The sequence below is a fragment of the Pituophis catenifer genome, unplaced genomic scaffold, assembly GCF_029215685.1.
Source record: "Pituophis catenifer annectens isolate HBS135680 unplaced genomic scaffold, rPitCat1.0.hap2 SCAF_1, whole genome shotgun sequence".
Lineage (NCBI taxonomy): Eukaryota > Metazoa > Chordata > Lepidosauria > Squamata > Colubridae > Pituophis > Pituophis catenifer.
This window is the reverse complement of record NW_027256881.1, coordinates 355093772-355215910: the sequence shown is the minus strand read 5'-3', so window position 1 is coordinate 355215910 and position 122139 is coordinate 355093772. Positions and strand designations below refer to the sequence as shown.

At 55.9% G+C, this 122139-nt stretch overlaps 7 protein-coding genes across 8 annotated transcripts; 4 read left to right on the top strand and 3 right to left on the bottom strand.

Annotated features, from left to right (window-relative positions):
- Positions 1–4392: 4392 nt before the first annotated feature.
- On the bottom strand, positions 4393–13494 carry THOP1 (thimet oligopeptidase 1). The gene is made up of 13 exons (XM_070944854.1): positions 13223–13494; positions 12896–13093; positions 12405–12553; positions 11782–11889; positions 11483–11585; positions 10380–10540; positions 10152–10287; positions 9416–9782; positions 6489–6690; positions 6227–6413; positions 5512–5640; positions 4795–4931; positions 4393–4702 (listed from the first exon to the last, which is right to left on the bottom strand). The coding sequence occupies exons 1-13, from the start codon at positions 13236–13238 to the stop codon at positions 4544–4546; spliced, it is 2052 nt and encodes a 683-aa protein (XP_070800955.1). The 5' UTR covers positions 13239–13494; the 3' UTR covers positions 4393–4543.
- Positions 13495–13683: 189 nt separating this feature from the next.
- On the top strand, positions 13684–25629 carry SGTA (small glutamine rich tetratricopeptide repeat co-chaperone alpha). Of its 2 annotated transcripts, none has more exons than XM_070944839.1 (11): positions 13684–13954; positions 14044–14147; positions 15592–15676; positions 16462–16561; positions 16752–16856; positions 17261–17399; positions 17531–17593; positions 18516–18553; positions 19310–19399; positions 20686–20811; positions 24179–25629. In XM_070944839.1, exons 1-10 carry the CDS (start codon positions 13855–13857, stop codon positions 20798–20800), a joined length of 939 nt encoding a protein of 312 aa, XP_070800940.1. In that variant the 5' UTR covers positions 13684–13854; the 3' UTR covers positions 20801–20811; positions 24179–25629. The 2 variants fall into 2 exon arrangements, with proteins under 2 accessions (XP_070800940.1, XP_070800932.1); XM_070944831.1 differs by having other exon boundaries at positions 20686–20816.
- Positions 25630–26161: 532 nt separating this feature from the next.
- Positions 26162–29631, top strand: SLC39A3 (solute carrier family 39 member 3). Its single transcript, XM_070944828.1, has 2 exons — positions 26162–26423; positions 27654–29631. Exons 1-2 carry the CDS (start codon positions 26217–26219, stop codon positions 28386–28388), a joined length of 942 nt encoding a protein of 313 aa, XP_070800929.1. The 5' UTR covers positions 26162–26216; the 3' UTR covers positions 28389–29631.
- A 6764-nt stretch (positions 29632–36395) lies between these two features.
- DIRAS1 (DIRAS family GTPase 1) lies at positions 36396–49442 on the top strand. Its single transcript, XM_070944824.1, has 2 exons — positions 36396–36420; positions 46782–49442. Exon 2 carries the CDS (start codon positions 46824–46826, stop codon positions 47418–47420), a length of 597 nt encoding a protein of 198 aa, XP_070800925.1. The 5' UTR covers positions 36396–36420; positions 46782–46823; the 3' UTR covers positions 47421–49442.
- A 4103-nt stretch (positions 49443–53545) lies between these two features.
- GNG7 (G protein subunit gamma 7) lies at positions 53546–91874 on the top strand. Its single transcript, XM_070944818.1, has 4 exons — positions 53546–53609; positions 58985–59037; positions 88897–89012; positions 89850–91874. Exons 3-4 carry the CDS (start codon positions 88932–88934, stop codon positions 89973–89975), a joined length of 207 nt encoding a protein of 68 aa, XP_070800919.1. The 5' UTR covers positions 53546–53609; positions 58985–59037; positions 88897–88931; the 3' UTR covers positions 89976–91874.
- Positions 85671–87784, bottom strand: LOC139317740 (histone H1-like). The gene is made up of 4 exons (XM_070944812.1): positions 87410–87784; positions 86748–86874; positions 86467–86522; positions 85671–86122 (listed from the first exon to the last, which is right to left on the bottom strand). The coding sequence occupies exons 1-4, from the start codon at positions 87782–87784 to the stop codon at positions 85751–85753; spliced, it is 930 nt and encodes a 309-aa protein (XP_070800913.1). The 3' UTR covers positions 85671–85750.
- A 22986-nt stretch (positions 91875–114860) lies between the features above and the next one.
- GADD45B (growth arrest and DNA damage inducible beta) lies at positions 114861–116491 on the bottom strand. Its single transcript, XM_070931957.1, has 4 exons — positions 116351–116491; positions 116158–116259; positions 115787–116009; positions 114861–115672 (listed from the first exon to the last, which is right to left on the bottom strand). Exons 1-4 carry the CDS (start codon positions 116392–116394, stop codon positions 115559–115561), a joined length of 483 nt encoding a protein of 160 aa, XP_070788058.1. The 5' UTR covers positions 116395–116491; the 3' UTR covers positions 114861–115558.
- Positions 116492–122139: the final 5648 nt, after the last annotated feature.

Sequence of the window (122139 nt, the reverse complement as noted above, 5' to 3'; positions counted from 1 at the left end):
GCCCCCATTTTAGTCCTCTACTAAATAAGGGGCCCAGTTTGCCCTTTGGTGGGAAAGACAAGGACAGCTTTGTTTAGAAACCCATCATATATTTTCCTAGCCTTTCACCCGTTTCCTTGGGGGAAGCGTAACTGTCCACAGACGGAGCAACCAAAGGCCTGGCTCGGCGCCTGTGGCCTCCCGCGGCTTCTCCCAGATGACAGCGAAGTCGATACCCCTCCCCCGTCCGCTGCCCCACAGACCCTGCAGAGCCACTGCTTCAGGAAAGGCGGCCCCAGCGGGAGGAGGCCGAGCTGCCCTAGACCCTCCTGAGCTCATGAAGGGCTGCCCAGCGCCCCAGCCTTTGCGGGAAGGGCACCCTAGCCAGCTGCCTTCGGGCTCCCCCGGCAGCACCCGTCGTCTGCGAGGGGCTACGTGTCCCGCGAGCAAAGCAGCTGCCGCCACCTGCTGTCCCCAGGGCCGGGGGGGGGAGGGAAGGGGCAGCAGGTGGCCGAGCCCCAGCAGCGCACACGGCTAATTTGGACGCTGCTATTTAAATCGCAGGCAGGCTGAAGAGGAACGGGCGGTGGGCTCGCAGTCGGCTAGAGCAGCCCCCTCCCCGCGCTCTCCCAGACCGGGCGAGGAACGCCGGAGTTCCCGCTAGCTCGCCCAGCCGTCTGCCCCAGCAGTCCATATCCTGGCTGGCATGCAGATGGGAGCTGTAATCTTGCTCCAGCAGGTCAGGACCCATCCTCCCCCGCCACCAGAACTATGCAGCGCACGCTCGCAACACGCGGAGGAAAGGCCGGGCCGGGAACAGCCCCGAAGTGGCAGGAGCGGGGCTGTGGATCGCAGCTGCCTGCCTGCCATCGCCGGACCCCCGCAGGACGGGAAGGCGCTGGGCTGGTCCCAGCCCGGACGCCTCGCTACCTGAAGGGGCGGCTCAGGCCTTCGGCTACAGAGATTCAGAGGGTGGGCGGACGGACGGACGGCCCTGCTTTGGGAAACGGCGCCGGGCCCGCGCCAAGTTGCCGCTCAAGCGCCGTCGCCATGGAGCCGCTGCAGAGGCTGCGAGCTCCTTCCGGCCCCGAAGACCAGACGGGCGTTGCAGAACTTAAGCTGCCTGGATGCACGCCCAAAATAAACGGCCCGGAATTAGCCCAGGCTAAAATTAGCCCGGCCTCTCGCCCTTCAACGGCGGCTCCCTGGAGCGGCCGGTGTGGGGAGAAGCAGCCGGTTCCCGTGGCGGCCCGGAGACCTCCTCCGCCCCACGAAGCAAGCCTTGCATAAAAGGTGTCGGACCCTGGAAATCAAGCGGGAATCTTCCCGATCCCGTGGAGATATAGGATCGTATCCAAAGTACGCCCAGGGAACTGCCTCATAAAGCCCCCAAAACTGACCGTTGTTGCATGTAAACTATTACAGCGGAGTTGGAAGGGACCTCGGAGGTCTTCTATCTAGCCCCCTGCCCAAGCAGAAAACCCTCTGTCCTAAAAACTTCCAGCGATGGAGCTCCGCAACTCCTGGAGGGAAGCTGTTTCCATGATTAATAGTTCTCACTGTCAGGAAAAGTCTACGGAGGTTCTCCGCTCCCTCATCCAGGTCGTGGTTGTCCCAAAGGGGCTTTTTCGGGAGGCAACTGCACTTCCTTGTTTTTTGTTTGAAGACGTTTTGCTTCTCACCGCAACAAGAAAACAACAAAGTCCAGTTGCCTCCTGAAAAAGCACCTTTGGGACAACCACGACCTGGATGAGGGAGAATCTCCGTAGAGTTTTAGCTATGCACTTTGGTATGGACATCCTTCGAATGGTGAGGGAGTATGAACTGATTCCCAGGAAAAAAAATTGTAGACTACAGGAACTGCATCTCTGTAGTTTGAGATGCGGACAAGACAGACTCCGCCCAACACCCGACACCTGCCTCCAACAGGGAAGGGACACGGGGCAGAAAACATCCTGCAGCCAAGAAGGCGCCGCACCATTGGCACTGCCCAGGGGACCCTGAGGACACAGATAATCCTTCAAGCGGCCTCAATGACTCTCATAAGAATGCAGACGGCCAGCTGTCCGCAAGGAGTAATAAATCCTCCCATTCCCCACCATCCAGCCAGAGACCAAGAAGCTTCTCAGACGAGAAGTGAAACGTCTTCAAAGAAAAAACAAGGAAGTCGAGTTGCCTCCTGAAAAAGCACCTGGGGGGGGGTCACTGGCAGGAAGTTTCTCCTTTATTTCCAGGTTGCTTCTCTCCTCGATTAGTTTCCACCCATTGCTTCTTGTCCTGCCCTCAGGTGCCCTGGAGAACAGAACCACCCTTCCTCCCTGACCCCACAGGAACTGGGTGTGTGCGTGTGTGTATCACCTCCTAGATTTCCCATGAGTTCAGGGCTGGGCTCCACCAAGTCGAGTTCCTTGGGATTAATATGGGAACAATACACGACTGCTTGTACTCCCCAGAGAAGTAAGCCTGGCTTTTCTCAAAAGAACCATGTTGCCATTTAGGACATCTGGAACCAGCAGGACAAAACACTTTCCAGTGTTGAAAAGGTGGAGTTGGAAACCGACACTTTGAAGGCACATAATTTGGCTGGTCTACAATCCCACTGGCTGTACATGGCTGGGGAAGGGGAGGAAGGGGCTAAAGCTCCCCATGCCAAATCTTTTGGTTTTGCACATTAGCAGACATGCACTCCGGGGGGGGGGGGGGTCACCTGCTGGGATCCTTCTCTGCAGCCCCTTCGGAGTGCAAGCAAAATTAATCAGAAACCCCAACCCCCTGCACCTCAACTGCCAGGGAGGCGGGGGAGCTCTGCAAAACCTTAAAGACCTGGTGGCTCCTGTGGGGGTGGGGGCTGGGGGGTGTTGAATGGACTTGATCTGTCCACCCTTGGGGGCATTTTATGTACGTTCTCCTCTGGGATTGGAGTAATACTTTCATTGTGATAGCCACTCAGAACTATGTTTGCAAGAGGGCTAGCCCACTGATCCCTTGCCAGATGTTAACACACACCCCACCCCGAGAAAGAGGCCATCTAGGGCAAGATGTAGCTCAGACAAGATCCTCTGTCCATATTGGAGTCCAATGGCTGATCTATGTTAGGTTACCATCATGTACCGGACACAGGAAGTGGCGGTTGGGACCCACTGGGTCTTGTGGGAAATCCATTCATGATGGCGGCTTGGAAGCTGATGTGCGATTGTGGGGGATGGCTGAATCCAAATCCCTCGCATGACCCGAGGAAGGCCCAGGGGGACGGCAGGCACAGACAGGTTTGACCATTTCCCTGGCTGTCCAGGCTGGCAGCCACTCTTGGTTCTGCAGGATCCAATCTGGGCCGGTCACCGGGATCACTTTGGCTTTCCATTCTTTCCTGCCTCCCCCCAAAACAGCCGTTTGAAAAGAGGAGTCGCGGTTGGTGTCAGGAACCGTTTTTTTCTCCTACTTCTGGGAATGTGATCAATTTTGGGACGAAGAGGGAGGAGCAGATGAGACGAGGCGTCCCCCCCTGGGCCCCAGCACCCCTCTCCTCACCCTTCCGGCAACTGAGCTATTCCCAGACAAGGCAGATCTCTTGGGAGGCCTGTGTTGCCACAGCAGCCAGCACAGGCCCCCTGCCCCAAGCCCCAAAGGACAGCAGCAGAGCCCAGAGGCCAGCCAAGCTTTGGAGCTGAACTACTGTAGGCCGTTTGCAACAGGAAGAGGCCGAGTCTGCCCTGGGCAACAGAGGCCCAGGATGGAGGCAAAGGCAGGCAGGCAGGCAGGCAGGCAGGCAGGCCAGGGGACCCTGGAGCCTCTCATGGGCCTCCAGCCTGACCAGAGAGGCCTCTCTGCTCTCCCCCCTCCAGGATTGCACACGGGCCGCCTGGAGTTGAGATCCCCACCGGCCCAATGTGGACCCCCTTCCTCCGAGTCTGGCTTCACATGGCCCCCAGCAGGAGAAAACCCTCACGCCGGGCACCCTGGCCAGCATCTGCCCTGCAGCCATTGGACAGATGGAACTGCTGGACTCAGCCAGAAACCAGGCCTGTCCGGAGAAAGTCTGGGCAGAAAGAAAATGCCAGCCCTTGCAGACTGCCCCTCGCTCCCACTGTCCATGTTGGCCCTTCCCAGGCCAGCATCACAGGCCTTGGGCTGCCTCCTGTTCCTGGAGGGCTCCGTGCCCCTCAGGAGAGGCGCCCTCCAACCTAGGAACCCACAGAGCCCCCTGGGAAGCCGAGTCGAAGCTGGCCTGGTGTGGGGGCGGATCCCTGGCTCAGAGGAGCACAATCCCAGGGCACCCCAAATGCTGCCCTTCCCTTCACCCTTGGAAAGAGCAGAAACTCTCCCCAGAAGGTGCTTGTCTGAAGTGAGGCTCGTTCCATCCACACCTCGCATGCTGATGACCCCGAGCGCCCTTTCTAGCACGTCACCACAGGATGCAGGTGAGAAAGCAGTTTAATAATGCTGCCCCCCCCCGTGACAAGAGCGGGGGGGGCAGCCTCAATCCAAGCACACCACTAAATCTACCACAGCAGCACCCTGGAAGAGGGCCATGTGCAGGACTGTCCCACGGAGGAGCAGCAGCCGTTCAGCATGCCGAGGGCAGGGAGCCGGGGGCCACAGCCAGCCCCTTGCTTTCCAGAAAGGCGTCCTGGGTGGGGGACCTTCCAAGGAACTGGAGCAGCATCTCTGCAGCGTCCACTGACCCACCTGGCCGAAGGATGCAGTTCCGGTAGTCCAGCCCCACCTGCAAAGAGCAAGACTGGTTCTGTCTGGGGGTCATCCCCTGGGCAGGCAGGAGGGAGTCTTTCCCAGCTTTGTGGGAGGGGGTTTCTGTACCTTGGAGTTCATGACTCCCTCCTGTTTGAAGCGGGTGTAGAACATGTCCATGGAATAGACCTCGCTCCACAGGTAGCCATAGTACTGGGCGTCGTAGCCTCCTGCCAAGTGGCCGAACGTGGCCGGCATGTTGGTACCTGAGGGCAAGGAAGGAGAGGGCGGCGTCTGGCCTGGCTGCGGCTTGTGGGGGGCAGGGGGGAAGGCAGCAACCCCTCCACCTGGGACTGCGCACTCCCAAGGCCGCTTCTGAGCAACTTCCTGCTCCCGGCTCTCCCCCAGGGAACCCAAGAGGCTGGCTTTGCTTTAGGCCACCCAGTGGAGTCCCTCACAAACCAGATCCACTGGCAGAAAACTCCTCCGACACCCACCCACCCCCATTGATTAGCCTACTGTGCCTCTGTGAGGAGAGAGTGCGGCTGCTCCCTGCATGGACTTTGGGGTCACAACCTGACAAGCACCCAGTCTTTCCTCTCCAGTCCTTAGAGGCCAGAAGGGGCCTTGGGTGGCAGAGCTGCCGAACGTGGCCAGGCCTCAAGCAGGGGCTTTGCTCACCAAGGCCGAATTCTTCACTGGAACGGATGGCCTTGTGCTTCATGCTGGCCAGCTGCCCTCCTGCTTCCCAACCCCTCCCTAACCGGGGGGGGGGGGGAACAAGGGGGGAGGGGAAGCGCACTGAGCATGCCAGGCTGCCTGCAGGCTCTTCTTCCTGCCTCTCACCAGGGGTGGCTGGGACCCCCAGGATCTCCTCGCAGAGCCGGGCGTATTCCTCAGCGGGATCCGCTTTTGGTTGCCTGTGAAGCGCCTGGTCGACCTTGGCCAACACAATCTGCCGCAGGTTGAAGAGCCCTGAGAAGCCAGGGGGGAAAAGAGGCGTGGGTGAACCCTAACCCTAACCCTAACCCTAACCCTAACCCTACCTCTGGGCCAGCAGGGGCCAAAGCCCTCCCTGCTGAGGAGGCTGTGCCCCATAGGGCAGGGAGACCCCCACAGGACACCCGGCACTTCACCCGGTACTGTCAGTTGTGCTGCAGTGCAACTGGGGAGGAGGGGTCTTCGCAAACACACACACACACACACACACACACACACACACACACACGCAGGATATTAGTTGAGTGTGACACCCAGCTCAAGTCGGGCAACTTCTGCCCATTGGGATCCTTCGGCCCGCCCCATGTCCTCTCCCTGGCTCTGCAGGACAGCCGGGGCACAGCCCAAGTAGGGGCCAGCCTAGAGAGAGGGCACAGCCACCACAACAGATTGCAAACACACGAGTGGCGAGGCGCAATTCTGGCCCCCTGCTGCTATCTCTCCCTCCCACGGCCCGGAGCCAAGGTAGAGAGCTGCCCAAGCGGAGAGCAGGCTCCCCCATGGGAGAGGGCTCCTTCCCCATGAAGACCGCCCCCACTCCACAGGCCCAGCAGCCACTCACCTGTGTTGGCCTGGCGGGAGCGGATGAGCTTCTCCAGCAGCTCGGAGGGGATGCGCTCGGCCGTCTTATAGTGCCTGGCCATGCGCTGCAGGGGCACCTTCTCCCACACCCAGTTCTCCAGCATCTGAGACGGGGCCTCCACGAAGTCTCGCTCCACGTGGGTCCCGCTGAACATGGCAAAGTCGGCCTGTGGGGGAAGGGTGTCAGGAGGCTCGCCTCAGGGGCAGGATGGGAGCCCCCTTCCCTGGGGCCTGCGCCTAACCTGGGAGCACAGCTGGTGCATGACGTGGCCAAACTCGTGGAAGTAGGTCTCCACCTCGTCGTGCTGCAGCAGGGAAGGCACCTCCTGCGTTGGCTTGGTGAAGTTGGCCACCATGGCAGCCACGGCGGTCTGGCGGCTGCCGTCCGGCAACAGGCAGCCGGGCTGCAGCCCGAAGCAGGCCGCATGCCCGTATTTTCCCTCCCTGGTGCAGACAGGAGCCAAAAGAGGAGGTCAGAGCAGCCCCAAAGCAGATGATGGTTTCCAAAGACTCACAGCGGCCCATTTCACCCCCAAATGCTCCTACGTACGGGCATAAATGAAGACCAGATCCTTACTCTGTTGTAAATGAGCCGGAGGGAAGAAACCTCCCTGGAGGTTTTTTAAGGCGAGACTGAACAGCCGCTTGTCTGGAATGGCATAGGGTCTCCTGCCTATTTTTATTTATTTATTTATTTTATTTTATTTCTATATCGCCCTTCTCCCGAAGGACTCAGAGGCTGGACTAGAAGACCTCAAAAGGTCCCTTCCAACTCTGTTAGTCGGTTATTCTGTTGAATAACCAACTAACAGGAAGGGACCAGAGTTGGAAACACTGGAATGGTATGCTGATCCCCCAAAAAGCAGGTGATGGGTTGCTACCCATACACAGCCTTTGAAAAAGTTATTTCTGAAAATAAACAGAGGCCTTGAATAATAAATATTGTTTTGCTTTGTTATAAACTTCCTGGAAACATTTTTTCCTAGGGCGCTATAAAAAAAAGTCTGGACATAAATATAGTATCTGCATATTTTGCTCGCACCATTTTCATGTTTGCATCACTCCTGTTTTTCAGTAAGAACAGTTGAGGCTTACAGGTGAGGTAGGAAGCGATTCTGCCCAGGACTCTTTCCTCCCTGGGGGCCTGATCCTTTGTGCAAGTGGAAGACAAAGCCAGAACTTCAACAAAGTTCTTGCCTGCATGCCAGAAGGTAGACAGCTAGCCCTCCGAGTCCATACCAAGTCACTAGGCCACAGGAAGTGATGGAGACTCAAGCAACAGAAGAAGAGCCAGCCAAGTCCCTAGGCCAGCAAATCTGGAGAACACCACAGTGGCCAACCTATTGCGAGAGGTCAATCTACACTCCAACACACACACACACACACACACACACACACACACAGAAAGAAATTTCATAGAATGTACAAACTATCATACAATGTCCTTACTTTCCCACACAGCCCAGATCAGAGCCTGACATGGAAGAAAAGATGCCAAGCGCTCAAGCCAGCTTTAGGAAAGGCCGAGGGACGGGGGGCATTGCTGCTGCTGCTGCTGCTGCTGCCTGCTGGGTATCTGAAAAGGCCAGGGAACACCAGAAAGAAATCCCCACCAGCTTCAAGGAGGATAGGAAGGCCTTTGTGTTGATCACATGAAGCGGTGGAATGGCCTTAAGGAAATGGGAATCCCAGGAGGTCTCCTTGTCCTGGTAAGACACTGAAGGGCAGGCCAGGAAGCCTCAGGATGGGCAGAACGTGGAGAACCTCCAGGCGGGTGGGGGGTGGGGGGTGGGAGAGGACAAGGTGACATTCCCTTGCTTTATTTATTCAGCCTCCACGTGGAATAGCTGTCAAGGAAGCTGGACTGGGAGAAGACGAGCAGGGCTTGGGAACTGGAGGAAGGGACACCTGCAACCTGCGCTGGGCTCTCCTGACTCTAATGGCCGAAGATGCACCGGATATGCAAGAAGGGAAGTCCAAGAGCAGAGAGGGAAGAGAAAGGGCCAAAGAAGGACCGAGAAGGCCCCCCGAAGGTCCACAGGCAGAGCAAGCAGCCTCAGGAGCCTCCGCGAAGTTACCCAAGGGGCACAGAGTTTCTGCCTCTTGGGGTCAACCACGGACAGTGGAGGCATCGGCCATCAAGAGGCCCACCACAGACAGCAGATAAAACAGCCGCCGAGGCCTCGGAAAGAGGCTCAGATGCCTCCCTCCCTACAAAGACCCGAATTGGGGAAGTTCCCCCCGGCCCTCCCTAGAGAGGAAGGCTGGGCTTTGGAGGAGAGGAAGAGGATGGAGGCCTCTGGACACTGGGGGTGGACAGCAGCCCCAGAATCCCAGGGACGGCCAAGCAGACCAAAGGGCCCTTGAACGAGCAACCCTTGGAGGCCCCCATGACCCGTCCTCCTCCTTCGGACGCCTCAGGCGAAGGAGGCCCGGCTTTGCTGGGAAAGGGGGATAGAGAGAGAAGAAGATGATGACCAGCACCACGGGGAAGGACTCAGCCACAGGGGCAACAGAGGCTCCTCTGGGAGGCCTGAAAAAAGAAGGTAGGGACTGACCATCCTGAAAAGAAATCAAAGCAGTAGTTGAGACTGTCGATTCTGTCAATTTCTCTTTCATTTTTCAAACCTTTCCATCCGAAGCCCTGATTCCCAGACTGTGTGCCCCGGGTACACTGAAGCAAACTGCAAGAGGGTGGCAGCCTTCCTGGGTGAGGCGTGGGGGAACGTGGCAAGGGCTGGAGGGCACCAGCGAGGAGCGGTCAGCAGAGATAGGGGGAGGCTCTTCAGCATATTTTAAACTCACAAGGAAAACAACGATATTCAGCGTCTGCCAGATTCCACGCAAACCACCAGCCTAGCACGACTGCTGAGATGTTGGGGGTGCCACAAATTGAGAAAGTCAGTAAGCCTCTGCCCTTTGTGGCCAAAATACTCCCCAACCCCTCAGTTTCAAGAAAAGTTCTCAAGGCACTGCCTATCTCTGCACACTTCCCAGATCAGGGCCCGAGGTGTGCTAATTTCCGATCGGAAAACAGCGCCCTGAATTTGGAAAGGGGCAGCCGGAGCTGTGCAGGGAACCCCAGCAGCCTCTGCATTGAAGGCAGCCCAGCAGCCGGGCCTTCCCAGAGAGGCCCACGTCCCACCGCCCGCCTGCTCCCCAGGCTCACCGCGGGTAAAGGTCCAGGTAGAACTGGCCGAGGGTCTCTCCGGAGGCCAGGTCCTGCACGGTGTAGAGCTGGACGTCCTCATGCCAGGCCTGGGCATCCTTCTCTCGGCGGAAAGTCAGCCCCAGCAGCTCCTGGTAGATGCCCAGCAGGCCTTCCGTCACCACTTGCATGGGGAAGAACTCCTTCAGCAGGTTCTGGTCCACGCTGTACTGGGTCTCTTCCACCTGGTTCATGTAGTAACGCATGTCCCAGGCGTTGATGCGCCCATCGAAGGGCAGCGCCCGTTGCTCGCACTCCCTCTGCTTCAGACCCAGGATCACCGCTCGCTCCTTCTCGCCCAGCGGCTTCAGCTTGGCCGCCAGCTCGTCTGCAGGGAGCCCAGGAGGTGAGCAGAGACCGACCGTCCACCAGTGCTGAGGCTTGGCCCCTCCAGCCTGGCATACGAGGGGAGCCTCTGCCAAAGTTTTCTATGGGGGGGGGCACTGCAGCTGAGTCCCACCCACAGACACACGGCCCCTTCCGAATTTCAATTTATAACCTGTTTCCCCTTTACACCCCCCAGGCCCCTGCCCAGCAGCCAGGACCTCCTGGGGTTGCTCTGAGGTGGGAGCCTAGGCATTCCTGGAGAACAGAGCCCTCGGTCCCTGAGCAGCCAAAAGATGCCAAGGCGGGCAAGGCTCCCATCTCTCTGCTGACCGCTCCTGGCTGGTGCCCTCCAGCCTCCCCCACGCCTCACCCAGAAAGGAGGCCACTGTCTTGCACTCCTTGGCCATGTTCATCTCCAGCACAAAGGCCGCGTGGGTATCGAACCCCAGGAGCACCGACTTCTGGGCCCGCAGCTCTACCAGTTGCTGGAGGATCCGGCAGTTCTCCTGTGCCGTTTGTGGGGGGAGCAAGTTTAGCCTCTGAGTGGACCCTCTGCCCCGCCAGCGCAGGTGCAGCGAAGGCCCTCCCTCCCCCATACCTCTTTGCACCGGGAGTTGAACCGTTCCTCCATCCGCTTCCGGGTCTCAGGCACATGGCACTTCTTCATCAGGGGAAAGTAATGGGGGTACTTGAGAGTGACCTTCAGCTTGCCATCCTCCGCCTTCTCCAGGGAGCTCAGGAAATCCTCGGGGAGTCCTCCTGAAGGGAAGGAGCCCTGTTAGGGGGGGCTGGGCCCCCTACAGCCAAGAGCGCCCACCCACTCGGAGAAACCTGAGACAGGCCCTGCCATGGCTCCGTGATTGATGGTGACGGCGAACTTTTTTCTCACCATGCACGCTGAATGGGTGCAGTTCCCCCCCGCCCATCCCCACTGTGTCACTTTGGGTCCTGACCTGTTACAGCTGGGTCAGGAGAAGCGAAGGGAAACGGGCTGCCAGCACTGCAGGGCATGGGTGGAGAAGGAGCGGAAAGAGGAGGGGGAGGAGGAAGAGGACTCGCAAAGGCAGCCCAGCTATATTGCTCTAAACATCTCAGGAGGGGCTGCCGGGCAGAGGGGATGAGAAGTGCCAAGTTGCCTCTGGCAACAGCAGAGATGCCAGGCAACCCCCCCTCCCCACCCATCCAACACTCTTTTTCAGGGCCAGCCTGGCATGGAGGCCACCCACCCTTGGCTCCTGGAGCTGGGAAAAGCCCTCCCTCCCACCCTCAGCAGCATTGGGGCACAGGAGGAAGAGATTCCAGGTCCAAGAAGCGGGTCCAACCTCCCAGAGAGAGAAGGAAGGAAAGAAGAGGAATGACAGAAATTTTGACAGAAGACAGTCTCTGTCGCTCAGAATTCAACCCAGGCGCCCATGATATTCTCCGAGCTTGGCTTTTTTTCCAGACATTTCATTACTGAACTAAATAAGATCATCAATGCTAGATGGTTGAAGTTTACAAGAGGTTCAATTCACACTGTTGGCTTTACCGATGTAGACGTGTTAAGCTGTGAGGAACCTTCCTTGGACTAATTATCCCTGACAAGGCCGCAACAGGGCTCCCAGCTCTCTCCGAGGGGAAAACATGGCACCCTGGAGGTCACAGCCGAGGGCCAGGCCCGTCCCCACGATGACCGCCAAGCCTCTCCCACCGCAGCCTCACCCAGCTCCTCCCTGGTAAAAGCCAGGAAAGTGGCGTCTTCGTTGAGGTTTTTGCTGAAGTCGATGCAGAGAACGCTCAGCTTCTTCTTAATCTCCTTGATTTTCTGAGAAAGAGAAGAAACGACGTGAGCAACCTCCCCCCAGCAGAGATCCCCCCCCACAAGGTTCCAAACCAGCTGCCCTTCCTTAAAAGCCGCCTGGGCAGCCTCCCTGCCAGGGATCAGAGGCACAGGCTGAGCCCACCAGGCCTCCTGTCCCTTGCTCTGGGGCAGCCGCTTGCAGAGAGGGCAGCCTCTTCACCTCCTGCACCTCCCCGGCCAGGTGGAGGCCGCTCCGTTGGCCCAGCTTGACCAGCCTCTCCAAGTAGCGCTTGGCTTCTGGCTTCAGGGACGCACCGTCCAGTTTCTCCTGGAGAAGGAAAGGCGTTTCTTTTTTTTTTCTTTTTTTAATTGAAAAGTTTTGTAGAAAATACAAGCATTTTCACTCCCCAACCTTCCCCCCTCCTCCTCCCCACTTTCTGACAGAGCAGCCAACCCCACCCGCCCAGGGCCGCCGGGGCTTCTTTGAGTGCTTGCCAATCTCTGGCCCCAAGGTGTCTGGGGTCATGATGGCTGCTGACGCGCTGGGCACGAGAAAGGCTGAGTAGGAAGCAGCTAAAAGAGCCACGAGGCCCAGACAATTGGGGGGGGGGAGCGCATGGGGTGGAGATCAGAGCAGGGGTGCCCTCTGAGGCTCCCGCAGAGGCGGCTGCCAGACAGGCTCCATCGCTACAGCCTACGCCTTCTCTGCTGGCTGAGGGCTCTTGTGGCCAGATAACCACCCTGTCCGGCTTTGGCAGGGCAAGTTGGGGCTCCTCCCTGATTCTGCCCGGGGCCAGGGGGGGGCCACATGAGGCCCAGGACCAGCAGAGTCGGGCAACTGACCTGCAGCCAGGTGATGCGCTGGTAGACGTCCTGCCGCATGCTGGTTTCCACGTCAAACTCCGAGAGTTGCTTGTCTGCCTCAGTGCTGGCCGTCCGGATCTCCCGGTTGGGGGACACGTGTTGCGGGAAATCCAGCATATTCCGCTGCACTGCAGGGTGGGGGCGCGCTCAGGCTAGGTCGGGGGATCCGCCGGCACCCCTGCCCGACTTACCTTTCTGTCCCCACTAGCGTTCCCTGCCCAGCTGTGTGACCTGCTCCCTAGCCCTCTCCCCCGGCTTCCCTGCCCACGTCCACTAGCGTCCCCTGCCCACCTGTGCTCCGCTCGCCCTCGTGCCTCCCGCCCGGCTTCCCTGTTCCTGCCCATTAGCGCCCGCTGCCCACCTGTATACCAGGCACGCTCCCTAGCGCCCCCCGCCCGGCTTCCCAGCCCACGCCCACTAGCACCCGCTGCCCACCTGTGTGCCGCGCCCCCTGGGCTCTCCCCCCTCACCTGTGTAGTCCAGCTCGGCGGCGGCCAGGGCGCGCAGCGTGTTCTGGTAGGAGACCTCCCGGCGCTCGAGGGCGCCCACGGCGTCGTACACCTGCCGGGTGCGGGTGATCAGCTGGGCGGCGGCGCTGCGGATCTGCTCGGCGCCCAGGTCCCATCGAAGGCGGCTGCCGCGGGGCGTCGGGCTCGCCGGGGCGCTTCCTGGCCGGGGGACAAAGCGGGCGCCGTCAGAGCCCCCCCCCCGGGCCAGCGCCGCCAGGGCGACCGAGAACGACCCCCGCCCCACGGAGAGGGAGGGAGGGAGGGAGGGAGACCCTGGCCCGCAGTTACCCGTCGGGGGAGCCATGCCGCGTGCTCGCTCTCGGTCGAGGGGAGCCGGACAGACCGGGACCGCCCCCCTGGAGGGCGGAGCTCTCTCCGCCCGCCCCGCCCCCCAGCCCAGCCCAGTGGCGGGATGTTCCGTGGGCCCGGCACTCGGAGGCGAGAGGCAGATGCTCTGCCGGGGGTCCCAGGCTCCACGCCCGCGGACCGAGAGCCCCAGTCCCTCCCCTCGTGCGTGCGTGCGTGCGTGCGTGGGGAAGGCGGGTCCCGCGTGTCCGGCGTCCACGAGCGAAGCGCTCCCTGAACGGGGACTCGGAAGCGAGCTCCGACAAGCAGCGGCGGCCCCTCTACCCTTTCCTAGCTCTGGCGAAGGGGGAAGGCGACCTGGAGGCCGGCGACTGGCGGAACTCCGCCCGGCGCGCAGGCGCGGCGCCCTGCCCCGCTCGCGCTTGCGCAGACGGCCGGAGGGCGGACAAGGGGCCGAGCACGCCCGCTGCCGCTGCGCTGGGGCGACCGCCGGGGTGAGAAGGGAGAAGGAGCCGGTGTGGGGCGGCCCCAGCAGGACCCTCCCGCGTCTCTCCCTCCCCCCGCAGGAAGGACCGCCGCCGCCGCCGCCGCCGCCGCCAGGGCCCCGGGCCAGCATGGCGGAGCAGAAGCGCCTGGCCTTCGCCATCATCGAGTTCCTGCAGGGGCAGCTGCAGCACGGCGGGCTCTCCCCGGACGCCCAGGAGAGCCTGGAAGGTGGGAGGGGGGCAGGGCTGCCGGGTCTCCCGAGGGGGCTTCCCGGGGAGCTGGCGGGCCTGACGGGCCTCTCTCTCCTCCGCCCGCAGTGGCCATCCAGTGCCTGGAGACGGCCTTCGGGGTGTCCGTGGACGACAGGGGCCTGGCCATCTCCCAGAAGCTCCCGGACATTTTTGAAGCCGCTGCGGCCAAAGTGAGCGCTCGGGGGGGGGGGGGAGCCTCTCCGGCCTCGGCTGAGCAGAGAGGGTGGGGGTGGGGGTGGGGGAGGGCCAAGTCCTTCCTGGTGGGTGGGTGGGTGGGGGGCTTCACGGGAAGGCATCGGGCGGGGCTGAAGCGGGTAAGTGGCCCCGGGGGTGCGGTGAGAGCACCCGGCTCTCTAGGAGGGTCGGGCTGCACAAATGCCCAGGCCCCGTTTGCTTTTTTTTAATTCAAGGGGAAAATTTTAAAAAAATATTAAAACAGCCACCAGCGATCACCACATCTTCATCCATCTTTGCTTGATGCTAATATGCCCTCAGCTGGAAGGTATAAACTAAGCAGCCTTTGTAGGGAAGGTCCGTGGGCAGGAAGGAAACGCACCCGGCTTTTACTTCCAAGTTTGGGGGGGGGGTTGTAGTTTTACCTCCCGGCACTAAGAAACCAGATACGTCCACCCCTGACATGGCCGGAGCCTCGGGTGTCGGCGCCCAACTTTTGACACTTGTGGCCTATGGAAGTTGACCTCCTGCCCTTTTGCAAGATCCACTGCAATCAACTGGGTCTGGGGCTGAACTGAATGCATTGTGAAAGAAGCATGTTTAGGATTCCTTAAAACTCCTAAAATGTTGATTGGTCAAAATAAGATACCTAGATTCCCCTCCCGGCTTGTAGGGATTAAATCCCCGCTTCCTTCTCTGTACAATCCATATCTTGTGGATCTTGGGGCCATAATGCAAGAAAAGCAGCTGCTTCTTGAGTAAAACTGGAACCAGACCCCTCCCTCCCACTGCGATCTTACGATAATTATACTAACTTTCAAGTTTCAATCCCTAAGGGATCTGGAAAATAAACGCCAGCAAAAGAAAAAGGTCAAAATTCAAGGCCTGGAAGATCACACGGACAGGCAGCCTTCACGATTAGAGAGCTGTAATTGCTGGGTGTATCTGCATTGCATAAGGACTCTCCTTATATCCGTCTTTTAAGACCTCTGACAGGGATTGACGGGTTGCTCTTTGGAATGCCTCCCAGGGCCTGACAGACTCTTCCTGTCTTGAAAGGCAGCCGAGACATGGGCTCTGGCTGAGGCACCGCTCCCACCATCTCAGGCAGGAAGAGAATAGGAAGAGGGCATGCAGGACTGGCACTTCTGGTGGGCTGGGCAGCCATCGGCTGCTTGGGGTAGGCCCACCCTTTCCTAACTTGGTGCCCTCCAGCGTGTTAGTAGCAGTTCCCATAACCTCCAGCCAGCATTGCCATTGAAGAAGACTGGTACAGACCTTTGGAGAGGAAGAAGCAGCGCGGCAGAGGTGACTACGAGGGAGGCCATTGCAGGCCCTTCTCTGTCCAGAGATTCTCTTGACAGCCACTCTGACCTTGTGCTTGCCAGAGTGTCCCTCACGCACGAAAACACCCACCCCCTGGTGCCTTCTCCCCAACAGGAGCCATTGCAGAGTTGCCCCGTTGCTGAGCCCACCACTCCCTCCGAAGAAGATGCGGCTGAAGCTGAAAGACTGAAAACTGAAGGTGAGCCTGTTGGGGATGGGCGGGTGGAGTTCCTGTTTGTCCTCGGCACCCACGGGAGGGTGGCATAGGCAGCAGGGCACTCCCCAGCACCTGGACAGGGAGCATCAGGAGGGGATTCTGAGAGGACGTCATATTCAAGCCCCAAAGAACAAGAAAGACAGGCTGAGCAGTTCCCTTTATTGCTCCTCGCCTAAAGGCGGAAACCTTGCAAAACTCCAGCGACTGTTTCAATCCTCAAAGGCTTGCTGGGGAGGGGCCTTCTTGGCTCCCTTCCCCCTGAGCAAACTGTCCAAGGTTCTTGCTGCTGCCTTGCCCTCTGGAGTGCAGCCCCCTCCCGGGAATGGAGACTGCATTCTGCCCCAGTCATGCTCCCATTAAAAACTTCATGGGAGTGGGGGTGGGGCAGAGGAGCCTCCGTGGACTGTAGCACAAGAGAATCGACAATCCTTGATGGAGGTTGGATTCCTTATTATAGTGCCCTATGCCTCCAGCAATGGGGAGGGGGGGCTTTCCTGCTGTGCCTCCCCCCCCCCCCCCCGGACTGCCCAGCCAGGGCAAGCAAGGTTGCAAATGGAAAACGGCCTTTGGAGGAAGAAAGCCGAATGGCTGGCAGCCCTGGCACCTTTGGGAGGTGAAGGGAGGAGCCCAGCGTTGCCAGCAGCGGCCCTCCAGGTGAGACCCGGGCGAGGACTCCCCAGAGCGGCTACCAGACAATGCTGAAAGGGGGGTAGCAGGATTGCTCTCTGGCCAAATAAGGCAGCTCATCCCTCGTTTCTTCCTTCTAGGAAATGAGCAGATGAAAGTGGAGAATTTTAAAAGTGCTGTCTCTTTCTACGGAAAAGCCATCGAACTCAACCCGTCCAACGCAGTGTATTACTGCAACCGGTGAGAGAGGGTCTCTGCCTCGGTTCTCCAGCTGTGCTTGCTCCAGCACCTCTGGGAACGGCTGCCTCAAATGGGAGTGGGTGGGTGCCAAGCCCACCCTTGCTTGTGGGTGCTGAAGCAGCAGAGGCCCCCAGGGCTGCCTCTGGTCCAGCTGGAGAGCCTCTCCCAAGGAGCTCCCTCTCCCTCTCAGGGCTGCTGCTTACAGCAAACTCGGAAACTACGCCGGGGCAGTGAGGGACTGTGAGAGAGCCATCGGCATCGACCCCAAATACAGCAAAGCCTATGGCAGGATGGGGTATGTGGGTCCCAGCACTGTCCTTGGGACTGGCAGGGGAGGGTCTGCCGACCTTGGGGGGAGACCCTGAGCTTGAGGAAGAAAGGGACCTGCCCCCCTGGGGGACCCTCCTCCATCAGAGGCTGTGGAGAGCCCCTCCCGCTCCTCTCCTGCAAAGAGTTTCTCTCTGGCTTCCAGGGAGGGGCGTCGTTGGGTCTTTCCATGGAGTGCCACAAGTTGAATCCTTGTGCAAAGGCGACAGTGTAAAATTTGGAAGTGCTCCACTCACCGAGCAAAGATGGCCTCAGTGGAGGGAGCAGAGCGCCCACTCCCCTGGGAGTTTGGTGGCCTCTCGCCTGCAGGAGAGCCCGGGGGGTGGGTGGGAAGGAGGCCGCCATTTTTGCCACCCACTGTTTCCTCTACAGGTTGGCCCTGTCCAGCCTCAACAAGCTCTCGGAGGCCATCTTCTACTACCAGAAGGCACTGGAGCTGGACCCAGAGAATGAAACCTATAAGTCCAACTTGAAAGTCACTGAGCAGAAGATGAAGGAGGCCCCGAGCCCGGTGAGCGGCTGGCTGGCTGGCTGGTGAAGACCACCCTGGGGGTGTTGTGAGGCCAGGGAACCCAGCCTCTTTGCCCTCGGTTGCCTGGCCCCTGGGCCGCTCTGATGTCCCCTTTCCCTGTTTCCCCACAGACGGGCAGCGCTGGAGGGTTTGACCTGGCTGGCTTGCTTAACAACCCCGGCTTCATGAGCATGGTGAGTGTGTGAGCCGGAGGGGCTCTGCTTTGCTGGGTGGGTGGGGTTGCTTATGGCATAGGACCCGGGTACCTTCGAGACCGACTTCTGCCACCAATAGCCTCCCACCGACCAGTCCGCTCCCACAGAGAGGGTCTCCTCAGGGTGCCATCGGCCAAGTTATGTCGGCTGGCGACGCCCAGGGGGAGGGCCTTCTCTGTGGGAGCCCCAGCCCTGTGGAATGAACTTCCCCCGGAAATACGTAAGATCTCCGACCTCCGGGTGTTTCGCTGCGCTCTGAAGACCCTGTTGTTCCGCCAGGCCGGGCTATTAACATAACGTTTTAAATTGGGGTATTTTAAATTTCTGGGATTTTAATTGGAGCCTAATTATTTAATGATTTTAAATTTTAATTGTTTTGTTTCTGTGTTTTTAAATTGGCTGTACACTGCCCTGAGTCCTTTGGGAGAAGGGCGGTATAGAAATAAAATTATTATTATTATTATTATTATTATTATTATTATTATTATTATTATTATTATTATTATTATTATGCCGGTTGGTCTCAGGATGGCCAGCTGGCTGAGGTGGGTTCCCGAAACGGAGGGCTCAGTTGAGGGCCAGTGAAGCTGCCCGTGTGCGCCCCAAAAGAAGGCAGTTCTCGGCATGGGGCACCGTTTGGGGGCTACGGGCATCAGTTGACCGGTCTCTCTGTGGCACTTTGGCACCTCAGCCGCCGGTTGCCTCAAAGAGCCGCTTCCTCCAGATAAAGTTTAAGGATTTTGCCTTGGCAGAGGATTGTGGGAAGTGTAGTCCCGTCATGTCAGGGGCAGTCCAAAAAGGCCAGTGAGGCCTCCGGGCTGCTCTCTGACCGGGTGCCTGAATGGTTCAGCTCTGCTGAGTCAGCCATCTCCCTCCCTCCCTCCCTTCTGTCCCTCCACAGGCCTCCAACCTGATGAACAACCCGCAGGTGCAGCAACTGTGAGTGCCGCAGGGCTTGTTGGCCTCCTGTCCTTCCGGAAGGATCCGCTCTGGGGGAGGGCCGGTTCAAGGGCTGCGGTTGAACCTTTGGTCCCAAAGGCTGGGAGCTGGGGGGAAAGGGTCCTGACTGAAATCCACCAGGACAGACACCTTTGAATTGAATGCTTTCTCTAAAGAAACGTTTCTTTAAAAAGACTTCCTTCCCCTCCTTGGAAGGCAGTTCAAAGCCAGGAATCTTGGTTAAGATGGGGCTTGATTTTGGTTTAGTGTGTCCTGCCGACCCCTTTGCTCTCTTCTGCCAACCCTGGTTTCCTGGCAGGCCAGCAGCCAAAATCGAGATATCATTAAGATGGCTGCTTATTCTGAAGAAGGGGCTCTGTGGGACCACCCCCAAAATGGAATGGCCAGGAGCCAGTCACTGCAGCCCAGGGAGGGAGGGAGGGAGGGAGGGGAGACTCTGCCCCCGCTATCCATGCGGTGGGAGAGGGAGCCTTTCCTGGGGGAGGTTTGACTTGAGCAATCCAAATCGGGTTGGGAGACGGGTGGATTTCTGGAAATCCTCTGACTCCCCCCCCCCCCCCCATAGCCTTTCCAGAGGCCTTGTGCCCAGTGAAAGGATTTCCTGCCCCTCAGTGGGATTGTTCGGGCCCTAGCGACCCCTTTCAGAACCATGGCTGGGGCCCTGCTGGAGAGCCTCTCCCTGGCCATGTGACTGACTTACGTGGAGGGTCATGGATCACCCCCTCCCTTTTGCAGCATGTCCGGGATGATTTCGAGCAGCCAGAACCCAATGGCCGCCCCGGGAGCCAGCACTGCCCCCCATGATCTCGCCAGTCTCATCCAAGCGTGAGTAAGGGGGCGCATCTTCCCCCCAACACCCCTATCCTTGTCTTCGGAGCCAGGAGAACAGCAGCCGGCTTCGCTCCCTTTGCTCCTCTTACGTCCTTCCCCTTGTGACCCCTCCCCTCCATGGGAGATTTCCCCACAAGCCACTCCTGCAACTGTGGGGGCGTGGAGGCAAAGAGCATACCCCTTCCCTGGGCTTGTGACACTCCAAACAGTTGCTTAAAAAGGCGCAGCCTGAAAACCACGTTGAGGGTACTGTCACAAGCTCTGCTGGTTGCCACAAACAGCATTGTGAGAGCGAAGATGCCGCCCCTTCCGGCACCTGTGGTAAAGTTCTGGGAAGCCACCCAGCTCTCTTGCCCTTTGGCTTCCGTCCGGATTCTTTATAGCTGCCCGAGGCCAGAAGCACCAGAGTCTTCGTTTGGTGGGAGGGGACAGGCAGGGGGAATGGCTGCTCCTTTGTGGCCTGCTGACGAGTATGGGTCAGCCTTTCCAAATGACCCCTCAGCCCATTCCTCTCCAAGCTGGTGCCCTAAAGAAGGGTGGCACAGCAGAGCCCTGCCTGCCCGCCCAGTTGGGAGGGTCCCTCCGTGTCCTCCAGGTTGGGAAACCGGAATCTCAGTAAGAGCCTCCCAGCCCTCCTGTGGGCCACAGGCTCCCCTGTCTTTCCGCCCAGACTCTCTTGGAGTCCTCTGCCTTCTTGTAATCGCAGTTCACGTCCAGCTTTCTGGTAGGGGTGGCTCTTCTGTCATGTGTGTTCCCCCCCCCCCCGGGGGTCTTCTGGTCTCAAGGCTGAACCTCCCAGCTCTTCCACTGCTCCTTGTAGGACTTGGTTTCCTGTCCCTTTGCTGACCCTGGCCCTGGTTTGTTTGAATCCCAAACATGACCCAATTCTTGACATGGGGTCTGAGCAAGGACCTCTACAGCAGAATGATGGCGGCCAGCTGGGCTCTGAAGAACTCTGCTGCCCTTGTCCCTGGTACAGTCCATCCTCTTCCTTTTGCCTGACTTGCCTTGCCCATCAAGGTAGCTTCGCATTTCATTCCTACCTTCTACAGCTGTCTGCCCATTTTTGTGTCATCAGCAGATCTATGAAGGACTGGACTTTGATACTCCTCCTGCCTCCCCACCCCCACCCCCAGCCTCTTCCCCAGCTTGAAGAAGAGCGATTGTAAAGTGCTTCCCGAGTAGCTCTTGAGCCGGCTCTGCCCGCCTGGCTACTGTGCTGTCCAATAGGAATCACAGTCCCTGGTTAACACAGCTGTTTTCTCTCCCGTGATGTCCAGAGGCCAACAGTTTGCTCAGCAGATGCAGCAGCAAAATCCGGAGCTCATAGAACAGCTGCGCAGCCAGATCCGGAGCCGGACCCCCAGCGCCAGCAACGAAGAGCAGCAGGAGTGAGGCAGCTGCCGGTGAGGTAAGGGAGGGGGCCATCTGTGTCTCTCTAAGGCAGTGGTTCTCAACCTTCCTAATGCCGCGACCCTTTAATACAGTTCCTCATGTTGTAGTGACCCCCAACCAGGGGTGGGTTCTAAATTTTTTTTACTACCGGTTCTGTGGGCGTGGCTTATTTTGTGGGCGTGGTTTGGAGGTCACGTGACTGGGTGGGCGTGGCTAGCTGGTCACGTGACCAGGTGGCCATGGCTATGTGTATAGGGACTACTCAGAGGGCTGAAAAAAGTCATTTCTGACAGGTCCTCGCACTTTGGACTGGTCCTCATACTTATGACCATCCTCACATTTATGCCCGTGCAGCATTCTTAACCATGTCACTCATTTCACAGCTGCTTCTTTTCACCATGGTGATAAGATAGGGCAAAACACGTAAAATGTGAGGATAGTCGTAAGTTCGAGGACTGGTCAGAAGTGCGAGGACCAGTCAAAAATAACTTTTTCAGCCCTCTGAGTAGTCCATGTGCACAAAAGGACTACCCAGAGGGCTGATAAAGTGATTTCTCACAGGTCCTCGCACTTTTGACCGGTCTTCGCACTTTTGACCGGTCTTCGCACTTATGACTGGTCATCATTTATGCCCATCGTAGCATTCTTAACAACTGTGTCACTCATTTCACAACTGCTTCTCTTCACCATGGTGACAAGATAGGGCAAAAACGTAAAATGTGAGGACAGTCGTAAGTTCGAGGACTGGTCAAAAGTGCGAGGACCAGTCAGAAATAACTTTTTCAGCCCTCTGAGTAGTCCATATGCATAAAAGGATACAGCAATAGAGAGGGATGAAGGAAGGGAAGGGAGGGAGGAAGAGAGGAGGAGAAGGAGAAAGGAAGAGGAAGTAGGGAGGAGAAGAAGAGGGGGAGGAAGAGAAAGTAAGAAGGAAAGAAAAGACAAAGGTGGTAGGTGTGAGGAGAAAGATTGCTCTACAGTAAAAAAGGTGAAAGGGAAGAAAGCGAACCCCAAACAAATATAAAGATATTAAGATAAAGAATGAATGATTAAACTTTAAAGAATAAAAGAGAACAAATATGAATAAATAACAATAATTAGAAACACACATACAAACATACAATGTATTTTCTTTGAAGAGAGTATTTGGCCGGTTCACAAATTTAAACTGTGTTTAGTCATTTCAATTAAATTTACAATTTCTATATTTCCTTTTTGCCATATTTATTCCTCATCTATTTTTTTAAAAAACCAATATTAACCTTCATCCTCATCTCTAATCTTAATCAAATTCAATTTTTCCCTTCTATTCTATATTATACCCCTTCCCATTGTCATCTATTTTTATATCCATCCTCACATTGGTTAATTATGTAATATTACAGTTGTTTAATATAAATTCAACATTTTAATATAAATCAATTAGTTATATAACTACCTTTTTTGTATATTAATCAATATGAACATGAATATTCCAATTATTTCCATGCAATCCAATTTCTTACAAATCAATTAATTATATTTACCAATAATAATAAACCAAATAATTTCCCCCCTATATTCCTCCAAACCACAACTTAACCATTTCTGCTTTCAACAAAATATACAATTAATAGTATCTCAATTATTACAATTCCCTAGTTAAATAGAGCTTTTTTTCTTTTGTGTTTTAAAATCTTGAACTCTCCTCTTTTTCCCTAAATTTTCCATTGTTTGCACCTACCTTTTTTGGTGAGGAAAAAGAAAAGAAATCTGCCTGCCTAATTTTCCAACGTTGCAGCAACAGCAAAGCCAACAGCCTGCTTTACTTTCAGTTTCCTTTTTCAGCATAGCTAGGGGGGGAAAAAATTGCTCCAGCACTCTTTGCAAACAAGCAGCAGAGCCCTGAGCAAAACAGCTGAGAGCAAATCAGCTGAGAGCAAATCAGCTGAGTCGGGAGCCGATCTAATCAAGGGCTAATTAGCCTATGCTGAAGCTCTGCAGGCCAATAAAATTACAAAAAAACACCAAACCATTTGTTAAATTGCTGGCTCGCCCGCCCCTCGCCCACTACTATTTATTGGCAATAAATAGTGGTGTGGAGGGGCGCAGCAGAATCCCACCACTGGCTATAGGGCGGCCCTTTGAAGCCCCGCGGCAAGAATTTAAACAGTTTTTTTTTTCCTCTAGCCATCAGCTGGGACTCAGGAGGCAGCAATAGATTGGGAGTGGGCGGGGTAAGCGAACGGGCCGGCGATTCAACAGAGCAGAGAGTGAGGGTGAGTGAAGGTGTGGGGGTGGGGCGAGAGAGGGCTTTGGCGACCCCTGTGAAATGGCCGTTCGACCCCCAAAGGGGTCGCGACCCCCAGGTTGAGAACCGCTGCCCTAAGGGAAGGTGCAAATCGCCTCAGGGAAAAGACTTAGCAGAGGAAGAAACTTAGGAAGGACTCAAGCGATTACAAGGCCCTTTGCAGTTGCTAGATTCAGCTCAGCTCTCCCTGGTAAATCAGATGGGAAATAATAATAATTACTACTACTATTACTACTATTACTATATTGTCATTGTATGGGTGTATACAGTATACCCATACAACGAAATAAAACCAGATGAGCTGAATCTGCTTGAATTGTGGGCTGCATTAACAAAATCCCGCATGTCTGAAGGCACTAATTTCCCCCTGATGCTTTTGATTGCTTGGCCCATTAGGACTGGTCTTTCCTTCGTTTCTTCTGACCATCGTCTGATTTTTTCCTAGGCAGCATCTCTTCCCCTCTTTCTCTAAGATCATTCACAAATTACTTTCTCTCTCTCTCTCTCTCTCTCTCTCTCCTCCTCCTCCCCACCCCCCATTTTGTGGGTGATTTACTTTTGCAGCAGGCCCAAAGGGCAGGAAGGCGCAGGGAGGGCCAGTGGCTGGAATGGGGCCACTTGCTGTGGGAGGGAAGCATCTTGAAGGGAAACCCATGGAAGGACTCTGAGGGGAGACTGCAGTCTGCCCCATGAAGTTGGAGACCATACCTCTGGATGAAAAGGACCAAGGAAAGAGGCCTGAGGCACGGAGTGGAGACACTGGCAGGGAGGGCAGCCACCTGGTGCCTTGATCAGATGCTCCATAGCTTCAATGGCCGGGGGTCTTCCTGGAACAGTTTGCATTGCATGTGACGGGCTGCCCAGTGAATGGATGCCAGGCGGGTGGACTTAGGTGGCAGCTGAAGGCCCTGATATCCAACCCCCATTCAGGGCAGGAATGCATAGGGAAGCCTCCTTGGTGAATGGCAGTCTATCGAGGCTGGGGGAGCAACCAGAGCTTGCCTGCCCTTGTCCTCTGTAGAAGCAGCAAGGCAGTGAAGCCATCCGCTCCTGGACAAGATCTGCTTATGTTTTTCTCCGTCTTTCAGGATGACTCTGCTCCTGGTCAGGAAGACCCCTTTTGCCCCAAGGGAAGGACCAGCTGAAGAGCCTTCGAGCTGCTGCTGCCACCAGCCCAGCCGTTCCTCCATTGGAAAAGCCCATGAGGGATTTGGGGGGGAAGGGGAACCAAGCCTGATCCGGCCTGCATGTTAGAGACTGTTTTGCGTAGCTTCCCCTCCCTGCTTCCTCCCCACCTTATTCCCTCATGGACTTTGCCAGGGGGAGGAGAGTTACTGACCACAAGTCAGCATCTACCCCCACCCCCACCCTCACCTTGGACCTCTAAGGCAAGCTGTGGGGCTGTCAACACCATGCCTTTCCTGTTGCTCAGAAGAACAAACCCACCTACCCCCGAGACCGCCATCCTCCAGCAGGGAGAGTCGCCTTTTCCAAGCCAGGATTTCCTCCTCCTCACCATTGCTGGATCCTGGCACACCAAGGCTTGATGGCCCCTCTATGGGAGAGGCCCAGTTGACTGGCTAGGACTGGCATCGGTGCCCGGGAAGGATGGGAAGGATCTCCTCTGCTTTTCAGTAGGACCTTTATTTTTAAGAAGGATCGTGGCTAGTCTGGTGTGACTTTTCTGTGAGTGGGTCAGGAGCTGCTTTTGAAAATTTCATTTCTTTGAGTCAGGGCCTGGGGAACTTGCCTGGCTGGACTGACTAACAGGGCATTACCTGCCCAGCATGAAGGGTGCCAAGAGGACGTGGCCACCTGACTGGGATTGGGCCAAGCACAGCAGCTCCTTCCTGAAGCGCGCTCCTTGTGTCCAGGACTCCCCTTAGCATTGGGTGTCTAGAGTGTAGCTCTCACCCGTGGTGGTGCCTCCCGGAGGGTGTTTGGCTGCTCTCATTTGAACCTCTTGAATCTCCCAGATTCCCACCAGCCAGCAGGATGGGTCAGATGGTAGCCCAAGGACCTTGGGGGGGGAGGGTCACTTGCCTTCAGTGCCATCTGTCAGAAGCCCCCTAGAGACTAGCCTGCCCTGCTTCACCCAGGTGCCCCTTTGCTGGCCAGCCAGGGGCTCTGGAAAGAAAAGCAATGGTCCCGGGAGCCTTCTGGTGCCCTCCTGGTCAGCCCAGATATGCAGCCCCACCGGCTGCCAGGGGCAGAGCCGTGTCAAGTGCCTCTGATTTCTCATCTGGCCATTGCCAGGGGCTGCAGAAACCATCTTGTGGAACGGTTGGGCACTGGGGCAGATGCAGATTTTAGGGCAACAAAGTAGGAAGAGGGATGGGGGGTTGAAGTCCTACCCATGGCCCCTCCCATGGGTGCCAGGAGGGGGAAGCTGCCAGGCTAGAAAGGTAAGTAATCCCAGGGGTGGGGTGGGGGAGGGAGCCCAGGGTGCTTCCAATAAGCAAGGAGGGGCTGAAGAATCAACGTCTGTCTCCAGCAATGGCTTTTCTTTGATGTAGGAAATAAACTACTTTGGACACTGTCGGCTGGTACCTTGGAGGTCAAGGGGGGAAGTGGGTACCTCCCCCAAAGCGGCTGCTGGAGGGAAGGTGGGGGGGCGGGGCCCCTCTGAGGGGGGTCTCCGCCTGGGAGCTACCAAAGGGTTTGTGGGGGGAGGCAGCCCACCCCCACCCCGCCCAAAGGGACTGAGCGCCGGGGGGGTGGGGTCGCTTTGTGGCACGTTTTTCGGCCTTGGCGAGGAGACGGGCGGGAGCCAGCCGAGGTTCTGGGCTGGAGGAGCGATTCCTGCGGGGAGCCTGGGCAGCCTCTTGTGCAGGTTCTCCATGACCCGCGGAAGTGACTGGTGACCGACCTTCGGGCATGACCCCCACCCCACCCCAGAGGTTCTGCCAGCAAGACGGCCCCTCGCCTGGGGGAGGGGGGACTTCCTGGCGCTCCGGAACCACCTCGCGGGAGGCGCGTTCCGCCCGGCCGCCTTTCCGGCGCGCACCGAGGGCGGCCCTTCCCTCCAATGAGCGTCGCCGTGACGTCATCCGCCGAAGCGGTGGGGAGTGCCCTGCCTGAGCGGGGCGTCCCGGGGCCCCTCGGCGGAGGCTCCTCGGGGCAGCCATGGAGGTGGTGGCGGCGAAGGTGCTGTGCCTGCTGGGCACGCTGGCGCTGATGCTGGCCGGCGCCCTGTTGCCGGTGAAGGTGCTGGAGGCGGACCCCGAGCGGGCTCAGCGCTCCCGGCGGGCCCTCGGCCTCTGCAACGCGCTGGGCGGCGGCGTCTTCCTGGCCACCTGCTTCAACGCGCTGCTCCCGGCCGTGCGCGAGAAGGTAGGGGGGGACCCGGGTCATCCAGTCCACCCCCCGCCCCGCGTGGCCCTAGGCAGCGAAGGGAGCTCGGGGCCTCCGCGCCCGCCCACCCCCAAACAAGGGCCTTTCTCGCCTCCTTCCTAAACTGGGTCCGGCTGCGGTGCGGCATCGGTGGGCGGGAGGAGGAGGAGGAGGAGCCGAGGCCTTCGGCCTGCCTGCCTGCCTGCCTGCCGGAGAGCTCGGCTTCTCAGCCGCTGACTTTGCTGGCCTCGGTCCGTTTGATCGGGATCGTCCTGGGCCTTTTCCTCCCCCCACCTCCCAGGGACGTTCTCTCCCTCCCCCCACCCCCCAACGAGCGTGGAGCTGCCCTGTAGGAACTTCCCCCAGGCATTAAATGATTGACAGGATCCCCCTTAATCTCCTCTTAACCAAAAAGCCCCCGGCCGCCCCTTTCCTAAACAGCGGTCCGTCCTCTGCTCTCTCCCTCTCTCCGCATGGCAACAATTGCACTTCCAAGCATCTATTTGGGAAACTTCCCTTTGAAGGATTTCTGGCTCCTGAATCAAGGAAGCCTTCTCTCCACCGGTTGACATGGGCCCTCCCGGGAGGGACCCAGTTTGCACGTCTAGCAATTTCTCTTCCTGCCTGGTCCTGATCCCCCCACTTCCCCGGCTCATCCCTCCTTGGCTTTATGATCAGAGTTAGGCGACCCCTAGCTCTGGCAACAGAGACGGTCACAGAGCCTGGGGCTGGGGGCTTGGAGGGCTGCTTCCCTCCTGCTGCCCTCCGCCCATCCATGCTCTGCTTCTCCTCTCCATTGCCCCTCTGTTTGGCTTGACGGCCTGCAGCCCAGTCTCCCCACCAGAGCTTCCCCATTCGGCCAGGACATCCCTGCAAGTTAAGATTAGTTCCAGGGAACAGATTCCTTCTTTGGCCTAATAGAAAATGAATCAAGGGTTCTGAGAAATTCAGTGAATGATTGCGCCCATCTTCTGCTTCCCATACCCATCTTTTTCAACTCTTTGTATTTAAACTCAACTGTTTCCCAAGCCGGCCGTTTTAGTGGAGTCTGAGAAGTCCTTGGCCTCCTGTGCTCTCCTCTTCCTGAAGATTTCTGCAGAGCCCAAAATGTGGAGAGGGAGGGGTCTGGAGCAGTTCTGAATGCAGGCCCCCTCCCCTCCCCCCTCATATGAGGGCTGTGGAGGTCTCAGCAGGTGAACAGAATTTGGATTATCGGCTTCTGTTTTACAGCTCCAGGAGGTTTTGAAACTTGGGAATGTGACCACGGATTACCCTCTGGCAGAGACCATCATGATGCTGGGCTTTTTCATGACTGTGTTTGTGGAGCAGCTGGTCTTGACCTTCCGGAAGGAGAAGCCGTCCTTCATTGACCTGGAGACCTTCAATGCCGGCTCAGATGTGGGCAGCGACTCCGAGTACGAGAGCCCCTTCATCGAGCCTTCCTGGGGGCACAGCCACCGGGCCGACCGTGGCCGCCACAGCCATGGGCTGGCCATCTACGAGCTCTCACGTTCCAGCCCCCTGCGGCTCTTCAGCCTGGTCTTTGCCTTGTCTGCCCACTCCATTTTTGAAGGCCTGGCCCTAGGCCTGCAGGAGGAGGGCGACAGAGTCATGAGCCTCTTCCTGGGGGTGGCTATCCACGAGACTCTCGTGGCTGTGGCCCTGGGGATCAACATGGCCAAAACCGGGCTGAAGATCAAGGAGGCGTCCAAGCTGGCTGCTGCTGTCAGCTTGATGATCCCCCTGGGCATTGGCATTGGCATGGGCATCGAGAGCGCCCAGAACGTGGCCAGCAGTGTAGCCTCAGTCATCCTGCAAGGAATCGCCGGGGGCACCTTCCTCTTCGTCACCTTCTTTGAGATCCTGGCCAAGGAGCTGGAGGACAAGAATGACCGGTTGCTCAAAGTCCTCTTCCTGCTTCTGGGTTATGCAGCCCTGGCTGGGCTTGTGTTCTTCAAGTGGTGAGGGGCCTCCATTTGTTGTCCCAGGGATAGGTCGGGACCCTCCTATGCATGGCCGGAGGAGAGCCAGGCAGCAGGGGACGGTGACAGTGACAGTGTGCCGGGCTTTTCCCCATATCCATGGGGGCAGGGGGTGGAAGACCTGGGAAGACGGTGTCCATTTCAGCTGGGGGTTTTGCCCAAGACATTGAAGACAACCTGGCACGGCACTTGAGGGATCCACTTTGCCCTCAGGCAGGCACAAGAGGTGAATTGGGGGGAGGCTCTGCCCTCTAACTGAAGGATAGGGCAGGTTTCCTAACACCTCCCTCTCCCCACTTCTCCCCCTCTTCTCTTGGGGAAATATTTGTCTTAGCCTGGCACTGCCAGTTCATTTCCTGAAAGTTGGTCTCCTCCCACCAGGAGATTATTTGACACCTGGTGTTGTCACGGCTTCAGCTACCTGCTGGGGATTTTCTTGTGTTTTTGGTTTGGACCAACCCTTGGAATTCGGAAATGGGCTGAGCGTCTGGCTGCCCACAAGGCCCAATGTCATCCCCAGCTTCCTCAGTTTCTCCAAGCAGAGGTCCTGCCCTTCAGAACCGCGAGGGTTTTCGCTCTTCCAGCGGGGGTGGGGCTTGCTCTGGGGTGGCCCAGGGGCCAATTGTCTACTTCAGGATACTTTTTTTTTATCCAACTTGAAGCTCCTTGTTTGATTCTGTGTATGAGTGTGAGAGAGGGCCAGATTTGAACAACGTCATTGAGGAACAAAGATTTCCAGGTGTATCTAGGCATTTTTGAGGTCCTCGGAATGTGGCAGGGCTGAAATACTTGCTGGCTCCCCATGTCCGTCTGCAGCAGAGGCCACAAGAACTGCCTGCCTGGATGGGTCCGTCTCCTTCGCAGGCAGACGGCAGAGACCAGGTGGCTCCCCTCTGGCAACCTCACGGTTGCAGCTTCTGCTGGCAGAGTGTTGGCCCTGTCGCTGGACTGTCTTGTTGGCTTCTTTGCCAAGCTGTCAGTCTAGGCCCTCCATCAGGGCAAGGCAAAGCTGGTGCCTGGCCTGCCTCTCCTGCTTCTGCAGCGAAGAGACTGCCGATGCCTGCTGGGGCTCTAGCTCAGGGACCACCCCAGCCATTGTCACTCCAAGGACAGGCCTTCCTCCCTTTGGGCTCCGGAGAACGGATCTCTCCTCCTCTAAGCCTCAGGCAAAGCAGAGCTGGACTTTCTGCCCCACTGGGGGGGCGGGTGGGGGGTGGCGCAGGCTGTTAGAACCAGGAAGCTGCATGGGGCGGAGGCGGCGACGGAGGGCCACACACCACACTCCTGCTGATCATTTGGCTGAGGGGATGTGGTTAGGGGAGAGGCGCCTCTTCTTTTCTCCCCCTTGGCTGCAGCTGGGACCCAAAATAGCACCCCTGGCTGGCTGGGTACAAGTGGGCATCTTCCTCCCCAATTGTGGCATCAGCCTGGATGCTGGCAAGGCTTCCTGAGGCCTCAAAGCTGGCGGGAAGAAGTGGTCTGCTTGTGGGCTTGTGTGTGCACGCGCATTATTTATTGCATTCTTGCTCTGGGATAGGATCACACCCATCTGGTTGGGTGGTTTTGTTACACTTACGTTAATCTCCATTGTGCTAAAATAGTCAGTCTTTGCAGGCTGAAATAAACCTCCTTTATCGTCCCTTTTGTGACTCTGTCTATTGTGGGCAAACCAAGCCACACTGGGGGAGCTGGTGCCCTCCTTTTTGTGGGCAAAATGCTGTCCAGAGTCTCAAAAGCTTCTTGTCTGGGCAGGAGGTGGCCATCAGCAGGGACGAGCAGAGAGAAGCTCAGCTTAGTTTTGGCTTCCTGACTCCTGGATGGCCTTTCCTCTCCCATCTCATGATGGAGATTCTGCTCCTCCCCACTTCCTAGAGGGAGCTGTGGGCCAGCCCTGCCCAGCTTTAGGGGCCTCGGCACCTGGCTTGGCCAGACTGAGTGCCCAGCATACCACCCGGCTGGTGTCCCTTTGCAGCTTTCTTCCCTCTGGGGAGCTGCTTCCTGTGCCCCTCTGCCTGCTGCTGGCCTTGTCCAATCATCGGGGCCTCTTCCAGTGTTGCACTGCACTGTGTGATGCATTGGGAGAGGATTCAGCCCATGGCACTTGGCACCTGGCAAGACATGGAGTTGAGAGGGGGGACATTTGCAGGTGAGGGCCTGGCTGACTTCTTGGCCCTGAGGAGTGGGGGAGGGGCACGGCTAAGTGTAGGGTGCTAGTGGAGTTTCCTTGCAGAGGTTCCTCATGCTCCTTCCCGTCCTCAGCCTTAGCTGGGCTGACCTGATCCAAGTCTCTTGCCTCATCTGAAGATCTCCCTGCCCTTGAACCTCATATGGGTCCAAGGGAGCCTCCCCAGAAGAATCCACAGGAAAAGGGGCTTTTGATAATCTGGGGGGAGAGACGTCCGACACTCGGTGCAAGTAGGGGGGCCCAGGAGAGTCCTGCAAGGGAGGAAGCCGAACGCGCTCTGGACCAGGCTTGCCCTGGAGTCCTGGCTGTGGCAGCACTTCCCCATTTGAGGCTGTGCTGTGATCTGGGGGTCACCGGTGGCAGCTGCGGCCAAGAAGGTCTTTGCACGGCTCCAACACACATACCAGTGGTGCCCCTTTCTGTGTCAGGAGGCCCTCCGCACAGTCGTACGATGGGCAACCCACAACTTGACTATTGTAGGGTGCTGTATTTGGGGCTGCCCTTGAAGACCACTTGGAATACCACTATAGCTCAGGGGTGTCAAACCGGATCGCATTGGAATGTTTTTTGCCCTCACAGAGCTGGGATGGGTGTGGCCTGCATGGCCTGTATTCAGCCAGCGGGCCGCCAGTTTTACGTGCCTGCTCTAGCTGGTCTAGAATACGGGGTGCAAGTGGAGATGGGACGTGCTGTGAGATGCGTCCAGAGCTGCATAGGTTGCCATTTGTCCTTGAAGCAGTTTAAGGGGCTGCAAAGAGTAAGGGGGGAGGGAGAGGAGGGAAGGGAAGGACATCTCAAATTCTTAGAGCTATTTTTTTTTAATTTGATTTATATGCCGCCCTTCTCCGGAGACTCAGGGCGGCTTACAATGCGTTAAGCAATAGCCTTCATACTTTTGTATATTTATACAAAGTCAGCTTATTGCCCCCACAAACTGGGTCCTCAATTTACCTACCTTAGAAAGGATGGAAGGCTGAGCCAACCTTGAGCCTGGTGAGATTTGAACTTACAGTAATTGCAAACAGCTGGTGTTATGCTATGGGCAGGCTTTTGCTCCACCAGGGACCCCTCCAGGCACACGGCTGTGAATCTCATCCACAAGTGGAGCTGTAAACAAGTCAGTGGGGAGGGGAGTTGTAAAGTGGGCAACAGAACGAAACCCTCTGCACTGAGACCGTGGGGGGATGGGAGGGCTCTGGCCGTCAGTTAAAGAGACCTGGGGTGGGGGCAGGGATGAGAAAGGAAGGAAGGGGGTCAACAGGGGAGATCTGAGCCCACCCAGTGAAGGAAGCAGGTCTCTGCTAATCGGGTTGGGGGTGAAACCAAACATGGGGAGATTGGCATCAAATCATCTTTCCAGCTCTCCTGGCATCCCTCTTGGTTTGTCTGTCCCAGAAGAAGCCTCGCACGACGAAAGAGCCTGCGGCAGGCAGACAGCTGCCCAGGCATCAGCCACTTCCAAGAGGGGAGTCTCAAGATATTTTGTGGTGACCAAAACTGGATGCAATAAGTATGGTCTTACCAAGATATTGTAAAGTGATACTGAAACTTCAGGTGATCTTGATTCTATTCCTCTATTAATGCAGCCTAGGATTGCATTGGCTTTTTTGGCGGCTGCTATACACAGCTGGCTCATATTTAACTAATTGTGCAGTAGGACTCCAGGACCCTTCCCACCATGACTACTATTGAGCTAGGTACCCACCTATTCTATATCCCAAAGTTGCTTTTTCAAAAGGCGACTGGACTTTCTGCTTTTCCTTTGAAGTAGTTTTGCTTGTCATCCAAGAAGCTTCTTCAGAGCTTTGGGACAACCATGACCTGGATGACAGAGAATCTCCATAGGCACCTCTTCTATACCTGTACATTTGGTTTTTCTTGCATATGTATTAAACCTTTATTGATTTTCATTTTACTAAATAAGTTCAAGTCTCTCAAGATCCTCTGGATCGTGAGCATAGCTTGGAGTCATCTGCAAATTTGATGAGTTACCCTTCTTTTCCTCTAAATCGCTTATGAAGATATTGAAGAGTCCTGGGCCTAAGATAGACGTTTGGGATCTGCCATTACATGCTTGCATGTAGATGTAGTTGCATTGAGGACTACTCATTGAATAAGGTTGGTCAGCCAGTCACAAATCCATCTGGTGGTGTTGTTGTCTAACCCACATTTTTCTAATTTACTAAGAAATACTGGTCTGGAAAAGAGCTGATGTGGTTCCCATCTTCAAAAAAGGGGGAAAAAAACAGATCCAGGAAACTACAGACCAATGAGTAACCATACTCAATGAGTAGTCCTTTATGGATCTAAATCTACATGGAGAGAAGTAAGCAGTGGGGTGCCACAAGGTTCCATCTTAGGCCCAGTACTCTTCAATATCTTCATAAACGACTTAGATGAGGGAATAGAAGGGGAACTTACCAAATTTGCAGATGATACTAAGCTGGCAGGAATAGCTGACACCCAAGAAGATAGACTTAAGATCCAGATGGATCTCGACAGACTTGAACACTGGGCCCTATTTAACAAACAGAAATTCAATGTAGAGAAAAGTAAAGTCTTGCCTACACTTAGGCAAGAAAAATCAAAAGCACACATAGACTGGGTGAAACCAGACTTAATAGCAGTGACTGTGAGAGGGATCTTGGAGTCTTAGAGGACAACCAGCTAAATATAAACTAACAGTGTTCAGTGGCAGCCAAAAAAGCCAATGCAATCCTAAATTGCATTAACAAAGGGATACAATCAAGATCAAGGGAGGTACTAATATCACTCTATAAAGCAGGGGTGAAATGCTCCTGGTTCGGATTGGATTGCCTGATCTGGTAGCGATGGTGGCAGGTGGTTCGGAGAACCGGTAGCAAAAATCCCTGCCTCCCCCCCATGTCCAGCTGAGCTGCACGATCATCAGAGGCTTTTGGTTTACTTTCTGAAGCATTTTTTCTACAACCTCTTCGGCTGAAAATTTTTTTAAAATAAAATAAAAAGCTTCTGATGATTGTGCAGTTCAGTTGGGATCATCAGAGGCTTTAAAAAAAATGCTTTTAAAAGCCTCTGACAATCCCAGCTGAGTTGCCTGATCATCAGAGGCTTTTAAAAGCATTTTTTTCTGCAACCTCTTAAGGTTGTAGAAAAAATGCTTTTAAGAGAAAAAAAAAGTTGGCCACGCCCACCCAGTCACATTACCACCACCACCACCCCAAGCCATGCTCACAGAACCGATAGTAATAAATTTTACATTTCACCACTGCTAGTAAGACCACACCTAGACTACTACATCCAGTTTTGGTCACCACATTATAAAAAAGAGGTTGAGATTCTAGAAAGAGTGCAGAGAAGAGCAACCAGGATGATGAGGGGACTGGAGACTAAAACATACGATGAACGGTTGCAGGAACTGGGCCTGGCTAGTCTAGTGAAGAGAAGGACCAGGGGAGACATGATAGCAGTCTTCCAATATTTGAGAGGCTGCCACAGAGAGGAGGGGGTCAAGCTATTTTCCAAAGCACTTGAAGGCCAGACAAGGAATAATGGATAGAAACTGATCAAGGAGAGATTCAATCTAGAAATGAGGAAGAACTTTCTGACAGAACAATCAGCTAATGGAACAGAAGTTGCCTTCGGAAGCTGTGGGAGCTTCATCACTAGAGACTTTCAAGAGAAGACTGGGCTGCCATTTGTCAGAAATGGTATAGGGTCTCCTGCTTGAGCGGTGGTGGTGGTGTTATAGATGATCTATAAGGTCTCTTTCAACTCTGTTAATCTGAATCTGAAAAAAAAGTAGGTTGTGGTCTATTTTGTCAAATGCCTTGTTGAAATCTAAGTATACTATATCCACAGCATTTTGCTGGTCCACTAATTTAGTCATTTTGTCATGAAATAAGATTGGTTTGGCATGATCTCCTTTTGACAAACCCATGTTGGCTTCTGGTTGAAACTTTGCTTGCTTCTAGGTGTTCGCAAATCTGTTGCCTGATTTCCAGGATCTTCCAGGGCATTGGACTGTAGTTTCCTGGATCCATTTTTTCTCCTTTTTTAAAGATGGGAAGCACATCAGCTCTTTTCCCGTCCCCAGGCTCCACATCTCTCAGTGACAGTCCCTTCAGACCTCTGGCATGTAATCCATCTGGTCCTGGTGATTTGAACTCGCCTAGGGAGAACAGGTGTTCTCTTACCATTTTCTAGCCTATTTTAATTTGCATCCCTATTCTGTCTTATGGTTTTGTTTTTGGTAGTTTGGAATGTTTTTATTCCTTTTGTGTGAAGACAGATGCAAAGAATGAATTAAGTAGCTCTGGTTTCTCCCTGCTGCTCATCACTTCCTTGCTATCTTCTCCCATTAGTGGACCAATTATTTCCTTGACTTTTTTCTTGTTACATGTTGAAACCTTATTATAATTTTTGACATTGGTGGCTAGTTCATTCTGAGCCTTACTTTTATAAATAAGGGGATCGCATGGACACACACACACACACCAATTTTCCAATTCCACACCATCCCATTGTGCAGAGTTCTGTCCTGGGTATCACTTCCTGGTTTCCTTACAGATTCTTCAACAAGCAGAATTGGTGGCCTGGCCGATTTTAAAGGTTGATCAGTACTTGTGGGTCAATAGTTCCCCCTTTCCATCAGATGCCAGCAGTAGGATCTCAGGTGGCCCTGCCTCTCTGGAATCCGGGTTTGGGGGCATCTAAGAGCCTTGGTGGACTAAGTGCTGTTATGTAGCACTTAGCTGCCAGCTGCCTGCAATTAGTGCGAGTTCAAATCTCACCAGGCTCAAGGTTGACTCAGCCTTCCATCCTTCCGAGGTAGGTAAAATGAGGACCTGGATTGTGGGGGCAATAAGCTGACTTTGTAGAAACATCGCATATGAGGGGGGGCAAAAGCCCTAATAAGTAGGTATATACAAAAAGAATGACAGCTATTGCTATAAGTGCATTGTAAGCCGCCCTGAGTCTTCGGAGGAGGGTGGCATATAAATTGAACTAATAAATAACTAATAAATCTTGCGGATTTGGGCCACAAGTCTTGGCATCTGGGGCAAAGGCAGGGCTTGCCAGTTTGGAGCTGATCTCTGCTGGGGAGAGACGAAAAAGGCAGGCAAAGCTTCTCCAGGCTTCGGCGGGGAGAGGTTGCTCCCTTCCGGCCCCCTTCTGCTCTCTGCGGGCATCCAGGGCGCCTGGTCGCTGTCCTCGGAAAGTCTCCTTTTTCTGCAAGGCAGGCGCTGCCTTTCTTAAGGGCTGAGGGCCCCACTCTGGCCAGGCTAAGGCGGAGGAGGCCGGCGAGGGGCGGGGTCTTCAATTGCTGGCTAAAACGGTCGGGCGGCTGGGGGTTCCAGCCAATTCTGCCCGGGCCGCTCTTCGCCGGGTCCGGAGGGGCTTTGGGCGAGGGAGGCGGGAGGCGCTTGTCCGCTCAACGGCCGCTGCTCCACATCTCGCCCAAGCCTGGCGAGGAGCCCCGGCCGCGCCTCGCTCTCAAGCGCGCCGCCGCAGCGTGGAGCCGCAAGAGCAGGCCGGGAAAGCCCCTCCGAGGAGCGGAGGCGGCGGGACCGCGGCGGACTCGCTAGCCGAGGGAGCGCTGCAGGAGCCGCGGCCACGCCAGCAAGCGCCTCCCCGTTCTGCCGTGTGGCAGCGACGTTCACACGTGACGCGCACCCCTCCTCTCCCCCCTCCCCGACGCAGCAGCAGCATCTCTGCTATCGCCGCCGCAGCAACAGCCGCCGCCGCGACCCTCCTCCCGCGCCCGCACGGAGCGCGGTCCCCGGATGGCTGCTTGTCGTCCCGGTCGACTCCGCGCTTCCAGGGCAGGCTGAGTCCCTTCCCGCGCCAGGTAAGACCCGGGAAGGCGCGGCGGGGAGAGGGCTGCGATGCGGTGAGGTTTTGTGTCGGGACCCCCCGAGGGACCGCAGATCCTCCGCTGCGACCGGGGGGGGGGGCGACAGCGCTCGGGACCTTCCAGGCCGGGAACTGCAGCGGCAGTGGCACTGCTGGACCCCCCGGGCGGGCCCACCGCTTTCTCCTCGGCTCCCCCCTCCCCTCCCCGCACCCAGCGCAGCGGCCGGCCTGACTTAGCGGAGCGCTGGGAAGGAAGAGCGGAGCAGGGGCGGACAGGGCTTTCTTGAGTCCCGGGAAAGCCGCCGCCTTCCCTGCCCCGCACTCCGTCCCCGAGTTCCCGGGGGAAGGTTGCAAGCGGGCGGAAAGGCGCGGGGCTCCTGGATGCTCCTGCCGCGGAGCCCCCGCCGCTCCTTGCGCGCTGCACTTTGCCGGCCGAGCCGCGACTCTCTGCTCCGCCAGCCGCCTGAGAAGTAGCGCCTCTCCGCCACCTTGTTGCTGCCGTCGCCGCCTCCTCACCGGCCACCAGGTAGGGCCCGGCCTGCGTCAGTGGCTCCGTGGTAGAGTCCCACCGGAGGGAGGCGGCGCGGCCCCTGGCGCGATCTTGCTGCCTTTCTGCCAGCTCGGAGTCCGGGATCTGCTGGGGGAGGGGGGGAACCAATTGAGTTCCACATTGCGGGACGTCGCCCTCTGTGACCCGCTGGGCGGCAGAGGAGGAGGAGGAGGCGTTTTGCCTACTCACTCCCACACCGTGTCCCCCACCCCCCACTCCGCTGGGCTGGGACTAGAACTGCCAGAATTCACTCCCAGCCTTGCCACTCAGGTCCCCACCCTGCCTGTTATGCCCATCCTCAGCCTACCTATCTATGCCTGCTTTTTCCCCAGTCTGCTCCCCTCGCCCTTGGTATCAAGAGAAGGTAAGGTGAGGTGGTCTCCCTCCCCCTTCTTCTCCTCCAAGAACTCTCTGAGCTGTGTCTGGGGAGCTCCTGGTGGTGGCCCATCCCCCACCCCCTGATGCTTGGAGACCATCTGCGGGGGGGGGGGGACATAGATGGAGTGCTTGGCATTGTGGGCTGGATCCCAAAGTTCTTCCTCAATTGTTTATTTGTCAATTTTATATCACCACCCCTCTCACATCAAGGGACTGTGTGGTGCTCAATAAACCTACTTTCAAAAAGAAAAGCAATTAAAACAATAAACATAAAATAAAAAACAAGACTGTGAAATCATCCACGTCTTCCTCCTGTCACCTCCCCCCCCCCACTTTATTTAATCTGTCAACCAGAGTTCTCCCCACTCGCCTTTTGAGAAAGCTGAGAGGGCCCCAGAGTTTGGAAACTGGAAGCCCCACAGAGAAAGGAGTTTGAGGGTGCATCTCCCCCCATTACCCCCAAACCCTCCCTTTGGCTCATTGCCCTCCTTCCTGAGTCCCAAGTGGTGATGATGGGGTGAAAACCTGACTGGCTCTAGAGAGTGACCGGAGGAAGCCAGTGCCAGGCCTGGTGGGCTCCAGGGCCTCCTTGCCAACAAAGGCTGCCAGGTGCCATTGCTTGGATATGGCTAGAGAAACCCTTTATCCCAGAGGCCACCTGGCTCTCTTCACACTCCTTCCATTTTGGCCTTCTGGGGTCCAGCTGCTTCTGTCTTGCTCCTGGAGTTTCAGGGTGCCCATAACACACACACACACACACACACACACACACACACACACACACACCGGTGCTTTTGGCTGGTGAGAGCAGATTCTTCTTTGGGTAGCAACAGCTGAATAGGAGATCAATCGGGGTCAGATGCTTGTGTGGGCTGCAGTGTGCTTCTGCCCCCACAGCACACTGCAGCCTCCAGAGGTTCTTCTCCCCACTTCCGGGCTCCCACTGCACCCCAGCCCTGCTCCCAAGGAGGCTGGGCCTTGCTGAGAAGAGGGAAATTCCTAAGGGAGCCCTTAGTTACACAACAGAACCTCTCTGGAAAATATCGGCTTCCACCCGGCAGGTGCCTCCTATCTACCTACGACTCCCCTGAATTAACAGGCAGCTGAAACCCTCGGCCAGCCAACCCATGACGGCTGAACGGGTCACGTGGCTTGAGTCCCATCCAAGGCTAAGACAGAAAGGAGGACTTTGTCGAGCTTGCAAGAAGTGAGGGCACTGTGGCCTAATGCCAGCCTAAAGCCTGAGGAGGTCTTGGAGGGGGGATGTCCGCTGGGGCATTTGCCAAGGAAGGAGCAACACCTCAACATCTCACAGCCATCTGGTTCCAACAAGGGACAATCGAGTTTCCCCCTAACTCCCCGAGGGACTCTGGAAGGAGACGGGTTCAAGCTGTGTTTGTGTGCATTTGTGTGTGTGTAGTGGGAGGGGGATTCTGTTTGGTTGCCATGGCTGAATCCCCATTTTCCACCGCTAGCGAGGAGACTTTGACGATACTGTGGAAATTCCTCCACTAACCATGGTCTGTGAACATTTGGCATTCTTCTGGGTTTCCCCACAACATCCTTGTTGAGCGGACCATCAGGTTGACATGGGCTTCCCTAGCACCCCTTAGAGCCCCTTTATGGGAAAGATAGGCGGTTAAGGAATTCAATGAATCAAACAAATAAATTAAATAAATAAATAAACCGATAAACAAACCAATAATTTTCCTGCCCATTTGTCCTGAAGAGGAAGGCCTCCCCTGAAGGACCAGGGGCTGGGGAAGCTCCTCTTAAGCCAGGATGTAGTAACTCCATCTGGGACCACTGCAAAATTAATCAGGGAGCAGTTCAGAGAGCACAAGTTGATTCGGTCTTGGATTCTTACACCAGGATCACTTGCCCACGGCAACATGGGTAGGCAGCAGCTCCTGTGCTCAGGGCCTGAGGCCAAAGGGACGCAAGAGGCTCTCAGACCAGAGAGGAAATACGACCAACTAAGTGAATGCTACTTTCTTGTAAAGCTGCATTAACTGTGTATATCTCCACCCCGCATCAGTTCAATGAAGCGGTAGATGTGATGTGCTGGTACCTGGAGGCTGTGAGGGTCTGGATGGGAGTCAACAGGTCTCCTCAGTCACTCATGCCCTTGTCACCTCACGGTTAGATTATTGCAACACGCTCTACATGGGGCTACCCCTGAAGAGTGTTCGGAGACTACAGTTGGTCCAGAATGCAGCTGTGCGAGCTGTCGTGGGTGCACCTAGATACACCCGCATTACACCAATTCTCCGTGAGCTGCACTGGCTCCCTATTGGTCTCCGGGCACAATTCAAGGTGTTGGTTATTACCTTTAAAGGCCTACATGGCTCAGGGCCAGGCTATCTTCAAAACCGCTCCCAGCGACCGGTAAGATCCCACAGAGTTGGTCTCCTCCGGGTCCCGTCAGCTAAACAATGCCGGCTGCCGGGCCTGCAGGGGAGGGCCTTCTCTGTGGCTGCCCCAGCTCTCTGGAACCAGTTACCTCCTGAGATCTGGACTACCCCCACCCTATTGGCCTTCCAGAAAGCGGTTAAGACCTGGCTTTTCCGGCAGGCTTGGGGCCGTTGATCTCGCTGTTGCAATCTTGCAAGATCCAGCCATGAATGATGTGCATGGGCTTTTAATGTTTTTATAATGTTTTTAATCATTTTTCTATGTTCATTGTTCACATTATTTTTGCTGTAAGACACCCAGAGTCCCTTGGGAGTTGGGTGGCATAGAAATGTGATAAATTAAATTAAATTAAACTGAATCCCACAAGTCCAAAAGTCCAGTTCCTCCACTCTACAGCTGGGGAGTTTGGGGTCTTTCCTCAGCCTCTTCCTCCTCCTTTCAGGGTGCAGCTAAAGCTTTGTTCTCTCTTAACCGTCCTTTCCCGTCTTTCCCTCCACAAGTTCTTTCTCACCATTTTTTAGGCCCAAACTTTGAGAAGGCCGTGGGACAGACTTGGCCAGACCAGTCCTGCCTATCAGGCCTCTTTTTCCTGACCAATCAGATAATCTGGGGGGCTTGAATGGCCCTCTCCCAATAGCAGCGGCTCCCTAGGGCTTCTGGGGGTTCAGGGGAGATCTGAGCTGCAGCTTTTGAAAGTCTCCAGGAAAATGGCATTATTCTGGCAATGTAAGAAAACTCTTAGGAGTCCCTGGGCCAGCTGGGTCTAGGTAATCTCCACGGCCTCAGGAGCCTCCCTTCAGCATTAGTTTCTGGATCAGTTTGGTGGATGCAATGAGTTACCCCAAAAGAGGCAACAGACTTTTTCTGGAGGGAAAGTACTTGGTCTCCCCTTGCTTGCTGAGGAGCTGGCAACTGGGTTCCAGTTGAGCAGGTGGGCAGGTAGGGGCAGTGCCAGTTGACCAAGCAAATGCTTGATCTTCCCCAGCTGGAGAGAAGGGTTTGTTGCCCATCCATTTTCTGACCTCCATCAGCAGCCCTGGACCAGCAAGCCAAGAACCCCCCCACCTCCGCCTGCTCTCCAGAAGGGCCCCTTCCTGGGGATGTGACAGGCCCTGCCAGGGCAGCCTGCCTCTTCCTCTCCTCACCATGCACTCTGGAGGTTGCTGCTATCATAGGCTTCCACTGGGGAGCCTTCGGCCACCAGAAAGGCAAAGGCCTCTGCCATCATCACTCCGGGCACTACTCCAGCAAGACTCTCCACACACACACCCCATGCCCTGGGGCTTGACAGGGCTCCTCAGATGGGCAAGCAGGGAGGGGCCTGCCCTGCTTCAGGATACCAAAGATTCCTGTGAGCTTCCCCTACAGAGACTCCCCTCCCCCTCCCCCAGGTTCTGTGGTGGGTCAGGCCAATGATCAGAGGCTGCAGGAGTGGGCCCAGGTGGGACTGCTTCTGAGACAGGGAGTTTTAATGGGGGGGGCAGGGATTTGAAGGGTCAAGGCAGGGGGTCTCGCAATCAAAGGTGGGGGGTATCTTCCAGTTCACTGTCGTGGACAAGAGCAGAGAGACAGTAGTTGAGCAGGGATGCGGTCAGTTTGACGGGCCAAATCCCTAGTGCGGTGCGGGACGCTCGGCAAGAAGGGAGGTGAGGGAAAAATCGTCTGGCGGCGGTTGGAGGCCGATGCCGTGCGGTCACGGTCAGGCCCTCTTTTCCCCGTTGCCGGGTGGGAGCCCGGCGCCACCTTTGTTCCAGACGCCGCTGCCTTCCCTGCTGCTGGCCACTTTCGAGCGGCAGGCGCGAACTTGGCGGTGGCCCGCTGGGGAGGCGGCGAGGGCAGGGGGCGCCCTCGCGGGGGAAAGACCCTGGACACGGCGAGGGCTGGAGGCGACGGGCGTGCGTCACTCTGGCCCGGGCAACAATGCTCGGCTTTGCCCCGGAGGGCAGGGGTCGTGGGGTTTGCCGCGGACATTTCTGGGCGGGGGGGATCGGTGCGTCGGCCACCATTGGCTGACGGTTTTGGGGACAGCCGGGCCTCGCCCAGCCGGGCCGGTTGCTCCCCCCCCCGTCTCATCTGGAGCCCCTGGTCTGCCTTGTTCTCGAGCAGGGCTCGCCAGGGTCTCCGGTGCTTCTTCGTCTTGCCTGTGGCGACCGTCGTCACAGCGCGATGACCCGCTCGGAAGGACGCCCTGTCACACGTCTCGGCCGCCGCAAAGACAGCTCTTTCTCCGAGGCTACTTCCCGCTGGGCTGCAAGGACCGCCGCGGGCAGGAGGGGGCGCTGGGACAAGGCCAGCGGGGAAGCGGCTTCGGAGAGAGGCCAGCGGGGAAGCGGCTTCGGAGAGAGGCCAGCTTCAAGCCTCCCTACTCTGCACCAGCTCCCCGGAGCAGCCTCGCTGGGGAGCCAACAGGCCACGGACCGCTTCAACTGGAGCTAGAAATAGAACCGCTGATCCACCCCCCCCCGCCCCGCCGCCGCAAAGCCAGCCTGCCTCCCGCTTATCCGTGGGCAGGCTGCTGGGGGCCGGCCCCGGGAGGGGGCTCGACTAGCCATGTGACCCTGACCTTTGTCCAGCTGTCCCACCAGACAGCTTTCTGAACCGGGGTGGAGGACAATCGGACACAAATGACGGCTGCCATTTAGGGGAGGAGGTGAAACCCTCCCAGGAGGAAATTCTTTTCCACACAATTTTGTCCCTCCCAGGCGAAAGTCAGACATCATTCCTGCAAATGTTCCTGAGACAGTCAGGTATTTAGCCTTGAATGGGAAAACTAAAGAGTTGGAAGGGCAGCTTGGGGACATCCAGATCAACCCTCTGCTCAGTGACAGAATTCAGATGAAAGCCACCTGGCGCATGTCTGGTCACTGGTTCCCCTGCCAAACAGCTGTTATGGCCGGCAACATTTTTCAGTCCTTCCCTCCAAGTCTCGGTGGTTTGGAGCCCAGATTCTCCCCTCCAGCCAGGGGGCTCTTGGCCTGGGCTGAGGGGTCTGAAATGAGCTGCTTTTCTCCAGCCCTGGGAAACCCTTGCAGCTCCGTGCTCTCTACTCCCAGAACGTGGCTTTTAGTCCAGGTTCATCTTTGGCACTTTTCTCTGGATCCTGCAAGACAATGACGGCTTGTTGTTTGGAAATTACTCTTTCATTGATGTAAGGTAAAATTGCCTGTGCGGTTTTTTGGCAGCCACATCACTGCCAGCTCCTTTTAGCTTGCAATCAGCTCCTATTCAGTGATCTCTTTGCCATTATTATTCCCAAATTAGGAATCCCATCCGGTATTCGGCTATCTGATTTCTCTGTCCACAATCAAAACTACTGCATTTGTCTGCTAAGTGTCATTATTTGTAAGCGGTTTCTAACTTGTCCAGATCTGTTTTGGTTGTTGACAGTCTTCCCCATATTGTGCTGCTTCAGGGTTGCTCCTGAACTGGCTGTGGCCAGTTTGGTGTGCCTTGACCCCGAGGCCTTTGTACCCAGGGAACAGCAGGAGAACAGGCAGCGATTGCTGGAGCTTCGCTGGGATTGCATTTGCCTGTGTTATGGGCCCATCTGGGGCTTAATAAATGATGGCCAACTTCAACTCCTTCCTCAGTACTTTTCCCTAAAGGAAAGTCAACGACCACATGGCTGGACTGCTCTGCAAGATTGCTGTAACCTCACTAATTCACCTGTAGCCCCCCACAAATGAGCATAACAGTACCAGGGTTCTCTCACGCTGGGATCAGCCTTCAGAGACGCTTCACCTGGGGAACCAGCAGATCTGACAGAAGGGAAGATGCGCTGCCATCAGAGGCCCAGAGAGCTCACACAAGACCTGGAGGATTTCCTGGCCACTCCCAGCTCACCAAGCCATCCCCAGCTCCCTCCGTGGCTTAAGTCTCCCACAGGCCACTTGGGTGGCTGTAATTTAGAAGCCACAGAAATGATTGCATCTCCCACGAAGCAGCAGCAGCTCCTACCCCTGAAGTTTAATTCTGCCTCTCCTTGTTTTTGTGGACTTTCCTCGCTCTTTTCAGCTGTGGAGCTGCACAATTAACATGGTCGGCCTCTCAGAAGCAACTCAGGGCAACACACAATGAAAACAACAAAACATTAAAAAAGGATCAGTCATAAACGGTAATAAAACACGAAACTATCCTGCTAAAGCAGTCCAATAGTCAGAACTATAATCCCGGCCTGCTTCAAAGTCCTCCTGCCCCAATGCCTGGGGAGGACCCAGGACTCTGCAGGCCTCTGAAAGGCAAAGGGGCTGGACCAGAGCCCATCTTCCGCCTCCCCTGAAATGGCAACAGGTGACAGGGACAGGAGAGGGGGGGGAGGGAAAAGCATTGTGGGACTTTATAATGGGTGGTTTAGAAGTCAAATGAAGCCGTAGAAGAACAAAGTACAAGATCTTGAGGTTGTCCACCCAAAAGTTCTTGAAGGAATCAAATGCCTGACTTTCCAGAAAAATACAGGAAAAAAGTGCCAGCAGGGTCGCTGGAGCTCCAGTTACTTCCAGGTGGCTCAACTGAACCTTCCTGCTGAGAAAGCTCCGAAAGAGAGTTGTTCCATCCACCTGAGGAGGATCAAGCCTCTGGGGGAACATCTGGATGGATCCCACCAAGGGGAATCCTGGGAGTCTCCCTGCAGGGCCGAGCATCCTTTCCACATTTCAAGCAACTGGATTTCTACAAGCCTTGGACAGAGACCCTTGGCAGTGGGGGAGGGGGAAGAAGCGTTTGCCATCACCAGGATCCTGGTGGGGCTCCTCCTTTAAGTGAGTAATTGATGCATGTTGGGAAAAAGCCCTCAGTGTTGCATCTGATAAGATGGGGTCTGAGCTGCCTGAAGCTCAAAGATCTCAGGTTGAAGGTGAGAGCCGTGAAAAGGGCCAAGGCCATACCAGGATCATTAGGAAGGCCTCAGGAATGTGGATGCCAGCACGGGATGATGTCCGTAGAGGAGTTGCCTCCATCTCCTCCAAAGGGCAGGGATCAGCAAACAGAGGCTGCAAAGTCCGATATTGATGGGAAAAAAACTGAGGCGCGAGTCCAGGAAGGGTGAACCATCCCAGTGGACAGCTGGTGGGTCACCAGCTAAATGTGAGCCAACAGCAGGGCTTGGCTACAGAAAAGGCAAGTGCCCATTTCCAGGCCTGGAGCCAAAATCTCCCTGGGAACGGCTGGAGGCACTTCGGAAGGCTGAGCCTGGAGAAGGGATACAATTGACTTGCTGTCTTCAAGAACCTGGAGGCAGAATTGTTGCAAGAAACCAGGAGGTTGAACAAATTTCAGCTGGATCTTGGAAACGGGCTTTCCCGGGAGTTGACCCCCCCCTCTCCCCACCTTGCGCAAGGCCTTAACCAGAGGCCCGAGGATGTTCTGTCTGAGAGCCAATTATGGTGGATTCTTACGTTGGGCAAAGGGTTGGGCTAGATGGCCTCAAGCTCCCTTCAAACACTTCCGTTTGATTCTCCTCTCCCTCCCAAGTGCTTTAGGAATCCCGAAGGGAGCGAAGTGGGTCTGGGTCGAATCCTGAGGGTGGGGAGCCCTTGGCCAAGGGATGAGAAGGCCCAGCCAAGTGACTGGAAGGGGCCTCTTCTCAAGGACATGTCTTGACAAGACAGAGCCCTTCCCCTCAAAACGGGCACTGATGCAATCCAGAAGAAACATTTCAGAGAAATTGACTCTGTGTCTGGGTGACAGCCCCCCCCCCCCCCCCGTCCCTTTCCACCAAAGGGGAAAAAAATATTAGACTTCCTACAAGAGAAAGAGAAATGGCTGGGCTGGGCTGGGCCCTTCTTGCTGCCAGGTGTGGGTGGGCAGTGCCTGTCCCAAGGGCAGGTGTGGGGGAGGACAGTTGTTGCAGACTTGAAAGATGGAGAGGATTTCCTCCCCCCCTCCTGTTCCCTGTTCTGGGGCCCTTGGAGTTGATCTTTCTGGACCGGGCATCCCTCAGAGAATGCACCATGTCCCCCCCCCCAAGCCCAGACCTGGTGCTGCAGGGATCTTGGGGGCTGGTGAGGGCCCCAGAGCCCAGCTGCTCTGTCTGAGTTTGCTCATTTATTATCAGCCTTTCAGCAGCTGGGGGGGGGGGCTGTCTTGCTCTTGCTCCACAAATGCTTTGTCATCAAACCTGCAGGAGAAGCGGCTTCTGCAGCCCCAACAATGCCCTGAAACACTCCTGTTCAGACCCTGGCTGGTGCCCTTTTTTCTGGTTGATGTGTTTGCTCTGAATGTGTTTATAAGTCAGGAGAAAGGAAATGATAATATATCTGAGTCCAAGAATTGCAAGGGGGGAGGGGGATTTAATGTCCTGCATTCTGGAACGGCAGAGAACAAGTCTTGATTCAAAACCCTTCTCTTCTCTTCTCTTCTCTTCTCTTCTCTTCTCTTCTCTTCTCTTCTCTTCTCTTCTCTTCTCTTCTCTTCTCTTCTCTTCTCCTCTCCTCTCCTCTCCTCTCCTCTCCTCTCCTCTCCTCTCCTCTCCTCTCCTCTCCTCTCCTCTCCTCTCCTCTCTCCTCTCCTCTCCTCTCCTCTCCTCTCCTCCTCTCCTCTCCCTTCCCTTCCCCTCCCCTTCATCCCTCCCCTCCCCTCTCACACCCACACTCAATGTTCTCAGGGGCTTGTCCACCCAACTTTCTCTGTCTTCCTCAGGGGGAGGCGGGTTTGGTCACCAGACACAGTTCTAGAGAAACTGCCTGCTTTGTAGGGCACTTGGGAGTATTCTGAGTCCAGGAGAGCCTCAGGGTTGTGGTGGCCTTCAGAGCTTTCGCATTTGCAGACCAAATCATCCACAGCAAAGTCCCTGCAGGATCTCAGTGAAGCCTTTAAGGGATGCTTCTCAAGCTGGCTGGGTGGGTGTGGGAGGGAGGGTGAAGAAGCTTCAATCACGGCTGGGAGGGGGGGGCAGAGAGGCATTTCTGTGGCCTGAGTAGTTCAGGGCCCTTCTCTGCAGTCAGCAGGATGGGGGTGGCCTCTGCCTGCCTGCTTGGGTTGATGGTCCTTCTTCTTTCTCCCCCTCCTCCCCTCAGGTGGGCAGCCGCTGACCCCTCCCCACCACCAGCCCATCCAAGATGCCGGAGCAGAGCAACGACTACCGGGTGGTGGTCTTTGGGGCCGGGGGTGTGGGCAAGAGCTCGCTGGTGCTGCGCTTCGTCAAGGGCACCTTCCGGGACACCTATATCCCCACCATCGAGGACACCTATCGGCAGGTGATCAGCTGTGACAAGAGCGTCTGCACACTGCAGATCACTGACACCACCGGCAGCCACCAGTTCCCAGCCATGCAGCGCCTGTCCATCTCCAAGGGCCACGCCTTCATCCTGGTCTTCTCGGTCACCAGCCGGCAGTCGCTGGAGGAACTGCGGCCCATCCACCAGCAGATCGTGCAGCTGAAGGGTGGCGGGGAGGCCTTCCCCATCATGCTGGTGGGCAACAAGTGCGACGAGACCCAGCGGGAGGTGCAGACACCAGAGGGGGAGGCCGTGGCCAAGGAGTGGCAGTGCGCCTTCATGGAGACCTCGGCCAAGATGAACTACAATGTCAAGGAGCTCTTCCAGGAGCTGCTCAACCTGGAGAAGCGCCGCAACATGAGCCTCAGCATCGACGGGAAGCGCGCCAGCAAGCAGAAGCGGACAGAGAAACTGAAGGGCAAGTGCAGCCTCATGTGAGTGGCCAGCCGGCAGGAGGCACCCACCCATCCCTCACCATCCATCCGTCCGGTCACCTCCACCTCCTTCCCTCTCCTGTGGCCCGGCTCTCTTGGTGCTCCCCAGACCCTGCGGCCTCCCCTCCTGCCCCTCCAACTCCCCAGCAGCAGCGGACTCGGACTGGAGGACTCAGCTGGCGGCGGCTCAGGCCTCCCTGCAAACTGACAACTCAGCCAGACTGTGGTGAGCCCCCTCCCCTGCCATCCCTGGAGCAAACCTCAGTGGGAACAGAGGAAAGAAGAGCTGCTTCTGCTCAAGGGGGATTTGCCCACTGGCCCACCATTCCTCAGACTGCCAGACGGGAGGGGCCGAAGGTGCCCTGACTGACTTCGGCCTGATGATGGAGAGCCAGCGGTCCAGCCTGCCCATCAGCCTGAAGCTGCAGAAGACTCTGGATTTGCTCAAGAGGGGCCCTTGGGTGACTGCGACCCTTCCAGGTCTGCACAAACACCGGGGGGGGGGATTGCTTGGCTTCTCACCAGTGAGACCCACCTCCCTCCATCACCCTTGCCAGACCCCAGCCTGCCTTTCCTGGTTTCATCACCCAGGCCCTGCTGGAGGCCACTGAAGTAGTGCAGGGCCCCAATGGAGGGGTCCACAGGGAGAGCCCCTCCCCACTCCAAAGAAGGCCCCTCTCACTGCCCTGGTGCTCCAGAGCCAGCAAAGCAGCGCCTCCCAGGAGGCCATCCCTCCATCTTTCCCTCCCCCATATGCCATGCCAGACAGTGAACATGCAGCTTATTGTGACCTACCCTTATCATTATTTATTTTTAATTTATGGGTGTGTTTTTTTCTGGAACAAAGCAACAAAAATGGCCACCACAGCATATATCTGGATCAGGAAGGCCGGGAAAGGACGGCCCTGAATGGGCTGGAGAGCCACAGCTGAGCCCACCGGCCACAGCTGGCAAAGGGCAGTACACGGGAGCAACATCGGCCGTGATGGGGGACAGAGGAGGTGGTGAGCTGGGTGACCGCTCTGAAGCAGGTCCCCTTGGGCAAAAGAGCCGGGGGGGGGGAGCGTGTGCCTCCAAGCCTCCATCTGCTGGAGACTCCCAACACTGGACACCACATCCCATCTACCGAGAAGGATGGAAGCCACGAAATGGGTGGTTAGGGGACACCTGGCACTGTAGCTTCTCCTCCTGCCCACCTGCAGGATCACAAGAGCCCCCCGCCCACAGCTAAAAGAGGCTGAATGGGCACCCCCTCTCGCCCATCTCGCTCTGAGGCCAGAGGAGGGAGGGCTTCCTGCAAGGAAGGGAGGCCTCCTTCTCTGTCCCTGGCACGGAGAAGGGCACCTTCCTCATTCCAACTATGCCCTGTAGGTGCCCTTCAACATGGTGCTTCACTTTTCTTTTTTAAAATTGCAGTGGAAGAAATTGTGTCTCACGGTTGTAAAACCAGGACTCGAGGTGCACAGGCAGTGACTGCCATGAAAAGGGCGAGTGTGCATGTAACGCCTTCTCGTGCACAGGGGGCGTGTGTGTGCATGCACTCGTGGGCAGGTGGAAGGCTGCCTCTGCATCAGTTTCTCTCCGCCAGTCTAATTTGTTTGGCATTCATCTCCAGCCCCTTCCTCAACTGGTGACTTAGAGCAGCTGGCAAGACAGTTGGGGAGGGGACAATGGCCAGGGGGTCCTCCCTCTCACCCACCCAGAGGCCAGCTCTCTATTTGCAAACTCTGCAAGGATTTTATTTATTATTTATTTATTTCAATTTGTATACCGCCCTTCTCCTAGTGGACTCAGGGCAGTGAACAGCCCTGAGATTTTGCAAGATCTTTGGGGGGGGGGGGCAATTGCAAGAGACCCTGGGCATTTTCTGCATTGTCCACTATGCCAGCTGACAAAACTCCCAAGAGCAGGGCAGGAGGCGGCTCTGCTTTGTCTCCATGCAGCTGATGGTGCAGGCCGAGCTCAGCGCAGGGCAGGAGGATGCTTTTCTCCTGGCTGTGGTTTCCCCACCGGCTTGGGAAAGCTCTCAAAGCATGGGGGGGGGGGTTGAGGGGGAGGGCAAGTGGAGTGGGCAGAAAGCCTTGCTGTGCAGGCAAAGGGGCCTGTGGGATTCTGGCGTAGCCTGCCCTCCCTCCACCCTCACCAGGGTTCTTCTCCTGCATTTGGGCCCCTGTGTGTTTCCCCCCCTACCCACGGCCTGCCTTCCCTCCCTCCTTCACTGTGTGAGGCGCAGAAAGAGATGGATGGCAGCTGCTGCCCAGCACCCTCCTGTCCCTGGACTCCAGCCTGGGCAGGGCAAGTGAGGCCTCCCTTTGGAGTGGAAAGATCTGAAGCTCTTTGCCAGACGCTGCTGCTTCAGGTCAAGGACTGGAGCTCCTTAAGTGCATCTTAATTCTTTCCAAAGGGATTAAGCAGAACCACTGCTGAGGACTTCTCCCATGGACCACCTTGGCTGCCAGCCGCCCCTCACCCACTCCAGAGGTGCCTCAGACCAGTCTCTGGGGAGCACCACTGGGACTGCCCACCCGCAGTGTCCGAGCGAGGCTTCTGCCGTGCAGGCCTGCAGCCCCCCAGGGACCAAGGAGACTGACTAGGAAGCGCCCGGGATCCTGCTCACTAGGCTGCCTGGCGGGACTGGGCTCGAGCTCCAACCCCACCCACCCCCCAAAGGCGTGGGGGGGGCGGGGCCGGTCTGCCGCGGCCGGTCTTGGTCGGGACGGGCAGTGGAGAGCAGATCCTTCGGACGCGGGGACTCTAGCACGTTCCCTTAGCGAAGCCGTCTGGCCGGTCCTGTTGGGGGCTTCTGATGGGAGGGGGGAAGCCGCTGAAGCCGCTGTTGGGATCGAGGGGGGGAGAACCGGCCCCTCTAGGCTGAAGAGCCCATTTGCCACGGGGTGTGGGGGGGTGTAGGGGGGCAGCCCTGGGTAGACGAAAGTAAGCGACCAGCGGCGGCGGTCCCGGGGGCAACTCCACGCCCGTGCCCCGATCAGCTGCCCCCGTTCTGTGCGCGTGCTCCGAGCCCCGGGGGCGCCTTCGGGCCCGGGGGAAAGCCTCGGGCGTTCTCGCAGCTTCTCAGCTTGTGGGCCGCCAGAATTCGCCGCAACCCGCGCTGAAGCCGTTCCTTCTCCCGTAACCTGGTACCCTCCGTCGCCCCCTCCCATCCTCGGCCTCCCAGTGCGTGTGAACGCTCCCCCTCCGCCTGCTGCTGCTACACCGAAGGACGGGCGCGCGCGGAGCCTCTGCCGACTTGCGAGACGCCTCCGCCGCTCCCGCTGGGCAGGCCAGCCGGTCGGTCCGAGGGCCGGCAGGGGCCGCGATCTTCTTCCAGCCCCGGCGGCGGCCATCCCTGGTGCTCCTGACCTTCCCGGCCGGGTGAGTGACCCTGCCTTGTAAATACGACCCTCCCGACTAGTTTTCCTCTCAGCGGCCAGCATGACGATTCGAGCTACTGTGCAAAGGGTTTTTTTTAAAGCGAACGAGAAACGCACACACCGACACGTGAGACAAAACGACAATATTATAACAACAATGTAATAATAAAACGGAGATAAACGAACGGTACAATGTAGCCTTTATTTAGAAATAGTCTTCCTTGAATGAATAAAAACGGATTTATCCCACCCGCCTCCCCATGGCTGGTCTCATTCTTCAGGGCCAAGGGGCGGGTGGGGGAAGTGGCCAAGCGCTTCCCGGGGCAGGAACTGCTCGCCAGACTAGGGACACCCACCCCCAAATGTGGGCCCATTCTCCCTTCCTTGACGGGTGTCCCGGGGCTCAACTTCAGGCCCCATAAGCAGCCCTGGCGGGAGATGGCTCTTCATCCTATAAGGACAGATGGGGTGGAGGAAGACTGCCCCCTCCCAAGAAGAGGAAGATGGGGGGTGGGCGCTGGGAGTAGGGTTGGGCCACACCTGGGCACTTCTGTCTAACCAATAAGGCCATTTCAGATGGCATCTTTGCCCCCTGCCCACCCTCGCCCCCAAACAGAGGCTGCTAGATTGGCAGGTGGGCACTCTTCCGGCACACGAGTGACCTTGGCAAACCGCTCCCCACATCTGTATTCTGCCCAAGTTCCAAGGGTGGGTGGGTGCCCCCCAGCAGCACCCTTGGCCAGCAGCCCCCCCCCCCTCGTAGGTGTGGTTTTCTCTGCCCTGCCAGGCTCTGATGCTCATCTGGTGGACCCAAAGTGCGTCATCCCACTGTCGCCATGGAGACCAGCGGTTTCTCTGTGTTTATGAGCTGCTCCTGGGGACGTGCAATGAATTGCAAGGAGGAGAGAGCATTGGCGCTGGGGAAGGAACTCTCCCCCCCACCACACACACACGTGTGCCCCTCCCTCAGCAGATGGTGTGAGCGGATGACATCAGTTCTGGGGGGAGGGTGCCTGGCATCCCTCCAGTCTCTCCAGAGATGGCTCCTCCCTGCCAGATGAGCCCAACCTGAAAAGAAACGGGCAGCATCTTGCCAGGCAAAAGGCTGGCAGTTCTCCGGTCACTTAGTTGTGGGATTAATGCCCAGAAGGAAGCTGGATCAGCCCTTGGACAGGGCACCACTAGGATATGTCAGACAACACTTGGCTCCTCTAGTGAAGGCCTCCTTCCCATTTTCCTCCAGGGGGTCAAGTCTGCTCCCTTTATTTCTGCAGGGGGGAGGGCTAAGTCCCAAGCCCTTCACCCAGACTCCAAGGCTAAACTGGGCTTGCACCCACACCTCCCCAAATTTTCCAACGCTTTTCTTACTGCAGCTCCCCTCCTTGGGTGGCTGGAAGTAAAACACAGCTACTTGAGGGGGGGCTGGTTTCCCCTCCCCTGATAAAATCACAGCTGCTCTGAATATGAAGTGCCAGCAGGACTCGGCCTCCCACCCAGTGCCAATCAGTGGAGCTGGCCTGGCGCCCCCTTCACCCCAAGCCTTGCAAGCCGGCTGCTGTGCAGAGATTGTGTGTTCTTTGTGTGCTCCTGGCCTCATCCATGCTTGGTAAGTGGGAGCTCTGATTAAGGCTGAGGGAAGGGGGGGCAGCAGACAGAGCAGATTGGCTTTGCCTGGTCCAAAACTCTTTATCTGGACAAAACCCAGCCCAGGAAGTGACAAGGGGTGTGTGTGTCTCTACTCATGGAGTGAAGAAGCAAGATCATCTATTGTGGTTCCCTATGAAGCATCTACACACACACACACACACACACACACACACACAGTCTGAGCACCAGAGCTGCTACAGTGTTGGAAGAGGCCAGTGGTGTGATAGTCTTGGGTCTCTGCTAGGAATCGGAGCCTTTGGAGGTGGAAGGGAAGCTCCAGGTGCAGCGAGCCTGATGGAGCACCAAGGTGTCTAACAGGACCTCCTACCCAGGACAGGCAGGACCCTCTGCTGGATTTGCTCTTCACTTCCCCCACCTCCCAGGGTCTGCGGGTAACCTCTGGCCCTCCCTGCCTATTCTGGCTGCCAGGTCTGGGCTGCAAACCTCCAAGGATGCATTAGATGTCTGTGGATCCCTCCGTCATCCTGGAGTTGGGATCAGAAGGACCTGGAGCAGTTCCCTGTCCAATATAGGATCCAAAGGAACATCTGCAGGACTTCCAGCATTTAAGCACTCCAGGGGAAAGATGCTGTAAAATCTCGATTTCCTCCCCATCAACTCGGACTTGGGAGGCAGAGAATAGATTGGGGCGGGGCAAGTCAAAGGTGGTATTTATCGGTTCTCCGAACTACTCAACATTTCTGCTACCGGTTCTCCAGAACTGGTTAGAACCTGCTGAAACTCATCTCTGCTCGGTGGGCATCACTGCTGGAGCCCTTTCCTACTGGGGAGGGGGCGGGCAACTTTTGGGAGGCTGAACTTCGAGAGGGGCCCACCTCGCAGGGCTGTTGTAGCAAAACGGGAGGGGCTCCTCCATTCCCCCGTCCCCTCCGGCCAAACTTGGCTTTCCCCGAGGCCCCTCCCCTCCCACGGACCGCCCCCAGTGCGGGCCCAGCCTCCCATTTGGCCACCAAATGGCCGTCTGTATCCTCGCCCCGCCCCTCCTGCCGAACCGTCGAGGTCCGTGGGGGTGGGGGGGAGATAGTCCGCCCTCCTCGGAGGCGCTGGAGCGGATTGGCCAGGCGAGCTGTCGGTCAGGTGCTCGGGGCCGGCGGCCTCGGCGGGGCTGCGTCGCGGGCAGAGCGGGAGGCGGCCGAGCGGCGGCGGAGGAGCCGGTGAGGCGGGCCGTGGGCTGCGGCGGGCTCTGCTGGGCCGTGGGGGCCGGGAGGAGGGGTCTCCGGGCCCTGAGGAGTGGGGGTCCTCCTGGCCGGGCTGCTCCGCTTCTCTCTGCCCGCCGCCTCTCAGCGCCGCCCGGCTGAAGGGTGGGCAGCTCCCGGCCCAGCGCGGCGACCCTCGATGTAGGGGACCCCGAGGTCTGTTCGTGTCCCCCCGCCTCGGGTTGCGCCCCTCCCCGGGAATGGCTGGACCTCCCCCGGCTTGTTGACCCCGAGGCGCCCCCCGAGTCCCCCCTTTCCCCGGCAGAGCGCCCCGGCCCCTCCCTTCGGAATCCCGCCCAGATCCTCCGGGTTGGCATCCCCCCACCTCAAGCGAAGCTCCAGACCCGCCTCGGCCCCCAGAAGAGAGGGGAGGCCCCGATGCTGCCGCCCAGGCGGCCTCGTCCCACGCCGGATCCCCTCCTCGGGATCCTCTTGAATCTCCAGGCGGCCCCTAAGGCGTTTGCTGCCCCCCCCTTCTGGCCTTTCTCTCTCAGCCCCTGCTTGAATCCACCTCTGGGTAGCATCTCCCCTCTTCTCTAGTAGGACCCCCCCCCAGTGCCTTGCTGAAGCCTAGGACAAAGGAGGTCCAAAAGGATGGGGCTGGAGGGGTGGCTTCTTCCTGGTCAGCTCCCTTGGCCTGCCAAGCAAGAGTTTCTCTGCCCCCCCCCCCGCCTCATCTCCCCATAGTATCAGGTATGAAGCTGTAGTGAAACAGACTCTCTCTTGGGGGAGGGAGCATTTGCTCCCATCCTCTAGCACTTTGCCTGGCTCCCAGGGGACATCCAGCCATTCCTCCCAGGCTCTCTGGTGTCTCCTGTCTTGGCATCCCTCTTCTTGCCCTTCTCTCTTGGGCCGGTAGCCCTTCCGGGGCCTGTTTGAACCCTGTTACTAAACTGCTTCGAGTGGCACAGATGCTGATACTTCCAGTCAAAATGGCAACACCTGTGTGATGTTATCATCACACAAACACCACAATTAGGTACTTGTGTCCTGGTCTCTGCTAGATGTGCCATGAGGTTTGCATGACTGCATCATCACGCTTATGCCCCCATTCACGGCCCCTCCCCCATGTTTTCCTACCAAGCGGAACCCTCCTGGATCTCTTTGCCCCAAAGATTCCTACCCCACGGAGCAAAGCTTCCTGCCCAGCTCTCCTGGAACCGAGCGAGGGAGCGTGTGTGCTGTTTTGGGCTTCTTCTTCGGACAGGATCAGATCTCGGAGCACGGATCCTCCAGTCGTGTGTTTGGGAAACAAGGTCCATCAGGACTCATGCCTGAGTTGGCTTTCACGGTGGGGAATGGGCTGGCCTCGGGGGTGGGGGTGGGGGAAGCCACACATTTTTGGGGTTGCTCCCCCCAAGGTTTGCTCAAGGATCTAGTCCAAGGCTTTAGCTGTCTTTTGTGAAATACAACGGGATCTGTGAGTTTGAGGCCAAAATCCTGTTCATTATGTGCTCATCCTTGCCTACAATTAAGTTTGTGTCTGCGATGGGCACTTTCCCTAAGCCCGTTTTGTCAGTGGCTCTCTTAGCCTCCCTCTGCCCAGGAGGAAAGAGGAGGCTGTGGGTGCCCTGGGGAGGCTTCCTTTGCTCGCGCTTGATCTCAGGAAGCGGAGATCCGGAGTGGTCTTACGTGCTGTGCGGGCTCTCCGGAAGCTCTCCTGCCCCTCTGCTCTTCTTCCCCGGCACCTGAGCCTTCCTCCTCTTTCTCCCCGCCTGAGGTGGATGTCCAGGGTTGGGACCCTCACCTTCTCCAGCCTCTCTCTGACCAGAGCAGGGAGGAACAAAAGCTCTCCCCTCTGATGCCCTCCCTCCGCGGGAACAAAAGGCTCAGCTGTGATTGCACTGAGGAGCAGCAGGAGCAGGACATGGATGGCGTGGGGGGGGGGAGGTCCATTTCGGCTTCCTCTTCCTCCTGGCTGAGCACTTTGCTTTTGTGGCTCTCCTTCTCCTCCTCCAGTTAGATCGCCGAAGCCCCCTCCTCTCAGGCACCCATCCATCCTCCACCCAATTGCTCTTCAGCTTGCTGGTGCCCCCCCCATCCAGGAGGGGTAGAGGGCGCATGGCTCCTGCTGTGTTCCAGAGAGGGGGAGGCTCTTCCTAAGGGTCTGGTGGGCAATTCAGCAAAGGCCTTTGTGGCAGCCTTGAGTTTGCTGGCCCTGTGTCACAATCCCAAGGCTCCCCTTGGCTTTTTTGGGGGTTCTGACAACTGAAGTGCCATAGGAGGCAGTTGGAGGAAGAGAAAGAACGAATCTGACCCAATGCCCACATTCTGGATTCCAGGGCAGACTCGATGGACCGCGAGATCTTTTTCTGCTGTCGGGTTTCTGTGTTCCTAATGAGAGTGACAAAGTGCGGTTTCTCCACTGTTGGCCTCTTGGTGATCTGTTCCTTGCTGGGACAGGAACATCTTCAGAGTTTCTGGGAAGAATATTGCAGCCGCCTGACAGGAAAAAAAATCCACTGAGATCCACCTGGAGTTTAGGGGCAGTGCCCGGAGGATGGTCTCGGGAGCTGGTCTGGGATGAGTTTAAGCCCGGTGGTCCTCAAGGCTGGGGACTCAGCCAGGTCCCTCCTGGGTTATTAAACCCGCCCAGGAGCAGCCGGGCCCATCCGGTGGCCTTGGCTTCCGCTGCAGTTCTGGGTGGCACTCGTGGCCAAGAGGGGCTTTGCATGGGATGGGGGTCCATCCGATTCACCAGCTGCAGTGCTCCTGGATCAGGGGAGGACCCCCAGGTGGTCCCTCAACAAATGGACTGGGACAGCGCACTCTGTGGGAACCAGCCTTCACGACTCCTTCAAGAATACACAGCTGGTCCAGAATGGGGCACCCTGGGCCATATGAGGTGGCACTGCTGCTCCCCAGCTGCACTTCACTGCACTTCCGGTTGGCCTTTGAACACTTTCTACCTCTCTGAAACCCCTCCTGGGGTGGGCCTGGTTCCTTGAGGGACTGCCTGCCCCCTGAGAGGCATTCTGCCAAGACAGAGGCTTCATTAGTATTTCCTGCTTTTCAGGTTGTAAGCTGGTGAGAGTCTTATGGTGCTGGCCAGTCTCTAAACTCTACACAAATAAATAAGAGGGAAAGATGTGAGAGTGACCTGAAGACTAATGGCATCAAAGGATCACAAGCGCACAGCCGAGGCTTGCACAAGAGCTGCCGAAGAGGCCTCTGGGACCCCAGCAAAGTCAGGCGGTGCCTGAGAACCCACCTTGGAGCGTGGCCGAGTCTCCGTGGGTTGGGCCAAGAGGTTCTTCTCGTGGCTCCGTGGCTGTTTCTGTTCATTTGCCCCAGTGGGACCAAGGAAGGCCCCCTTGGTCCCCAGGTCACTCTCTTGCACCCCCCCTCAGTGGGACAGGGCCACGGCCGGCTGGCCTCTGAGGCCCCATTCTGGTCTGCAGCCCAGCTGTGTTGGGTCTGACCCCACTGCCCAAATGGCCGAGCCGAGCCGTGCCAGGGACTGGTGGCTTGTGTCTTGAAATTTGCCTGGTACCTTTCCGTGCCCTTCCTGCTCTTTATTTGGTAGGCAGTCGTGATTTCCTAAGCTGACAGAATGCCAACTTCTCTCCCAAATTGTACAATATTATGGTGTCGGGTATTTTTATCGAAGTGTGCTTTCTTGAGGTGGGTTGAAAGGCAAGGAATCCTGCCAGCTCTTGGATATATTTCTTGCAGTCTCTCATTTGATACTTTCCCTGCCTCTTGGGGGAGATCACTCCGTCTGAGGTGTGATCAGTTTTTTCCCAAAGCTCTCTTCCTCTGCGGCCAGAAAAGTCTTGGGTTTTGTTTTGTTTTTTGAATCACTCACTGGTGATCCAGATTGAGCTGTACAGTGAGTCTATCTGGCAGATTTAAAAAAAACCCTCCTTTCTGCAAAGGAAATGGGGGGGGGGGGTCCTTCCCTTCTAAGCTTGCTTTTTTTTTTGGACCCATGCCAGACCTGTGAAGCCTCATCATCTTAATTGAAAGATGTAAGTGAGAAAGCGCTTGTGGTCTGCGGGGTGGTGCTGGCTGCTACTGTGGGGAAGCAAGATTAGCCGAGATCCACAGCTGGTGGATCGGAGAATTGGCTTACTTTGGGTCTCTAATCTGATCCAATTAGTTGATCTTGTTCAAGGCAGGCTGCCTGCCTCCGCGGCTGCGGCCAACTGACTCCTCTCCCGGTTGGAAGGCAGCTTATTCTGCCTTCGGGCTCATCCCCCTAAAGCTCCCAAAGCGGTCCCCCCCCCATTGCAATGGGGCTCTGTTCAGGGCTGGACTCCCCGACTGGTTTCCATTGGGAAATGTGGGTGGGGGGGAAACTGAGCTGGGTGGGGTGAGGAGAGGGGCTCCAGAGGCCGGCCTGAGATGTGGTGCCGTCTTGTTGCCCAGGCCTGAGTGTGGGCGCATGTGGGAATTGCACACTTGAGGATCTTGCTTCCTCCCACCTGGGCCGTTCTCTGGGGAAACAAACAAGGCTGGTTGGTTCTGGGGGGACAGCCAAGGAGACGGGAGCAGCAACGAGGGCTGGTGGGACCTGGCCCTTTCCCCAGAGACATGGAGGGCGTCCCCTTTGCCCCCCACTTGGGTGCTGCAGGGGGCTGCCTTGGGAGGAGGAAATGGGCACTGGCTCTTGCTCTGCCAGGACAGGAGGGCCTCCTGCGAGTTGTTTTGGACGGCTTCCTTTGCCCAGCGCTATTTCAGCGTCTGGACCCCTTGTGTTTGATCCTGTCTGGGGGCTTCTGGGAAGTTGTGCCATTCAATGTGAAGGCACCATTTTTTCTGTCCCAATGTGACTTTTATTTGTTTTATACTCTGCCCAAGGGGTAGCCCTAGAGAGCTGCACTAGGAGTCCCTGCATAGCTTCCTTGCATAAGAATTCATTGATCATCTCTTTAGATTCCACCTGAAAGTTCCCCTCTGAAGGAATTGGCCTCAAGGGAAGCTGGGGCCCACCCCGGGTCTTCTCTCCATTTTCATGCTTCTCTTTTGAGGTGGCCCCAGGCAGCCTTTGCTGCTGCTGGGGGACCCTCCTGTGAACCCCGCTTTCTGTCCGGATTCCGCCTCTGCTTAAGTGGAGCTCTCAGGGCTGCCTAGCCTCTGCCCCACCCCCCCTTTTCCCTGGGCAGCTTGGGATGTGGGCCACAGGAGGCGATCCACGCAGAGGGAGCCATCGTCCAGCTTTTGGGGTGACACCTCTCTGCCCTGGCACAGGACTGCGACTGGTGGGAGTTGTAGTGAAAACCAGGGGTGGATTCTACTTACCCTTACTCCCGGTTCGGTAGTAAATTGATTCAATCAATTTAAATTGATTCAAATTGATTCATATCTTTGTTTTGCTCTGGCCCTTCTAGGAAGGCAGCCTCTGCGGTGCCCTTGGAGACTGAAGGAGGGGCTTCCTTGACAGGTAAGGCACTGCCAGTCTCTCCATTGCATGCACCCGCTTGTTCACTCTCCTGATGGCACAACAAGGGGGCTGGCCAGAAGGAGGGGGCCAAAGAGAGGAGAGGAGAGGAGACAGGCGAGCTGACAGATCCAGCTGGAGCTCAGTCCGGAGGAGCAGAAGCAGCCTGGAAGAGTGTGGACCCAGGAGGCCGTGGGGCCAGTCCCAGTGGCAGTGGGGGAGCTCTGGCCTGAGCAGCTGCTTGCAATTTTGCCTAAGGAATGGGAGGAAGGAGAGGAGGGTATAACTTAAATCACAACCCCCTGGCTCAAGGAGAACAACAACCTGCCAAGGACCCCTTCACCCCCAAAGGACAAATGGCTGCTCTCTAACAGAAGCACTTATGGGGCTGTGAAAATAAATTTGGGGGACAAGAGGGGAAGACAGTAGTCTGAGTCCCGTAGAGAGAAGAGGAAGGGGTGTGTGGAGCAGTGTCTCTGAGGGGACCTTCCCTAAATCTCGAGTGGGGGGAAGACGGGGGAGGTGTGCTTTCAGACTTGCCGGATTCTGTTGTAGCCTCAAAACAAAGGCAACGTTGCAGCTCACAGGTTCGGTTTCCTGTCTGGACTACCTCGCAGGGCTGACAGGCTGGTCTTGGCCAGACTTTTGGCCCTACAGTCAGGGCTGGGCCCCCTTGGGATGTGGGGCCTGCAACCGTATCGATCTGCCCGCTGATGAGGGCAGAACTTTTCCAAGGGTTTGACCCCGGATGGCCCTCATTATTTGCTTTATTGCTCCTGTTTGTATCAGATTTCTAGAAGGCTCTTGAGAGGGAGCCAGGGCACATTTTATGGGCTACTTGTAATAGGGAGAAGGAGCCATCATTGGGGTTTGTCTTGACCAGGGATGCTTTGCATTCTTGGCTGGCAATTTGGGGTTTTTAGAGAAATGGCTGCTGGGTTTGTTTAGGCAGGTCGTCGTGGCTGTTGCTTCCCTTCAGTGCCTTCCCCTGGTCTCCTGCCTTCAGGAAGCCATTGCGGTGAGGGCTTCAGGGCTTGTGAGGCGATGGGCGTCAGATCCCTCTGGGTTTCAGCCTGGCCCTGTTATCCTGCTGGTCTCCTTGCATGTGAGGTAGCTGAGGCCCTCTGACACAGCTAAATGTTTTCAGCCACACCCAGGCTGCTTTTCGGAGGTGGGGGGGAGGCTTTGCTCAGACCGGCAGAGCCTTTGGGTTCCTCTGTGCTGCTCCTCCTCTTCGGGGCCTCTGACTTGGAAGCATGCGGGAAGGGTCTGGCCGCTGAAGAGACTTTCCAGGGGGCACGTTTGTTGAGTGACCTCCTGGATGGGAGTGGGCTTCCGCCCTGGGTGATCTGTGCCACTCGAGGGCCTTTGCAGTCTGGTCCCAGGTGGGGTTTTCATTTCTCCTTATTTGAATTGTGCCACAGTCTGTTCTGCCTTTGAGGAGCCCCCCCACCCCGTTCCCCCATGAAGGCGGCCCTTGGTTCTTCTCTCATAACCCCCCCCCCCCGCTGAAAAGGAGCCAGTTTCCCCTTCAGACTGGTCCCCTCAGAGCAGGGCTGGCGGAGGGAGGGAGGGAGGGAGGGGCGCTGCTTGTGTTTTGTTGAAGCTGAGAGCAGGAAGGTGGTCGCACTCCTTGGCCGGGGGTGGGGGGGGTGGGGGGTGAGGGGGAGATGGATCTCAGTCGGAGAGGGATCTAATTTGCGCAGGGGGTGGGGGGAGCGTTGCACGAGAGATGTGTGTGTCTGTATGACATGTGCCGCCAGGGGGCACTGCACACCTGTGGCTCCCCAGCTGGGAGGCTGTTCCTGTCCTCCAGGGGCTTTGGCTAGGTGGCTGGTGGTCCATGCATACGCGGCTCTGAGCCCTGCCAGACCTTTTGGCTTTTCCCACAGAAACGCATAAGAGTGGTAGTAACAGAAGTGTCTCCTCTGAGGCTGGCAAAAGAACTATTCCAGTCCATTTTCAAGTCTGTTTTTCACCCACACAAGACTCAAACAAGCCTTCCCAAACTGCTACATTAGGACTTCAGTTTTGAAGAGTAGCATTCAAAGCTTGAAAAGAAAATTGAAAAGATATCATTGGCTGGTTTGGGAGAAACCAAATTAGCTTCCGGAGAGTTTGGGAGCAGCAGTCCAGGAGGTGAGTTTCTGTGCCTGCAAAGAGATGGGAGAGACGGGGCTATTGAAGGAGGAGCCCCTGCAGAAGCCCCCTGCCCTGTTACGGTTTACAGTGGTCTCAAGTACCTGTCTTCTCCCAGGCAGAAGGAAGAGGAAGGCTGCTTTGATGCTGCATGGCTGACCTCCAGCCCCCCAACACTGCGCAGGCCTGAGGGGGTCTTGGAGCCTCTGGGCCAGCTCTAGAAACATCCTGGAGCGTCAGATGCTCTCCCTCCCTCCCTCCCTCCCTCCCTCCCTCCTTCCTTCCTTCCTTCCTTCCTTCCTTCCTTTCTCTCTCTTCCTGGTAGGGTGGCGGGGGTAGTCCTGGTGGTTAAGAGACTCACACAAGCAGTGGAGTGGGGGGTGGGTGGGTCACATTGTTTTGGGTTGCGCCAACCTCACCGGAGGGGGTGGGGGTGGCAGGCATATCCCACTTTGGAAAATGGGTTGCTGTGGAAAATTCTATCTAGCGGACTTGGTTGGTTATCAGGCTGCTTTGCGACATGAGGGGTGTGTGTGTGTGTGTGTAAAGCCTCGCATCAAAGCAGGAGCTGGGCTCTGGGCAGAATTTCCTGCAGGCGGCTTGTTGCGCTCAGGAGCACCTGTGCAGCTTCCGGGGAAGGGCTGGGGGTTCAGCAGGGGGGCTTTCCTGCAGGGGGTCCAGCTGGGCCACATCTCTGCCCACGCAGGGGACTGGCAAGCCTCAGTGTTCTGGTGTTTCCCCCAGCCAAAAATTGTGACCTCTCAGGGTAGCAAGCGAGGCCCTTTGGGATGCCAGCAGGACTGGGTCCCTCACCTGGGCCAAGATGGGAACATGTAGCTGGTTCCACAGAAGATCGCTGGGCTTGTTTTGGGCCAGGAAGGCTGAAGGGAGGCCAGCCTGGGCTCCTGCGTGAATTGCTTGGCCTCTCAGAAGGGGAACCCCCCCCCCCACAGGACCCTGGAATCCAAGCCTGGCGCAGGCTGTCAGCTGCCAGCCTCTGGGAGGGCTTGCTTTGCCCTTTGCCCTCTGCCCAGGAAGGCGGGAGGGGGGTAGGGGGAGCCGGTTTGCCAGAAGCCCTTTAAGAAGCAAGGGGCCTGGGGGTCTCTCCTGCCTGCTTGATCCCCTCACCCAGCCCCTCTCCAGCCTGGCTGCTTTTCCCACCTGGGGTGGAAACAGTGGCATGGGCACATGGCAGGTCCCCGTGCTGGAGTTGGCATGACCTTGTTGGGGCAAGTTGCAGGCCGAGCCCCTTGTGCCTGGCAGGATCCTTTGACCAAGAGGGGGCCCCATTTGCTTGGGTTCTCAAGAGGCTCCCAGCCACCGCCTTAGCCGAGTCCCGCGTCTTGCCCTCCTGCTGTCACTCAGCTGCAGGTGGGCATCTCAGGAAGGGGAAGGTCCTCAGGGCTGCTGCATCTGTTTGACACTGAAGCCACAGTTAAAAATAAAAGCAATGTGGGTTCCCGAGGAGGAAAGGGGGGGGGGGCTAAGTTGGGATGTCATGACTGCAGAGAATTTTCTGTCCTTCCTTTTTCTTTTTGCAAAGTTTTTTTATTTTTTAAACACACAAACAAACATACAATGCATATTTTCTGAACAGAATATTGGCCCGGTTTTAAATTTATACAGATTTTTGTTCATCTTTAACACAATTTTATATATATATTTATTTTATTTTATTTTATTTCGAATTTATATACCGCACCTTCTCCTGAGGGACTCAGGGCGGTGTACAGCTAGATAAAAACATACAATACAAACATTAAAAACAATTAAAAGGATATATATTAATTTGGCCCCAATTTAAGATAACAAACCAATTAAAAATATTTAAAAATATGTTAAAAAAATATGTTAAGCCAGCCCGGCTTGCTGAAAAAAGAAAGTTTTAAGGGCACGGCGGAAGGCACCGAGGTCTTGGATTCTCCTTATCTCTGGGGGCAGCTGATTCCAGAGGGTAGGTGCCCGCACAGAGAAGGGCCTCCCCCTGGGGGTCACCAGCCTACATTGTTTGGCTGATGCCACCCTGAGGAGGCCCTCTCTGTGGGAGCGCACAGGTCGGTGGGAGGTCATCGATAGCAGCAGGCAGTCTCGAAGATAACTGGTCCTATGCCATGGAGCGCTTTAAAGGTGGTGACCAAGACCTTGAAGCGCACCCGGAAGACCACTGGGAGCCAGTGCAGCTCACGCAGGAGCGGTGTTATATGGGAGCGCCAGTGGGCTCCCGTGATTACCCACGCGGCCGCATTCTGGACCAGTTGGAGCCTCCGGGTGCTCCTCAAGAGGAGCCCCATGTAGAGAGCGTTGCAGTAGTCCAGGAGCAAGGTGACGAGGGCGTGAGTGACTGTGCACAGGGAATCCCGATCAAGAAAGGGTCGCAACTGGTGAATCAGGCAAACCTGACAGAAGGTCCCCCTGGCTACAGCCGTCAGATGTTCCTCCAAGGACAGCTGCGTATCCAGGAGGACTCCCAGATTGCGCGCTCTCTCCATGGGGGCCAAAGACTCACCCCCGATAGTCAGTGATGGAGTCAACTGACTATATCGGGATGCCGGGAACCACAGCCACTCAGTCTTGGAAGGGTTGAGCTTGAGCCTGTTCCTCCCCATCCAGATCCGCACAGCCTCCAGGCACTGGGACATCACTTCAAGGGCATCGTTGGGGTGGCCTGGTGTGGAGACGTACAGCTGGGTGTCATCAGCATACTGATGGTACTTCACCCCAGAGCCACGGATGATCTCGCCCAGCGGATTCACATAAATGTTGAATAGAAGGGGCGAGAGGACCGACCCCTGAGGCACTCCACAAATGAGAGGCCTCGAGGTTGACCTCTACCCCCCTGCCAACACGAACTGAGAGAAAGGAGGAGAACCACCGTAACACGATGCTCCCCATCCCCAACTCTTCCAACTGGTGCAGCATGATACCATGGTTGATGGTATCAAAAGCCGCTGAGAGGTCTAACAGGGCCAGAACAGAGGAGCAACCCCTGTCCCGAGCCCTCCAGAGATCATCAACCAACGCGACCAATGCCGTTTCCGCCCAGGCCTGAAACCCGACTGGAACGGATCTAGATAGATAGCTTCATCCAGATGCCTGGGCAGTTGTCGTGCCACCACACTCTCAACAACCTTCGCCACAAAGCGAAGGTTGGAGACAGGACGATAGTTGGCTAATACTGCCGGGTCCAGGGAAGGCTTCTTGAGGAGAGGCCTCACCACCACCTCTTTCAAGGCAGCGGGGAAGTGACCCTCACTCAGCAAATATCCTTTATTCTCTCTAATTCTAATAAACCAATATTACCCTTCATCTTAACTTTTCATCCTAATATACAGTCAGGTCCAGAAATATTGGGACATCGACACAATTCTAACATCTTTGGCTCTATACACCACAACAATGGAGTTGGAATGAAACAAATACAATGTGCGTTAACTGCAGACTGTCAGCTTTAATTTGAGGGTATGTACATCCAACTCAGGTGAACGGTGTAGGACTTACAGCAGTTTGCATATGTGCCTCCCTCTTGTTAAGGGACCAAAAGTAATGGGACAGAATAATAATCATAAATCAAACTTTCCCTTCTTAATACTTGGTTGTAAATCCTTTGCAGTCAATCACAGCCTGAAGTTTGGAATGCATAGATGCTGGGTTTCATCCCTGGTGATGCTCTGCCAGGCCTCTACTGCAACTGTCTTCAGTTCCTGCTTGTTCTTGGGGCATTTTCCCTTCAGTTTTGTCTTCAGCAAGTGAAATGCATGCTCAATGGGATTCAGGTCAGGTGATTGACTTGGCCATTGCATAACATTCCACTTCTGTCCCTTCAAAAACTCTTTGGTTGCTTTTGCAGTATGCTTTGGGTCATTGTCCATCTGCACTGTGAAGTGCCGTCCAATGAGTTCTGCAGCATTTGGCTGAATGTGAGCAGATAATATTGCCCAAAACACTTCAGAATTCATCCTGCTGCTTTTGTCAGCAGTCACATCATCAATAAATACAAGAGAACCAGTTCCATTGGCAGCCATACATGCCCACGCCATGACACTACCACCACCATGCTTCACTGATGAGGTGATATGCTTAGGATCATGAGCAATTCCTTTCCTTCTCCATACTCTTCTCTTCCCATCACTCTGGTACAAGTTGATCTTGGTCTCATCTGTCCATAGGATCTTGTTCCAGAACTGTGAAGGCTTTGTTAAATGTTGTTTGGCAAACTATAATCTGGCCTTCCTGTTTTTGAAGCTCACCAATGGTTTACATCTTGAGGTGAACCCTCTGTATTCATTCTGGTGAAGTCTTCTCTTGATTGTTGACTTTGACACACATATACCTACCTCCTGTAGAGTGTTCTTGATCTGGCCAACTGTTGTGAAGGGTGTTTTCTTCACCAGGGAAAGAATTCTTCGGTCATCCACCACACTTGTTTTCCATGGTCTCCCAGGTCTTTTGGTGTTGCTGAGCTCACCGGTGCATTCCTTCTTTTTGAGAATGTTTCAAACAGTTGTTTTGGCCAAGCCTAATGTTCTTGCTATCTCTCTGATGGGTTTGTTTTGTTTCTTCAGCCTAATGATGGCTTGCTTCACTGATAGTGACAGCTCTTTGGATCTCATCTTGAGAGTTGACAGCAACAGATTCCAAATGCAAATAGCACACTTGAAATGAACTCTGGGCCTTTTATCTGCACATTGTAATTGGGGTAATGAGGGAATATCACACACCTGGCCATGGAACAGCTGAGAAGCCAATTGTCTCATTACTTTTGGTCCCTTAACAAGTGGGAGGCACATATACAAACTGCTGTAAGTCCTACACCGTTCACCTGAGTTGGATGTACATACCCTCAAATTAAAGCTGACAGTCTGCAGTTAACGCACATTGTGTTTGTTTCATTCCAACTCCATTGTGGTGGTGTATAGAGCCAAAGATGTTAGAATTGTGTCGATGTCCCAATATTTCTGGACCTGACTGTAGTTCATTTTTTCTTTTCCCTCCTTAAAATTTGAATCCCTAAATTTGACTTCACATAATACAATCCCCAATTATTACCTTAAATTCTCTTATTCCAATCACCAATGATTCTTTAATTAACTATTCCAAATAATACATTTCAACAATTAAACATATTCAATAAAAAATCAATTAAGTATCAATCTTAATCCAATACTTCTACATTTAAATTCATATAACATAATACAATTCCCAATTATTTTCTTAAATTCTCTTGTTCCAATCTCAAATAGTTTTTTCTTTATCAGTTGTTCCAAATAGTACACTTCAACATTTTTATCAAAAACCAGTTGAATATATCTAAGTAGTTCATAATCCAATATCATTTCAACTTTCTTTTCTTATTTAGTTAAATTCCAACTATATAATTAAGAATATTCAATTTGTTACAATACCCTTCATTAATTAAAAATATTCAAATTATTACATTCATCATACATCCATATTTTTTAAACTCACTTCATTAAAAATACAGTTCATTTCTGCGTATTGACTTCCATATAGTTTTGAAATCACTTCATTAAAAATACAATTTTATCTTTTCCCTGGTATTCCTTTCCTTTGCCTCATATTCTCCTTCCATTTCTTTCTCCCTTTCTATCTTTATATTTTACTTTCTTTTTCTTTCCCTTTCTTCTTTTTTGTATTTTAAAATCCTGATCTCTCTTTTCCCCTTTTCTTATCTTCCCACTGTTAATCCCAATGTAATCATTCTGTTTTTTTAAGATCATAAACTTTTCTATTTTGCTGTATCTTTCCCATTATTTTCCATCCCTTTTCCCTTTTTTTAATTTTCTCACTGATAATCTCAGTGTAATCATTTAAGTTTTTTATATTCTTTCTATTCCATCCTCTTTTCTTTTTTTGCTTCTTTCCCCTTTTTCTATTTTTTCCATTGTTAAACCCAATGTAATTTTTAAAGTTCTCCTTTTATTATTACTACCCATATAATCATTTAATTTTCCATAATCAATCTCCTTGTCTTTGTCTTCTTTATTTTCAGTCTCTTTTCCTTGCTTCTCATTAGTTGCTTCTTTGTCAGCTTGAATGTATCCTAAGTCCATTTTTTGGTCATCAAGTTTCAATTTTCCATGCAGTATTGTGGTCATTTTCCTTATTTCCATTTTCAATGATGGGTACATGGTTATCATCATTTCCTTCAGTTCCTGCGCCATTTTGTTCTTTCTAAATTGATATTATTCCAATTGAAGTTATGTTATAATCCTTTTTTTTCTTTTTCTCCAAGCCAAAATGCTTGTGAACAAACAGTGTCTCCTTAAAATTTCTCACACGCTGTTATCCCTTTCAAAGTTCAAGTTTTTTTTCTTTTTCCAAAACAAAAGTTCAGTGTTATAATGATTTTTTTTCCTCCTGAAGATGGCTCTCTACAATCCACAATTACAATTGATGAGCTTAAAAGGCATCCATTTTGGTTGCAATCCGTTTTAACAGTTTTTACTTATTTGACTTTTTTTTCCTTTCTTCTTTTTCACCTTTATATACACCAAATCAATTTAAAATTCAGTCCAGCTTTATGTAATCCAAATTCCACGTTACGTTCCAATTAAATTTCAATTTAAAGTCATTAACCAGTCCTTTCTATTACAGGTTTTTTTTTTTAGTTTTTTTTCTTTATTATTCTTCCTCCCTTTAAAGTTTCCAAATTGAGAAAGAATCTTTTTGGGTTCTTAGTTCTTCTATTTTTTTTTTAAAGTTCTCCAAATATTTTAAATCCAAAACAGACAAATTTCTAATCGGATTCTGTTGCTTTATAACTTCCGCCTTAATCTTCTTCTTCCGTCCTTTCCCACGCCTATTAGCCGCTATTATAACGCCAGGACATTTACAATTGTTTTAAAAATCCTTTTTTCCCCCTTTCTGCCTGTGAGTTAGATATCACTCACCCGGCATCAATATTCTGCTCAGTTCTCTGCTCCTGCACATTGCTTGGTCCAGTTGCCCCAGCTTACTGGCGGTCGTAATGTCTGCCCCCCCCCTCCCCCCCGGCTGCAGAGTCAGAGAGAATATCCTCTGACCTCCAAGGAATTTACCTGGTCCTCTTGGTCTTCCGAGGTGCCTCTCTTTCTTCCCTGTCCCTACAGGACAGGTCTGGTCCAAAGACCCCTCTGCAGCGGTTCGTCAGCCCGGGATTTCGTGGGGCTCATCAGAGCCCGCTAATCCCCAACTGTCCTGCCGCGACGCTTCCAGTCGAATCTGTCCTTCCTTTTGGGAAGAGCCGCTTCAGGCGGAGAAGAGGGTGAAGTCTAATTATGGTGTGTGTTTTTTGCAAAAAAAAAAAAGGGGGGGGGCAGAATTAGTCAGCTGAATTTGAGTGGTGAGATCTGGTCTGGGGCTAATCTTCCCAGTGTGGACCTGCCCAGTGTTGTGCTTCTCCCTTGTAAAGGCTGTGGATGATGGGAATTGTAGGCCAGCACTCCCAGAAAAGGTGGTTCTGGTAGTCCCTCCCGGCTTCTCCCCTTTCTTCTACAGGCTTTCCCCAAATATCTGGAGGGGAAGCAAGGGGGTGCCAGATTTCCTTGGTGCCAGACTGGTGTCGCGTCCCCGAGTCTGACCTGGTCTGGCCTGGCCAATCTAGTTGGCTTGGGGAGTCCTGCAGCTGTGTCGCATCCCCCCATCTGGGGGGAAAAAGCATGGGGCGGGATCACTGGCCTAGACAGGAGAGGCCTTTCTTGCCTGATCTGTAGCTTAATTTCTCTGCTGTGCCTCTCCAGCCAGGTGGCTGTTCCACCCCGCCCCCACCCCCATTTCCCTTCTCCCAGCCGAGAGCTGGGAATTTCCATGGAAAAGTCCATGGGTGGGTCCCAGCAGCACCCCAGCCCGATAAAAGATGCCCTGCAGGGCCACTTCCGATGCATGTGAGGTGTGGCTGGGGGCCTCGGTCAGGCAGCTCGACTTGCAAAGGAGGGGGGCCAAGGGAGGCCAGTTGTGGAGGGGGGTCCTTCCTGCTGAAGGGTGTGTGTGTGAAGCAGAGGGGCTGCCAAGGGGGAGGGAACATCTGAGTAGGAGATGATTTCAGTCAGCCTGGAGATGCCCTCCAGAATGGGGGAAATGAACTTCCATCTTTAGAGGCAGTCTATCCTGGGCAGGGGCTGTTTCTCCCCTTTTGGACAAGAGATGTGAACCCCCTTTCCCTGAGCTGTGGCACAGGCCGATTCCAGGAGAAGCATGTCCCCACAAGCCATGATGCCCCCAGCAGGCCCTTGTGTCCTGGGTGGGAAGCCCCTTCCCAGCAGGAGGGGCCAGTGGTCCTGTCCTGGCTGGCCAGAGGAAGAGGGGGAGGCATTGCCATGTCCTAGCCAGGCAGAGACGGTCGGGACAGTCCTTGGCAGAGGCCATCGGCAAAGGCCACATGAGGTGCCCTGGGTCTCCGCTGGTTGGACTCGGCCCCGTGATGCCCCTTTCGAGCTTCCTGGCTTGATACACAGCACACTTGGCAAGCTGGACCACTGCCCCTTCCAGGAGCTGCTGACCGGTTGGGGGCTTAAGGCCAGCGAAAGGCTGGGCCGTTCCTGGCAGCCTTGACCGAGTCCTTCAAAAGGAGCTGGGCAGTGGATGACCTTGCGTAGCACCTGGTCTTGCAACTCCTGGCCAGAGAGGCTCTCTGCTCAGCTGCCGTATGGTGGTGATGGTGGGGCAGCCATTGCACCTGTGGGGCACCTGGAAAGAGCTGCTTCCGGATGTTTGTACTCAGCGGCAACAAAGTCGTCTTGGACCCTCAGAAGGTGTGTTGATTGGCCTCGGTGTTCCCGAACTGAGTGTTCCCAGGCATGAAAGGCCGGTCGGAGGATAAACAGTTCCTCTCTCTCTGCTCTGCCAGAATGCCGTGCCCAGGTGGTGGGCGCTTGGCAGCGGGCGAGTCGAGTTTTGGCATCTGACTCGGATAACGGCCGGTCTGTTGGTCTTGCTGTGGGCTTTTTCTCCTGACCCAAGGGCGGCTGCTCCCTTTCCCATCTGCCAGGGAAACCCCCTTGTGCCCCTCTGCAGACGGAGCGGGGCCTGGGCTGGGGGGAGGTTCAGGGCCACAGCAGGAGGAAAACAGGCCCCTCATTATGCACCAGAGGACAGATGGGACCTGAGGGGGCCAAGGGGGAGAGGATCTGTGGGTATTGGAGTGGTCTCGGGGAGCTGCCTGCCTCTGGAGACCTTTTAGGGTTGCTGGGCCCAGAGGGAGCAACGGAGGTGAAGGAGAACCTTTCTCTGCTCTGGAGATGCAACCAGAAAAGTTGCCCCTTCTGCCTGGCATTCTGCAGGGCCTCTCCGCCAGGTGCCAGATGGAGGGGACGCCGTGCCAGGGGCTCTGAGCTGTGCCAGGGGGCTGCTTGGGCTGTCAAGTCATGGCTGGGTCCTCCTCTCCGCCCCCCCCCCGGTGAAGAATGCCAGCTCTCCACTTACCATGTACCGTCACTGTCCCCAAGCAGCACTGAAAGGGTGAGCCCTTTGCTGCTGCCTGGTGCTTGGCACAGGGCCTCTCCCTCCCGTCTTGGCTCAGAGGTGCCCATGGCTTCCTTGCATAAGGGGCAGGGGGGGTCCCTCCCCAGAAGGTTGGCTCAGGAAGGGGGCTTCTGCCAGCCTCGGTTGTGGAGGGCGCCTTCATCTCTTGCAGTCTCATTGGTACCCAGAGCCTTTTGAGGAAACACCGGTTTGCCTGGGGAAAAGTGGAAGGGGATCCTCCCACCCAACTCTGGTCAAGGAAGATCCCCCGGACCGATCTCCGGACCAAGAGGAAGAAAGAGAGAGCAGAAATGGTTGGGTTCCAAGGCAGCCCTGGTTGCCCTCTGTGGCTCTTGGGCTTCAGCTGTCTAATCGACCGATGAGCCTGGACTCCATGGATGGAGACTTTGTTCCCCAGGTTCCCCTCATCCCTTTGGGCGGGGGAGGGGGAGGGGCAGAGCTCCGTATCAAGGAACCCCTTCTTCCCCCAAGGCGCAGAGGGTCCTGCAGCTGGAGAGGCCCATGGCCGCCCCTAGGCAGGACCCCCCTTGGGCTCTCTGGGAATCCCTCCTTACTCAGAACCCCCAGAGAGGGCCTGCCCCCCCCCGCCACTCACTTAGATCCCCTCTGGACAAGGAGAGGCCTCCCTGGGCCGCCCTTCGTCCTTGGCATGAAAGGGGGATTCAGGCTGAGAGTTTGGAGGGAGGGAGAGTCCCTCCCCCACTCTTCAGTGTGCCTTGTGGGGCAGCCACAGGGCCCTTTGCTGAGATCCATGGCCAGAAATGTTTTGCTGACTCCAGTTTGATCTTGGTCTCTGTTAGGCAAAAACCTAACGGGGTGGGTGGGTGAGTGATTGTAAGTGTGTCTGGGCGGGCCTGCCCCCTTTTTCTCAGTAGAGTCCCCCATGCCACCCCGGTTGGGTGGATGCCAGGGCCTGTCTGGACACAGACCATTTCCTGGGCAGAGGGTGGTCCTGGGCAGAGGAAAGCGGTGGGGCCCACTTTCCTTCAGCCGGCTCTACAGGAGAGTCACCCCCTGCCCAGGATTCTCACATTAAGCCCCCCCCTCCTCCCCCGGGCATCATGTTCATCCAAGTGTGGTTGAGAGCACAGCATTGTGACAGAAATCTTCGTATAAGATACCCAGGAAAACCTCCCTTTCCTCTGAATTGGGGTGTGTGTGTGGGGGAGAGAAGTTTCCATGAGCACAGCTAGATTTTGAGGAAGCTGGAAAAAGTGACTCAGGCAGGCCGATCGGTTCTGCTTTGGGAGGGAGAAGCAGCCTCTGGCGGGAAGGAGCCGAGGCCACGAAGCGTGGAAGAGTCTTGGAAGCTGCAGGCACCCCGAGGGACCCAGACAGGCAAGTGGGCCCCAGCCCCTCTTCTGCAAGTCCATCCTGTCGCTTCCGGTGGAGGGAGGGAGGGAGGGAGAGAGACTTTGCACCTCCCTGCCCCCTGCAGAATGGACGTCCGCGGCTGGAAATCAGCAACCATCCAATTTCCCCAGTTCTGAAAATCAGGCAGGGCTTCAAGTGAGACATTCATGCTTGAACACATCCCCCCCCCATCATTGTCATCCCCAGCATGGATGCAGGAGTGAGTCAGCAGGGGCAAAGCGGGTCCAAAGGAAGGAAAAGTGATGAGTGCCATCCATCCTCTGCTGCCAGCCGAGGAGCTTTTGGGCACAAGGGGGCAGCAGCGCCTTGTCTCCGCTTGGTCCCGGACCCCAGTCTAGACTGCTTGGCAGGGTTAGTTCCTCCTGCTGCTCTGGGGGGCTGTGCTGGGAGGGGGCTTTCCAGGTTCCTCCCCAGGCAGACCTTTGGGAAGGGGCTGCAAACACTCCTTCCTGGCTAGGTACTGGCATGTTTTCCCTGTTTGCCAGCCCAGGGGACAGCTCCATTCTCCCCTGCCAGCTGGCCAGGGCCGGGAGGCTTAAGCAGCCTAGCAGGGCCCCCCAGGGCGTCCTCTTGTCCTCAGCCCTTGCAGGATCCCTGCTGCCCTCCTATGGCAGCAGAGGGCAGGGGGTGAAGCCAGCAATTTGCCCAGAGGAGGCCCTGAGAGAGGGCCAGCCTCACTTCGGCTTGCACTTTGGGATTGGTGCTCTTACGGGGGGGGGGGGGGGTGTTACCCCTGTTTGCATAGCAGCTCAGCCAGCCAGAGTGAGGCAGTTCTTACCTAGGAGGGGACCTATCCTGAAGACTCCCACCTCTGCCTCAGAGGGAGGGGATGGAGAGAGGCTGCCTTGCCTGGCTTTGAGGCTCCACAGCTGGGCATCGGAGGAAGCCCCCTTCTCTTCCTCCCTGACCTGCACAGCCTGGAGGTAAGCAGTGGTTTTTGGGTGGCCGGCAGGTCTTGAACTCTGGAAACAGCTCAGAAATTCCCCTTAGCCTCCCTCTGATGCCCCCCCCTCTCTGCCCAGGCCTCATTGCTCCTGGCTCAAAGCAGAGGGGGGCACGGTGTGCCTGCCAGTTGCCATGGCTCTGTGGGTGTGAGCCTCACTTTGGAACCCAAAATACCCTCTGATTCAGCCTGGTTGGAGGGCTGCAGCCAAGCCTTTAGTTCGTGCCTTTCAGGTCTGGAGTGGGGGAGCGGAGAGCATCTCTGTGGCTTACGCAGCCTTGTGGCTCGGGGGCTGGCCAAAGGACTCCTCCCTCCCCCCCCAGCCTGGTCTGCTTCCTTGGTCTGCTGTGCCTGAGGTTGGATGAGTTCAGCAAGTAGCTTCTCTCATCCAGCAGTTATTTCAGGACGTCTTTTCCTCTGATGGTCTCCCTAACCGCTATCCTGGGCGGCTGCCCTGCCTCTTGGATGGCCTACAGTGGCAGTCTGACGATCTTGGAGCTTGGCCTCTTGCTGAGTCGCAGGCAGGCAGGCACCGCTGCTGCTGCTGCTGCTGCTGGGAAGGCCAGGGACTGGAGACAGCCAGGGCCGATCTCCTGGGGTCTCCTGGACAGAGTCTGGGCCCTGCCGGATAATAGGAAGGGGGTAGCGCCAGGGCTGGAAGCTGCAGGCCAAGGCTTCTGCCCCCAGAGAGGCTCTCACAGCCAGGAATTTGGAGTGGAAGCCCAGAGACCGCTGTGAGGCAGCAGGAGGAGCCGGGTTGGGCATTGGGTAAAGTTAACAAGTGCCCCATAGAGGAATATTCCCCATAGCAAGCGCTCTCTCCCCCTCCCCTGCTGGGTTTTCAGGGCCCCCTCTGGCTTCTGGGTCCCTGGAGGTGCCTTCTTCTCACCAGGCAGACTCGGGGGGGGGGGGGTCAGGATGCGGCTGTGGAACAGAAGCCAGGGAGGGCCCTGCCTGCCACTTGACCCGGCCGCTTCCTGCCTTGGGACGGGCACAGGCTGAGGGTGTGAGGGATGACTGTTGATCCTTGTTTTAGAATTTCTCGGCTGCTCTGGTTTTGATCCTTTTAATATTGCTAACTGCCCAGAGGGAGAGCCCTCTCCGCCTGTCAAATAGGGACATGGCCAGCGAGCCCCTGCCTGGCACAGATGGCTGGCTAGGAAAAAGGGCAGAGCTGCTGCCGGACGCAGAGAGCGCAGGAGGCGTTGTGCTTCCCCTCTTGGTCCGGTTGCCGCCTCTGCTGGAGAGAAGCCGCCATGGGGTAGAAATCTTTCTTCTAGGCAGGCAGCCTCGGGCAGCGTTTTAATGACTTCTCTGGAGGAAGGTCCTTCGTTTTTCTCCAGTATCGGCCTCTGTGCTTGTGCCAAACGAAAGTCAGGAAAACATGGTGGTAGGGACCTTTCCCCCAAGCAGAGAGCCTGCCAGAAGGGAGGGGGCTCCCAACTCGAGCCCCCCCCCCCAGCAGCTTACTGAGAGAAAACTGAAAGGCAGCAATCCCAGGCAGCTGAGTCCCCCCAGCCTGTGGGGCCATGGGTGGCCAGACACTCCTCGTCCTGACCGCTTGGCCACAGCCTGCAACTCTTCGGGCCACATCCTGCCCCGCCATCTCCTCAGCCTTGCCAAGGGGCTTTGGGGGCCACTCCTGCCCAAGGTGGGTGAGCTTCTGGCTGCTCAGCATCCCTTCCAAGCCCTCCCCTCTCCCCAAACGGGGACGGTGGCCTTCCAGAGTTAGCCCTCCAGCAAAGAGAAACACATCTCTTACCAGAGTAAGTAGAATAACAGGGAAATAAGTTAAACAGAAAGATCTAGGAAATATTTTGTTACCCTTCTATTGCAAGGTCATAAAATGGTTAGGACTGGAAATAAACCAAATAAATGAATGTGTCACAATGGGCCATGTGGACTTTCACTCGCATTTGGTGGCCTCTGACGCAGGGAATGGAGGGGGGGCGTTTGGGGGGGGCTCATCCAGTCTGCAGTCGTTCAGCTTCTTTTCCTAAAAGGAGCTTTTGGCTCTGCTGACGTCACAGGTTGGATTTATGGCTGCTGATTTCTCTGCTGCTTTCGGAGTTTTGCTTCCTCCTAGTGCAAACATGGAGGCCCTCACATTTCTTAGAGTTTGGCAGCTTCTGGTTGTATTTACTGAGCAGATTAGAGACATCCTAAGTGTCGTGTCCCCCCGCCCCCCCCCGGTCTGGCTTAGTAGGGGGAGGCACACGAGCATGGGGGAGGAGGGAATGCAGGGCAGAGACTGGATTGCTGGCATGATGCAGGGGCTTGGCATCCTCTAGAGAAAGTGGGCGCCGTTTCATGGAGCTCTGCCCCTCCCCACCTTCTGAGGAGCCCTTCCTCCCCTTCCATCCTTCTTTCTTCTCTTCCCTCTCCACTCAGCCTTCTGTTCAGCTGCCCCTCCCACAGGGCGTGGAGTGGGAGGGATCCCCCTCTGGGCTCAGCTGTGTTTCCACTGGGCAGTCACTGGAAACCTCATGCCCTCCACCCCACTTGCAGGCTCTTCCTGTGAAGGGAGGCAGCCTGGCTCACTTGCACCCGGGAGCTGGACCAGGCGTCCTCTGGGCAGGACTGCTGTTCCTGGTAAAGCAGCTGCTGGCACCGCTACAGCCAGCCACATGGAAGACTGGCCTCTCTGCCAGGGCCCTCTCTCCCTCACAACAAACCCCCACTTCTATAACACCCACCCACCCACCCCCGTCTGTGCCTGGAGCAAAGCTGCTTCTGCTGGCAGGCATGGGTTTGGGAAGATGGTGGGGGAGGTGATCCCCAAGTGTTCTTCTCCCTACTGGTCGGGTGGGGGGTGGGGAGGATGGCTGACGCACCTGGGGCTTTGCCCCACCCTAGCTGTCTGAGTCAGCCACTGGACCCCCCCCCAGATGCCACCTGATTCTGGCAAAGGGAGGTGTCTGGTGGCCTTGGGGGGGGAAGGCCAAGGGGCAGGAAGCCCCCCTTCGCCCTGGACGTGTTGGATCCTTTGCCCAGCAAAGCTGCATTTGAACGCAGGACTCTTGGCCACAAGACTCATCAGCCAGAGATGCCGTGGCCAGTCATCTCCTTGAGGTTTGGGGAAGCTGGTGTGTGGCAGGTGCTCAGGTGTGACTGGACGAAAAATAAAAGACAGAATCCGGATTTGTCTTAATAAGCCAAAAGTGTTTATTCAGCTGACAGGGCCGGGCAAGGGGATCATGGCCAAGGGGTCAGCCTTGGCACCCTGGGGAGGTGCCACCTTTTGGTCCAAGTGAGGCTGCTTGCATGGGGCTGCCCAGGCACCTGGGAGAAGCTCCCCAGGGAAGGTGAAGACATGTGCCCAGGTGACACACCGTGTGCCCTAGTTCCATGACAAAGCCAGCAGCTCAGCCTCACGCATCGGCCTTCCTCTGCGTGGGGGTGGGGGTGGGGGTGGGGGCAGATGAGACCAGCCAAGGTCATTTTACTGCTGCACGGGGAGGGCACCGGGAGAGGCAGGGAGGTTTCTTGCCCAGAGAGACATGGCAGGCTGGCATTCCCACTCTCTGGTGTGCAGCACCTTGTGGCTCTTTCACTCTTTGGGTTAAAATGCCAGCAAATGAGGAAAGGCAGAGAGCCTGCCCTGCAGCATCAAGGGGGCACGTGAACTGAAATGGGGCATGAAAGCAGAGAAGTGCCTGGGGAAAAAGGAAGATCATCAGGATCCAGCAGGTAGGCCTCCCCAGAGAGGGGATGTTCAAGCGGGAACGCCCCTCCTTTACCGGCACTACCTGGCAGAGATCCAGAGGAAGCTCTTGAAGATGATCCAAACTCCCAAACATTGGCACCTGGCAGGCAGGCAGGCAGGCAGGCAAGGAGCCTTTCTGAACCATTGCGGGCTCTGGAATTGAGCTCGGCTGCTGGTCACTTCCAGCCCTGTAATCCGTGCAGCTCTCTGGACACGGTCAGGAGCCAAAGCGGCCGGCTGCGGCTGGCTTCCCTGGAGCGTCCTCCATCCACCTGCTCATCTGGATCGCTTGGAGAGCATTAAAGTCAGCTCCGACTCCCCCAAGCTGTGCCCATTCCCCCGGCCTCCCTCTCGGCCAATGGGGGAATCTGTGAAATTGGCTTCAGGCCTCGTGTGTGTGTGTGGGGGGGGGGGGGAATTGGCTGCTGTGGTGCCAAAGCAGGAAGCTGACATGGAGGTTTTGCAGGAAGCTGCGCTGCTCAGCTTCCTCTTCCTCTGGCTGCCCCCACCTTCAGGGCACAATCAGCTGTGAGAAAACATCCAGGAGGCTGGCACACCTGCCTCTCCTGTCTCTGCTCACCCAGGGCACCCCTGGGGCTCCCAGCTGGTCCTCCCTCCCTGGGGTCAGATCCCGATGGGACAGACAGGATCCCTGCTGCCATGGGTGCCCACCTGAGAAGCTGCCATCCGACCCAGCTGGGCAGCTGCAACCCGCAACATTGCCAGGCCTGAAGGGCTCAAGGAAGGGGGCGCCAACAGCAGCAGTTGGGTGGAGGCTGGAATTGGGGCTCCGGATGGAGATCAGAAGCTGCTCAAGAGGCCATGGTGACGATTGGCACAATATGTTGGGCAGCTTGGGGGGGAGGGAGACAAGCAACCTGGCAGCGAAAACTCATTTCTCTTTAAAAGTCCCAAGTGGGGTCTGGGTGCAAAGCTTGCTCCCCTCTTCCTAGTCCTTGGAGGAGGCCTAGAAGACCTCCAAGGTCCCTTCTATTACTCTGTTATTCCTGGGCTCTCTGGGGGGGGGCTTCTTGGAAGCAAAGTCTCTCCACCCCACTGATGCAGGTGGGCGCCACAGTGTGGGGCTGCTGGTGCATCAAAAGCCCAGCTCCAGAGCCTGCAGCCTTCCTGGGTTGGGCCAGAAACCAAGGAGGCTGTGGGAGCCGCCTCCTCAGCAAAGCGACTGGCCAAGGGATCCGCGGGTGGTAGGGACCCTTCAGGCCTCAGCAGGCCGGTTACCATCCCTCAAGGATTGAGAGACGGCCCTTGGGAGGCAGGGAAGAGGATCCCCTGGCTTTGACTGCCAAGTCTTTCTGGGGGAGGAGCAGCTCCTCTCTCATGAAGCCCACCCCACAGAGCCAGGCAAGGGGGCTTCCCTCCAGCAGCCAAAGAGGTGAGCTGGTTGGTCCTCAGCCTGCTGCTAAGGAAGCCTCTCTGGGGTGGGGGGGGCAGATCTAAAAGTGGGGGCGGCCCTGGGAAAGAGTAGCTGACAAGGCACCCCCGTTTCTGCCTCTGCCAGCTCCTGGCGCCCAGTTCAGCAATTTCGCACCAAAGCTGCAATTAGCCTGGAAGGAAAGCAACCCTGCCCCCTCGTGAGAAAATGCTGCTTATCTTGGTGGGTTTCTTTTATGTTTTCAGTCGGCATCAGTCAGTCTTCCAACAGCTGTTAAAAAATAGATTAATTTAGGTATTAAATTAGCTGGCACCACAGTAGCTGGGTTTAATCCTCAAGTTTTGACTTGATTGTTCATTGGCAGCAAAATGTGCTGCTGTTTGGCGGGGAAGGTGAAGTTAGACCCAGCTGTGCCCTGGAGGCTCACCTCTAGGGAATCTCTCCCCTCCCCCTCTGTGGCTGACCTGGCCTTGTTGGTCGCTGGGATGCCTCCTTTGCTTTTGTGGGGAGCTCTTGCCCCAAAGGGAAGCTGCCAAGAGTCGCAATGGCGCAGTGGTTAGAGTGCAGTACTGCAGGCTACTTCTGCTGATCACTGGCTGCCAGCAGTTTGGCAGTTTGAATCTCACCAGGCTCAAGGTTGACTCAGCCTTCCAACCTTCTGAGGTTGGTAAAATGAGGACCCAGATTCAAGAGGCTGACTCTGTAAACCACTTAGAGAGGACGGTAAAGCACTTTGAAGCGGTATATAAGTCTAAGTCACGGGTGAAATGCTCCCGATTCGGACCGGATCGCCCGATCCCGTAGCAATGGAGGCGGGTGGTTCGGACAACCGGTAGCAAAAATCCCTGCCCCCCCCATGCCCAGCTGAGCCGCACGATCATCAGAGGCTTTTTTTCTTTTAAATGCCTCTGACGATCCCAGCTGAGTTGCCTGATCAACAGAGGGTTTAAAAACCCTCTAATGATCAGGCAACTCAGCTGGGATCATCAAATCCTTTTGAAAGCATTTTTTTACAACCTCTTCCCCGAAAGAGGTTAAAAAAATGTTAATTTTATTTATATACCGCCCTTCTCCCGAAGGACTCGGGGCGGTGTACAGCCAATTTAAAAACATAAATATACAGACATAATCATTAAAAGTAATTAAAATCAATTAAACAGTTTCAGCCAAAATTTAAAACCCCAAGTTAAAACTCCAATTTAAAAACCACTTAAATAGACAGCCCCGCCTGTCGGAAGAACAGGGTCTTGAGGACACAGTGAAAAACCCGGAGGTCAGAGATTGTACATATTTCCAGGGGCAGTTCGTTCCAAAGGGCAGGAGCTCCCACTGAGAAGGCTCTCCTCCTGGGTGTCGCCAGCCAGCATAATTTGGCCGACGGCACCCTGAGGAGTCCCTCTCTGTGGGAGCGAACTGGTCGGTGGGAGGCTATTGGTGGCAGAAGGCGGTCCCGTAAATACCCTGGTCCTATGCCATGGAGCGCTTTAAAGGTGGTGACCAACACCTTGAATTACACCCGGAAGACCACTGGGAGCCAGTGCAGCTCACGCAGGAGGGGTGTTACATGGGCGCAATGAGTTGCGCCCATAACCACCAGCACGGCCGCATTCTGGACCAGTTGGAGCCTCCGAGTGCTCTTCAAGGGGAGCCCCATGTAGAGAGCATTACAGTAGTCCAGCCGGGAGATGACAAGGGCGTGAGTGACTGTGCGTAGGGCGTCCCGGTCTAGAAAGGGAACGCAACTGGCGGATCAGGTGAACCTGATAAAAAGCCCCCCTGGCCATGGCCGTCATGTGCTCTTCTAAAGACAGCCGTGCATCCAGGACACCCAGATTGCGAGCCCTTTCTGTGGGGGGCAAAGATTCACCCCCAATAGTCAACGATGGCACTAGCTGACTATACCGGGATGCCGGTATAGTCCAGGCAGCGGGACATCACATCAAGGCAGCGGGACATCACATCAAGGGCATCATTGGGGTGGTCGGGTGGAGAAGTACAACTGAGTGTCATCAGTGTACTGGTGGACTCTCACCCCAAAACCACGGATGATACCCAGCGGCTTCAAATGTTGAACAGAAGGGGTGAGAGGACCAAGGTGCCTCGAGGTCGACCTCTGCCCCCCTGCCAACACAAACTGTGAACGGTTGGAGAGGAAGGAGGAGAACCACCGTACACGGTGCCTCCTATTCCTAACCCCCTCAACTGCTGCAGCATGATACCATGGTCGACGGTATCAAAAGCTGCTGAGAGATTTAATAGGACCAAGACAGAGGAGGAACCCCTGTCCTGAGCCCTCCAGAGATCATCAACCAATGCGACCAATGCCGTTTCCGTGCTGTACCCCTGCCTGAAGCCCGACTGGTACGGGTCTAGATAGACAGCCTCCTCCAGGTACTGGGGTAGCTGTCATGCCACCACACTCTCAACAACCTTCACTACAAAATGAAGGTTGGAGACCGGACAATAGTTTGCTAATACAGCCAGGTCCAGGGAAGGCTTCTTAAGGAGGGGCCTCACCACCGCCTCTTTCAAGGCGGTGGGAAAGGCACCCTCACTCAAAGAAGCATTTATAATCCCCTGGAGCCAGCCTTGTGTAACCTCCTGGGAGGCCAGTACCAACCAGGAGGGACACGGGTCCAATAAGCATGTGGCAGCACTAAGCTTTCCCAGAATCCTGTCCACGTCCTCGGGAGTCACAGAGTCAAACTCTTCCCAGATAACATTCTCAAGACCAATCCCCGTCTCCCTCCCTCACCCAGTCAGAGTTCAAGCCTTCCCGAATCTGAGCGACTTTATCATGCAGGAATTGCACAAAATCCTCAGCTCGACCCTGCAAGGGATCTTCCCGCACTCCCCCCCCCCCGAAAAAGGGAGTGGGTCACCCTAAACAGAGCGGTTCTCTGCAGATGCGATAAGAGTGGAAAAATAGTTAGATTTTGCCGCTTTTATCCCCACTAGGTAGGCCTTGATATAAAACCTCACCTGTGTCTGGTCAGATTCGGATTGACTAGTCTTCCAGATGCTGTCTAGACATCTTTTCTGATGCTTCATCTCAATCAGCTCCTCGGAGAACCAAGGAGCCAATTGAGATCGGCATCGGGTCAGAGGCCGCAAAGGCATGACGCAATCCAAAGCTCTGGCGGCCGCACTATCCCAGGTGGCCACCAGGTCTTCGGTTGAGTCGTGTGCCAGGGTCTCAGGAAACGGCCCAAGTTCCATCAGGAACCTTTCAGGGTCCATCAGGCACTTGGGACAGAACCATCTGGTAGGTTCCGTCTCCCTGCGGTGGGGGGAAGCGGCTTGAAAGTCCAAGTGAAGGAGGGAATGATCTGTCCATGACAAGGGTTTGATGTCTAAGTCCCCTCTATCAAGCTCATTCAACCATTGACCAGAGATGAAAATCAAGTCCAGAGTGTGTCCCCGAACTCCCGAGCCACCTCTGACGCCTCACCAGCGGATGGCAGGTTGAAATCCCCCATGACAATAAGTCTGGGGGTATCCACCGCCACCCCAGCAATCACGTCAAGTAGCTCAGGCAGAGTCGCCGCCACGTGGCAGGGAACCAGGTGTAGCAAACCCATCTGCACCCCACGACCCTACTTCACAAAAAGGGACTCACATCCGGCTATCTGAGGAACAGTGGCCTCCCTCGGACAAAGACTTTCCCTAATAATTGCCGCTACTCCCCCACCCCTCCCCTGAGCCCACGGCTGATGAAATGCACAGAAACCTGGAGGGCACATTTCAACGAGGGGAAGCCCCCCCCCCTCCTTGCCCAACCAGGTCTCTGTAATTCCTGCCAGGTCCGCACCCCCCTCCATAATAAGATCACAGATGAGGGGGGCTTTATTAACTACCGACCTGGTGTTACATAGCATCAGTTGAGGACCCAGGGCCTGAGACTCTCTGCAACCCAGGACACGGGCCATGCCTTGGTTTTAAAAGTAAAAAAAAAAAAAAAAAAGGACCACGCCCACCGTCACATTACCCCCACCACCAAGCCACGCCCACAGAACCGGTAGTAACAAATTTTAGATTTCACCACTGGTCTAAGTGCTATTGCTATTGCCAAGCAAGGGGGCAATGGGCTGGGGCAGAAGACCCCTGTGCACAAGCCCACCCCAATGATGCCCTTGACGTGATGTCCTGGTGTCTGGAGGCTGTGTGGATCTGGATGGGGAGAAACAGGCTCAAGCTCAACCCATCCAAGACTGAGTGGCTGTGGCTCCCGGCGTCCCGATATAGTCAGTTGGTGCCATCTCTGACTATCGGGGGCGAGTCGTTGGCCCCCACGGAGAGGGCTCACAACTTAGGTGTCCTCCTGGATGCACGGCTGTCCTTAGAAGAACATGTGATGGCCGTGGCCAGGGGTTTTTTTATCAGGTTCACCTGATCCACCAGTTGTGTCCCTTTCTGGATCGGGACTCCCTACTCACAGTCACTCATGCCCTCGTCACGTCCCGCCTGGACTACTGTAATGCTCTCTAATGGGGCTCCCCTTGAAGAGCACCCGGAGGCTCCAACTGGTCCAGAATGCAGCCGCGCGGGTGATTATGGGAGCGTCATGGCACTCCCATGTAACACCTCTCCTGCGCGAGCTGCACTGGCTTCTGGTGGTCCTCCGGGTGCGATTCAAGGTATTGGTTACCACTTTCAGAGCACTCCATGGTTTAGACCTGGGTATTTAGAAGACTGCCTTCTGCTACCAATAGCCTCCCACCGGCCAATTCGCTCCCACAGAGAGGGGCTCCTCCGGGTGCCGTCGGCCAAACAATGTCGGCTGGCGACCCCAGGGGGAGAGCCTTCTCTGTGAGGGTTCCTGCCCTCTGAAACGAATTGCCCCCAGAGATGCGGAGGATTCCCGACTTACGCACCTTCCGCCGGGCCCTCAAGACACTTTTATGCCAACAAGCCGGGCTGGCCTAATTTTTAAATTTTTAATCGTTAACTTTTAATTTTTAAATGTCCAAAACGGGTAGTTTTAATTTAATTAGATATGGGCCAAATTATTTAATATTTCTTAAATTTTTTTTAAATTTTATATCTGTGTGTGTTATTTTGGCTGTACACTGCCCTGAGTCCTTCTGGGAGAAGGGCAGTATATAAATTAAATTAAATTAAATAAAATTAAATAAAATTAAATTATTAAATAAAATTAAATAAAATTAACTAACTAACTAACTAAGTAAATAAGCCTCGCTTCCATTAGAAGCTGCTCTTCTGGAACCTTGAGCTCAGGAGTTGGTCTGTCCTGCCTCGCAGGGCTGTTGAGGGCAGCCATAATGCCTGGTGGGAGCTGCTGGGGGGGGAATCAGGGCCCATGGTCTGGCAGCATGCCTCTGAAGCAACTGCCGGTGCTGTAGCCGTGGGAAAGGCTCGGCGATGGGAGCAGCTGCCAGCGCTGCGTCTCTCTCCGTCTGTGCAGAGACCTCGCCAGGCGCGCACGTGCCCAGGGGCCAGGTTGGAAGCTGGCCCGGTGCGTGCAGCCGCTTGAAATGCTCGCTGGCGTCGGCCAGGTTGTGAGAAAGCAGCGCCGGTGGCTGTTGCACGTTTCCCAGGAGGGCTGGGAGGGAGTCCGGAGCTCCGGGGGTTGCAAAGAGCAGCCGCCTGCCTGCCCGGCCTCCTTTTCCCCAGCTGCTGAATCTGTCTGGCTCTGGCTCCCGAGCGAGGGACCTGAGGAGCCTCTCGGCCTTTGGCAAGGTGCTCCCGGGAACGGCTCTTCCGTTTACAGCCTCTGTTGTGCCATGTCAGGCCGAAGGAGTGCCAGATCTGCCACCAAGGCAAAGATGGATCACCCCAAGGGCAGCGTGAAGGCTCAGGAGGAGCTGGGCAAGCTAGAACAAGGGGCGGAAAGGACGGGGGGGAGGTGTGGGTGAATCACAAGCTGAACCTGAGCCAGGCGTGCCAGGCTGCTTCAAAAGATGCCAGGGCCATCCTGGACAGCATCTGCAGATACCCAGAGTTAGCAGTCTCTAGTCCTCATTGGGCCCGGGGGGGGGGGAGGGGCTTTAACCCGTTCACAGCATTGTGTGATAGGAGGGACCCTGGCAAACCGGGGTGGGCAGAGGAGAGGGAGGAGACACCGTGGTAGAGGTTTTGGCGGCTTGGCACGTTGAGTCTGCAGAGGAGACACGATCGATCGCTGCTTTAGAGTAATTCAAGGGCTGCCAGTGTCGGCTCCCCCTCCACCCAAAAAAAGAGTTTAAGTTCCAAGTTCCATTTTTTTTCCAGCCCTGATGGACATCCCAGGCTTTCTGCCATCCCACATTGAATGGGCGCTGGTGCTGCCTTTCCCAGGTGCCAATAATTCCAGGTGCCTCCAACCCACTCAGGAGGGGAGTTGGGAGGGGGTGCCTTGTGTGGGGCTCGGCTGCTACAAGCACAGCCCCAACCAGATCCTGTGACCGTGAGAGGATCTGGAAGCCGCCCCAGATCTCTGCTCAGCATGACTCCAGACAAAGCCAAGAGATCCACCCAGTCCCAAGGCTGCAGGGTGAAGGGTGCCCCGTTCCCCAGCTGGGGCTCCCAAAGGGCGCCTGTCCCCCGAATCTGGGCAGCAGAGTCGCTCAGTTGCAAGAAACCTTTGGGAAATGGGGTGGTTTTATTTCGCAACCCTGAAGACTAAATTTACACTTTCTGAAGAAAATGCGAGCTTGACTCTAAGAATGACAAGAGTTGGAAGGGACCTTGGAGGTGTTCTAGTCCAACCCCTAGACCAGGGGTCTGCAACCTTAAACGCTCAGAGCCATTTGGACCCATTTCCCACAGAAAACAGCACACAGGAAGCCACAGAACCTGGGTGGGCGTGGCCAACTCGATGTCACTCACTCCCACCCAGTCACATGAACACCCCTCCCCCCCACACACCTACTCAGGTTTTGTGGCTCCAGGTGTTTTCTGTGGGAGAGTCTATTTGCTTTTGTCCTGCCTTCAGGTGGTTTCACCCCCTCCTCTTTTGAGGGCAGCCCCTCAAATATTAGAAGGCTGCTATCAGGTCTCCCCTAATCCTTTTCTCTAGACTAGCCATACCAGATTCCTGCAGCTGTTCATCATTTTAGCCTCCGGTCCCTTAATCATCTTTGCTGCTCTTCTCTGCGCTCTTTCCAAAGCCTCAACACCTTTTTCATATTGTGGTGACCAAAACTGGATGCAGACTCTCGGGACTCAAGAGTTTTCAAGAACATCCTTGGAACTAAAGTTATGTTCAAGAATTCTGTTACTGAAAAGGTTATGCTAAAGTATAATTTGAGACAATGAAGCTTGCAAACAAAAGCATTGCTCAAAAATGCCTATGTTAGAGCAAAGCAGCTCCTAAAACAAACAGCTGGAAGTGAGTGGCGTGCATGGCCCACCTGTGGCTGAGCAGGTGCAAGGTTATCTGCTGGGGGGGAGGGTGTTTCCTCCTCCCTCGAGTCAGGAGCTGGAAATGCCGAATCTCCTTCAGCCCAGCTTCTCTCTACTGCAGCCAAGAATCAGGAACAGCCCATGTGTTTGCTTCTTGCCAAATATTACACCTTTATTGAAAAACATCTCTGACTGCTTAAAATGCTGTTAAAACTGCCCAGCCTTCCACCTGGGGGGGGGGCATCGGCCTCCTTCCATGACGGGCTGCCAGCCATTGGGAGGCAGCTGGGGTGCCCTCCTGCATCGCACTACAGGTTGACAATGGCCACCGTGGACCTCAGGCGTTCTCTGGGCCCACTCCCCCCTCGGCTTCTTTCTCCTTGCTTTTGGCCACCGCCTTCTTTCCGGCCTTGGGGGCTCCAGCCTTGGGGGCTCTGGCCTTGGGGGCCCCGGCCTGGCTCTTGGCTTGGCTCCCCCTTGCCACCTTGACTCGCTCACCCACGGGGGGCTCAGCCTCATCTTCTGCTCCTGCCTTGGGACGAGCTTTGCCCTTGGTGGCTGTCTTGGCTTCTCCCTTGGGGGGCGCCTTGGAGGGGGCCTTTGCCAGTTTGACTTGGAGGGTCTTGGGGGGCCTCGGCTTCTTGGGAGCCTTTCCTTCGGCTGCCATTTTCTCCTTCGGCTTCTGCTTCACGGGGTCTGCAGCCAGGACCTGCAGGAAGACGGATGCGCTTGGCCTTGTACTGGGGGGGGGGAGCCAGCTCCGAATCTCTTGGCTCACTGGGGGGCAGATACAGCCCCCCCAGAGGGCATCATCTTGGCTCTGTCGTGATCTGGGGCCTTTGTGATGGGCAAGAGACACGCTACCCTGAGTCAGCTTTGGCCAGGGGGCAAACAGCTGGGAGGGGGCTGCAACTCTTGGACTTTGGGGAAGTCACTCTCTCCTGCCCAAAGGCAAACCTCCCTCCCAAGGACTTGGGCGATGAGGGAAGGGCTGAGCTGCCCCCACTGCTTGGGGCTGCCTACATAAAGCGCCCCCTCCCCTGGAGGACCTACCTGGTCGGATTCAGCCTTGGCTTTCTTTTTGGCAGCTTTCTCCTTGCCCTTGGCATCTGCTGGGAGAACCAGGATGAGCGCCTTCTCCACTGGGCTGACCTCCATCAAGGCAGAAGCTGCAGCCGGGACCTCACAAGACGAAGAACGGGCCCCCGAGACCCTCAGCTGCCAGACCCATCAGTGCAGCTTCTGGCAGTGACGCCATGGGATCTCAACCCTCCATCCTCCCCAGCCCTCCAGTCTCTGGAGGTGGATGGTGCATGAGAAGGGAGAGCCCTTACCTTTGCCTTTGGGGTTCTCGACCCTCGGCTTGCCCTCCGCCTTCTTCTCCGGTTTTGGGGGTGGGCTTTCCCCCTGGGCAGGCTGGACCCCCTTCGTCTTTCCCTTCTTGGGTTTTAGGGCTGCCAACTGCAAAATCGGGGCAAGAGGGAGAATGCCAAGTGGGGCACTCAGAGGGCCTCCAAAGCCTTTGCGGTTGCAGGCCAGACTCTGCCAGGTCCAAGCAGGAGAGGCTGGCATCTCCCGCAGGACCAAAATGCTCTCAGCCGTGGCACATGGATGGTCCAGGCAAGGGCCTGGCAAGGCTGGCATTTCCCGATGCTCAATAGCCAAGCAGGAAGGGGTGGGTGGGAGAAGGCTCCCTTTAGGGTCTCCCCAGGAAGCCAAGTGGGTGGGTGGGCATCCAGGCACATGTGATGAGGGCTACAAGAAGGGTTTGGAGCCACATGGGGCTTGGGCAGAAAAGCCCCATGCCCCCTTGTGTCCAGGGGGCTGTGGCCATCAGGAACCCTAGAGAACAATAAGTCTGCCCCCAACTCTTCTTGTGGGCTTCAGGGGGTGACTGAACAAGGCTGAACAAGGGGAGGGGTAGAGTGGGACCCTGCAGGGGGCAAGCCCCTTCCACGAACAGAGCCCTTCGACTAGGCAGTGGGGGCTCCCTCACCTTGAATCTGCCGGTGGCCCCCTGGGCGGAGGAGTTGAGGGGGCGCACCAGGTAGCCCTTCTCCAGCCCCTTGAGCAGAGCCTTGCGCAGGTAGTACTTGAGGCGGATGGGGTCCACGCCGGGGTAGTTGTGGCGGATGTAGCGCTTGATGGCGGCGGTGGAAGAGCCCTTCCTCTCGTTGAGCGCCCCGACGGCCTCGGTGACCATGGTCAGCGTGGGCGGATAGCGGCCCTTGGAGAAGCGGGCTGCCGCCGACGCCTCTGCGGAGGCCGAGAAAGAGAGCCTGCTGGAGGGAGGCGGGGAGCGGACTCCAGTTCCCATGGGGCCGGGCGGGGAGGGCGCGCCCCGCTCGGCCAGCGGCCTCTTACCCGCCATCTCCGGCGTCGTCCTGCTCGGCCGACGCTCTCCGCGGGAGGGGCCGCACCTGGGCCCGCTTTATGGGGGAGGGGAGGGGAGGGGAGGGGGAAGGCGGCCGCGGGTCCCCTGCCGGTTCGTAGGCGATTGGCCGGCCGGAGGGCTGCAGGTGGCGCCCCGGGAGCCGCTAACAAGCGTGCGGCCTCTCTGCCCTCCCCCGGGCGAGGCATTCGGGCCAGGACCTCGCAAGGAAGCAAGCAGCCGAGGGAGCCCCCCGGCAGTGGCGCCCTTGGGAGGGGTGGATGGAGGGGGGCTTCTCAGGGGGTCTCGCCTTGCTCTGCCTTCCGCCCCCGGGGCTCCTTCAGCCGGGGCCTTCCCTGGCTTGCTCTGGAAGCCCCTTCTCGCCTCGCAGCCCCGTCCAGGAGGAACGGAAGACCCTCGCGCGGGCCGCCCCTGAAAGAAGAGGGTGTCAGTCGGGGAGGCCCCGCCGGGAACTCCGGCAGAGCCCGATAGTTGGTCCGTCCGCCTGCCTTGGGGCGCAGCTTGTTTCTTTTGAACTCTGAGGCCAAGTGGGACCCACGAAGCAGCCCCCTCAGGGCTTCCCCCCCCCCCCGAGGAGCCAGTTTGGTCTCATCCTGCAGACAGACAATTGCAGCTTCTCTTTGCAGGGAAGGGCCAGCCAGATGCCTCGGAATACCTCTCAATCCCATTTACCATTTGGTTTCTTGAGATAGACTGCCTCTGCCTGAGGAGGTTCCTCGTCTTCATCTGGTGAAGAGCTGCGGGCCCTCATGCAGCTGCAGAAGGAGCCGAGATGACCATGGGCTCCACCCACGGGGGTGGGGAGGATTGTGTGCACAGGGCGCCTCCGCTTCTGAAAAGCTGCTCTGGGGACTTTGGGCCTTTTTCCTAGGTACACAGGAAAGTCAAGTTGTCAGGCGGCTACTCCCTTCAGCTGAAGCCCCCCTCCCCAGGGCAGCTTGTAGCACTGCCACCCTGAGCTTGACAGTGAAGGGGCACCTGTCTCCAAAGAGAGGAGGGGGCAATTCTGCCTGGTTCCACCCCTGGAGAGGGGCAGAGCAGGGTCAGGAGCCAAGTGTCCCCTTCTCTGGTGTTTCTCTCCCCGCATCCAGGTGCTGGTGGATGTACCCCCCCTCCATGGCAGACGATGTCGGCCACTAACAACATCGCCCAGGCCAGGAAGCTGGTGGAACAGCTGCGGATTGAGGCCGGAATGGAGAGGATCAAGGTGGGCTCTGGGGAGGCAGCCTCTGTGTGTGTGTGTGTGAGAGAGAGAGAGAGAGGAAGCACGCAAAGGGGAGCGACAGGTGCCCTGGTAATTGGGAAGGGGGACAGATAGAAGGCAACCTCTGGCTCAAGGTCAAACTGTGGGTTCCTGGTGCTCTAAGCAGCGCGGGAACGGAGGGTCTGCAAGCAGAGTGCGGCCTCTGAGAGCACCACAGTGGGGGAGGGTCTCTGGGCCCTCAGCCCAAGGCAGGGATGTTGCACCCACCCACCGAAGAGGGAGAGCACCTTTTAGCGCAGAGGTCTGCGTGCCTCGGTTGTTCCTTGGCCCAAGAATGCCTCTGCACATGATCAGAGGCTATGAATCAGACGGTAACGAGGCAGGGAGGGAGGAAATTCTTGTAATCGCCCTCCAGAGCCTGGTTCTTGGAAGAGTTTCAGTGCAGCTGCATTTAGCATTGCCATTATTCCCTGTGGGCTGTGGGGGGGGGAAAGGGGGGGTGGCTGAGTCTTGTCTTAGCCCACTTCTCTGGAGGTGAGGTGAGTCTCTTGAGGAACAGGGAAAGCCAGAAACTAGGGACAACTGTGCAAGGGAAGAGGGTCTGCCCTTACCTCCCCCCCTCAGAATGTCAGGTCCCCCTTCCAGAATGTGAGGGGGATGTTGGGGGATCCTGCTGCAGGTTGGAAATGAGAATTAGTGGGTGTGGTCTCTCCCTTTTCCTTGGTTTGGGCTAAAATTGGCTGCGGCCAAGCAGGCTGGACTTCAAAGGGCCGGCGGAGGCCAGTCGGCCGCTTGCCATCTGCTGGCGCCCTTGGCTGACGTGGCTGCTTCCCTCCTCAGGTCTCCAAAGCCTCCCTGGAGCTGATGAATTACTGCGAGCAGCAGGCCAGGAACGATCCCCTGCTTGTTGGCGTCCCCACCTCGGAGAACCCCTTCAAGGACAAGAAGCCGTGCACCCTCCTATAGCCAGGCGCACCCCAACCCATCCCCAGGCCGGGCGCATCCCCCAGCCCTGATCTCCACCCAGCACAAGGGGGGGGGAATCAGGCCTCGCCCTGCCCATTTGTCCTGTCCGGCAGATGACCGAATTCCGAGCCCGGGAGTCAGGAGGGCGCAAGGCCAGGATTGAGGGTCCGTCCTGGGATGGGGACCCCTAGGAAGCTGGTCTGTCCAGCACTGAGGATGCCCCTCAGGTGGAGACCTGGACCACGTCAGGCAGGCAAAGACCGCTGCCAGAGGCCCTTCCTGCAGTTGCCCGTCCTGGACTGTTGAGGAGTGGGCTTCCCAAGCAGAAATGCCTTCTCTTTCTCACATCGACTTCTCCTTTGGGGTGCTCTCCATCATACCCACCACCTCCGCGATGGTCATGTAGAGTTTCCTCCCACCCTCCCTCCCCAGTGCCCCCCTGCCCCTTGGGCTCCCCAGGGACACTTGCAGGCAGTGCTTCCTCCAGGCCAGGTGGGCTGAGGGCTTCTTCTGTGGACCCTCCTGCCGAGCGCCACAGACCCTACTGGTGCCAAAGCTGGGGAGGGCTGTGCCCTGGCTGGTTGCACCCGTCCCGGCTCTCCCCGAGAGAGGAACCAGTGGCCAAAAAGCAGAATGGAGGACGAAGGTCTCTGGAGAGTCCTGGGGATGCCAGCAGGTTGGATGCGGGAATAGGAGTGCTGGGGGGGGGGCATTGTGTCAGCTTCTTTAACGGAGAATCTGCTGTCCAGAATGAGCTCCTCCTTCCAAGGACTGAGAACTGTTCTTCTCCAGGCTGGGAAGAGAGGCTGGGCTGAATGAGGCCTTGTTTTTGAGGCTGGGGAAGCTTGGGGGGATAGAATGGGATTAGCACCCCCCCCCCCCGTTCCTCCCAGTGCAAAGCCAGAGAAGCTGCAGGGCTGCCAGCAGCTTGGTGCTCCTTTCCCCTTGCCCAGAAGTGAGTGGGGCATTTCCAGGGACTCCCAGCCAGCAGGGTTAGGGCCCCCTTGCTCTCCTGGAAGGCTCAGCCATTAGATTTCTTGTGCCACACCCGATGCCCCCCCCAGTGAGTGCCAAGCAGCCCTCACCCTGGGGTCATTGCAAAAATGAGGTGGAGCATCTGCTCTCTGATGGTCTCTTCCTGGTACCGCTGAGAACATTTGGCCTTAAAGTATCGCTTACACCTAAAGTCTTTGTAAAATTATGCATACAATTTTGCTACCCAAGATTTTTAAAAATACAGCACACACAAAAAGCCACACAAAATCTAAAAGACAGCAACAACAAAAATTCTGAAATTTTGTGAGGCCCTAAATTTATTTGTTTTATGCCTAAATCTGGCACTGGGCAGTCCCCCCCCAGGAATCCCAGCCCAGGAGCCTCCGCCATCCCCACCCCCTTTGCATTTGCTTCCCCATTCACGTGGGTGGGTCTTCCCTGCTTTCAGCTCTGCCTCTTCCATGGATATGCAAGCCCTCCCCCTCTGTCCGCCCTTGATCCCAGGGTCACCCTCCTCACCTCTCCTCTCTGGGAACCTGGACCTTTTATACAGTACACACACAGAGGGGGGGGGGATTCCCCTCCTTGTGTTAAACTCTTTCAATTGTTTTTTAATTCACCAAAGTGACAAACGGATTGATGCAGTTTTTGAAAAAAGCCTGCTGAACATAGTTCTTATTTGCCAAACTCTATTCCTGTTGCCAAAAAGAGGGAGGTTTATAACGGGGGAGGGGGGAAAGGTTGTGTCTGGTCATCTTTTCTTGCTAATTCCTGCCACTCCCTTTTATAATCAGTTCCTCTCCCTTGTGCCCTGGACTGACTGACTTGCTAGTACTGAACATGTTGTGAGGTTCCTGTTTTAAAAAAGTCAATTGATAAGTCAAAGAATAAAACCTCACTTTTGCTGGAAATTCTGTTTTTTCTCGACTTGGGAAGGCAGCTCTCCTGAGGCACTGCTCCGTAATCTCGTCTTGGGGGGGGGGGACAGCATTCTGGGGGGGGGGGTTGCCTCCACAATGCTAAGGATCAGAGCAAACGGGGGTGGGGGTGGGGGTCTGTCCAGCATCCACCTACTGGGCTCCTCAGTTCCTCTGAAGGGCCTCCAAGGTGCCATTAAGGGGAGGCCCTGCTCACAACAGCTCACGCGAGGCGGGAAGAGACCCTGCCCACCACAAAATGCCTCTGCCAGCCAAATACAGGGCAGAATACCGGTGAGGAGCAGGAAAAGAAAAGCAGACTCTCAAATGAGCCTAAAGTGGCCACCTGTCCTAAAGGAAGGGGTGGTCGGCATCTTCAAGGCAACACAAACGGGACATGAATACCAGCCCTAAGGGGGAAAGGGAGGAGGTGTAAAATTCTTGGAATCAGCCAATGTGTGTGTGAGAGAGAACCAGAGATGGGCGTTCAGCCATTTGGGTGCACCTGGGGTGGAGAGGTCCCCAGGATGACCTTGGTCTGCCCTGAGGGCTACCCTCCAAGAGTAGAGCGCATAGAGGGTGGGATGGCATCCACCTGGTTGCCATGTCAGTCCAGGGTGGGGGAGGAGGAGAAGCCCTTATACATACACACAGAGCGAGCTCTGTGGCTTCTGCAGTGGGGCGGCTGGGGGCTGGTTACACGGCACACTCTGCGGGCATCCAGGCCCGACACTTCCTCTCCAAAGCCCGGGGGGGGGAAGAGAAGAACGACCACCCGACGCTGCCTCGTTTCCTTCCCTCCTGGCTGGCTCTCATTCAGGGGAGAGCCTCGGGCCAAGGGGAGCAAGGACAGAGGGAGCGCATAGGCTCCCAGCCCCCGTCTCCACAGAGCCGCGGAGCCAAATCCTCGCCGCCGGTCTCCGGCGCTCTGCGGCCGCCTAGCCAGCTGCCCACCGGCGGTGCCCTCCACAGTCCACACCCTGCCTGCGGTCTTCGGCCCTCCTCGCCCCGGCTAGAAGCAGCGGACCGCTGGCCGCCGTTCCCGGCCCCTCCCTGGGCGACCGGCGGTAGCGCCAGCCAGCCGGGGCAGCAGCAGAAGGTAATTATAGCTCTCGGGGAACTAAAAATAGCTGCGGAGAAACGGGCTATTTATAGCGGCGTCTCTGAACTTTGTCCCGGAGGCGTCCCGCAGCTTTGCCCAGGGCGGAGCAGGCAGGAAAGAGACGCCGGCTTCCATGGCAGCCTCCGGAGCAAGGGAAGGAGAGCGTGGAGATGGCCAAATGCCTTGGCTCCTGCCCACCTCTGCCTCGGGCAGCTTTGTGCACTGTGGTGTGTGTGTGTGTCCCTCCTGTGACGCAGCTTTGGGTGGCTGGGTGGGCAGAGGGTAGCATCGCCACGGAGGCCTCTTCTGCAGCCTTAGCCACTGAGAAAGTAGCTAGCCCAGAGGGTTGGGGCAAACCCTCGGAGTCCTGGTGAAAAAGGTCTTCAGAGGCCTTCTGAAGATCCCTGAAGTGGGAAGGATGCCCAGCCCTCCCTATCTCCATGCTCCACCCGGGGGATAATCGGCCTTTCTACCTCTGCATCCCAGCAGAGCAGCACAGGATGTAGAAGAGAGTCCCCCACCTCTGCCCCCCCTTCCTTCCAATCGGACACGGACCACCTGGGCTCAATCTGGGCTAAGTTTGTTCAACTGGCCCCCTCTCCAGGGAAGGGAGCAGAGTTCAGCCGGCATAACCACATCCTCTTCCATGCATTTTGTATCAGGCCGGGCTGACGGCTGTGCTGAAGGCCCCACTGCCTTGCCATTACTCACCTCACCTGATCACTCCACAGTGGCCGGCACTATTTATTCCTGATGCTGGCCTTTAGCCAAATGTGGTTCTTTTCCAAATGCCCCACTGATCAGCTGCTTAATAATTCTTCCCAGAATTTTTCTGGTATTTAGGAAATTAGAATCAAAAGATATTTGCCTGCTGCCTATTAAAAGGTAAGACGAGTTGGCAACATTTTGACAAATCCACCTGGTTTTCAAGGTGCTTCTAACTCAGGCTGTCCACGGTCTGCTTTGGAGTTTAGATATGAGCTTCAGAGCGGACAGCCCTCTTTTTAAACACACACGCACCCTTTACCAGTTTTCCAGGATTTATTTTTTAATACTGACATAAGGGTTTGTTTAGAGGCCATTGGCAAATTCCCTGGAAATGTAAATTTATTCAGAAGGAAGAGGCTTCAGTCCTTCAGTCTAGAATGATCTTCGCACTTCCCCGATGGCACAAATGGATTTTTTTGGCTGAAGAGGCTGAACCCGAATAAGAATTCTGCCTTGGATCGAATCCCAGTTAACCAACCAACAGTTTTGTTCAAGTCATCATGCAGCAGACACGATCGGCTGTTCTCGCACAATGCCTGCGGCCCCATCACGATCAGGCCAGGTATGTGGTGCAAAGCTACTGCGGTGTTTGTCGGCCTCCAGGGATCTCCCCATGTGCCGGGCACAGAATCAGCCCAGCCGCTAGCTTCCCTGCCTGATGCCCATGATCCTTCCCCAAGCAGCTGGTGCAAACCAAAGACTCTCCCGGGGGAGGCCCAGCGCACAGGAGCTGTGCAGCCCTGGAGCCTGGTGCGAAGGCAGCCTCTCAGACTTAGCTGACCCTGCCTTGCCTCCGTGGGCTGCCCAGCACTGAAAGAGCACCGTCGGTGCAGAGGCCAGGGTCCTGAGGAGGCAAGCCAAGGAGGAGGATGCCGGCTGGGGGCACTGCAGGGTCCCTCCTCGGATTCCCTGCCGAGCCAGGCTGCAGATGACAGACTGGGCTTCAGTAGGTCTCCCTGAGCAGCTGTGGCCTCTTCTTTCCGCCTCCTTCAGCAGCGGAGGGCAGGAGAGCAGGGGCTAGGGTGGTCTGCCAGGAGACAGGGCGGGTGGCATCCAGGACAGGGCCCTCCAGTGGCCGAGGAGGTGATAGGATCCGGGGCTTTCAGCAGGGCAGACTGACACTCCCAGGATGATGCCCTGTTGGAGAAACAGGGCTTCTGCTCAGCCCCATCCTGAGAAATCCCCTTTGTGTGTGTGGAGGTGTGTACACAAGTGCGTCAGCTGTGGGGGCTGTTGGGAGTATCCCCCCCCAAAGTGCTTGTCCCTCCCCCCACCTCTCCAGGCTCTTCAGAAAAAGAAGAGGGCTGCTGTTGGATTCTGCCCGAGCTTTGTACAAAATACCTACATGTGCAATTTTAGCTTCTTCGGCCTCAAAAGTTCTTTGTGGACCCAAGAGGACCCTGGATAGTTTCTGCCCAGACCCAAGGGCCACTTTCAGGGCTCAGCTGAGATCCTGCAAGGCCAGATGTGATCTGCCCTTTGGGTTTGGCTGCCAGAGGAAACCGCTTCGGCTCTGCAGAATTCTCCTCTCTCTCTGGAGCAGGACTCCCCAAACTTGGCAACTACCGGTAAGACTTGTAGACTTCTGGGACTTCAACTCCCAGAACTCCGCAGCCAGCTCTAGAACAGAGAGACCGGCGAACACGGCTTGGCTCGAGAGGAAGGCAAACATTTGTTCCCTTTTAATGAACTCATTTCTGGGGAGCAGAGAGGAAGCAATTAAAAGCACCCCTGGATTCTAGAAGTTGCTGGAGTAAAATAAATCTAAATAAAAACATTAGGAGGTGTCATAATAAATGCCTAACTACTACATCTCCCTGACCACCCGGACCTTCAAGGGTTAACTAACCACATATCCCATAATCCCTGTAACCACTCCTTACCTCTTAGCCCCTCCTCCTGGGTACAAAAGGTCCAACCACATGTTCCACAGTTGATTCCAGATGTATACCTGAAAGAGAAAGGTACAAGGTCAGTGACCTCCAGTACCAACAGATCAACAATAAAACTACAGAAAAGAATTGGAGTCTGTCTTTGAGTTATTGGGCTAGATCCAGTTTCTAACAAAATGGTAGCAGAGGTCGGTTGCCCATAACTCCAGACAATGACTGAACCCAACACCTACCCTGAAGAAGCAAACAGAGCACAGACCAGAGCTCTTACCAAGAAGATGGCTGAGAAGCTTGCAACCAAAGCCACAGCCATGGAGGAGACAGAAGCTGGAAGCGAACAGGACTCCAGCCTGGACTCACAATCAGATGAAGAGGGGCCATCCAAGGAAATCACCGCCCCGGAAGAAGAAACAGCACAGAAAATGAAAAAATTCAAACTCTCCATCCTGAAACTGATGGAGGGAAACAGCGACAAAGAAAACCTCATCGCGGACCTTCAAAGCCTCTTCGAGCAACAAGAAGCAGTGATCGAGGCCCCAAAGACCACCGAGAAAGAAAAGCCAGCAAAAAAGGGTAAGCCACCCCAACCCGATGATCCTGAGCCGGCAGAATCCATTTCCGCGCCCCCTTCCCGGCGGCCATCTTGGGACGAGCACCAGCCAATGGGAAGCCAGGATTTGAATCCCTTGGCGCGAAAATGCCCGAACCCCGAAACAGACGAGGGGGGCTCAGAAAGTGACTACGAAGAGCCCAGCTCTGAAAGCGACCACGAAGAGATCGCAATAACAAAAAGAAAAACGCCTACCGATCTCGAATTGCAAAAGGCAATCGAGACCATTACCGCTGCCCTAGGCTCCGCTTTCGAGCCCCCTGCGGCACTCAATAAACCAAAGAAAAATCCTGGAGGGCACAAGAAGGCCAGGACAACCAACAGAGACCAGGCAACCGAGTCACAACCTACAAAAAACACCGCGCGCGCCAACAACCGGCACAAAAGACCGCCCACCTGCAGGAAAAATCAACCGCAGAACTCGAACTCACCACCCGCTACACCGGCAACGCGAGGCCCGAGGCAGAAGAGAAGAACCGGCTACTCACCAACGCCACGACACCCATCGGGCCAGTCCACGCGACCAGGGACCAGCGACCACGAGGGAGGATCAGCCGCCGCCGCCGCCATTACCGCCGAGCCGCTGGGTGCAGGGAATCCTCAACCTACGACCTCCGCTGCTGCCGCGCCGCCAACCCGCATAAGTCCTCGACTTGCGACCGCGTCGCCCCCTCACCTTCTGCCCTTCTTCGCCGGGGATCCGGCCATCCAGCAGTGGTGTCCACCTTCAGGAGGAATCTTCGGACCCACCGGGGGCGGGTCCAGCCTCCCACCGACAGGCCTAGGCCTAGGCCTGGGAGCTCCAGCAACAGGAACCTCACCCGATGGACTCCAGCGCGGAATGAGCTTCGCGCATGCCCAGTACCTGCCTGTAATAAGAGAAGCAAGTTACATAGATCCAAGCAAGTACAGAATGGCCACAGACATCCCAAAGCCTTATTGTGAGTTTAATCACAACTTGGACCATGGACAGCTCCCCCCAGTAAGTAACCTTACTAACATTTCTGGGGCAAATTATGCCAATTTGCCAAAACTGCAGTTAGATGGGGGTAATATTATAGAATGGAGCCAACAATTAAGGGTTGCTCTCATGAGAGAGAATGCACTGTTCCTAGCTAACAAACCTCCCCAAAAGCCCTGGTCACTGGAGATTGACTGCATTCATCACAGGGCATTTTGCATCATGTTAACCTCCATTCCATCTGCTATGTATCCATCTATTGAGGACAATCTAACTGTTTATGATATTATGCAAAAACTATGTAACCTGTTTTATAGCCAAAGCAGAGCCACCACCACTAGACTATCTAGGGAGTTCCACTCCACCAAGCATAAGGCAGGGGTCCCCATGAGTGAGCACATCTTAAAGATGAATGCTGCAAGGACAGAACTCATGCAGAGGGGGGAAATCATCACTGAAGAGAGCATGATAAGCATAATCATAAACTCTCTTGATAGCAGCTGGGACATCTTTATGACCCAACTAAATAGCCTCAACTTGCAATACCTCACACTAGGCTCACTGACCAGTCAGCTCGTTGCAGAGGACACTCTGAGGAGGGAACGCCAACTAGCCAAAGGGGACCCCAGACCCACAAAGAGGGTGGATTTCCAGGATAGGGCCAGGGATACCTCAGAATGTTATTCTTGTGGATCGAGGAACCACTTAAAGAAGGATTGCCCCAGGAACCATAGGGATAGGGGACAGCACGACAGTAGAGGGGGAAGGTCACCTGAACGCAGGTACCCAAAGGAAAGGGGGCGAGGGTGGTCACCCAACCCCAGGAAACACCACGAGCGCAGAGACCACTCCAGGGAGAGTAGCTCTGGCTCCATGTACGGGATCAGGCACGATGACCCAAATGACAAACATAAGATAGAGAGAAACTCATGGCTTCTAGATTCAGGGGCCACAAGTCACACTACCTGTAACCCAGAGCTGCTAGACTCACTCACAGAAATAGACTCAGAAATAAAGGTGGCAAACCAAAGCAAGGTCAGAGTAGTGGGGAAAGGAAACGTACACATCACACAGGTAGGGGACTTAAAAGAAGTACTGTACATACCAGAGATTCCCCACAATGTGCTAGCCATCACAAGGCTAACACGAGACACAAATATAGAAATAAAATTTAAAGATGGAAAGGCACACTTGATCAAGCAAGGGAAAGAGATAGGAAAGGTAACCATACACGAGGGACTTCCCTACTTCACACCCAACGCAAGGGAGGAAGAAGGCATTGATACCAGCACAAACCACAGGGTAGATAAGTATCCAGAAACAGAGGGGGTGCAGCAGGAGGCAGGATGTAGCCATGAGAAGACAAACAAGTCTGTATCTATCGGCAAGCCATTACATGATAACTGCGCCCACCTCCTCCACAGGAGACTGGGACACATAAGCTTCCCCATTGTAAAGAAAATGACGGAATGTACCGAGGGTCTCAAAGTAAAGAACTGCGAAAACTACTTGGAGTGTTCAGTTTGTAAGCGTTCTAAGATCAAGGTTAAGGCCATCCCCAGGGGATCCAAACGAACCACGGAATACCCCTTCCAATTGGTGCATATGGACTTGGTAGGGCCAATGAAACCCTCTGTAGGACATAGGAAGCGATTCTTCCTCACGATTGTAGATGACTACACCAGATACGGGTACGTCTACTCCCTCAGACACAAAAATGAAGTATTCCAAAGGTTTAAAGAATTCCACAGGAGAGTAGATATGCAACACAACATGAGAATAAGGCAGATAATGACTGATAGGGGCTCAGAGTTCATGGCCAAAGAATTCACAAGGTGGCTGAGGGAGCAGGGCATAGCGCATTACACCTCTTCACCTTTCTCCCCATTCCAAAATGGAGTCTCAGAGAGAAAAAACGGGGTGTTGCAAACCATGATGAGGTGCGCCCTGGAGGATGCTGGGATGGGGCAGCATTTCTGGTCAGAGGCATTACACTACGCCAATTACACCCTGAATAGACTGTGGTCAAGCTCTATCAATAAGACGCCATACGAGATGCTATACAACAGAAAGCCCAACATTGCTCACTTACACATATTTGGCGCCCCAGCTGATGTCCACATTCCCAGGCAGCTAAGAAGAAAGGGGGAGAAATTATCAAAAAGGTTAAGGTTCGTGGGTTACGAACCGGGCACAAAGGGCTACAGATTTGTCGACAACAATAACCGTTTTGTGGTTTCCAGATCAGCCAGTTTCCACGAAAACGCAAACTGGTCGAGGGTACACTCCAATGACATCCCAACCAATAGGGTCACATTCGAGCATGACCAAGGGGAAAGGGAGGTCAGAGAGGTCACAGGGCACAAAGCCAACCATCGCAAGGCAAGCGTCAAAGGTTGGAAAGAAGGACACCCCTCACTGAAGATAGATGACCTGACGGACAATGAGGCAGACAACATGCAGGAAACCGAGCCAACCCCCAGCAGGCCAGTCAGAGGAACCAGAAACAAGCTACCAAAGAAGTTAGAGGACTACGTCATGACCATCCACGACACCCATTTCACGCCCAGCTCATATGAAGACATCCTCGGGCTCCCCCAGGAAGAAAAAGAAAAATGGATGTCTGCCATGGAGAAGGAGATGGAAAGCCTAAGGAACCTCCAGGTATACTCACCTGCCCAAGTTCCAAAGGACAAAAAACCAATAGGAACCAAATGGGTATTCAGGGTTAAGACATTAGAGGACAACAAGGTCCTATACAAGGCAAGACTAGTCGCGCAGGGTTTCGCCCAAAGATACCCCGAAGACTATACAGACACCTACTCGCCAACCGTCAGGGCGGAAAGCGTCAAAAGCGCCCTGGTGGTGGCCACCATCCTGGGCTTGGAGGTCTTCCAGTTCGACGTACAAACAGCGTACTTACACGCCGAGCTGGATAAAGAAATATACGTCAAAGCGCCGCCTGGGTACAACAAAGGCGAGGACCAAACCTGGCTGCTGAACAAAAGCCTGTACGGGCTCAAGCAGTCAGACAAAAGGTGGTATGACTGCCTGGCCAAGGCCCTCAGATCCATGGGCTTCGAGGCCACCTCAGCCGACAAATGCTTCTTTACGAGGAGAGAAAACAACACATTCGAGGGTGTGCTCGTTTACGTGGACGACATCTTGTACATCAGCAAGCACAAGGACAGATGTGACAAGTTCGCCACTGACCTGGGTAGCCACTTCTCCCTAAAGTCACTTGGAAAGATTGACAGATACCTAGGGGTCCAAGTGATGAAAACCAACAAGGGCTTCCGCCTCTCCCAGAGAGAAAAGATCATCGAGCTGCTGTCCAAATGCAACATGTCCGAAGCAAAACCCAGCGAGACCCCCATGCAGCCTGAGTTCCTGAAGACCATGTATGAGGAATCTGAACCTTTCACAGACAACAAATTGTATAGATCAACGATAGGGTCACTGCTGTACATATCCAACTGGACCAGGCCCGACATCGCCTTAGCCGTCAATCTACTGTCCAGGCATGTAAGCAAGCCCACGTTAACACACTGGAACGCCATAAAAAGACTACTCAGATACCTAAAATTCAGTGCGGATGCCCTACTCTGCCTAGAACCAGAAACATCCGAGAAACCAAAGCTAACCTGCTATGCTGACGCTGACTGGGCTGGGGACATAGGGTGCAGAAAAAGCACCTCTGGCTACGTGCTACTACTCAACAATTGCCCCATCCATTGGTACACTGGAAAGCAAAAACTGGTGGCCACATCAACTACGGAAGCAGAATTTGTCTGCCTATCAAAGGCCGCAAACAATTTAGTATGGTTCGATGACCTGCTCTGCGACATCTGGGCTGAACCCTCATATCCAATAGTTATCCACGAAGACAACAAAGCGGCAATAGAGATCTCTAGGGCCGATGCCATAGGTCAGCGTTCTAGGCACATTGACATTAAATACAAACACGTCAGGCAGTTTTCAGAGATAGGCTTCATTAGAGCAGTACACTGTGACACAGAGGAGCAAACAGCAGATATTCTCACTAAACCCCTACCACATAAACAACATGCTTACCTAATGTCAAAAATGCGTGTTTGCTTGTAATTCATGCCTGTACTTGTGTATTTCCTGTATGTATGCAAACATTGCCCCAGGTACCCAGTTAGGCATTTAGAGGGGGTTTTGTCATAATAAATGCCTAACTACTACATCTCCCTGACCACCCGGACCTTCAAGGGTTAACTAACCACATATCCCATAATCCCTGTAACCACTCCTTACCTCTTAGCCCCTCCTCCTGGGTACAAAAGGTCCAACCACATGTTCCACAGTTGATTCCAGATGTATACCTGAAAGAGAAAGGTACAAGGTCAGTGACCTCCAGTACCAACAGATCAACAATAAAACTACAGAAAAGAATTGGAGTCTGTCTTTGAGTTATTGGGCTAGATCCAGTTTCTAACAGGAGGTATCTAACCTAGAGCAGAAGTGCGGGTAGAATTCTTTTGCAGAGAAACCGGATTTGCAGGACCAGAGACGGAATTCACCCACTACGAGCTTCTGACCCGCCCGCTCAAAGTAACTGGAAGCCGTGGCGTGTTTCAGGGCCCCCTTTTAGAAAGAACAGGCGGCCAATTTCTTACTACAGTCTCCAGCTTTTGCGTAGCAGCGCCTAGCCTCGCAGCCCCCCTGCCGGCCCGGCTCCACACCTCGCCCTCCATCCCCCGGCCGTTTGCCACCGCCCTGCACTCACGCGGACTAGCCGGGGCTGCCGTCCCCCCCCCGGCGCTACCTCCCCTGAGCTCCGCCTTTCTCCCCCAGACGCCGAGCATCGCTTTACGGTAAACGGGGCGGGGGCGCCTCCCTGCTATTCACTGGAAAGAGCCGGGTGGCCGCCGGGACAGGCCGTCCTGGGGACCCCCAAGGAGGGGCAGCCCAGTCGAGGTGCCCAATGCGCAGGGGTAGGGGAGAACCGGGGCCCTTCCAATGCAGGAGGCCGCCAACGCCCTACTAATTTCCGGGCATCAGCTGGTCCCGCGAGGGGTGCCCAGGGCCAGCTGCAGGATGCCGAGAGCCTCGCGCAAGAGCCGACACGGAGCGGGTCTCTGGCAGGGGCTGCGCTGCCAGCCTTCAACCAGGAGCGGCCTCCTCCTTCCCTTTGGGGCTGGCTGGGCTGCGGGAAGCCAGGCTGCCCGCTTGATTTTGCTGCAGGTCTGTGTTGCTTGTGTTTTGTGTGTGAGCCAGAGGCTAACAAGTCCACCTAGGACGAGGGTGTCCCCAGCAACCAGGTGAATCAAAGAGGAAGCTGCTCGCTGACAGGCATTCTCCTAAAACAAACCAGCCCTGTTTCTATTGCAAAGCCTCTCATTGTGTTTTGTGCAAGCAGGACAGTTGTGTTGATGGAGCAAATAAGTTCCATTGATGGGTCCTTAGCTCGGCAGGGTTTTCCTGCCCTGGCGGGGGTGGGTGGGGGAGCAGGCAGCCATGGCGTTCCGTCCAGTTGGCGATGATCCCACATCATGGGGACCAACTCAGCTGCCTCCATCTGCTAGGCCGGCTGCTGGCAGAATGGCGGCACCGTCCTGCCCAAGCCAGCTGCAGCCTCTCCTGTCAGGTCAGCCGGGGACAAGGGCTAAACGCCTGCATCAGGCCAAAGCAATCTAAGGAAAGGGAGGCACCGGTCGCGTGAGGCTGAGCTGGCAGGTGCCCAAGGCTGAGCTGGCTGCACCTGGGTGTGACCTGAGCACTGCCTCCAAGAGCAACATCCACAGCCAGGGTGGCCAAGAGGACATGGTGATGAGGAGGTGCAGGCCAGACCCAGGTGATGCCCCTGGCAACAGCAGAAAGGAAACACTCCCGAACTTTTATGCTTCTGCACTGGGGTTGCCAAAGCTCACCTCAATTTCCTCCTTGCACAGGAGAGAGAGAGAGAGAGAGAGTGCCAGGCTGTGTAATCTGGGCTAGGCACAAACAGGGCACAAAGCAGTCATGGGGAGGAGGTGAAAATGCTGCCAATCCAGCTTGGCCGAAACTTGGCAGGCTGCTGAGTCAGCACCTGTGGGCAGAGAGGACTGCGTGTGCCAGAGTGAAGCTGCCTCTGGCTGCAGCCACACTGGCAGGAAGCAGCAGCAGACACACGGGCACCAGATGTGCCGCTGAAACCAGGGGGCTGCCCCACCAGCCCTTCTGTGGCCTATGTGGGGGGGAGGCAATGCAAGGAGGGGATCCTCTGGGTGGTTCTGGGTGGCTTGCAGGAGATGCAAATGGGGGGCCCTGGTGCTCTCTGAGCTGGGTTGTTTTGTTGCAGACATTTCATTACCCAACCAGGTAACATCATCAGTGCTGGAAGGGAGTGGGGTTTGTAGAGAGGGAGGGGTGGAGGGGAACAACGATGACTGGGGGTCCTTGGTGCTCTCTGAGCTTGGCTTTGCTGCAGGTGTTTCATGAAACATTTAAATGCAAGCACTGAGGATGTTGCCAAACGAGCTAACATCATCAGCGCTAGCCAACCTACCTCCAACCTGGACCGGGATTTCTGGCACTAGTTCCATGGAAAGACAGTCTCTCTTGACCGTCTTCCTGGAGCTGACTTTTAACTGGAACATGCCTATCCTGGCTTCCCTTGGTTTTGTGGGGATTTTTTGCATTTCCTTCTCTCTTTTCCCCGCTTCCTCCCTTGCGGAGGGGAGAGAGTGTTTGGATAGCCCATCTCTTCCTAAATTGCCTTTCCTTGTATTTTCAGTCTGTGCTTCCCTGAAAGATACTAATTACAAGTTAGCTCAGCTCTGCCTAAAAGAGGTCCTGTTTTAGGACCTCTTTCCAGAGCACGATACCATAGTCTCTTGAGAGTGAAGGATGCCAATGTTAATGTCAGCTCTGCAACCTTGGTTAGTTAATTAGCACCCAGGGCCAGCTTGCACTACTTTCGGAAACTGCATGATTCTAATTAATTTCACCTCAAAGTCCTCCTTTTGTATCCCAAGCAGCTGGGAGCAGGGGCTAAGGCATTCTTGTGCATTCCCCATTGTGCCCTTGCTTGCTCTCTTGTAATCCATTTCTCTCCAATGAATGTAAATACAAACATTGAATTCTCTTGGTAATTGTTCCAAAACAGGGATGAGGGAGAGTGAGGAAAAGGGCTATAAGATTTGCTCCCCTTTCCCAACAACTTGCCAGCGTAGTGGGAGGAACTTCAAAGGCTTCCAGCCAGCTTGACCATGGCTGCCAGACTGCAGCTCAGCACTACAGCAGGGCAAGAGGTTGGCGGTGGTAAGAGCTGCGGGGGGGGGGGAGAATTTAAAGCAACTGGCGGGCATACCCCACTTCCTGGCTGCCCAGGCATTTCCTTGCTTAACAGTCTGTTCCAGCTCAAGGGGAAGGTCCTGGTATCTGGCAATGCAGAAGCAGCTTCTGTCTGGGGACTTCCTGTGCTGAGTAGGGGGAGCCCACGCTGCTGGAGGGGGGGGGCAGCCTGGTCGAGCCAAGCCTGGAGTCCCTCAGCCAGCAGCGGCCTCATCATCTTTATGGCCAATTTCTTAAGCCAGCGTCTCTCGTATTCTGCAGCTCAGTTAAGTGAACAGGGTGGCCTGTGCAACGCTGACAGATCCCGGGACAGAAACCCTCTGTGCCCAGGTGGCAGCGCCTGGCACCGTCAGGAAAGCCCTGGCAGGCCTGAGAAGGAGCCCTCGGCCTGGGTCCTCACCAGTGACAGCTTGCTTCCAGAGGCCCAGCTTGGTCACAAGACAGCTGCAAACTGCAAGGAGACCCAGATCCCTGCTGAGAACTCTGGGACAAACTGCTGCAGCCTGGCTGGGTCTCTGCTGAGAGGAGGGGAGGAGAACCCCAGCCAGGAAAAAGAGGAGCTGGGCGCTTTTCAGGCACAAGCTGCACAGACCCACACACCCCGTATTGCATGCTATGACACCCTTCCCCATTTGAGGTTCAGAAAGGGCTCCTGCAGACACGCCCCCACCCCAATTTGGACACAGACTGCCAGCAGGCTCACCCAAGGTGGGCAATGGCTGCCCTTCCCAGTCCTGCCGTTCACAGCCTGGCCAAGCCCAACATGGGGCTGGAAGAAGGGTCTCTGTCAGGACTGCCATCCTGCCACACCAGCCATGCTTCGCTGGATGCCAGTCTGCCATAGGCAATGGCGGGGGGAGGAGGAGGGGAGGCTGGGATGAGAGGAACCGAAACGACTACTAGTGGGAGCCGCTGGCCGTTCCAAGGTCAGGGAAGGAGATGAGAGACCATCCAGCCTGCCCAGCCAGGGACTCTTACCAAAACAATTAATTTGGGGGTAACTGGACAGTTTAAGACAGTGGGTCTCAACCTTCCTAATGCTGCGACCCTTTAATACAGTTCCTCATGTTGTGGTGACCCCCAACCATAAAATTATTCCTAAAACCATTGAAAATATGTGTTTTTCCGATGGTCTTAGGCGGCCCCTGTGAAAGGGTTGTTCGACCCCAAAGGGGTCCCAACCCACAGGTTGAGAACCACTGGTTTAAGATAACCAGGAGGAAGGTGGGGAAAAGGGAAAAGTTAAGCAGGTGCTTTGGGAGCAAAATAACCCGAGCTTTATTCAAGGGTACTTTAGCTAAGGATGCATTGGAGAGTCGTTCTTTTCTAACTGACCAAGTTGGGGCGGCTGCAGGGGTGGGGAGGGGCTGCAGGGCAAATTTGTGAGTGCAGCTGACAGATCTGGCTGGTCAGCCTCTCTTTGGGGGTTGAGGCAGGGGAGCCTCAGACTCCGTGAATAAATGAAAATAAGGCTATGTAAAACAAAAGCAAGGAGAATCCCAGCCATGCCATAAACGCTTCCCCATACAACACCACCTCCTAAGGCCCACCCGCCGGAGCTGCCCACCTTGCAAGACCTCTCCTCACGTAAGCTTGTACTGAGTGTGCCCCCCCTTCTCTGGGGGGGGGTGTCAATACTTCTTTGAGTGGCCACTGCCTTCTTGGGTGGCCAGAAGAGATCTCCACTGGCTGCCTGGAGGGGCCTTGCTGCGCCCTTTGAGCCCCACCCCCAAGTAGAAAGCAGTGGGGGGGGGCTGCTAAGGGTTGCCTGGCACATGTCTCTACCTGGCAGGCCATTGAGGTTCTCTGTGGCACTCCACAAACCTCTCCCCAGTTTAGCAAGGGGGTGCAAGGGACACCCTGCAGAAATCCTCTCCCAGAAGCCTCTGGGGAGATGCTGAGACCCCCAGACTCTTCTGCAGATGAGAAGAGGGGCAAGGAGGGGCCCTCCTCCCAGGCCTGGTAGCCGAGAGGCTGCGGAGGGGAGAGGCCTGTGCCCAGAGGTATTTTTCTCCTGGGTTCCAGCTTGGTGGAGGGGCTGCCAGGGAGGGTCAGTCCCCAGCCCCTTTTGGCATTCAGCCCCTTGAGGCATGCCAGGGACTCCGTGTGATACCTCTGGGGCCTCTGCAGCCGAGAGGCAGATCCAGTTCCTGGAACTGGGCAGGTATGGCGCCGGCACCTGCCAGAGAATACCCCACCCTCGGGGCCTCCCTGTGTTGTTTTTCTGGAGCCCTCTTTCACCCCACCCAGCCGGAAGTCCGGTTGCCACAGCCGCTGGCATGGTGGCTCTTGCCCCAGAGAACCAGCTCCACCAGAGAGGCTGCCCATCACATGGAGGGACCACCTTGGCCTGGAGCCCAGGTTTTCAGCTGGCTGTCCTGCCCTCCGAGGAAGGAGTGTTTGGGCAACTTCTACCCTCCCAGCTTCGATGCCACCTGTGGACGCCTGTTTATGGCAGCCTGGCAGAGCCCCAAGGGTGCTGCGTCCCCTCTGGCCACGTGGAGGGGGGAGCTGTCGCTTGCTTGCAGGCAATAACTTGGATCTGATTGCTTATTAATGGGCACCCGAAGAAAAGGGAAGGTGAGGTGTGCCCAGTTAGGATGGCTCAGTGTTTAAAGGAGTAAACATATTTGCATCCAGCCTCTCTTAACCTAATGAGCAAGTCACAAGCAAGCCGGAAAAAAGTCACACCCAAAGAAATTAGTTGCAAAATAGATGTTATTTATAGCCCACTGCTGGCCTTGGCATTTGATAGCATTAACTCTGTTTATTTATTTTTTTCTCCTTTCCATGCAACAAACACAATGGTGCCGCCTGGGCAAGCTTTCTTTCATTCGGTTAATGAAAAACAGGCATGTGAAAATGTTAAATAATTTGGCAAGCCGTGCCCAGCGAGCAAGTTCAAACAGGCCCCATCCTTTCCGGATAATTCGCTTCTGCATCACAACAGGGAACCAAGTCCCTGCTTATTCCTGGCTTCTGGAGCTGCGTGTGTCTCTCTCGCACACACAACATGCCTCTTCGGTGTAAATAAAACAAACACTGAACTTTGGCCATTCTTGTTTCTTCTCTCTGGCAAGCCATCTTGAGGGTTGTGAAAATCTGGCCTGGGGGCTGCTCAAAGGCCAGGCCATCATTCCTCTCCAGGCACCCCAGGGCCCACGTTGGAGCCCTCCTCTGCCCCACTCCTTCCTGGCCACGTCTCTGGGGCCAAGATGTTGCAGAGCCAAGGGGAGGGGGGTCTCAGGCAGGAAAATCTACCCCACCTGGCTGGCCAGAGGCCTGCCTGGTGGAAGACCTGATGAGAATGGCAGGTCGTTTCTGGGGGCTGCACCTCAATGGCTGCCTCCCCCACAACAGGAGGGGGGCACACAGCCTCTGGGAAGGGAGGGGCTGCTGGGCTACGTCCCTTTGAGCCACCTTTAGCCTTCGCTGGTCTGTTTGTTGCTGCGCTGACTTTATTTTCCCTCCTTTGAGAGGGAAAATGGCACAAATGCAGCTGCACAAACAGGATGCGGCCAAATGAGGACTCTTCCTGTCCCTCAGCTGAGCGCAGCCCCCCCCCCCCAGTTCAGGTAGCAGCTCTTTTGTCAGTCTCACAGGGCGCCAAGGGGCCATGGGTGGCCTCTCCTTGGGCTTCGCTCCTGCCTGGCTCGGCCTCTGGCCTAGAACTCCCCCCCCAGCCATAACTGAGGCAGGCTGGATTAATCCGGGGAGGGGGCATCTCCATGAGGAGAGGGTGGCTGGGCATGTGCCTGTTGTCCTTGTAGCTGATGGTGCCAGTCTTTGTGCCATGTGTGCAGCATCAATTCACCAGGAGATGCTGCCAGCCGGAAAATAAAGATTTATTTGCTTACCTAACTCAAAGACAGAGTGTGCAGTATGTGGAAGTTCTACCAACTCTAAATAGGCAAAGATTTGGACGAATGTCTGTGGAGAGACAAACCCACTCTGCTCCGCTGTGCTCAGTTCCCTTCCTTCAAGGAAAGTGCAGCCAACAGCACGTGTGAACCCTGGGCAGAGGCAGGCAGAGTCAGCTCTTTCTGGCTCCTGGACCAGCCTCTCCCTGCCCCTAAGTCCACCGCCTTCCCCCCAAAAGACTCCGCCTCTTCCTGAGTAAAACATTTATTTCCCTCCTGCAAAGGACCAATTGCCCTTTGAGGAAACGCTGGTGTGTGTGTGGGGGGGGGGGGCTCAGGGAGCCAAGAAGGTTTAGAAGAGGCTCCACCCATTGGAAGCCTAAGGGAAGCCCACCTCCACACAGGACAGAGAGGAAAGAACAACTCTGGTGACACCACACAAAGGAATTCCCCCCTTTTAGCCCCTCTCTCATTGTCCCGTTCCCCACTGTGCAACCTGTTTGTGTTTCCTTCTGTTCTCTTCTCTTACAGAGAGGGAGGGTGGGGAAAGAGAGAGGGAGGGAGGGAGAGGGAGGGAGACTCCTCTTTACTCTGCAAGACCAGCAGGGAGCCAGGGGTGAAGCAAAATTGCCCTTGGGGCTTCCCAGGGAAGTGACGAATCCCGCTTTCCAGGCTGGGAAGGGCCCATCCAGGACCGAGGCGGCTTCTTCCAGCCAGCACTCGCTCCCTTGGGAAAACTGCTGCGGCTCCTCTCCACACACAGGAAGTGGGGAAGCGAGGCTGGCAAAGGAAATGCCAGCCAGGCTGAGCCGCCCTGCAGGAGGTTTCCTCCATTATTGGAGCGGTTGGCCGACAGGTCTCTCCCTTCCCAGGTTCCCAGGTCCTGATTTGCCCTCCTGTTCACATCCGGGTGCGGATTCTAGACTCCCAGTGGAAACCGGTGTCGTCCTGGGGTTGGGGAGAGGCCTGGGGGTCCTGGACCCCAGAAAGGCAGCTCCAATGCAGGGAGCTCCCCTTCTCTGAGTCTTGGGGCCCCACTTAGGAAGCTCTCAGTCACAACCGGCCTTCCTGTAAGCTGGAAAGGGCTTTCGAGAGAGGGAGAGCTTCAGAGAAAGGCAGAGAAGGCGAATTCCCTGAAGGACCCTGGAAGAAGCTGGAGGGGGGGCAGGGAGGAGAGGGGAGGGGAAGGCTCTTTGAGGCCCCTGGAAGGATTCCACCCCCACCCGTGTCTCTCCTTCCAAGTGCAGACATCAAATGTGGCCTCAAGGAAGATGATAGGGAGGTGCTGAGAACCCCAACAGTGAGGCTCCTTCTGGGCCCCAGGAAGTGTGTGTCCTGCCATGGCCTGCTGGTGAAGGGGGGCAGGGTTGTGGTGAGCCCGCGGAAACCCTCTGGCATCTCTCTCTCCCTGGGCTGGGCACCCTTCCAGCCAGCAGTCTCTTGGCTAGTCAGCTCTGCCCCTGTTCCCTGGAGGGCCCGGGGGTCAGCTGGCTGTCAGAGCCCAAGGGAGCCCTTCAGATATTTTGTTCGGGTGATCCCACCCCAAAGATAGAAGGGAGGCAAAGATTTCTGCCGGCAAAACCAGTCGTGACGTCTGCTCGTCTCCCGATTAGAGCTTAAATATTGGGGGAACCCCAGCTCTCCTCCCCAAGTATCCTGGGAATCGCTGCTCTAGAGACCATTCACGGGGGGAGGGTGGGAGAGGGGTGTTGTAGGGAAGCAGGGCTGCTAGCGGCTGAGCTGCTCCGGCTTCCCTGCACGAGGCTCGCCCTGTGCCGGGCCTGGAGCGACCTGGCTCGCGCCGGCCTGCCCCAAACCCCCCTCCCTCCCCGCTCTGGGTTAGGAGCCGCCTGGCTTCCCAGTTTCCTGTGTCGGCGGGACGAGGGACTCTCTGCAGAAGCGTAGTTCGGGGAAAGGGAGGGAAGGGGCTCCCTTTCATTTGGTCTCGGGGGTGGGGGGTTCGGCGAGTCTCTCGGCGCCGGCCAAGCCCAGTCCCGGCTGCGCGGCTCCACTCCAGGCCGGCGGACGAGCGCAGAAGAGCAGGGGCTGTCCTGGCCAAAGCAGAAAGAGGCGGCCCGGGCAGGAACGCCAAAGCCCCGGTGGCCCAGGGGAACGGCGCCTCCTCCCCAAGGGGCTCCCCCGGTGCGCGGGACGGTTGCCCTCCAACAAGCGCGACAGACACCTCTTTGGGCCGTTGCGCGTAACACCGGACCTTTTGTTAAGCCTGTTGTGCAAGCGGAGTTCGAGTCCCGAGTTTCACCCCTCCGCGGCCCAGGCCAGGGGCTTCCAGCAGCCCAGATGGGGCAGGGCGGGAGTGGCGTTTGCCTCTCAGCGCAGCAGGGCCAGACAAGGCCCGCGCCCCTCGCCTTCCCTCGGCTGGCCTGCAGCCCTTGGGCGGGCAGCGCCAAACCCTTTCCTAGAAGATGCGCCGGGGTGGGGGTGGGGGTGGGGGTGGGGGCGAGCGCAGCCTTGTTCGAGCGAAGCGATGCTTCTGGCCGCCGCTCTTGCGTCGCCGCTTGTTTCTGGTTTCGCAAGGAATTCAACACGCACTACGAAGAAGGTCATATGTGAATTACTGAGGCTCTAAGGCGGCGGCTGAGAGGCAATTGGCTGTCGAGGCGAAGGCTCCGGCCTAGAACCCACAGACGGCGAATTCTGGTCCTGCATGAAGCACGAAGACAGCCGGGCAACCTTGGGCCAGTCCCTCTCTCTCAGCCCGGGGAAGGAGGCGATGGCGATCTGCTTCTGAAAAGAATTGCCAAAACTGGCAGGCTAGTTTGCGGCCCAGCCGTTCCCAGGCAACCCCTCCTTGCCAAAGAGGGGTGAGGGTCTTTTCCGGAGGCCAGAGCAGCAGCCAGAATGCAGCAGCTTGGGCAACAGGAAGGGCTGTGTGACTCTCCAGCTCAGAAGGGCCCTGGCAACCCCCCAAGGCCATCCTGGGCCCTCCAGAGCCCCCCGAACTCCTGCCTAACCCCCATGAGCCACGCTGGCTGGCACCCAAACCACTGCAAAGCCAACCTGTGTGTGTGTGTGTGTGTGTGTGTGTTGCGGGTGGGGGATGGAAGGCCCTCTGCTCGGTTCCAGAAAAGGCAACAAACATCTTTATGTCCACAAGAACAAATCAGGGTAACAACAACAACACTTAAACTGCTTCGCAGGCCCACAGGATGTCGGTCACTCCCTCAGCAAAGGGAGACGGTGCCACCTGCTGCTTTTGGGAGCCGAAGGGCTGAGCCAGCTGCCAATTACTAACTTCCTTCAGCAAAACAGGTGAGAGAACCGGGCGGCGGCCACTGGGACTCATGCTGCACCCAGCCCTTCATGGGAGGCCACACGGCAGGGGCCACTCTTAGCAAAGTGGCATCCAGGAGAGCTGAGGCTCAGGGAGGAGCGAGGGGCTGACGTGTACCAGGAGACCAAAGGGGCACAGCCAGGTCCCAAAGCTGTAATCCTGGAGGGGGCTTGGAAGGGAAAGAGCATCTGCTCCAGGTATCAAATCCTCAGCTGAGACAATTAAAGAAAAAGGATTTGTTTTATGCTCCAAGTGGCTCCATTTAGGAGAAAAGCCTTTTTAAAAAGATTCCACCCCTTCCCCAGCAACAGAGAAGTGTGAAACCATTGGCCAAGTGAAGCATCACCTGCGGGAGAATCCTGGGCCAGAATCATGATCTCCTGGGGCTTGTCTTCCAGCAGGTGGAAATCAAGATAGACTGGACCTGGTGGTACCATTTTACCCTCCAGTTTAAGGGGCTTTGGGTAGCCTGTCAAAAAGCAGCCTCTGCCAGACCACTGTGGCTTCCTTGGCTCCATCTTGGCTTTTGCACTCAGCTCCTCCTAGCCTCCCCCCTCAGTCTCTCAGGGAAAGTGGGGCTATTCCCCACATCTGGAGGAGGGGGAGGTCAGAGGAGTCCTTGTAGATGGCCTAAGGAGGGTCTCTGCTCAGGGAACAGGCCAGCAATCTGCCCAAAGTTGACCTGGCTAGGGTGTGCTTGAGGCCCAGGGCTGATGCTGAGCCTTTCCAGGGAGGGAGGCAGAGCTGGCTGCAGAAGGAGGAAGGGCAACTGAGCCTTGGTCTCTAGGATGATGGGTATGGAATAACAGAATAATAGAGTTGGAACAGACCTTGGAGGTCTTCTATCTAGTCCATCCCCCTCCTCCTCAAACAGGAAACCCTATACCTGTGATAGCGAACCTAGGGCACGCATGCCCGAATTGGCACATGGAGCCATGTAAACCTGGCATGCGTGGCATCACCCGTTCCTCTTCCAGGTTTCTGCCGTGAATGTGCATGTGACAATCGGCTAGCCTTTGTGCATACAGCAGTGCTGGTCTTTGTGCCGTGCATGTGCACGTGACAATCAGCTAGCCTTTGTGTATACAGCAGTGCCGGAAGAGCTGGTCTTTCATTTCTGGCGTGAGCATGCGCACCGGCCAGCTGATTGGTGCGTGCACATGCGTCCGGGAACCAGAAGTATCCTATGCGGTGCACGCATGCCCCCTGGGCAGCTCCTCTTCCTGGTCGCAGCTCTGACGAGTGTGCATGTGAAGTGCTCCCTTTTCAGTACTTGGTGCCCCGCGCACAGGTGCATGCTCCCTTTTCAGCACTCCGTGCCGAAAAGGTTCACCATCCCTGCCTTATACCATTTCAGACAAGTGGTTGTCCTCTTCTTAAAAGCCTCCAGTGATGGAGAACCCACAACTTCTGGAGGCAACTTTTCTTCCACTGGTTAATCGCTCCCACTGTTAAAAAAATTCTCCTTAATCCTAGGTTGCTTCTCTCCTTAATTAGTTTCCATCTGTTGCTTGTCTTGCCTTCAGGTGCTTTGGAGAATAGGTGGACCCCCCTCTTCTTTGTGGCAGCCCCTCAAATGTTGGAAGACTGCTATCATGTCACCTCTAGTCCTTCATTAAACTAGCCACGCCCAGTTCCTCTAACCATTCATGTTTTAGCCTTCAGTCCCCTAATCACCTTTGGCTGCTCTTCTCTGCACTCTTTCCAAAGTCTCAACAACTTTTTTAAACTGGATGCTGTATTCCAAGGTTGGACTTACCAAGGCAAGGAGTCCACTTGGATGCCCCTCCCCCTCAAAAGGGACCCTCAGCCTTCCCCTCTATGGTGGCAGGCTCTCCCCTTTCCCCACTGTGCCCCACATCTGATGAGGCTTTTCACTGAGGCATCCTCTGCTTGCAAGCAGACCCTCCCCCAGACCACTGCTGGGGGGAGTTGGTCACAAATAAGGACAGGGGGGCACAAGGCAACTATTTAAAAAACTCCCTCTCACAGGAGGCTGTTGCTTGGGCAAAGTTCCTGCTCCGCAGAGCTCAGCTAGAGAAAGGCCAGCATGGACCTCAAGAGAGCACCTGGCCCACCACAGACCGGCTCATTTCTGCCTCACTGAGCCTTTTGCCCCCCGGAAATTGAGGGGGGGTGAACTTTGAGGGATCCTCAACTCGGAGGAGCCCATGTGCCACGTGGCCCCACTGCATCTGGGGAGGATGTTCCTTCCACTTCTGGTAATAAGGAATTATGCATTTTACTGTTGTGAGCTGCCCTGAGTCCTTGGAGATAGGGCGGCATATAAATTGCATAAAATAAATAATAAATAAATAAATAATCCCTTTGCCTGGGGGTGGGTGTCTTTTGGGAGAAGGCCTGGCCCAGCATCTGGCAACCTACTCAGCACACAGCCGGTTTTCTGGGAATCTGCACTTAAGAAACAGATTTGTGGCGGAATCACATTCCTGAGCAAGCCGGTCCAAGAATCCCAGCAGGGAAACTGCAGGCTGAGTCCCCCCCTCTGTTCCGGGAAGTGGGAGCCGCCAATTAGCACAGGGCAGGGCTGGCTGAAGGGTGGGAGGGGGAGGCGTGGGAAGGAAGCTCCCCCCCAAACCTTGCAGAAGACAATTGCAGCAATGCCCCCCCCCCCACACACACATCGGAGGCCATCCTTCAAGTCTTTGGGGCTTGGCAAGGAAAGGCTGGTGGGGACCATGCCAGCTCTGCTCTGTGGCAAGGGCAGCTGCCTGGCACTGCCGTGCTTGGTTTGCCGTTGGCTCCTCTGCCTCAGATCCAAGTGAAGGAATAAGTCTAGGAACATTTTGGAACACGTTTTTTTTTTTCCAAGAGGTGAAACTGCAAGAGGTCTGTTGCAATCTGGAACCTGCTCCAACCAACATCTGTTCACACACACATGCACATACTTTCTGCTGAATGAGGCCCCGACTAAGCAGTAAAATAAAGAGAATTTTTTCCCCAGAAGAGTGTTTGGGGCCTCTTTTGGGCCAAGATGCTCCAAGGGGAGAATTAAGTGCACCCCCAAGTAGAGCAGGGAACCCCCCCCCCCAATGCCACAAGGCAACTCCAGCTGCAGATATTGGCACAACAGCTGGGCCAGATCCTGCACAAAAGGCACACTTTGACCCTTCCCCACCCCCCTTGAAGGCAAGACCAGCCCCCAAGAAATATTTGCTCATGTGTTACTTTCATAACATAACACCTGTTTATTATCCTTTTAATCAGAGAATAAATTTGCATTTGGCTCCTGCATCTCCTTTCATCTTCAGAGAAAAGTCGAAAACAAACATGCAAATCTTCCAAGATAAATAAAAACCCTCAGTATCAGGAACTTTTTAAAAAGTAGAACAATCCTCTGCAGCTGGTTGGAGCTCCATCCTCTTCGGACAAGCTGGCAACCCGGAGGGCTTTGGGCTGCCTCACTATAATTCCTCGGGGGGGGGGAGTCCTGGGAGAGGAGCACGCAGGCCCCCTTCCCCCCCTCCCCCAAGGCGGAACTTCCTCCGGGCGGCTTGGCTTTCCAGCTGATCCCGGCGTTTCTCCTGGGCAGGCAGCCCCCTTGGCACTCGTGGCAAGCCAGGCAGCAGGAACAGCGCCTCCACCCACGGGGAGCCTGGCGCCCACACGTTCCCACAGCCGTCATCCCGCCGCCGCCGCCTCCTCTTCCTCCTCCGGAGCGGACAGCTGATGGAGCAAGCAGCGCAGTTCTCCTCCTCGGGACCAAGTCAGACCTTCTGCTGGCTCTGCTCCACTCTCCCGCGTGACTCACCCTCCGCTGGCCTGCCGACAGTCAGGCGCTTGTGTAATTTGTACAGAAACAACATTCTTCCCTTCGGACTGTTGCACACGCGACGCTCCGCATCAGACACCGGCCAGGGCCTCAGCGCGCCTGCAGAGCCACGTAGGGCACCCACTGGTCGTTGCACCGGCTCTCCTGGCAGAATCTGGCCACCTCCGCCAAGCCCTGGCTGCCCCACGAGTCCGTATGCGGGGTCTGCGGGAGGAAGACAAAGCCGCCCCTCAGTTCCAGGCCAGGGAGAGCCGCCCCGGAGTGTCTCCTCACAGCGAGAGCCGCGCAGTCGCCGCCTCCCGCCGCCTCCCGGCTCACCGTCACCAGCAGGCAGTGCAGGTCCCGCGGCTCCGCGCCGCCGCCGCCGCCGTCGTCCGGGGGGTTCTCGCCCAGCACGGCCGCCAAGCGCTCCAGGCCGGAGGCGCGCAGGATGTGGATGTCGTTGGCGCAGCAGAAGGCCTGGATGAGCGTGAAGTGGATTTGCAGCGCGATGTCCGCCTCGTCCGCCGCCAGCAGGCAAAGCACCACGCTGTCCGGGTCGCTGCGGGGAAGGGCGGCGGGGTCAGCGGCTCCCGGGCAGCCGAAGCTCCCGGCGACGGGCAGCTGTGCCGGCTGCCCCGGGCCCGGCGATCCCCCCTCCCTTCTCCCTCCCCCCGGCCCGCGCTCTCGGCGGACGGAGAGGCACTCACGCGTTCATGAGCTTGGCGGCCTCGTAGACGCCCACCGTCAGGCAGCCCTGCCGCTGCGCCGCCACCAAGAGCCGCTCCAACGCCGCGCCGACCGAGCTCATCCTTCAAAGCAAGCCAGGCGGGGGTCAGAGGCGCCCCGGGAGCCTTCGCCCACGCCGCCCCTCCCCCCCCGCGCCCAGGTGGCCGGACTCACCTCCCGGCCGCGTGGTCACCAGGCAGCAGCTCCTCCAGCGTCATGGCGAGGGCGGCTCCGAGCCAGCCGCGGTCCGGAGCGGGAACCCGGCCAATAATCCAAAGGCTGGGAAGCGGAAGCAACCGCCGACCCAGACGGCGATTCCACGGCGGCGGCGGCGACCGAAACTATGCGGGGCCCCGCGGTTGACAGCGACTTATATCCCTTATCCGAGGGGCGGGCTCACTCCGTCCGTTCCCGCCAGCGATTGGCCTGCCAGGAACCCGCGAGCTTTGCCATTGGTCCGCTAAGGAATCCCACGGGGAAAGGCGAGCGTTTGCCTTTGGGGAGGAGAAGCGGCGGAGTTTCGGCTGAGTCTTCCCAGCAGCGGCATTTCCTGGCCGGGGAGCGCGGGGGTGGGGGCTGGTTTTGTAGAACTCGTGGAGTTCCTCGGAAGCGACGGCGAGGAAGGAGCGCAGCTCACCCTCCCCTCCCCCCCGCTCCCCGGGCGATCGAGTCTCTAGGCGGCTCTTCGTGGGGCTGCGAGTCAGCCAGGGGGATTTTACACTGGGGGGCGGCAGGACCCGGGTGATAAACCACTAGAAACCCCCGGGGCTCCCGTTCTTGATAGGAGGGAAAAGCCTGCGCGGGGCGGGGCGGAGGGTTAAGGGAGATGCACGTGCAGATTCGGGCAAGCGGGGCTGGGGGGGGTGCTTCTCCTTACAGACCCCCCTTCTTCGGCCTTTCTCCACTTTTGCCCGTCCGGTCCCCCCCACCCACCCCCGCAGAAATGTCCAGCTCGGCGAACCAGCCTCCCGCCCGCAGTGGGTGAGAGGTCGCGGCGGCCGGGCGACCCCGTTGCAGGGAAGCCGGTCACACGACGCGCGTTGCATCACCGCTTTCTTCGGTCTTGTGACTGCGCGCAGCCGGCAGGAAGGGAGAGCCGTTTCTTCCCAGCGCATCGCCTCCGGGCCTGGATGTCCCGACCTCCCGGCTGAGCCACGCTTGGAGACTCCGGCTCGCGCGTCGAGGACATCCACTGAGTCACCGTGCCTGGAGCGCTGCGCATCGGCGGCCCGGCCTTTTCCCAGGGGGATCTGAGGGGGAGACGCTGGAGAGAAGCCCGTAAAACCCACCCGAGCATTTGCAGACGGAGGGTGCACCGCAGTTTGTGCAGGTGCAGAGAGGCCGGTGCTGCAGCCAGAGTGCCAGGAGACACCCCCCCCTCGGAACTTCACCGAGAAAGTGCTTGGTGAATTGAACCCCCCCCCCCCCCCCCGCGCTTCCTTCAGCCCCACCTGGAGTTTGAAACCCCTCAGGGCTCTTGGGTGCAGTTTTCAGGGGGAGGGCTGAGAAAAGGTCACCAGAAACAGCCGTGGGTGGTACCTGGTGTTGTGGCTCTTGCGCCTTTCCCAGCCTCTGGGTAGGCAAAAACAGCTCCTCCCTGCTGCAAACTTCTCTGCCCCCCGAGTTGGCACAGGCCTTGGCCCCCTTTCATTGGTGCCCCCTCTCAAGAGAGCAAATTCACTTGGGGCAGCTTGCCTCCTTTGCTGACCTGGGTGATCAATGAGCCAAAAACCTGGCATTTCAGTGCCCCTCAACGCCTTTGCTTTCACACAGACTGGGTCAGTCAGGTGGCAGTGCCCACTTGTCCAGAGCCTTGGGGAGCCCGTTGCTCTGCTCCCCCCTTCCTATTAGCAGAGAGGAAGCAAAGGGGGGGAGGCTGTTGCCTTTGTCTTCTGGCTACTCCTTGGCACAGCTCACCGCCACCTCTCTTGAGCCCGTTGCAGTGTTTGCCTTGGGCCATTGTTTGTGTGTGGGTGTTTTGGAGGCAGCTGCCCCAATTCCACAGAAATGGGACAAGGGAGTCAGAGCCGTCTGGGGAGAAAGCAGGCCAGCCAGATTCTGAAAGGTTGTTTACATTCACAGTTGAGGAACAAGACAAAGAGAAGTTGGCTGCTGCCGCCTGCAGCCCAGATCTGAACTGCACCAGAGCGCTGGGGATTTCCAAAGAAGACCTCTACGAAATGTCAAAGGAAACTCTGCATCACATGATGCTCTTGTGATTCCTACAAGCCCAGCTGATGCCCCTGATCCCCTCCCCACCTCAGGCTTGAAGCTGAGACCCACACAGGTCTACTGCAATAAAGCACAACAGAGAATCCAGCATTCTGTTGGAAAACTAAATGAAGCAACCCTCCTGGGTACTTGCCTTATTCCTAGGAAAACCAGGTCTTCCCCCTGCCTGCTGCCAAATCTCTTCCCCCCCCCACACACCCAGTGTTGTGACCCCCTCCAGCCTTCCCCCCCAGGGACCCCTGCTCTTGCGACTGCATCTGCCCTAGGAGAAAGAGCCACTGAAAAGGAGCAACAGCAGGATTTCTCCACCACTGTCTGAAGGGTTGGGGGGGGGGTCCTCTTCAGCAGAACAAACCCACTGGCTCTCCTGACTCCACCTGTAGCCTCTTCCTCTGGAGAGCAAGACTGGGGGGGTGGGGGTGGGGGAGGGAGAGGGGAGCACTAGCTGTCACCTGAGCAGCACAGGACAAAAGGCCTCCCCCCTCCGTCTCCAGCTGAGGGCTGAGGACCACAAGAGTCACAAGGGGCAGTTCCTCCTCTTGCTCTCCCTTGCCATTTGGGCAGTCCCTAATAACAGTTCCTGAATGGGCTGGCTGTGGAGGAAGGGGTGGAGGGTCACCTCTTCCTGGCTCAAACTATCCCTCTCCAGATCCTGAGTGAAAACAGACCATCTGTCAGCATCAGCTTTCCTGCTTTAGCTGCCATAAGAAATGGGGGGGGGATTAGGTATGGAGCAAAGGGGGGGAAGAGAGCAGGAGGAGATTTGTCTTTGTAGGAGGGGACTTCGTGGGAATCGAAACTGGATTTCAGAAGGGGATGAGCGACCAACTGTCTCGACATTCCTGATGGATGACGCTGCCAGACGTGTTGCCACCTGACCTTTGGAAGACCTTTAGATTGGCTGAGAAAATATAAACACGAGGGGGGGAAGAAGCTTAGTAGATGCATTTCGCGCGTTTTGATCACTTCCAGCTTTTCACTGGGATGTTAATCTTTTCATATTCAGTAAAAGTACCAAGTTCTTCAAAATGCTTGAGTTTGGGGTTTTCTTTCCTGGATACTGAAGGAAGCATACCTGACATTAAGCTGGAAGTCATCTCAGTCATCCCGGACAAAACCCGAGGGGACTGAAAATCCAAAGTATGTCAGATCGAGGGAGTGATGACGAAGGGAAGATGGGGGCAGCGAGTTCAACTGCCCTCCAGTCGGAAAGAGAAACTACAGAATGGCTGGAAAAACTCCGTTTGGAACCGGAGGAAGCTAGATGGTCCAAAGGTGTGGGCAGACTGCCGGACTGGGGGGAGAATCCCCGGGGAGTGACGACTTCCAGACCCCGAAAAAGGGAGGCAGTGTGGATGCAACAGCAGAAGGAACGTCTCATGATAGATCAAGCCTTGCAGCTTATCCGTGATGTGGAAGAAAGCAGAAAAAACCGTGAGTCTTTTGAAACTCCTGTGGAGAAGGGGGAAGCAGACCCCAGGGGGGAGGCCGAAGAGACAGCCTGCGGGGGAGAGGAAGAGTTTGAGGAGGGAACATCCCAGGCTTCGGCAGCTCGAGGAAGAGATGCAGCCGGCCAGAGAACCCCAGCCCTGCAGGCCCCCCCCCCCCCGCAGACGTAAAAAGCCAAAAATCCCCCCCCTTCCTGGAAAGTTTGATGGAAATCCTAAAACCTTGGGATTTTTCCTGACCCAAGTGTGGAACCACATGCAGGATTGGGGGGAGGACTACGAAACAGATGCGGCTAAAGTCAGAAGCGTTGCGAATGCCCTAGAGGGAGTGGCGGCTGAGTGGATGGTAGTTCTCCACAATAACAACTCCCTCCTGCTGAGAAATTACAACCAGTTCATGAGGGCCCTTAGAAGACGTTTTGAAGACCATTTAGCTGAACGAAAGGCGAGACTCAGAATGAAGAGCATTCAGCAGGGCCGGAGGCCGGTGGCAGAGTATATCCAAGAGTTTCGTGAACTGGCACCTTATATGACAGGCTGGTCAGAAATGGCGCTTTTGGAGAGCTTCAAGGATGGATTGAATGATGAGATATATCGAGATTGCAGGAGCATGGGGGTCCCCGATGATTTGGATAGATGGTACATAGTAGCTGAGGATGTGGAGATCGAGCTGAAACGGAGCGAACTCCGAGGAAGGCGGATGGGGGACCAGTCATCCTCTCTCTACCGTAAGGGGGCGGCCAAGATGACTGGCGGGAAGACCGAATTCAAACCCAAGTCAAAGCCCTTCACCTGTTTCAAATGTGGGAAGGAGGGTCACCGGGCGGCCGAATGTTTCTCCAAACTACCGCCAAAAGCCACCGGGGCCAGCCAAAAGAAAAGCGATAAAATACCCGCCAAAACCCGCGGCACCGCCCTGAAAGGAGAAGTCGTTGAGTTCACTCCCCGCCACCAGCGTGAGTTGGGAACTCCGACCAACGATGACGACAGCGAGACAGACTCCGACTCGGACACCGATGAACGGGTGAGTCACACGGAAGAACCCTTACTCATCCCCGTAGAAGTAAGGGTGCCCTCCACAGGAACTCACGCGCAATTGTTAGCCCTGTTGGACTCGGGATGCACTAGGTGCATAATTAGCCCCAAAGTAGTGGAGGAAATGGGACTGAGACTGAAGACTTTAAAAAGACCCATTGCATTTTGTCAATTAGATGGGTCGATCGCAGGGGGGGGCCCAGCTAGTTTTATGACCGAACCCCTTGAACTACAGTTGGGGAATCATATAGAAAAGCTCAGCTTTATCGTAGCACCTGGCATGGAAAGGCCCCTAATTCTAGGACTGCCTTGGCTTCGTAAATGGAACCCACGAGTAAATTGGAAAACGGGGGTCCTGCGCATCCGTACGGCAGAACCACCTCCGGAAAAGGAAAGCCCCTCCCTAAGGGACGACGTAAGACCAGAAGGGGCAGCAGTAGCCATTAACTATATTGAGGGGGAAGAGAAAATTCCAAAGGAATATTGGGACCTCAAGGAAGTGTTTAGTGAAAAAGCGTCTGATAATCTGCCTCCCCACCGGGCCACTGACTGCACCATTGAAATACTCCCAGGGGTGAAGCTTCCCAAACCAAAAATATACCCCATGACACCTCGAGAATTGGAGGAATTGCGGAATTTTATTGACAAAAACTTAGAACGGGGATTTATTGAACGAGCCAAACCCAAGGTAGCAGCGCCAGTAATGTTCCGCGAAAAGAAAGATGGATCCTTCAGATTAGTTGTTGATTATAGGAACATGAACGCCATTTGCGTGGAAAATGTCTATCCCCTCCCACTTATGAAGGACATGTTGGCCCATTTAGGAAAGGGAAAATTTTTTACCAAACTTGATTTAAGAGAGGCATACTACCGAGTGAGAATAAAAAAGGGAGATGAATGGAAGACAGCATTTAATTGCCCACTGGGGTGTTTCCAATTTAGAGTACTCCCTTTTGGACTACAGGGGGCCCCGGCCGTATTCATGCAGTTGATCAACGAAGTGTTGCATGAGCATCTATATAAGGGGGTGTTGGTCTACTTGGACGATATTCTAATTTATTCTGACAACATGGCCGACCATATAAGATTGGTTCGAGCGGTCTTGAATAAACTCAGAGCAGCTGAACTCTATGCTAAACTTTCTAAATGTGAATTCCATCAAGACAAAATCGACTATCTTGGATATCGTATATCACATGAGGGAATAGAGATGGACCCGGAAAAGGTCCGGGCAGTAATGGAATGGGC

Bases quoted from the DNA above. Each gene is read 5' to 3' on its own strand.
- THOP1 (XM_070944854.1), bottom strand. The intron at 11,586-11,781 runs GTGAAGAGGCTG...TCTCTTTCTCAG, and splicing joins TGGCCGGGGAGGTGCAGGAG to AAAATCAAGGAGATTAAGAA. The intron at 10,541-11,482 runs GTGAGGCTGCGG...CCTTCCCTTCAG, and splicing joins TTTTACCAGGGAGGAGCTGG to GAGGACTCCCCGAGGATTTC.
- SGTA (XM_070944839.1), top strand. From the start codon at position 13,855: ATGGCGGAGCAGAAGCGCCTGGCCTTCGCCATCATCGAGTTCCTGCAG. The intron at 18,554-19,309 runs GTGAGTGCCGCA...TCCCTTTTGCAG, and splicing joins AACCCGCAGGTGCAGCAACT to CATGTCCGGGATGATTTCGA. The intron at 19,400-20,685 runs GTGAGTAAGGGG...CGTGATGTCCAG, and splicing joins CTCGCCAGTCTCATCCAAGC to AGGCCAACAGTTTGCTCAGC.
- SLC39A3 (XM_070944828.1), top strand. From the start codon at position 26,217: ATGGAGGTGGTGGCGGCGAAGGTGCTGTGCCTGCTGGGCACGCTGGCG. The intron at 26,424-27,653 runs GTAGGGGGGGAC...TCTGTTTTACAG, and splicing joins TCCCGGCCGTGCGCGAGAAG to CTCCAGGAGGTTTTGAAACT.
- DIRAS1 (XM_070944824.1), top strand. From the start codon at position 46,824: ATGCCGGAGCAGAGCAACGACTACCGGGTGGTGGTCTTTGGGGCCGGG.
- LOC139317740 (XM_070944812.1), bottom strand. From the start codon at position 87,784: ATGGCGGGTAAGAGGCCGCTGGCCGAGCGGGGCGCGCCCTCCCCGCCC. The intron at 86,875-87,409 runs GTGAGGGAGCCC...CCGATTTTGCAG, and splicing joins GGGCCACCGGCAGATTCAAG to TTGGCAGCCCTAAAACCCAA. The intron at 86,123-86,466 runs GTAGGTCCTCCA...GTCTTCCTGCAG, and splicing joins CCAAGGCTGAATCCGACCAG to GTCCTGGCTGCAGACCCCGT.
- GNG7 (XM_070944818.1), top strand. From the start codon at position 88,932: ATGTCGGCCACTAACAACATCGCCCAGGCCAGGAAGCTGGTGGAACAG. The intron at 89,013-89,849 runs GTGGGCTCTGGG...TTCCCTCCTCAG, and splicing joins CCGGAATGGAGAGGATCAAG to GTCTCCAAAGCCTCCCTGGA.
- GADD45B (XM_070931957.1), bottom strand. From the start codon at position 116,394: ATGACGCTGGAGGAGCTGCTGCCTGGTGACCACGCGGCCGGGAG. The intron at 116,260-116,350 runs GTGAGTCCGGCC...CTTGCTTTGAAG, and splicing joins GGTGACCACGCGGCCGGGAG to GATGAGCTCGGTCGGCGCGG. The intron at 115,673-115,786 runs GTGAGCCGGGAG...TTCCTCCCGCAG, and splicing joins TGCACTGCCTGCTGGTGACG to ACCCCGCATACGGACTCGTG.